Here is a 140224-nt window from a genome sequence, read left to right as displayed (position 1 = left end):
GTTGTTCTGTTCCTCTTGTTGATTTGTAAGAGTCCTTTTTATATTAAGTAGCATCACAAAATTCAGATAGTAAGAACAAGATGTGGGGAATATGTTTATAAGTGAAAGAAAAAACAAAATAAGCGGCAACATTGCAGAAGTGATGTCTGAAAAACAACATTTCTCGAGATGCAGACACACGGAGGCTTGGCTCGCTGGGTGATTGGCCGGGGGGGGGGGGCACAGCTGGGATGAGAGGCAGCACCAGGAGCCTGGAAGCAACCCCCAGAGTTCTAGAGCTTTCGTCTGTGCAGCCCATATTTTCCCTGTTTTCTGAAAATCCACAATCACCAAAGATTCAGATGGACATGGAAGGCTGTGGTGCAAATTCCAGCTGGAGGTCTGTGCTCCCCCCTGGGTTCGGAGCCCCGGGTCTCACAGTCTTCCCTCCCCAGCTGACAGGAACCGCTCTACAAGTAGAGAAAAATGCTCCAAATGCAAAGAAAGAGGGACATCAGCACTGTTGGTGTGGACGCTACATTCTCACAACCCCCACATCCCTGACCTGTCGCACATGCACACACACGCTCTGGAAAAGGTCCGCGAAAACATTTTCACGCGTCATGGCTCCTTCTCAAACCTTCCATTGTCCTCTATTCACACCCCATGGGTTGCCTACCCCAGTTAGGATAGAAACTCTCCAAGCAGAGCAAACCTAAGCCCCAAGTTACGGCGACATAAACACAAGCTAATTTCTCTCCTTAGGTAGAGCCTGGGCAAAACCAACGTCGGCTGAGTCGGGTCAGTCCAGACCCACAGCGTCGGTGACCCAGGTCCACCCTTCTGGTAGTTGTGCCATCCTGAGCAGGTGGCCCTTGTGTGGGGTCCAGGCCAGCCCACCAGCCTGTGAAGGAGACGAGGATGAAGGGAGGTCATGTGCCCTTTCTTAAGGTGGCTTGTGTGACATTTCCATCCATGCCCCACGGGCCGCAGCTCAACCACATGAGCGCTAGAGGAGAACTGACGTTGGGGAACCGTTAGGGTCTCTACACTTGGCAATATTCCTTCTCCTAACTGGGACTGAGCAATGCCTGTCTTTCCTGCAAGACGGTGGAAGCCACGACGCCAACGCCCCCACCTGTCTCGTGTGTGCTGTGGCACGGGCCCTCCGTAAATACATGTTCAGTGAGCAAACGGTATGGGCGAGTGCTAGACAAAGAATCTGTCTCCATGCTCAAGACTCTAAAATCCGGGGGCACCTGGGTGGCTCAGTGGTTGAGCATCTATCTGCCTTTGGCTCCGGGCGTGCTCCCAGGGTCCTGGGATCGAATCCCACCCACATCGGGCTCCCCATAGGGAGCCTGCTTCTCCCTCTGCCTGTGTCTCTGCCTCTCTCTGGATCTCTTATGAATGAATAATAAAATCTAAAAAGAAAAAAAAAACTCTAAAATCCAAAAAGAGAGCAAACCTGGGGGCGCCTGGGAGGTGCATTCGGCTAAGCGGCCAAGTGGCCAACTCTTGATTTTGGCTCTGGTCATGACCTCAGGTTCGTGGGATGGAGCCCCACACTGGAGTCGACTGGAGACCCTCTCTTTCTCTCCCTCTGCCCCTCCTGCCCCATTCACAGGGGTGCACTCTCTCTCAAAATAAATAAAATCTTTAAAAAAAAAAGGCTTTATTTATTTATTCATGAAAGACACACACACAGAGAGAGAGAGAGAGAGGCAGAGACACAGGCAGAGGGAGAAGCAGGCTTCTCGCAGGAAGACTCGATCCCAGGACTGGAAGGTAGGGAAGTAAGGTTTGTGGAGATGATGGGGAAAGCTGTCTGAGCAGGATCCACAGCAAGGATGTGATAGAATGAGATCTGGGTTGCCAGAAAAGATGCAGGTAAATTTGAATTTCAGATAAATGAGTTACCATTCAGTATATGTATGTCCCAAGGATGGCACAGACCACACTCATCCTAAAAATGGTATTTGTTGTTTGTGTGAAATTCAGATTTAACTGGGCATCTGTGTTTTCACGCGCAGGGTCTGGCAACCCTCAATGAAATGCTAATTCATGTGTCAACTTGGCCTCTTTCTCTAAAGGGGGAAAACAATGTGCCCTTTAATTTGTTCTGTTGAACTCGATTTGTTAGCTGAACTCGGAAAAAAAAATATGAAGTGAGCTGAATTTGGAGCCCAGCCTCTCGACCATTGCCGAAATAATCAACCTCAAAATCTCAGAAGCTTAACAGAAGAAAGGTGTGTTTCTTGGTTATGGAAGGTTCTGACTCAGATGTTCTTGGCACCTGTCCCCACCACCACCCCCTGCCCCTCCCCTAAGCAGTGGAGCCACCTCCTGGAGTCTTTGGCTTGTGGTCTCAAAGCCCGGAAGGGGCAACCCCACAGGTCACACGGCTCTCCCACTGGCAGACTTGCGAATGGCCTCTTGGCAGCAGCAAAACCAGACAGGTGGCTCCACCCAGATGCACAGAGGCCTGGGAGAAGTCCCCTTCCTGCGTGCCCTGAGCTCACCACCACCCGGCCAGGAGCCAGTGGAAGGGACACAGGCTTGGGCACCCCAGGACGCCGCTTACATCCCAGCCCTGCCTTCCTCCGTCTGCGAGACTGGGCACCACGGTCCTCGGTGGGCTCACTTGGAGAGACCCCACAGGACCGACCCTGCACGCCACCTGACATGCAGAGCAAGGGACGGGCTGGTGCTATAGCATCGTTGCTTCGTTTGTAGCCTGTTCAAAGTGCCTCCGTGGCCTGCTGGGTGGTGGTGGTTTCCCAGTAATAACACAGTAGTATCAAAGATTTTCATATCTTAAATTCTTATTTTTTTTTAAGATTTCATTTATTTATTGGACAGAGACAGAGAGAGAGTGCACACAAGCAGGGAGAGAGGGAGAGGGAGAGGCAGACTCCCCACTGAGCAGGGAGCCCGACCCAGGACCCTGAGATCACGACCTGAGCCGAAGGCAGGTGCTTCACCGACTGAGCCACCCAGGTGCCCCTGTATCTTAAATCTTTAAATCTAAGAAACCATCCAATCAAGTTGAGGTTCAGTCAAGTTTAGTGACTCGGCTGACCTCACATAGCCACATGTCTCAAAATACAGCCAGCACCGTGCCCTCCGAGTAACCAGTGTCCTCGCTGTCCCCCCGGGGCGTTTCCACGTGAAGGGGTGAAGGGGACAGGCTGCATTTGCTGCTCTTTCCAGGTAGTCGGGAGGGTCTGCTGCCTTCCCTCTCAGGTATCAGATTTGGGGGCGGCCTGGAATCCAGGCTCCTGCCCCAGGATATTCATGTTGCCTGCAGATAAGCCGGTGGAAGAGCCTGGGAAATGTTCTTTTTCTCCCTGGCTTCAGCGTCCCCCTGACCACCTGGCATGCCGGAGTCCCCCCTCCACGCTCCCCCTCCGCCCCCCCAGCATCTACAGCACCCCAGGGATAACGGCTAAACACACTGTTCCCATGTTAGTCTCCTGCAAAAGTGGGCTGCTGGTGACCACATTCTCCCCCTGCTTTGCCTTTTGGTGCTTGCAGGGACCTAGCACAGAGGCCGAGATGGTGAAATGCAATCACCTGTACTGCTTGGGTTAATTTATCTAGACGAGAGCTTTCCTGAACACAAGGAGGCACAAGCCCAGGAAGAGAGAAGCACCTGCCCGACAGGACTTCCCAGGACATCCCAGCCCTGTTGCCACAGCTTTGGCTGGTTTGTGGCTGGGACCTCGCCCAGCTGCCAGTGTCCCAGGATGGGACAGGGGCTGAAAGAAAACATTTTCCCATACCTTAGGGACAAACAGTAACTTCCCCTGTCCTTTCAACCCCAAGATGAGGTGGTGTGCTTCACAGGCAGGTCATGTCCTTCAACATGGTTGACCCACAAAACATCTCAAACCTGTCCTTCTTCACGAGTTATGTTCAGTGAGTAACAGGATTCCCTTCTCTAGTCTGGACACTTCCACGGGGCTAATGACAGTACAGATTACAGATTGTCCCCCCGACCGACCGGCAAGGAGTATGTTCAGTACTGTGTTATAAATGAAATGCCTACTTCTATATAAAGGCTCAAAAAGTACCTTTGACCAAAGTAAGATGAGGTTTATAATTTAGAGCAAATATTTTTCAGGGTGTTGCCTGAGACAGACATCACCATCGCATCCTGTTTGCTCCGCCTTGCACAGGGAGGGAGGGGCAGGCACCCCAAAGTGCGTGGTGCCCATCTCTGTGGTCTCATCTCCCAGGCCTCAAAACTGAGGGGTTCCTAGAACCAAAGACTAGACCAAAGACTCACTATAGTTGACTTTTTCTTTTTTTAATTTTTTAAAAGATTTTATTTATTCATGTGTGACACAGAGAGAGAGAGAGAGAGGCAGAGACACAGGCAGAGGGAAAAGCAGGCTCCCTGCAGGGAATCCAATGTAGAACTCAATCCCGGGACCCCAGGATCACGACCTGAGCTGAAGGCAGATGCTCAACCACTGAGCCACCCAGGTGGCCCATAGCTAACTTTAAAAAAAAAAAAAAAAAAAGTTGAGCGCTGCTCACATGATAGCTCTTTTTTTTTTTTTTTTTTTTCCCACATGATAGCTCTTAACAGAGGTCAGCAACTAAGTCCAGCTTCTCTCTGAAGTTGCTCACCGTTCTTCCTGATGGCCAGGTCCAGCTAGCCAACATACATCACCTCCCCTCCAATAAACAGGAAAAACAGAAGACAGAGAAGGCAGCTTTCGGGAAGGAAATCATTACTGCAGTCGAAAATAGCCGGGTGAGTTCACCCTTGTCACTGAGGGAGGAAGGAGGAGCCGCTCGAGAGAAGAGCTGCTCTCTGCATCATGAGCAAGAGCGTTTGAGAAGCTAAATACGGTGCTGGTTTGAAATCGGGTGTGTGCAAGCCTCAGCTTGAACCCAAGTTCAAAAATTAGACTTTTAAAAAAAATGAAATTACAAAAAAAAAAAAAAACAATAACAGGGTAGCAAAAAGAATGATTTACATTTTTTAAAAACTGCTAACCCCAAATAGTATATGATTAAGTGCAGGAAAACACAAAAAGGAAGAAATGTCTAAAAATATGCTTCAGATGTTTATTAAAATAGAAATGCGTACGTTTAAATAGTACAAATAATATAAAAACATGACCACAGAAGGTGAAAGTTCCCTATTAGCCTTCTTCCCAGAAACAACCAGAGTTAATGGCTTAGCTTTCTAGATTTTTATATGTGTGCAACCAAATACATACCAGGGGAGGGTACTACAAAAAACACCCTCGTCCTTTAATATTTTGTCTTATTTATTACTACTTTATTTTTGGAATTCACTTTCTTTTTTTTTTCCATGACAATTGGACATCCTTCCTTCCTTCCTTCCTAGTGCTTTTTAGACATGCTTATACTTTTTCGCTGCTACGTAGGATTCCCCTGAGTGGGTATAATAGCAAGTGAATACTTTAACCCACATTTTATTTAAAACATCATAATCATACTGAAAGGCCATTTTAGGGGATCCGATGTAATCATCCTCTCATTATACAAATAGACTGCTTTCACCTTTTCGTGTGGTTTTCCCTGCCTATGCCCATCTGCACACACTTTTTTTTTGTTTTAATTGATGAAACTGATTTTTTTTTTTAAGTTGGCTCCACGCCCTTTGCGGGATTTGAACTCAACCTTGAGATCAAGGATCTCAAGGATCAAGGATCAAGGATGCTCTACCGACTGAGCCAGCCGAGCACTTCTGCACCCTGGTTTTAATCACTGAATCCCTCCTACCCAGGGCGAGGTCCTCCCGGGTCCTCAGGATGGTCTCCAAAGGTAACGACAAGACCAGCAAGCGCCAGGCCAAGATGTCACTCCTAAGACTCTCTGGTCGCTTGGTCAATCTAGGGCGGAGTGTAAATAGACCTCTTTGAACAAACTGTAAATATCTTCCTAAAAACCCAAAGGGTCCCGTTTCTGTGGGATGCATTTTTCAAGGTGGGATCCTTCACGCCCCTCCTGGGTCTGACTTGGTTCCTGTGGGTTCGTGACAACGTTTAGCTGTGCGGGGATCTGACCTCGCTGCTTCTCCCAGCTTCTCTGGGGCCAGGCAGGAAGCAGGTGATTTCCTGCAGACTCCCTGGGCCACTGCTGGCCCTCAAGATGCACCCCTCCTCTTTGACACTAAAAATAAAGACGGATTAAGGGCTATGATGAGGACAAAGTGGAGACGTTAAATTCCTGGTAGACGATAAATACTGTATTCTTTTGTGAGAATATTCTTTTGAAAGAATACTGTATTCTCTTAATATGTGCCTTACATTAAAAAATTAAATGGTTTGGGGCCCCTGGGGGCTCAGCGGTTGAGCATCTGCCTTGGGCTCAGGGTGTGACCCTGGGGTCCCGGGATCAAGTCCCGCATCTGGTTCCCCGCAGGGAGCCTGCTTCTCCCTCTGCCTGTGTCTCTGCCTCTCTCTGTGTGTGTCTCTCATGAATAAATAAATAAAATTCAAAAAAAATAATGCTTTACATATTTAGAAACCTTGAAAACAGATATTAAATGCTATTTTAGTAAATAAAATAAAATAAATGCTATATTAGTATTTACTAAAGTGCTTATGAGGGGTTTAAAAATCTATATGCTATTTAAAAACTGAAACTCAAGTAATTAAGCTTCATACATACCAAGATGAATTGCAGGAAGGGGCACAGTGCCCTCTGGAAACTCTGGGGGGAAAGAGCAGCTTATGAGTAATTCACACGCCATATAGTGGTTTCTAGACTATTCACGGAGTCGGGCTGCCAGCACCACAGTCACTCTGGGGCATCACAGGGGAAATGCCAACCCCCCCCGCCCATCACCCCGCAAGGGCTCCTGAGGATCTACAAATACCTGGGAACCCCAGAACGTGTGGTCTGTGGGGGTCTCTCATCTGGCCCAGTGTGCTCGGCTCCCCCGTGTTGTAGCATGTGGCTAATCCCATCCCTTCCTGTGGCCCAGTAACACCAGCAGAGACCACAGTCGGCTCGGGCATCCGCTGATGGACATCGGGCTGCTTTCACCCTTTGACTCTCACGGTTAAGGCTGCTGTGAATGTTCCTTTACAAGGTTTTGTGTGGACACACAGCTCCCATTTCTCTCGGGTGCAGAACAGGAGTGGAGTTTCTGGGGCCTGGAGAACCCCAGCTATGAGTACATCCAATGTCTGAGTTTAATGGTTTGAGGCGCTCAGAGTGTTTCCCAAAGTGGCTGCTCCACTTCACACTCTCTTCACGTCGTGGCCAGCACATCATATTGTCTGTCCTTTACATTCCGGCCGTCCTCGTGGGTGTGAGGCGGTATCTCCCGCTTTGGATTTGCATTTCCCTGATGCTGAGCATCTTCTCACCTGCTTGTTGGCCATTTGTGGGTCTTGCTTCAAGAATTAGTCAAGTCTCTGGCTCATCTTTTCATTGGCTTGTCTTTTTTTTTTTAATTTAAATTCCTTTTGCCAACAGATAGTATAAACCCCAGTGCTCATCCCATCACATGCCCTCCTCAGTGCCCATCACCCAGTTACTGGGTGACACCCAAACCATTCTCATGATTTGTCTCCCTCTCTAACTTTTCCCACTCAGTTTCCCCTCCTTCCCTTATAATCCCTTTCACTATTTCTTATATCCCAAGTATGAGTGAAACCATATGATTGTCCTTCTCCGACTGACATTTCACTCAGCATCATGCCCTCCAGTTCCATCCACGTCGATGTAAATGGTGGGTGTTCATCCTTTCTGAGGGCTGAGGACTATTCCGTTGTGTACACAGACCACATCTTCTTTATCCATAATCAGCTTGTCTTTTTATATGGAGTCGTACACCTGGAAACTTCTATTGTTCCCCTCTGTGTCTTCCTTTTTACCCCTCCCCCACTAAGAGCACTAGACAAGGTGATTACCCACACGGAGCCCCTGGGCTCAGCATGTCAGAGCCTAGTGGAGGGAATAGCACAAGAGGGGCAGCTCGTGTGTTGGGGGGGCCTGGGGGCTTCCTGAAGCGAGGTGTGAAGAGCATTCCAGCTCACCTGTGATCTCAGGTGAGTCTTGCTCTTGATTCCCTTCTCCAATGTAGAAGTTAAGGGACCACTTGTAGTCTGTAGAGGCATGATGTCCCTTGCGAGGTGTAATGTCCCCAGGGACTGGTTGACGAGGAGGGATCCAATTCGAGTCTGAATCCTGTCCCGCCACTAACCCCCTGGTGACCTGGCCGAGTCCTGGTTGTCCTGGCATCTGCTCCTCAGGTGCACAGAGGACTCAGTAATGCCCACTTCACGTGCTGGTGACAGGGGCCCGGTGAATCCGAGTGTCCCCAACACCCACCGGTGCCCGGCTGGAACGCAACCTCCAGACAGCAGTTTGCACTCATGTCAGAAGGACTTTGAAAGGATGGGACGCGAAACAGGTGGGATGGCCTTAGAGAAGACAAGCCAGGGGCAGCCTGGGGGTGGGGGCGTCCCCGTGGGGGCCCCCATGCCGAGGGAGGAAACGCTACAAACAAAGGCGGGGACTCTGGGAACAGTGGGGGACCCGGCGCTGCCCCACGGCAGCTGCGGCAGAGCGACACCCTTCCAGGGACCGCGTGCCAGGAATTCTGGGATCTGCACATTCCACCGGCTTCTGTCTGGTTCTCTGTCACTCACCAGGGATTTCCCGGGAAGCTGGGGACAAGGCCTCAGGGCCCGAGCACTTGGCCGCCCTAATGGGAGGCCCCTTGCTGACACCCCGTTCCCCGAGCATGTGGGGCGCGGCACAAGGTGCTCTGAGATGGCAGGAGACGTCCTGCCTGTGGGCCCGCAGTCACCCCCGAAGGACAAGGTACTCTGTCAGTGCTCCGTCCGCAGCCAAGGGCAGCTGTGTGGCCGGCCTCCAGGACACTGGCCTCCAGTCCTTGCCCTTCGTCCCAGCCTCCACGGACCACTTGCGATGGTTGGCCCCTGACACCTGCGTGCAGGCCGGCCTGGGGCCAGCAGCACCGGCCTCCTTGTCAGACCACCGTCACCTGGAGGAAACCAGGGAACCAGCCCCTGAGAAAGTCCCCGACCCCCAGAGGCGTCCTGATGCCCCGCACTGGCCCCCCCACCTCCGGGTGCCCGGTCACACACCCTCCAAGGCCCGCACACACCATGGGCCTCTATTTTATATTGACCTTGCAACATCAACCATTTAACGTGAACGATGCGGTGGCATTTCACGCATTCCCATCGTGCAGCCACCACCCCTCTCTAGCTCCAACCCCTGCTCGTCACCCCGGATAAAATCTAATGGAGCCCGAGCCGTGGCTTCCCCTTGCCCCCCACAGCCCCTGCAAACTCCCACCTGCTCTCCATCCCTGGATGTGCCCACTCCGGCTGTTCCACGGGGGAGGCGGCGCACACCGGCCTGGTGTGTAGGGCGGCCTTCGCTCGGCGCCGGGCTTCAGAGCCCGTGTCTGTACTTGTTCCTTTTATGGCTGAACGTTTCACTGTGTGTGGAGACCACGCTTTGTGTGTCCATTCATCTGCTGGCGGACATTGGGTCCTTTCCCTTCTGGCGACTGTGAATGACGCCGCCAGCAACAGTGGCGGACGAATGTCTGTCTGCAACCTGCTTGCAGTTGTGGGTCACCTGCCCAGGAGTGGGGTTGCTGGTTCAAAGGGTCATCCCATGTCACTTTTTGAGAACCCCTTGAGCTGTTTTCCATAGACCCTACCATTTTGCATTCCTACCGGTGACCTACAAGGCTTCCAATCTCCCCAGTCCTCACTGACATTTGTCTTTTCTGTTTTTTTTTTTTAAATAGGTTAGCCATCCAGTGGGGGTGACATAGTAGCCCATGGTTTTGCCTTGCGTTCCCTCATGACTAATGATGTTGAACGTCTTTTCCCGCGCTTGTTGGCCATCCGTATGTCTTTGGAGGAGCGTCTATTCAAGTTCTTCGCCCATTTTTTAACTGTTTATCTTTTTGTTGTTGAGTTGTAGGCATTCTTCACATATCCCAGATGAGTTCATATGCCTTTTTGTTTTTTAAAGGCTTTGTTTATTCATTCATGAAAGAGACAGAGGGAGAGGCAGAGAGAGAAGCAGGCTCCATGCAGGGAACCCGACGTGGGACTCGATCCCGGGACCCCAGGATCATGCCCCAAGCCAGAGGCAGATGCTTAACTGTTAAGCCATGCAGGCATCCCCCCGCACTTTCTTTTTACCCCCTAAAGATGTATTTTTCAGTGATCTCTACACCCACCGTGGGGCTTGAACTGGCTCCAAGTCACACGCTCCACTGACTGAGCCAGCCTGGCACCCTGAGTTCAAATGCTCTTATTATTGCTCTTAACCCACTCCTTTCTTACATGCCTGCCTCCAGTCCTAGGTGGAGGGCTCCTTAAGGGCAGGGCCTGTGCCTTCAAAAACAAAACAAAACACCTCTAGTCCTTGAGCTTCGAATGGTGCCTGGCCCGGCGTCACATAACTGGTGTGTGCTAAACGACCTGTGACAAAGCATGACTCACCCGTCGCATTCATGTTCTTGTCTTCTGTGTGCACCGGAGCCTTGGTGCTCTGGGCTTTCCGCTGTGGCGGGAAGCAGCCTGATGTAGAGCCTACTGGTTAAAAGCCTTGGCAGGCAGAGGTCTGTGCCCGATCAGCACCCCTTCCCTTTCTTCAGGCAACACAAGCCCTCATTCCTGGGAACTGACTCCATGGAGTTCAGGTGGGGCCGCTGCCCACCCAGGGACAGTCACAGGCCAGGCCTGGGGAACCGGAGGACCTCACCCCTGGCCACCTGATGGGTTTAATATGGGCGTGGGACCAAAGCTAGGAAACCAAAGCCCTCTCCAGGTCACCACAGAAGCAGCTCTATCCCCTGGGAGAGGGGAGTGGCCTGGTCATGAACTGTGATGGCCGTGAAGCCTGTCCAGTGTCTGGAGAGAAGGATTGATTCTCCCCAACACACACACACACACACACACACACACACACACACACACAGTGACACTATTTTAGCCTCTGGATCAGCCATGCTGAAAGCCGACATTTAGACTTTTAAATTACGTGACCCAAAATATTCTCCTCCTTAAGATAGTTTGACTTGGGTTTCTATAATTTGCCACAGAAAGCCAAAGAGCACAGAGTTGAGAGTCAAACAGAGCTTTGCGTGAATCCCAGCTTCACTGTTTACTGGTAAGGTAATTTTGGGCAAGGCTTTAACCTCTCTGGTTCCTCGTCTATGCAGTATAAAATCTAGCTATTTTGAGTTAAAACACAGAACAACTAAACTATATTGTAAATACTTTGCCATCGGACCTGAGTAGCTTAGGATCGTAACAGATAATTAAAGCCATCAATGAAAAGGCGTCTTTAATGAGTTGAGAAACTGTTAGCCAGGGGACGGTTGTGAAGCCCCCAGCTCATGAGATCATGGCGCCGCGGCACAGCTCCTGCAGAGGACCTGGGCCTCGGGGAGGGCAGCCCGGGAGCTGCTGGCCTGCACCCGCCCAGCGTCCCCGCCACACGCCCCGGGCCCCCTGGTACTGTCCTTTGTAACGTGCATCTCCTCTTCCGTTGCTTGTTCAGCGTCTACCTTTCGTGCGAGGCTGGACTCCGGGGGGCAGGGGCTGCAACCACCGTGTCCACCGCCCTGCCGTCTGCCTGTGTCTCTGTGTATCTCTCATAAATAAATAAAATCTTTAATAAAGAAATGCAGAGGAAGGGCGGATCTCTCTGCGTGAGCTGGGAAGTCCATCTTCTCCTGCCCGGACCCAAATGGAGTGACCCGTCGGCTCTGCTGAGCCTGCAGCCTGCACACGGCCCATCACGGGGCTTCTCAGCCGCTGTCACCAGGTGAGCCCCTTCCTACAATACATCTTCTCTTCTCTCTGTATAACTTGTTGGTTCTGTTCTTTGGAGAATCCTGGACCAATAGAATCTGCCTCCTTCTCACATCTTGTTCTCTGGTGACTCAACAGTTGCCTGTCCTGCCGTAGGCCTGGTCCTCGCGACCCTTCTGAGAGGAAGGGTCAGTCTCCTCTGGGGTGTGCTGCACAATCCCTAAGTTGACTTCCCCTTCCTGGGACTCTCCTGCAGTCGCCCTCATGCACCACCCAGAGGAGGGCCTGCCCTCAGAGGGACCCCTTCATCCTTCGAGGGTTGTTCATCCACTTGTCTGCCTCCCGGACACGGTGGCTTTAGTGCCCAGTGTGGGCCAGGCCTGGGGCCCAGGTGTGAGGGAGGCTCAGGAGCACATGTCCTCAGGCGTGAGGCACCTCCCAGCCGAGCCCAGCCCTCCCCACTCGCAGACCACAAACCTGGTGATTCTTACACCGTTTCGGTGTTCACCGAGGGCTGTCCCTCAGATGAAGGCGGGTCCGCCCTGCCTTCCAGACAACGTGGGGAGTCCGCGCCCAGCTGAAGCATGTTGAGTCTGTTTGCTAGAAGGGCTGATGGCTATCAGGACGTGATAAGAGAGCTGTCACCTGGCCTGGTTGCCACCCATCACGTCCGCACTCAGTAAAAGAAGGAATTATGGGACAGCAAGGGGTAGTGGATTGGGCAGAGTCCATTTGGACCCTTTTCCTTAAAAAAGAAAAAAAAGATTTTATTTATGGGGCACCCTGGGTAGCTCAGTGGTTGAACATCTGCCTTCGGCTCAGGGCGAGACCCCAGGGTCCCGGGATCGAGTCCCACATCGGGCTCCCCGCAGGGAGCCTGCTTCTCCCTCTGCCTGTCTCTCTGTGTCTCTCATGAGAAGATTCATAAAATCTTTTAAGTTATTTATTTATTTATTTATTTGAGAGAGAGAGAGAGAAAGAGCGCACAAGCAGGGGCAGAGGCAGAAGGAGAAACAGGCTCCTTGCTGAGCAGGGAGCCTGATATGGGGCTAGACCCAAGACCCCGGGATCATGACTCGAGCCAAAGGCAGATACGTAACCAACTGAGCCAACTGAGGCACCCAGGTGCCCGTGGACCCCTTTCCTTTGATCCGATGTCTTCGGCATAGAAACCCAGGAAGTGATTTCATGGTCCCTCCCTCCTCTGCAGCATCCCTGCCCCTGTCCCGTCCTGGCCGCGGCAGGGCAGTGGTCGTGGTTAAGGGTGACTCTTGGTCATCTGGCTTCACACGGCTTCCCTGCAGAGCACCTGCCCAATGGACTCGCAGCACCTTTGGGTCAAGACTTCACATTGGCTGGAGGGGGTGTCTGACTGACCCCCTGAGCCAGGTCCGGGTCATCCAGGGGCACTCAGTCCTCGCAGGGAAGAGAGACAGGGGAAGGGGAGAGGGGTAGGGCGCACGCAGAGTCCTGGAGGGAGGTGCTCCCTCACAGAGCTGGTGGACTTCTCGCCTGGCCTTTGTGGGGTGTGTGGGTGGCATGAGACCCAGCCCGGCATGTCTATCTATTAAGTTAGAGCTCAGGGTTTTTGCTTTTGCTTTGTTCTCTTACTGTTACACTTTCCTTATTAACCTCAAGGCCTGCTGTCCTTGCAAAGTGATCCAAGTGGGGACTACCGAGTTCAGCTAGCTCACCGGCTGCCACTCCGGACCCACATCGTACCCAGTCTAGGCCACGTGAGGAATACAATTTATACCTCAAAGGTATATACCTTAAAGGTTTATACCTTTAAACCACATGAAGAAATAAAAGGTCAGCAGTAGCAGGGAGCAAGGGGGGTCCATCAGCCCACCAGAGTCACAGCCTGCCCTAGCCACCTCAGACTGCTCTGCCAGGCCCCTGGACGTGCTGGGGAGGGGTCAGCTGGCAGAGAGTGAGGGTACCCCGTGGACAGTACTCATTGGTCCATCTGTTCAGCAACCCTCTCCTGCCTCTTTTTTTTTTTAAAGACTTTATTTATTTATTCGTGAGAGACAGAGAGAGAGAGAGAGGCAGAGACACAAGCAGAGGGAGAAGCAGGCTCCCTGCGGGGAGCCCGATGCAGGACTCGATCCCGGGACTCTGGGGTCACACCCTGAGCCAAAGGCAGACACTCAATCCCTGAGCCACCTGGGTGTCCCTCTCGCTATACTCTTCACCCGCTCTACACAAACGGTCTAAGTGGGCACTGATAGTGTTTTCCAAATGCTGGTTCCTCCTTGGTCTGCAGCCAGGGGCCTGACCCACGTGGGGCCAGTCAGAGCCTTTTCCTACATCTGCCCTCGGTGGGCAGAGACACGATGAGGTCTGGTTCCTCCTCAGCACGAGGCCACAATGAGGCCAGCGTGGAGCAAGTCTCTGCTGGAACCCCCGATCCAGTAGGTTCCTGGGCCTCTGTACTGCAGCTTCATTAACGGTTCGGTTACACGAGCCAGTAAATTCCCTGCCCCAGGCTGGGTGGCGATGGGGTTCAGCAGGCAGGTGGCTCATCAGGGAAGGGCAGGAGGCAGCTGTGGAAGGGCAGCAGGGAAGAGTATGGGGTGAAGGAGAAGCCACACTGCTGTGCAGCCACCAGAACTGCCTTGGGAAGCCCCCTGGAGCGCTGGAAAGCTAGAGTGGGCCTCCTGAGTCCTGGGGGCAGGGGGCAGGTCTTTCCTCCCCTGGAGGACCAGTCCGTGGATGTGGGCCTGGGAGGGGCATGGCCTCGGGCACGTGGCCCTCCCTCCAGCTGACACAGTCCCTCAAGTGGCTGCCGGGGGCGCTCCCAGCATTTGGGGTGGCGATTTATTCATTCGTGAACTGGAACAGGGTGATACCTCATAGCATCCACATATTTCTCCTTTTCCCTAAACTGTTCTGAGTCAATTTTGGTTCCTAAAGAGTCCTGACCTTTTCGGAGGGAAGATTGTCCCTTCTGGTTAGAAGGGTCATGTTGTTCATGCCAGCACGCATGGAGGGGCAGCAGGTGACCGCAGGGACCAGAAGGCACTCCGATAAGAACGGAGAGAGGAGCCGAGCTGTGGAAAAGCACAGAGACAGCCTGAGCTGCCTTCGTCCCAGCCTGGCCTCCATCAAGGGGGCTCTTACGCAGACAACCTAATGCTGTTCAGAAACTGTCTACACTACAAAGAAACTTTAGGTTATGTGGCCCAACCTTCTCCTTTTTTAGACGTGAAGCAAACCCAGCCCCAGAATGGGTGGGATTCCTGACATCTAGGCTAGCGCCCTGAGTCAGTTTCCTAGGGCTGCCTCAACAAATGACCGTATTCTCTCATGGTTCCGGAGGCCAGAGTTTGAAATGCAGGTGTCGGCGGCACCACGCTCCCTGCAAAGGCTCTAGGAGAGGGTCCTCCCTGGCCCCTTCCAGCTTCCGGGGGCTCTAGCTTTCATGGGCTTGGGGCTGAGTCCCTCCCGTCACTGCCTCCATGCTCATGTGGCTTCTCCTTCAGCTGTTCTCCTGGGAGGACACTGGTCATTTAGGGTCCACCCTAAATCTGGGATGATTATCTCAAAATCCATAATCATACCTACAAAGACCTTTTTGCAAATGAGGTCACATTCACAGGTCCCAGGGGTTAGGACATGGGGTTTTTGTGGGGCACCGTTCAACCCCCTACCTGTTCCTTGGGAGTAAATCCTGTGTCCTGCCATGAGGGTGCTTTACCAAAAAAGTTGTGGGTTACTCTTTTATTTGGGTGTTTACACAAGTGTCCCCAAACTGGTTTCCAACTTCTCATAAAGTTTTCTAATATTCTAAAAGAACCTAAAAAAATAATAATAATGAGACCAAATTACAGGATAGAGCTGTTGGAAAGCTTCAAGTGGATCTCTTTTTTTAAAAAAAAATATTTTATTCATTTATTCATGAGAGAGAGAGAGAGAGAGAGAGAGAGAGAGAGAGGTAGAGACACAGGCAGAGGGAGAAGCAGGCTCCCCGCAGGGAGCCCGACATGGGACTCGATCCCAGGTCTCCAGGGTCACACCCTGGGCCGAAGGTGACGCTAAACTTCTGGGCCACTGGGGCTGACCCAAGTGGATCTCTTTATACAGAAATGAAACAATCTGTAAAATCTATTGTTTAGTGAGAAAAGGTAGGAGCCGAGTAAGTGCATCGACATTTGTGTTACTGTGGATGTGTGTGTGCATGTGCATGAAATATTCTGGAAAGACACCTAAGAAACTTAACAGCAAGGCTGGAAGTCTGTGCAGAAGGAACACATCTATTTTCTGAAGAACACTCTTAAGTCTCACTTGATTCTTCTTTTTTATTCACTAGGTGAATCATTTTAAAATTAGATGTTAAGTAATAAGGATATGTGATACTGGCACTTTTTTTTTTTTTTTGATATTGGCTTTCTAAGGGTGACATCTGCGGTGCCTGTCTTCTGACATTGTAGAAATGTTAGGCTCTAAGGTCACAAGTCTACATCACAGGCTTCCTGTCCTGCCAACCAGGCTAAGCCACAGAGTCAATATCAAGGTTAGCTTCCTGGGTCCCACAGGGGAGGGAAGGCTCCCCCACATGCACTCAGGTACGGCCCACAGAAGAGCCAGGCCAGGTGACCCCAAAATGCAAATAAAGCTGGTGGACCAAGATGCTAGGCTTCAGGGCTGTTTCCGGGAAGGGCTACCTCAGAGACAGGGGTGCCCCCTCAACTCCGCGCCCCCGGGCACTGCCACCACACACCTTGAGGATGCTCTTGGCGGTGGACTGACCCAACAGCGCTGAGAGCTAATAGAGCCCCCAGAAGCCACTGTGTGCTAGTGCTAGGAGGAAAGCCCATCTGCCTCAGGGGTGGAAACCATTCCGTGTGTCGTGCCACTGAACACTACTCGGGCAAGTTCTACCTTCTCCTGTCCGGGGGGTGGGCCAAGTGTCAAAGGTGCCGTGGGAAGAAAGCCGGAAAGAAAGGAAGAAAGCAAGCCAGAAAAAAATGACAAGAGGAAGAAGAGAGAGCGTGGGAAAGAGATGACAGGTCGGACAGGAGGGAGCCAGCCAGGCACCTGCTTTGGGCTGTTTTTCTTTAAGTATACTCTATTATTTTGTTTAAAGATTTTATTTCTTTATTTTTAGAGAGCGAGCTGGAGGAGGGGCAGAAGAAGAGGGAGAGAGTCTTTAAGCAGGCTCCCTGCCGTGCAGGAGCCCCCTACAAGGCTTAATCACAGTACCCTGAGATCACCACCAGAGCACAACCAACTGAGCCACCCAGGTGCCCCTAAAATATGCTTTATTTTTAAGAACAGTCTTAGGCTCAACAGCAAAATTGAGCTGAGGATATAGATTTCCCACACACACATCCTGCTTGCCCCACTGTCAGCACCCCGCACCTCAATCCCGTTGGCTTGGAGGTGGCATGCTTTTTCTTTCTGGCACGCCAGAACCAGGGCTTTTCTGACCCAACCCATCCTGGCCAACCACCTGCCTTTTGCTGGGGGAGGGAGTGGCAGCAGGAGAGGATCCAGGAACCCCCCCACCCCACTCCTTGTATGCACCTTCAGTGGGTTCTTTTCTCACCCCACGTCCTGGCCTGGCCTTCGAGGCACCTGCTCCCTGAACTCCTGGTCTTTTTTGGAGTCTCGGAGCTTGAATGGGTTCGCTTCTGAATGCCCTGCCTCTGTGCCGGCCCTGACTTTTCCACTTCCTCTGGTCTGTTAGGTCATTTGACCGTCAGCCTTCTATTTTCCAGTGGCTGACTCCCTTTCTGCTCTCTTTAAACCCAAAACTCTATGCCCTTTTTATTCTGCTAATGCCATTTCTGGAGACCTTGGGGAGGGAGCCAGGGTACAGGCATGCACTCAATCTGGATGATGCTGTCTCCAGTTCTACCTTGTATTATCGTCCCCCTCACCCACCTCTCTAACGAATGCCCTGGCAATGTGACTTGTGCTTTGGTGTTCAAACCTGAGTGTACTTGAATGGCGTGTGACACCGTGGCAGTTTATGATAGTGGGGTATGTGTTAGGGATCCCTGGGTGGCGCAGCGGTTTGGCGCCTGCCTTTGGCCCAGGGCGCGATCCTGGAGACCCGGGATCGAATCCCACGTCGGGCTCCTGGTGCATGGAGCCTGCTTCTCCCTCTGCCTATGTCTCTGCCTCTTTCTCTCTCTCTCTCTCTGTGTGACTATCATAAATAAATAAAAATTAAAAAAAAAAAGAAATCTCCTCTTGTCTCAACTCTTTTCAGCCTCTTCCACTTTGTTACATCGAAGTTTAGTCCTTCTGGTTGCTGCCGGACGTCACCTCCAACTCTTTGCTCCTGTATATTAGAATTTGACCAGCATTTTAGCGCTGCTTTTTTATACCCCAGAAAATGTCTTTTCGGTGCCTACCCAGGAATAGAGAGCTGGGACATAGGATTTGTACATGTCCGAGGTAGTGAGTACTGCCAGATTTCTCTGCAAAGTGACTGTGGCCGTGAAAACTTCTCTGAGGCTTTACCATCTCCATTGGGACCCTCCCCAAGGAGGACAGAAGGGCAGTGTTTCTCAAACTCACGTGACCATGGGGCCCTTTCCTTGAAGAACATCTTGAGCCTTCAGGGTCTCACAGAATCTGACAGAGATTCTGTCACATGGCACAGGAAGACCAATGCGCTGCTTTGGGAGATGGCCAGAGACTAAAAGCTGGAAACCTGGCTTGTCTGTACCTAACAGAGCCATTCCATGTAAACTTCAGTGCACAGTGAATTCTTATTTGCCAGCTACTGTAAGAACTTATCTTTCTGTTATCTGGGAAAAGACAAGATGTTCTTCATAACACTTTGTTATTTACTTCTGGTAGGAGTCAAGACTAACCTTGGAATTCTTTAATATTTTTATTTTTTAGGGCCTTGGGCAACTGAGTGAGTTTCACTGGTCAAAACTGACTATTCAAAAAAAAAAAACAAAACAACAAAAAAAAAAACCAAAAACAAAACAAAACAAAAAAACAAAACTGACTATTCTAGTAAAATATGAGCCTGTGGTCATGAATTGCTGATAAAAATACCAAGACTAATGCTCAGTTCTGACAGGCAGATACACTGGTATGCACTTTATACAGTGGTATAAAGAAGAGAATTGACTTAAAAACTTTAAAATTAAAAATAGTAATTCGATAGGGGTGCCTGCATGGTTCAGTCAGTTAAGTATCCGACTCTTGGTTTCAGCTTAGGTCATGATCTCAGGATCCTGGGATTGAGCCCCGAGTGGGGCTCCCATTCAGCAGGGAGTTGGCTTGAAGATTCTCTCCCTCTGCCCTTCCCCGCTGTTCTTCTCTCTCTTTCAAAATAAATAAATAAAATCTTTAAAAAATAGTAATTGGATGCCAAAGGTAACATGGATTTGAAATGAAGAAAGGCTAACCCAACATAGGATTATGCTGTCACCACCATTAAAACAATCTGAAGTTAAAATGTGTAAACTGGTTCACTAAGGCTTAGCCCAGTGCCTGGCACGGAAGAGACGCAGTAAATAATTGTTGAAGAGATAAATGAAAAAAATCGATAGTTTTATTTCAAAAGCCCTACAGTGGAAGACTTGGGGTTAAAATTTTAAAGGTATACAGATATCACAGCTATCACTCTGAGAAAATTTTCTCCTAAACTGTGTGTGAGTAGAGTCCAGAGAGTCAGGCTAGAGCACCTCACTTCTAGGGTAAAGGATATGTAATGGATACATACTAAGATATCTGTTCATCCATCTTTTCTGGGAACTTGGCCACCAGACCAATGGATGTGGACTTCTGGGAGCCATATTTCTGCCATACGACTCTATGCCCCGGCTTTAGTTGATTGGATCAAGTTGGACACAAGACCCCAAGCTGGGCCAATCAGATTCTCTCTCTGGAAATTTGATTTTGAATTATGCAAACTTGGATAGTCTAGTCCAGGGGTTCTCACTCTAGGTGTTTTTTTTTCTTTTTTAAGATTTATTTATTTATTTGAGAGAGAGCATGAGCACAAGTAGGGGGAGGGGTAAAGGGGGAGGAAGAAGTAGGGAGTAGGACTCCGGGGCTCAATTCCAGGAGCTGATCATGATCTGAGCCAAAGGCACAGATGCTTAACCAACTGAGCCACCTAGGCGCCCCTCACCCTAGGTGATTTTTCACTCCCTCCCCTGCCCCTGGAACATGTGTGGCCTGTGCTTATGAATGTTTTGAAAATTGGGACACCCGACTTACCTGCTTGGCCGCAGCACCTGAAACTCCACCTCATTCTACCAACTGCTCATCATTATATATGAAGTACTCCATAGGTGCACCTGGGGCTCAGTCCAGCATCTGCCTTCAGCTCAGGTCATGATCCTGGGGTCCTGGGATCGAGCCCCACATCGGGTTCCTGCTCGATGGAGAGTCTGCTTCTCCTTCTCCCTCTGCCTCTCCCCCTGCTTGTGCTCTCTCTCTCCCTCTCTGTCAAATAAATGAAATCTTAAAAAAAAAAAAAAAGTAAAGCACTCTGTAGAGCTGCTACTAATTGCACTTGCTAATGATTTCTATTTTGCATGTTATTTTGTATTTATAGATACATCATCAGTCTTGGTACTGGTTTCATTTCTCTATATACAGTTCAATAACAGTTGTGAGGCAGGGTTAAGCCACCAAAATGGTCTTTGATACTCAGTTACCTCCTGGAAGATATATTTTTCTTTATCCAACCTTTAGGAATATTGTCAATTCATTCCTCATCCATACATAGACCTTTTTTTTTAAAAAAAATATTTTATTTATTTATGAGAGACACAGAGAGAGAGTGAGAGGCAGAGACACAGGCAGAGGGAGAAGCAGGCTCCATGCAGGGACCCTGACATGGGACTCGATTCTGGGTCTTCAGGATCACACCCTGGGCTGAAGGCAGGCACTAAACTGCTGAGCCACCCGGGCTGCCCCCATATGTAGACTTTCTTAATTATTTAGGAGTTACGGACCCCCCTGAGAATCGGATGGTGGATCTTCTCTCTAGAAAAACACACATGTGCACTCTATTTTGCATATGAATCTGAGGGTTCATAGGCCATTTAGAGGCCATTGTAATTATCCCCCAGGTTATGAACCCCTGCATTATTTATTTGGTGCCTAGTATGATCTGGGTGGTAAGGGAAAGAGGATGAAAACGTCTAGTTCTACCTTTGAGAGGAACACAACTCCACAGGACTAGCGAACAGTAAACACCCAGGTACAACCCAGGTGCTACGTGCTAAGAGAAGGGTCGTAGACAGTACATGGTAACCCAGAATAGAGGAATTTAATCCAGAGTGGGAAGTAAGGAAAGATTTGTGGAAGAAGGCACATCTGCACTGAGAATTCTTACAAGCAGAAGAAAGCACGGCCCGTAGAAGGATAGGGGAAGAATGTTCCAGACCGAGGGAAAAGCATGTCTACAAGTAAAGGAGCACGGCCAGCTCCTGGATCAGAAAAATGTGTGGAGCAGCTCTACTAATCATGTCTGTTGGCCCTCAGCCCCATCCCTGCTTTTCTCTTGATTGCAGGGGCTGAGTCAGCGAACCAGCCTTCCCAGAGCCCTCTGCCAACTGGCTTCTGGCGAGTGCTGCCAATGGAAAGAGCTGGTGGAAGACAGGAGACAGGAGAAGGCACGTCCCCCGGCTGTTGGTAGTATCTGCAGTCATGGCATCGGGAGAGCCAGGGAGGGGACGCCCAGGCTCCAGCAGCGGTGGGGCCCAGGCAGTGGCAGTAATGGCACTGGGCCGGCCTGGGCACGAACACTGGGGAGCAGCATTTCCCCTCTGGCTCCAGAGATTCAGGCAGCTCCTAACCTCTGGGTAACCTTCTCTGTTTTGCCTCGCCAGCCCTTTCAAGTTCTGGAACGAATTCCCTACATTATACTGCCTTCATTTAAGATACCTAGAGTGGCTTGTGCTCTGGCTGGACACTGACCAATGCAGCGATGACTCGGAGACTCTAGTGAGGGCTGGAGGAGGGCTGTGGTGAGGGCTGTGGTGGACTAGGTCACCGAGGGCCAGATCTTTGAAGCTCATCTTAGGACATGGCCAGTGTTTGGACTTGATCCTAAGAGCAGTGGAGGCCTAGAAAAGGTTTTCAAGATGTGGTCAGCTCAGTCATTTTCGATTTTGATGAAGATCACTTGGACTGTAATGTAGAGAACAAGTTTGGGACACCTAAACTGAAGGCCAATTAAGAAAGCTTTCACGCTCACCTAGGAGAGAACTGGACGGTGGTCTGTGCTAGTGCAGAGGCAGTGAGGTTGGAGATTCTGAAGGAAGGATTTTTTATGAGGTGGCATGGCCAGAACGTAATGGGGTATTGTGGCAAACTGGAGATGGCTACACATCCATTGGCAAGTCTTCTCAGTGATAGGTGGGCTTCTCCTTTTGAAATTTGGGTGTGTTCTGTAACTTCTCAGACAAGTAGAATGTGGCAGAAGGCACGCTGTGCCCATCTGTGGGCTCAGGCCTTAAGAGACCAGCAGCTTCCATTTCTTGTTTTTTGGAACTTATATGTTCTTGGAACACAACTACCATACTTTGAGAAGCACACGCCAAGCAGAGAGGACACACCTACATAGCTGCTCTTGCTGACAGCCAGCAGCAGCTGTCAGCCACGGGAGAGCACCATGTTGGATGTCCGGTCCATGGAAGTCTTCAGTCTTCCCACCCAGCCATTGACTTCAGCAGCATCCTAGACCCAAGCAATTCCCACACATCTGATCCCATTCAACCCACAGAACCATAAGGTATAATAATACATTGCTAGGCCACTAAATTTTGGGGTGGTTGGTACACAGCAAAGGGAAATAGGAATAGATGTGGAAGGAGAGAAAGAAGACAGAATCAAGGATGATATCTCCAGTTCTGGTTCAGACCCAGAACGGAGCCAGACTCTACTCAGATGGAGACTGGGAGCAGATGAGCTCTTTGTGGGACTGGGTGGAGGTGGGTAAATGAATCTATCATAAACTAGGAAATATTTATTTTGGGGATTTAATTAATATTTTTCCTAGAAAAAATTATTTTTCCTAGATATCCTAATATGTTTTATCTTCAGCATTAGATTTTCAGATGTTAATCAGATTTATATTTTATAGATCTCTATCTTTAAGACCCTCAAAAATATTAATTTTAGTATCTTCTGCAATAAGAAAGCCGCCCTTCTCAAAAGTATCAGCAGGAACTGGTACCTATTTCATCACATGTGGTCCTTGTTGATCTAGGGATTAACTTCCATGTCTCTTATGCATTCATCTGATATTTATTCATCATCTGCCAGGTATTCAGCATTATTCTAGGGCCATAATTCTACACAAGATAGAGAATATCCTTGCCCTCATGGACTTTACATTCTGATTAGCAGGCAGACAAAAAAAGAAAAAAAAAACAAGTAAAGAATGTAATTACCAATTTGATAAAAATCAATGAAAGAAATAAGCAGGGGGAGGTTAGAGAATAAGAGTTGAGGGGAACCTACTTTAGATAAGGTGGTCAGGGAAGGTTTTCTTTTTTCCCTTATCTTTTAAAAAATTATTTATTTACTTACTTATTTGAAAGAGAGAGACAGAGACAGAGAGAGACAGAGAACAAGCACAGGAGCAGGGGCAAGAGAGAGGGAGAAGCAGGCTCCCCGCTGAGCAGGGAGCTGGATGCAGGGTTCGATCCCAGGACATTGAGATCATGACCAGAGCCAAAGGCAGACACTAGCCTGACTGAGCCACCCAGGAGTCCCAAGGGAAGGTTTTCACGTCAAAACTCAAGGAAGTGGAAAGAGCCAGCTGTGAGAAGAGGTGTAGGAGGGGAAGTGAGGGTTAGTAGCTATGGGACCCACAGGGTGTAGAGGCCCCTGGGTGGTTGAAAGCTTGAATGGATTCCAGGAACTGAAAGTCTAGTGTGTTTGGAGTGTAGTGAGCAAGAAGTGTACAAGATGAAGCTGGAGAAAGATGCAAAGGTTGGGATAAGCAATACCTTTTAGGCCATACTAAGGAGTTTGCGTTTTATTCTACTGCAAAACATAAGCAGAAGCATAAACATGATCCAATTGACATTTTAGGAAGATAATGGTCAACCCAGGCAGAAGGGCAAAGGATAGAAAGAAGGCCGGGACCAAGGTTCATTCTGATTTTCTTTTCCTTGGACTCAAGTCTCTCCCTCTGAAAGGCGGGTGTGGGGCCTCAGTGCCAACAGATCAGCAGTGATTCCCAAGCAGCTGGGTATGAATAACACTCACACTGGACTCCTGTTTTGTACAAAGACTTGAAAGATCTTTCACGGGGATGGTATTTCCCACTTCTTTCCACCAATCACCCACTTCCCCCCAAACTTGAGGTTTCGTTCTGCTGGGAACTGAGGCCTCTAAAATACACCCAACCACTTAGTGGCTTTCAGGCTTCTTCACCATAAACAGGATTTGTTGTTTATCAAGTTCCTTGGCAACTAAAATAGGTGATGAAGATCCCAGAGCAGGCATAGAATTTTGGATTAAACCGGTTGGTTTTGTTTTTATGTTTTTTGTCCCTACACCGGGGTCACAAGACTTGTACTACCAACAAAACTAAACTTCTGTGAAAAGGATCATTAGCCTTAAGTTCAGATCCCTTATATCCAGTGCTTAAAGTTTCTCACTTCATCTGAATATTGGTAAAACACCCCTCACTTAAAACGTGGTAACATCGGGCAGCCCTGGTGGCCCAGTGGTTTGGTGGCTCCTTCAGCCTCCGGAATGGAGTCCCACATCGGGCTCCCTGCATGGAGCCTGCTGCTCCCTCTGTGTCTGCCTCTCTCTCTCTCTCTCTCTCTGTCATGAATAAACAAAAATAAAATCTTAAAAAAAAACAAAAAACAAAAAACCCCCCACGGTAACATAATTCAGCAAATATCCTTAAAAGCCTCAACATTCAGAGGTTGATGGCAATACATGAAAAAGGCTCTTTATTGTTTTTGCTAGTTTTATATTTTACAATTTGGTTTTTTTTACAATTTTTTTTTAAGAAAGTAGGCTCCACACCCAATGTGTGAGCTCAAGAGTGAATGCTCCACCAACTGAGCCAATCACGTGCCCGAAAGTTTTTTTTTCCTCTTCAGTAATCTTCAAGAACAAGGTAGTGCTTGAACTCCTGACCCCTAGACCAAGAGTCTACAGCCAGGCTCATTATTGCTAGTTTTGCTTTGTTATTTAAGAGATTTTATTTATTTACTTATTTGACAGGGAGAGAGAGAAAGAGCAAGTGCAAAAACAGGCAGAGCAGCAGAGGGAGAAGCAGACTCCTTGCTGAGCAGAGAGCAGGATGTGGGGCTCCATCCCAGAACCCCCAGATCATGACCCCAGCTGAAGGCCGATGCTTCACCCACTGAACCACCACCCAGTGCCCCGTCATTAATGCTAGTGTTTTTTTTTTTATGGGTCAATAGTTCAAGTCAGTTCAAAAACATGGGTAACATTGTAAAAGTAGCCCTGGAGACCCCTTTCTCCTCCTACCACTGAGGACAAAGTGAAAAGACAGCTCCAACCGGGAAGCAGGCCTCCCCAGACACACTTTGGTTTTGTACTTTGTAGCCTACAGAACTGTGAGAAGTTTCTGTTGTAAGTTTGTGTGTATATATCCATCCATCCATCTATCCACACATATACCATATACTTGGAGAGTAAGGAAGTAAGCACCTTCCTAAAACATCATGATTAGTCAGCAGAAAAGTCAGCCGCGCCCACTGGTCCATAGTGGGTTCAGACGTCAACTTTGCACTTAATTTTTGTGTACTCCTAGAAACGCATTTGGTCCGACGTATACAGATGCAATTAAGGTGTGTAAATGTAACACACACACACACACACACACACCGCCTCCAAGGTCCACCGTCTGATAGGACACAGTTTCCTAAGCTCTTCCTGGGGTGAAGAAACATTGTACAAAGCTGTTACAGTATTTCCGGAATCTGAATGATTTAAGCAGGAAGGCAGTTCTGGCTACCAAGATTCACTCCAATGAGTTCTTCTCGGGCCCTGTCTGGAGAGGAACCCTAGGCCTGGGCGCGCACACCTGCGACGGGCCGGGCGCGCACACCTGCGACGGGCCTGGGCGCGCACACCTGCGACGGGCCTGGGCGCGCACACCTGCGACGGGCCGGGCGCGCACACCTGCCACGGGCCTGGGCGCGGACGCCTGCCTCAGCCTGAGCGTGCACACCTGCCATGGGCCAGGCGCTCACACCTGCCTCGGGCCGGGCGCCCAGGCTGCCCGGGCCTTCGGGGATCCCTGTCCGGACTGCCAGGCGGGGGTCCGCGCTCTCGGGCTGAGAGCAGCAGCCTCTCCTTCCACCTCCCCCCAGAGCCGGGGATTCCCGGGGGGGCCCGACAAAGGTTGGGGCGGGGGTGCGCGGGGTGACGGGAGGCCTGCTCCGCGGACCTGCTCCGCGCGGCGCTCAGGGGCGCAGCAGCCCCGCTTCCCAAACAGGCCTGGCTCCCCCCATCCGCCCTGAGGGTAGCTTTATATAAAAGTTGTGGGTTTCTTTCCTTCTCCCTGGACCTCCTCGGGGCCGGCACGGGGACGGAAGGGGGCGCACGCAGCAAGCGGGGGGACCTGGGCGGGAACGGAGAGGAAGCCCGGGAGGTCTCTGCGGCTTTAAGGGCGGCGGGTGCTGCTTCATTCAGAAAAAGGAGGCGGGCGGGGCGGACGCAGGGCCGCGGCCCAGGCCCGGCAGGCGCGGGCGGGGTTGCCGCAGCCCCCGTGACCCCCGCTCCCGCGCACGTGGCCGGCGCCCGCTCAAAGTCCAAGGGCGGCGGGCGTGCCGGGCTCCCACGCCGCGGCGGGCGTCAGCAAGCGGGCCGGCGCTCCCGGGCCCCGCGCCCCCCCGGCCCCCGCCCAGCACGATCCCCGGGGCCCGCGCCGCCGCCGCCGCGCCTCCTCCACCCCCGACCACGGTGGCAGCGGGCCGCGCAAGGAGCCGGAAGCGCCGGGCGCACGGCCCGCCCTCCTCTCGCGAGAGGCGGGAGAGGACGCGGGTGGGCCGGCGGGCGGGGCCGCAGCCAATGGGAGGGCGGGAAGGGCGTGATCGACGGCCTCCCGCGCGCCGTCCCCAAGCCCCGCCCCGGCTGCGGAGGCCCGGTCGCCGCCCGCCGCCCGCCGCCCGCCCTCCCCGGCCCTCCCCGGCCCTCCCCTCCCTGCCCCGCTCTCCTCTTCCCCGCTCGGGTGGCGGCCGGCCTCCGTGCTCGCCCGCGCCGTGTCGGCTCCAGCCCTGGCTCCCCGCTCCCGTCGGGCCCCGACGCCGGCCTGAGCGCTTCCGCTGCGGCTCCGGGTAGCCGAGCAGCCGCCGGCCCCTCCGGCCTCTCCGGCCCCTGTGCCTCGTGCTGCCCCTTGGCCGCGGCCCCGTGCGCCCCCCGCCATGAACGAGGAGTACGACGTGATCGTGCTGGGCACCGGCCTGACGGTGAGCCCCGTGCGGCCCCGCGCCGGCGGGGGGGCGAGGGGGTCCCCGGGGTGGAAGGGGATGCCCGGGGTGGGTTCCCCGGGGCGGGGGGGGGGCGGGGACGGGGGTGTGGGCGCGCGCCCGCCGGCTCCGGGAGGACGGCCTCTCCCGCCTGGAAGCGGAAAAGCAGCGGGCGGTGGGGGAGGGGCACGGGGAGGGGGAGGGGCGCGCCCGCAGCTGCGTTTCCTGCTTGGACTCGGGCCGCCCTGCTCGTTGGGCTCCGGGGCCAGGTGTGTGATGGGCCTTCGCATGATCGCTGTCTGCAGCGGATGCAGCTCGGCTAACTTGGAGAAAACTAGCCCCCCCCCCCCCCCCCCCCGCCGATGAGAAGCGTTACACAGACCTTTTAACCACCCTCATCCCACTTGCGGAGCATCCGTAGGATTGGGAGTGAGTGTTCTCAAAACTTGTGTACCCGACGCTTTGTCTCCCGAGCCCTGCCGTCTTCTTCTTTAGGTTTGGTTGGTGCCCTGCGTCCATTGTCAGCCCTGGGGGCTCCCCCCCCCCCACAGATGGGTGATGGGAGGCTGGAGGTTGGAGGCCGGCCTTGGCCTCTCTCCCTCCGAGCGGCCCCACGCAGACACGTGCCTGGCTGGGAAGTAGGAGCAGATCCACGAGGTCGCTCACCCAGGAGACCTCTGTAATGGTTTCGAATGTGAGGGACTTGGTGGAGTCTCTTCCTCGGTGGGTGAGTTGGCAGAGGGTTGCATGTGTTGAACGAACAGGCCTGCCAGCTGCGCGGCTGTGTTTGTTTCAGTTAATATTTTTGAAGCGTCCACTTGGGATTCCCAGCTGAGCTTAAGGAGTCTGTGCGGGATCTCGCCCATCGGAAGGGGCCCCTTGCTGCCAGCATGTTGGAAAAGCCAGTTCTGGTCCCCCCCCCCCCCCCCCCCGCTACGGTTATTGCTGGTCTTTCAGATTTGCCCTAGATTAGGTCATTTGGTTGTGGACAAATGAGCACAAATCCATCCTGCAGGTTTCTACATGCCTGGTTTAGAAGCATCACTTTGTGTCAGATGGCATGGTCTTCCCGGAGAGCAGCCAAGTTAAGATAATGCACTTAAGTATTCGTTTGAGTTAATTGTGACATTTTTTTTTTTTTTAATGAGTGGTAGTAGATACATAACTAGAGATCCGACCAGTTTCAGCCCTCACTTTATGGCTGTGATGACTTTGATTCCTAAGAGCCTCCTTAGATTGCTTTCTGAGATGGTCTTTGAGAATTTTGTCCACGCAGAGCGTTCTCGTTATTAGCGTCACAGATAGGAGTAGTGATGGTGGGATGACTTGATGATCACTTGTTTCTAGTGACATGAGACACCAAAGTTAAAAACGCTCAAATCAGAATTGACTGTTGGAGTGAGCATACCACTTAATTTTCTTGATTTTTGGCTTATGAATATTTAGTGCCAGAGAGTTAAGAACCTAAAAACAGACATACTCTGTCAATTATGGATACAAAGTATTAGGGGATGGCAGAGGCTGTGTGTCAAGTACTTTTAGTGCCCTTAACTTGTTACTTTGAAGAAAGTGTAAGTGTCAGAGTTACTCTGTTGCCTGGTACTGGCACTGTTTAGTATCAGTTCCTTCTAAAAATAAAGGTCATGGTAATCCACAGATGTAGATAGTAAATTTAACAGAAAATGTCTAACTTGGAACAAAATCATTCTGTCCAGGAGAAATGGAATATTCTGTGTAATTGAATTTCTTAAGGAATTGAAGATTAGCTGTTTAAAGAACCACCACTTTCTGAAAAAAAAAAAAAAAAAGCCTTTCCACATGACATCACAAGTTCTTTAACAAACTCTAAGGAGCATGATTTGCTCAATAACTAAGATTTCGCATCATGATGTTTACTGATTGTGTTACTCTTGTGCCGCAACAAAGCCGTGGAAACACCTGGATCCTTATTAGCTACTCAGACTGCTGGCCTTTCTGAGTTAGCCCTTGGTCTGCTCTTCACTCTTTCCCTCCTCCCTTACTTTCCTGTTAGTCTGGGGACTTTCACTTTGATTTCAGGGTGAATAGACAACATCTGACCACCAAATATGTTACTTCTGATTGATTTTGGGGTTGGCAATAAATTCATGAATCTTAGCACTAGTATATGGAAGGGTAACTAGTTCCATAGCTCTTTGTGGCTCCCAGAGGTTTTTGTGTTTTGTTCTACATAGTAATTCTGGCAAGGAATTACGAATAGAGACGTGTATTTTAGTGATGTTTCACCAGTGTTCTCTGTAACATATGTTTAGAAATTGTTTTACCTCCCAGACATAATTTTACCCTTTTACTTTGTGAAAATTTTGATTTAAAAGAGTTTTTAGGGATCCCTGGGTGGCGCAGCGGTTTGGCGCCTGCCTTTGGCCCAGAGCGCGATCCTGGAGACCCGGGATCGAATCCCACGTCAGGCTCCCGGTGCATGGAGCCTGCTTCTCCCTCTGCCTATGTCTCTGCCTCTCTCTCTTTCTCTCTCTGTGACTATCATAAATAAATAAAAGTTAAAAAAAAAAGAGTTTTTAAATATCTGATTTAAAAATCTCGAACTGCCTCTAAGAATTGCTCCTTGAAGATCCTTGCCATTGCTGTTAAAGTTTTGTAGACGATGGACTTTCCACTGCAGTAGTGATCATTGGGCCAGTATGTACAAAGGTCTTACTTTGGGATGGTGTAAATATCTTGTAGGCAGTCTGTGTCTTATTTTCATTTTTAATTATTTTTGAGATTTTATTAATTTATTCATGAGAGACAGAGAGAGCCAGAGACTTGCAGGGAGCCCGATGTGGGACTTGATCCCAGGACCCCAGGAACACACCCCAAGTTGAAGGCAGACGCTCAACCGCTGAACCACCCAGGTGTCCCTGCAGTCTATTTTAAATCAGTTGCAGGCATACTGGTCCCATAGATTAGAAGTAAAATCAGAAACATTTTAGCATACAGAAGTAGCAGTGAGCTGTTTGGTTTGAAAAACTGCTAGGTAAATGTTTTGGCTCACATACATAATAATGGGCAATCCCTCTATCTTCGCCCTTGTACCTGATTAAAGACTCTTACTGGAGTAATGGCTTTCTGGGTTTCATTAATTAAAATTGTGACAGTTGTGATCAGTTATGGGCAGTACAAAGGTAAATATGCCTGCATATAAACAAATAGTTTCTCATGTAGGAGAGACTATAATAAGAGTTAATATGAGGAAGTGTACTGGGTGCTATGCTAGAGCACGTGTGGGGATTCAGACGGGAAGCAGGAAAACCTTCAAAAGAAGGACGTTTGTAAGCCAGCTTTTAAAAGTATTGGTGAGCTTTGAGCAGGAGGCATGATTTTCTTTTCCTTTTTTTTTTTTTTTTTTAAAGATTTGTTTATTTATTCATTAGAGACACACAGAGAGAGGCAGAGACACAGGAAGAGGGAGAAGCAAGCTCCACGCAGGGAGCCCGATGTGGGACTCCATCCTGGGACTTCAGGATCACGCCCTGGGCTGAAGGCGGCGCTAAACCGCTGAGCCATAGGGGCTGCCCGAGGTGATTTTCTAGGCAGAGTGAGCAGGATGGGTTGATATTAAGAACAGGAAGTATATAAGGAATAGGGAGTTTATTTTGCCTGAAACAGAAGGTATGAGAGGTGGATTGGGAAACGGAGTTGGAGAGAAGGCCTGTCACTAGGAATGTTGAATGTATTAGGCTAAGAAATTTGAACTTTATCTTTTAGGCAATGGGAGAGGATTTTTTTTTTTTTTTTAGGATTTTGAGCAAGAAAGATATAATTAGAACCAGTTTCAAGAAAAATATCTTTTGACAGCATTTAATGAGAGGCATTCAAGGATTCAAGGGACAGAGATAGTTAAAGGAACATTCTACTGAAAACAATGGTTTTTTACTATGTTGTTGCTGACATATCATGGAGATTAACGGTTTTAAAAATGTTCTATTTTATGCATTTTCCCCATAGTTTTAGGTAAATAGGTTTCAAAATTCACTTTTCTTTAGTGTGTTTTTAGGTACCTTGTTTTCCTGATCACATTTTTGTGTACATTTATTTTCCGCTCAGGGTTTTTTGTTGTCGTTTTGTTTTTCCATGTAACTTTAAAATTCAGTAGGAATTAGAGTTTCGGTGGGTGCCTAGTTTGGTCACTTGGAAGGTCTGTCAGAATATTAACGTATTCTGGCTTGATTCTCTTCAAAGCTTGCTCTCTCAGCAGGAAGGGGTTGGGCATTAATTTTTCCAAGATACCAGGATACTCTAAGTACCACTGACCTAGAAAATGCAGTTTAAGTTGATCACAGTTCATATGTAGGAGCACCATGCAGCCCCCTTCAGGCCAGTAGAGGTGTTTTGTCTTAATGTATTTTAGGTGCTGTCCAAAAAAGTTACCCTGATTATTGCAACTCTAGCGATACATGCAGGATGCTGAAGGGAGGTGAACTTCATACCACTAATAGGGCCTGTCCCACACCCCCACACATCTCCACATAGTAGGACTAGGCTGTAGCTAACCTTTAAGCATTCGATCTGCTTACTTACCTCTTTATGTAGGAGAACATGAAATGTCAAATGAGGGGCAGATGCCATTATCCTAAAGAACTTGGATTCTGAAGATGGTTTTATGCTTTTGGTTATTCTGTATGCAAGTTTGTATTCTTTGTTACCCAGCTCAGGTCGTTTGTGGGTGAGTTTCAATTAAATGTGGAGTACTCTCATCTCTTAGATTTAAAATTATGTTGGTTAATATTCACTCCTACATAGGATTTCTGGTAAAAGTTACCCGTATTGTTGATAGATATGATGGGTAGACCAGGTTTCTTGGTGAAAAAAAAAAAAAAGGAAATTCATTTAGAGTATTTTCTCTAAAAAGTTTGAATGTGCTTTTGCTTGTTCTTCTGTATTCATCAGATAACTAGTAGTACTGGATTTTAATTCTGAGTTTATTTGTAAGATATTAAAATTTTAGGGTCATTAATGTATGTCCTATGCCCAGATATGATTGACTTTATATATACTTTATCAGCAAATTCATCCCATGCTTTAAAGTAAAATTTAAAGTATTACACTTAATGCTACTATGTATTTATTCTTTTGGGTGGTATAAGCAATCTTTTATAGATGGGCTTAGGAGAATCTGTGTAAGCAGATGTGTAATTAGCTTTTGTCATATTTGTTCAAAGTGACGCCTCTAAAGATGTGTAATTAGCTTTTGTCATATTTGTTCAAAGTGACGCCTCTAAAGGTAGTTGTTAACACTTTGGACTTTAGTGAATCTTTAAACTATTGAGTCCTTTATCTTAGGCCTGCACCTTTAGTGCTTGCCCTAGAGCCATGGTCCAGTGAGTGGATCATGCTTATTTGCAGGGGAGTGTGCAAAGTTATATATAGAAGCTATGCAATACTCAGAGTTGCTTGCTAAGATTTTGCTTTCAAAAGTTGAACTCTGAAGTCTGCTGGAAATAAGACTGTTTCATCGTTTTCTGTTTATGTCATAATCTGTGTGAAAGTAAATTTTATTGTATTTTCGTGTAATATGTTGAACCACATATGTTAGTGCTCCTTTGCATTTTATTTTGAACAAGTGAATTGCTTTTGATTAGGGTTGATTTTTGTAGTTGTAAATTGCCTTCAGTTCTCTTTATCAGGACATCGTTAAGAAAGTGAAAAGGCAAGCCACAGAATGGAAGAGGTTTGCAGTATGTATAACCAATAAGGCACTTTTATATATCCAGAATAGAAAAAGAACTATTTTTTTTAAAGATTTTATTTATTTATTTGAGAGAAAGAGAGCGCAAGATAGGAAGGTCAAAGGGAGAAGCAGACTCCCCTGGTGAATGGGGAGCCTGATGTGGGACTCCATCCTAGGACCCCTGGATCATGACCTAAGCTGAAGGTAGATGCTCAACCATCTGATCCACCCAGGCACCCTTAAGAAGAACTTTTATATAGCAGTAAGATAAAGACAGAAACACATTTTTTAAAAAGTAAATAATTTGAATAGGCACTGATCAAAAGAAGATAGTCATTATCAGTAAAGTATAAAAAAAACTAAAAAAGTGTTCAACCTCACTATTTGTCAGGAAATGCAAATTAAACCACATCCTAAGTATAGAATGACTAAAATTAAAAAGACACAAGTGTGGGGCAAGGATTTGAAACAACAGGAACTTTCATGCACTGCTATGACAAAAGTATAAATTAGTATAACCACTTTGGAAAGCTGTTTGGGAGTATCTGATGAAGTTGGACATAGTTGTGTTCTCCTTGATATATATCCAGTAAATGCATAATAAAAACATGTTAGAATATAGAGCATTATTTATGAGAGTCAAAAACTGTAAACTATCCAGATTTCCATTAATAGTAGAATGGATTTTTAAAAATGTATATTCATGTGATTCATTCAACTAAAGCCTCTACAGCTTTGTCACCTAAACTGTGGTCTGATCAACTGCAGGTTAGACCTCATGCTGAGTGTACTGAATCAAAAACTTCAGCTTAGCATGATCTCCAGGTTTTTGTTTTAAGTAGGCTTTAAGCCCAATGTGGGGCTTGAACTCCTGTGATCCGGTGATCAAGTCCCATGCTCTACTGACTGAGCCAGCCAGGCACCCCTAGCATGATCCCTCTGATCGTGATTGATCATTGATTCATCAGTGATTGATTCTTATGCTTGTTAAAGTGGAGCAGCACTGCTTTTAGTAATGGTTCTCAAAATTGGTCCTGAACCAGCCTCCTTAACATCACTCCTGAGAAAGGCAGATTCTTAGCCCCAACCCAGTTCTGTGAGTGGGAATCCCACAGTCTGTTTTAATGAGCCCTCCAGGTGATGTGGATACAAAATGAAGTTTGAGAACCTGCTTAGAATTAACATTTTAGACACATTCAGAGGTGATATTAAATTGGGAAGCTTCGAGATCCATCCACTGCTTGCAGGATTTGGCAGACCTTCTGTAAAGGTGCAGATAGTAAATATTTTAGGTTTTGCAGGTTATACAGCCTCTGTCACAACTACACTTCTACTGTGGTACAGTGGAAACAGATGTAGACAATATATAAATGGATGGTAATGGGTGTTTACCAGTAAATCCTTATTTATGAAAATCGTATGCAGGCTGCACCTGGCTCTTGTACTTTGGGGACCTGTACTCCGTGGCAATGAGAAGAAGTACACTACCAGAACACATAAAACGTAATTTGGATAAATCTTGGAGACATAATGTTGAATATAAGGTGTATACAAAAAGGATATGCTGCATGATTCCATTTATTCAGAGTTTAAAAAATGAGCAAATCTTCACTCTTAGAAATCACGAGAGGGGGTGGGTGTGAAGTTGTGGTTAGGACTGGAATAGGGCCTAACTGGCCTTCTAGATAGAGCACTCAGTGTTTTGTTTCTTGATCTAAATAAGCAATGGTGCATCTTCCTAGAGTAAAATTTGAACCTAATAATAATTAAAACTTTAAAAATACTAAAATGGGTAGATATATTATGGAGTAAAATTTGAAATACTTATTAAAATAAAGATATCAAAGTCCGACTTCCAGGGGAATGACATTGTTCTCTGCCATCTAGGGTCTTTGGAGTAAATTTGAAAAGCCCTAATGATTTATGAGGATAGAAGGGATTTCCTTTTCTTTTTAAAAAATAAAGCCCTGATCACCAAAACCCTGGTGTTAAGAGTTTTGACTGAATGTGTATCCCTTTTGTTTCTTCTCATTAATTCATCCTATTCTTTCTTGAATGAATTCTTATTTTTCCCCCTCCATCTTGATATATATCTTAGAATACTCATGCTTTATTTACCTTTTTCCTGAGAGTGGACATTTATAATCTTCTATTTATTGCCAGTTTATTTATGGTTATCTTGGATGCTTCCTTTAGAGCTCTAGTTCTCAAACTCTTTGGCTTTGGGATCTGTTTACACTCTTAAAAATTAAGAACTCTGAGAGTTTTGGTTATAAGGGTTATGTCTATTAATATTTATCTTTAGAAATTAACACTGAAAAATTTTAAAAATTTTTATTAATTCACTTAATGACAAGCCCGTTACATGTTAACATGAGTAAGTTTTATGAAGTGTAACTATATCTTCCAAAACAAAAAAATTGTGAGAAGAGTATCATTATTTTACATTTTTAAAAAATTATTTATTTTTAAAGATTTTATTTATTTTAGAGAGAGCATGGGCAAGTGCTAGTTGGGGGGAGGGGTCAGAGAGAGGAGAGAGTCTTTTGGTTTTTTTTAAAGATTTTGTTGGTTTATTTGACAGCTTGAGCAGGGGGAGCGGCAGAGGGAGGGAGAGGAGGATGCAGACTCCTGGATGTGGGGCTTCATCCCAGGACCCTGATCTTGACCTGGGCCAATGTTTAACCCACTGAGCCACCAGGCGACTCTGATTTACATTTCTTGCAGGTCTCCTTAATGTCTGTCTTGAAAGATAGCTGGATTTTCATCTGCTTTGTTGTTCAGACTTTTGTGAGCTATTTTTCTAGCTGAAGTATAAGAAGAAAATCAGGCCTCATACAGATGTGTAGTTGGAATAGGGAGTATTTTTTTAAAAGATTTATTTATTTATTTATTTATGAGAGAGAGATTTAGAGAGAGAGGCAGAGACACAGGAGGAGGGAGAAGCAGGCTCCATGCTGGGGGCCCGACGTGGGACTCGATCCCGGGACTCCAGGATCGCGCCCTGGGCCAAAGGCAGGCGCTAAACCGCTGAGCCACCCAGGGATCCCCGGAATAGGGAGTATTTTAATAGTCTTTCACATTGTAGTGGATAGTTTTGGATAAATATCAAAACATTAGTGGCAGGTTTTTAATTTTTTTTTGATTTTTAAGATTTTATTTATTTATTCATGAGAAACACAGAGAGAGAGGCAGAGACAGGCAGAGGGAGAAGCAGGCTCCCTGTGGGGATGCTGGACTCCATCCCAGGACCCTGTGATCATGCCCTGAGCCAAAGGCAGATGCTCAACCTCTGAGCCACCAGGTGCTCCTGCAGGTTTTTTTTTTTTTTAAAGAGTAATTCTATGAAATCTGAAACCACATCTGCCAAATACCTAACTCTGAATAAATTGGTTCTTTCAAATAAAAATGATCCATGAAAAAAAGTAGCTAGTTCAGCTTACAAATCAGTTGCACAAAAGTGTTTCCGTGAGCCAGATTTACTTTATATGAACTTCCGTTTGGTTACACAGAATATTAAAAAGGTAGGCATTCAAGGGTGTACATTTAACAAAGGTAACTTTTAATGCTTCATCAAGGACATTCTTTTTTTTTTTTTTTATGATAGTCACACACACACAGAGAGAGAGAGAGAGAGGCAGAGACACAGGCAGAGGGTTAAGCAGGCTCCATGCACCGGGAGCCCGACGTGGGATTTGATCCCGGGTCTCCAGGATCGCGCCCTGGGCCAAAGGCAGGCGCCAAACCACTGCACCACCCAGGGATCCCCCATCAAGGACATTCTTAAGTGAAACTAGCCTTGTTTTTTTTTTTTTTTAAACTGTGAGCACTTGGTGGTGGAGAGTATAATGACTAATACAATGTGGAGCTACTGCCCTGATTCATTTTCTCTACCGTTGGCCTTGCAGCATCAGTGCTAATGTCAGCACAGTGGAAAAAATAGTGAATAGTGTCCTAGTGTTATGAAATAGTCTTCATCTTGAGGCCCATGGCTTTGTCCTTAAGTTACATGATATATTGTACATAGTAAGTATTAGTTACTATGAGAGTGTTTAATGAGGGGCTTTTATTTTGTCAAAGAATGATTTATTTTAGAGGGAGATAGTGTGCGCATGATGGGGGGGGGGGCGGGGTGAGGGCAGAGGGAGAGAGAAAAACAGACTCCCAGCTGAGCACCGAGTGTGACAGGCTCAACCCCTGGACCCTGAGATCAGGACCCGAGCCCAGATCAAGAGTTAGATGCCCAAATGACTGAACTGCCCAGGTGCACCCCTAATGAGGGGCTTTAAAAAGATATATCTGGGGGAAAAGAAATCTGTTTGAAACATGTAGTAATTTTGCTTTCCTTGTTAGGAATGTATCCTGTCAGGTATAATGTCGGTGAATGGGAAGAAAGTTCTTCACATGGATAGAAACCCATATTATGGAGGAGAAAGTGCATCTATAACACCTCTGGAAGATGTAAGTATTAGAATGAATTAGTGTGGTTTTCATTCTTTGAAACTTTTACTTGTGAATCTCAACTTCACTCTGTATAGAGAGGTTAATTTTGTTTTATTAGATTATCTATAGCATCCTATTTTTCAGGGACAGCTAGTTTAGGGCTTATAGACATTTAAGTTGTGACCTTTACTGCCATCTGGAGCAGTTATCTGTTATCTCTTGAAGTTAAAGGCGTAGACTTGATGGAGATCTACTAATTGGCAAGCACAGCACCAGTGCTTTCCACCTGGTTCTGGTAGTCTCCCAGTTACTCAAAGAGGTATTTCTATCCCGTTTTTCAGATGACAAAATAACCTATGTTGTTGAAATCACAGAGCAGCATTGTGAGCCTTGGTTGTCACACTCCACAGCTTTAGTTCATTTTGCTCTGCTCTCTCCCCTGCTTCCTACTTTTTTAGAATGTAGGCACACAAAGCATTTCCAGAGTGTGTTTTGCTAAATGTTTCTCTGTGAAGTTTGTTCAGCATCCATATGCATGGATACCAGCTGTACTGTGTTTTATAGGGGATACATAGATATCATCAATTACTGTCCATAATGACTGATAACATAGATATCATATTTTTATCAAAAAATTTTTCTGTATGCAGGCCTACAGAAAAGTTGAAAGAATACCAATGATCAACCTTCCATCTGGACTTAACAGTTAACATTTTGCAGTATTTGCTTTATGTCTTTTGTTACTGGTTTGAATCCTTGAAAGTAATAGACATCATGATACTTGACCTAAATATTTTAGCATTCACTGGTTAAGAATAACATTCTATGTGGTCATAATATCATTTGTTATCACATTTAAGAAAATTAACAGTAATATCCAGACCATAGTCCAATTTCCCATTGATGCCAAGAATGTCTTCTCTTGTGTGTGTGGTGGCAGTGTTTCTTTTTTTTCTTTATAAACCGCTTTACACATTGCCTTTGGTGTTCTCTGTATTCTCTTAATCTATAGAAATCTCCTCACTTCTATCTTTTGAAAAGTCCAAGCTAGTTTTTTGTTTGTTTTTAAGATTTTATTTATTTATTCATAAGAGACACAAAGAGAGAGGCAGAGACACAGACAGAGGGAGACCAGGCTTCCTGCAGGAGCCTGATGCGGGATTCGATCCTGGACTCTGGGATCATGCCTGAGTAAGAGGCAGACGCTCAATCACTGAGCCACCCAGGCGTCCCTCCAAACTACTTTTTAATAAGAAAACGTTGTGTACTTAATATTGCATCATATCAGGAGGGATATAATGTCTAGACTCCTCCACTGGTCATGATGCCAACTTTGACCCTAGTAAAGGTGATGACCACCAGATCTCTTCATTGTTAATCTTATAGAGAGTGGTATGTTGGCACCATTCCTTCTACATAGTACATTTACTAATCTTCAGTGAGGTGAGTAAGCTGACTTTTTTTGTTCGTTTGTTTCCACAATGAATATACTCAAGGGGTTGGGTTTTTTAGGAGTAAATATGCCAGCTTTGCTTATTCACTTCCACATTAGCAATAAAATTTAGGAGTTCAAATGAGTATTTCCAAATTTTAGACGACAAGCTTCTTTTTATCTAGAGCTCTTACTCAACTGACAGAAGTTAAAAATTAGCTGGAACTAACTTTGTCTTTTTTGATGTGAAGAATCCAGAATTTATTTTTAACTCCTTACATAACTATGGAAGCAAAACTAAGCCTTTTGTTAACTTTTTATTCAGAAGAGAATGAGTTTAAATGATTTCTACATATGCAGGGTGTATCTGCAGAGCTAGCGTGTCATTGAAAATTGTTTTGTATTCTTTTCTGTTAGTAAAGAAAATACTACCTCTGTAATATTTATTTTAGCATTCATTAGTTTAGTAATGTATTATTTAACTTAGATATGTATTGGAATTTCTCTAAAAATTTTATCTGATAAAATCTACTGGTGGTCAGCTACTATACCAAAACCACATCATGGAATGGTTGCTGCGTAGCATAATGAAAAGTAAAATTTGTTACATTGTGGGTAATTTTTGTTTTGGTTTTAGTTATACAAAAGATTTAAGATACCAGGAGCACCACCAGCCTCGATGGGAAGAGGGAGAGACTGGAACGTGGACCTGATCCCTAAGTTCCTCATGGCCAATGGTAAAGCATTCTGGCATTTATGGGGGTGCATTGAATCTGGCTTAAAGGTAGAACCTAGCTCTTGACAGAGTGTTATGCTAGGTATGTAAAAGTAGCTCTTGTTGATGGCAGCGGTTTGTGGTGAGTAGCGTGTGGGCCCGTGGAGGCATCTGGAGTCCGTATGAATGGAGGATGGGGTGACTCCTACCTGGTCGATTCTGGAGACCCCTTTTAGGACACAGCACAGTATGTAGGAAAGCCGTAAGCGTCTGCAGCACTCCTCGGGGCTTTCCCAACAGTCTCAGATAACTGGGCCTTTAGAAGAAGGTTTTCTCCTACTTTGGAGGCTTTCAAGATTATTTTTTCACATTTTTCTCATGTTTTTAATTAGGGGAGCTAATTGCTGTGGTATTAGTACCTTTTTCTGAAATGATATTAAAAAAATCAGGTTGTTGGTATGAAGTCTATTTATGTACCATGAATTAAAGTATGAGCTGCCCTTCCCTGTTTTTAGGTTTTGTTTTGTGTGTGTATTTTGTTTTATGAGTTGATATTTTATATTTTTTTTAGTGGAAAGATATATATATATTTTAAAGATTTTATTTATTCATGAGAGAAAGAGAGAGAGGCAGAGACACAGGCAGAGAGAAGCAGGCTCCCTGCAAGGAGGCCAATGTGGGACTCGATCCCAGGACTCCGGGATCATGCCCTGAGTCAAAGGCAGACAGACGCTCAACCGCGGAGCCACCCAGGCATCCCTAGTGGAAAGATCTTATTTGAATTGTCTCTGAAATAAAAAGGTACCTACCTAAAATTCTTTTGAAATAAATTGTAAGCACCCTTTATATAAATAATAAAATTATTTCATTAAAATTAGAAGACACAGATAAGCAAGAGAGGAAATAAAATGTGCATAATCAGAGTCTTACCATCTAGAATCATGGTTAATATTTTGGTGTATAACCTGCCAGGCTCTGTGTGTTGAACCTCACCACACACTCCTAGATGTAAAGTATGGGGATAGATGCAATGATTTTTTAAAACTTTTATTTTATATTGCCACATCTGTCTCTAACCCCCGGCCTGTGAGAGTACCTCATTCCCAGTTCCTTCACCAAGCCTGAATATTCTTCATTTTAACCTTTGTTTTTTGGGTTTTTTTTTTTGTTTTTTTTTTGTTTTTTTTTTTTTTTTTATTTAAGAGAGAAACACAGAGTGCTCACAAGCAAGCTGGGAGAGAGGAGCAGAGGGAGAGGAACAGGGAGAGAGAATCTGAAGCAGACCCTCCCCCTGACCCTGCTGAGCACGAAGCCAGTTTTGAGCTCTGTCCCAGGACTCTGAGATCATGACCTGAACCGAAACCAAGAGTCAGATGCTTAACCTACTGAGCCACCCAGGCACCCCGTCATTTTAATTTTTGTCACTTTGTTATAGCTAAAGGCAAAATAGTGGGTTATTTATTTATTTTAAGTTGGCTCCAAGCCCAGCATGAGGCCTGAACCATGATGCCAAGATCAAGAGTTACATGCTGTATCCAGAGTCAGTCAGGCTCCCCATGAATTTTTTAAAAGTACCTATTTGTTAGAGTGTGAAATGATTTCTAGATGTTTATTGCCTTTCATATTTTTTTAGTGAATTGGCCAGCCTTAGGCTTTGTATATTTTTCTTTTGAGGTTTTAAAATTTTTCCTTATCCATGTGTCAAAGAGCTCTTTAGAACGGCTATGGAATAAATAGTGTATTTAAAGGTATGTTCCTGTCTGTGATTGGCTTTATATGTAGCTGTGCTGTATTTTTCTTCTGTACATAAGCTTTTACTTTTCATGAAGTTAATATAGAGTGATTTTTTGTTTTTGATTTTGAAGGGTATGCTTATAATTTTATCTTCAAGGTTATAAAAATACTAATATTTGCTATTAATGGTTTTATAGTCATTTGGGGGTGTGTGTGTGTGTGTTTTGGTTTGGTTTTTTTTTTTTTTTTTTTTTTTTTTTAAGTAATCTCTACCCCAACATGGGGCTCAGACTTCTGACCCAAGATTGAGAGTCACAAGCTCTTTCGGTGGAGCCAGCCAGGTGTCCTCTCTGTTAACCCATTTGAGAAGTAGAGATTGAGATTTGTTTTTTCAGAATGGTTCATCTGTTGTCCCTCAACACCATGTATCTTTTCCACTTTGATATGAACTTTTATAATATATTCTTAGAAATGGGTCTCTTTTTTCCCCCACTAATTAGTGGACTAATCAATATAACTGTGCAATTTATTCTAACGCCTGGCTGCATAAAACTCTCATCATTTAAAAAAAAATTTATTTTTAGGGACTCCTGGGTGGCTCAGTCAGTTAAGTGATTTCAGGCCAGGTCATGATCTCAGGGTCCTGAAATCGAATCCTGAATTGGGCTCCCTGTTTTACAGGGAGTCTACTTCTCCCTCTTTCTCTGCTCCCTCCACCCACTTGTGTGTACATTCTCATTCAGTAAATAAATAAATCTTTGAAAAAAAAATATATATAGAATTTTTATCCTTTCAAATGAGCTTTAAAATAATTTCTCAAAAAGTTTGCTATTTTTGGTATCCCACATTTCTTTGGTTTATGGACAGGTGATATTTTTAATTATATGCCTGGTTATATTCTTTATCTGAAATTAATATTCATGTTTTTATTATTTTTAAAAGATTTATTTATTTATTTTAGGGGGGTAGGAGGGCAGAGGGAGAGAGAATCCCAAGCAGGCTCCGCATGCACCCTGGAGCCCAGAGCAGGGCTTGATCTCATGACACTGAGATCATGACCTGAGCTGAAATCAAGAGTCAGATGGAGGGACGCCAGGGTGGTTCAGCAGTTGAGCATCTGTCTTTAGCTCAGGGCGTGATCCTGGAGACCTGGGATCGAGTCCCACATCGGGCTCCCTGCACGGAGCCTGCTTCTCCCTCTGCCTGTCTCTGCCTCTCTCTGTCTGTGTCTCTCATGAATAAATAAATAAAATCTTTAAAAAAGAAAAAAAAGAGTTGGATGGATACTCAACTGAGCCATCCAGGTGCCCACTAAATTAATATCTATTTTAATTAATACAGATTGAACAATATAAACTGAATAGCACAAATTCTTGAAAATTTTTGCCTATCATTTGAATCTCTTTATAATAGGAACTTTATTAAAGGAAACTCAGACCTATTTGCAATAGTCCTCTAACTCTAAACCTCATACCCCTCATTATTAGTATAGCTTTTACAAAAGCAAGTTGATAAAGTTATTAATCTTGAAGTTTTATAATAGGAAAAAAACTTGTAAATCTGCTTAGTAAGAGGTGTGCATTCTGATGGTCCCATTTAGAACACGGCATTGGAGACTTTTTGGTAGAGGTTATCGGACAATGCTAGAAAAAACTGGGAAGCCATTAGTATTAGCCAACAATAAGTGTATTTTTTTTTCTGCTGGCTTTTGAAGGTGGTAAGATTTAAATTGTAGTTTGAATTGTGGGACTTTTTTAGGTCAGCTGGTGAAGATGCTGCTTTATACAGAGGTCACTCGTTATCTGGATTTCAAAGTGACTGAAGGGAGCTTTGTCTACAAGGGAGGAAAAATCTACAAGGTTCCTTCCACTGAAGCAGAAGCCCTGGCATCTAGTAAGTGATTTTATTTTATTTTCTCAGAACATTGAGATTTTATAATGGAAAGGAATCCTAGGGGTCACAGTGAATGTCCCCTGTCTGACAGCCGTCTGTCCACTCATCCAGGCAACAGTATTTATTGAATGTCTTTTATTTGCCGGACACTGTCCTGGGCAGTTGAGAGACCATCAGTGAGGAGAATGTTCAGCACCTCTCTTCTGAAGCTCGGAGAGAGTTTAAGTGTCTCTGTCTCGTGGAACTTGGTGCTGCTGTTAGGTCAGCCAGTGCTCTTTCATAATAATTCATAAGAGCTGTTGTTTTGGGTGTTTCCTGTGTGCTAGGCTCTGTGCTAAATACTTCACATTCATTTTCTTCTTTGACTTTTGAAACACCTTTATGGGGTAGGGTTTCCATTTCATAGAGAGGGATTCAGGCCTAAAATCAGACAGGGAAGTGACAAGATTAGGGTTTAAACTGGTGGTATTGCTCCAGCGCGTGTACTTTACTACCTGTGCTGACCTCTTGCGCCTTATTATCCAACCTGCTACAAAAGGCAAGAACTTTGTTCTGGCAAAACTAATCTTCTAATTGATGCTGTCATTCTCTGGAAGCCCTGGTTTTAGGAATTCCCAGTGAGTATGGAGTGACTTTATTCTTTGCCCAAAATTATTTCCCCTCTTGGCTCAACCTAAGGTTAATCTGGTTTACCTTTTCTCTTACTGCCTCTTTTCATTAGACGTCCTTGAAGGTGCTTGAGAAAGGATGAATTTATATAGCAGTGGGTGGATTAGTTTTCTCCAGTGAGTACTGGAGGAGCTCAGGGGAGGGAGCCACTTGGATTGGGAGAAGACGGGAAGTGCCAGTAAATTCCAGTGATTATTTTGGTGTGAGTGTGGGAAAATTTTCTCACCTAAAAACCCAATTTGAATGACTTTGGCCACTTCTCCAATTCCATCTACTTCTTTTTTTTTTTTTAATTTTTATTTATTTATGATAGTCACAGAGAGAGAAAGAGAGAGAGGCAGAGACATAGGCAGATGGAGAAGCAGGCTCCATGCACCGGGAGCCCGATGTGGGATTCGATCCCGGGTCTCCAGGATCGCGCCCTGGGCCAAAGGCAGGCGCCAAACCGCTGCGCCACCCAGGGATCCCCCATCTACTTCCTTCTTGCTCTCAGAGGAGAAAGTGCTGGCATAAAATATTGAAAGGCACAATAGCCAGAAAGTCAAACATGAGTACGGAGGTTTGTGGCAAAGTTAGGATTGACAACTGTGGGTGAAGAAATGGCCCCTACTTAAAGTGAGGGACTTAGTGGTGTCATCATGGATTAGAAAGTATTTTAAATGACAATGTAAAATTTATCCAAATAAAGTATTTTCATAGAAGTAAAAGTTAAACAGTTTGAGGAGAATCTCTTACAACAAAGTTTGTGTTTCCAAAGTTTTATTCTCCGTTTGAGTCTTACCTTTGTTAATAACTTCAGTCTCCTTCATTAACAGACAGTGAAGGACTTCCCTTCTAGCAGTTTTATTTTTCTGATTTAAATTTTTCAAATATGTAAAGCCTTTAGATGACTTGAAAGCCAACATTATAGCAGAAGATGTATTTAGAGTCTGTCTTTATTCTGTTGTCTTCCATCCTTCCCCTTCATCGTTTTTGTTTCTGGTTTATCCTCTTATGTTTCTTTTTCCAAAAATAAGCAAGTGTGTTTATTTGCCTATTTTTATGGTTAGTTTTATCAAGGTATAATTTTTACATAGAGTATAATTTACCTGTTTTAGTATATAGTCTTATGAATTTTTACCAGATGACTGTTTTCCTGTTAGTGAATAGGATCTGGAAGTCAGAATGGGAGGCTAGAAGATCCTAGGCAGAATGAATGGGATATGGAAAGGTGGAGAAGTTCAGAAGGATGAATAAGAATAAGTTACTTTAATTTTTAAAGATTTTATTTATTTATTCATGAGAGACAGAGAGGCAGAGACACAGGCAGAGGGAGAAGCAGGCTCCCTGTGGGGAGCCCGATGTAGAACTTGATCCCAGGATCCCAGGATCATGCCCTGGGCTAAAGGCAGACACTCAGCTGTTGAGCCACCCAGGCGTCCCTCTTTTGTAGTTCTGTACAAAAAAATGTTGAAATTTTGATAGAGATTGCATCGAATCTGTAGATTGCTGTGGGTAAGTATGGACATTGTAACAATATCCTTCCAGTTCTCTGTGGTCCAGTCTTACACCCACTTAAAGCTTTTATTTTTTGTCTTGATGAAACTGCTCTGGATTTAGTTAACTTTTTATGTTTTAAAGGCCTTGACTTAAGTTTTTTTTTTTTTTTGTAAATAAACCCTATTGTGCAAGTGAATGAAAAGAAGTAAAACAATATTTGAAATGATGTTAAGATACTACTTAGGAAACTGAGTAATTTGGAAAAGGGTTTTTTTATAACCCTTTTTTTTATATAGTTGAACATTTTCTTTCTATGTTGTATATCCTATCTATGAATAATTAGACTTTTGTATTTCCTTGCATCAGACATTAATTATGTGAATGGAGTATGGAGCACGTGTTATGTGCCGTGTACCCTTCTAGGTTTAGAGGAGGGAGGGTTCAACAGAAGGGGAAAAGTAAAAAATGCTTTTTGTTATGAAGCTTGTATTAGAGGATTCAGGTTATAAATAAATAAGGGAGAGGATATCAGATGGTGATAAGTCTGTGCAGACAGATGAAGGGATGTGGGGACACAGTTTTAAATAAGGTGATCCGGGAAGACACCGTCACAGAGAAGTAGTTGGAGTTGTACTGTATTATTTTGGCTGTCTTATTTTTATCCCTGACAACTCAACATAAGTCGGTGCTTGTGTGGTCATCAAATTTTTTTTTTTTTACCCTTATTACCCTTACTGTGTATGCACTCGGTCCCACTTTATTTTTTTTAATTCCTAAAAAATTATTTAAAATCCAATTTGATTTTCATTCAGTCTTTTAAAGTCGGCTCCATACCCAATGTGGGTCTTGAACTCATGACCCTGAGATCGAGTCCCATGCTCTACCAACTGAACCAGGCGGGTACCCCCGTCTCATTTTTTTAAAGCTAGGTTGTAAATAGAATTTAAAAATGTTAATAAGTGTAGTTGGCTGTCGTTAATGGCCTGATGAGCATTTTAATTTCAGTTTTGTTGGTTTCATCTATAGTCTTGGGGGAAATAACGTTCAGAATATCGAAACATTTCACTGTTACTTGAGAGTTTGTTGTCTTTACAGTAGTCATATAGTTTAGGAAAGGGGAAGGAGATAAATCCAGAACAGGTTTTTTCCTTTGGCCTTGTCTTCCTGGCGGCTGTGAACTCAGGTAGGACTACTGACAAGAGAGCTGCAGGTTTGTAAAGTAGTTTATACCTGTCTCCTTCTCTATTTTCTCGTATAAAAAGCAGTTACCTGATTACCTAGGACCTCCCTGAAGTAAGTGCCCGGCAGCATAACCAACATCTTTTCTGTGAGGTGCCGGAATGAATGTCCAAATACAGAAAAAGGAGGAGCTTTCAGAATTTTAGACAGTTGGCTGAGTACAGATCAGAGTTGTCGAGAACATTCAGGTGGATGCCCTTGTAATAGTCATGTTCACCTTGCACCTTAATAAGAGATAAAATTAAGTGTGTTACATTTAATTAAGTGCTGATTATAATTGTAACTGTAAAATTAAAGACTTAATAGCTGATCTGTTGTAATTCTGTTGGTTTCTTTTGAAGCGTAGTAAAAGTAGAAGCCATACTGTCTAGAAGAGCCTCGGGTAATCCCACGGTACATTTAAACTTGCCTCTCACACTCTCTTTTCCTCGTGTTCTAGTGTGAATGTTTGCTTTTTGACAAATTCTTTAGGCTTAATGGGACTGTTTGAAAAACGTCGCTTCAGAAAATTCCTAGTGTATGTCGCCAACTTTGATGAAAAAGATCCCAGAACTTTTGAGGGCATCGATCCTAAGAAGACTGCCATGAGAGAGGTGTACAAGAAATTTGACTTGGGACAAGATGTCATAGACTTTACTGGCCATGCCCTGGCACTTTACAGGACCGATGAGTAAGTGTTTTGGCTTTTAGATTTGTGTTTTTCTTGGAATTGTCACTGAATTTCTCCATTCTCCAAAATGGAAATTCTAACAAAACAAGTAAATAACCAGGTTATATTATGAAAAGTTCCAGCTGTAAATTAGTGTTAGAACCTTTGAAGTAAAATATGAAAGTAGTGAAATGAAATCATTGAGAAAAACGTTTTTAATATTGATTTTCTAATATTTATTTCCTTTATCCTAGCTATTTAGATCAGCCATGTTGTGAAACCATTAATAGGATTAAACTTTACAGCGAGTCTCTGGCAAGATATGGCAAAAGCCCGTACCTCTACCCACTGTATGGCCTTGGGGAGCTGCCGCAGGGATTTGCAAGGTCAGTGCCGGTCGCTAACCCCGTCTCCTCCTCAGCGGAAGTACGTGCTGCGTGCTTGGGGTGAGGAGCTCCGTCTGCGAGTCACGAGATGCTGCTTATTTTTATTGAAATAAAACTTTTTATATATAACGAAACCACGGATCTACAGGAAAGAAATGCAGTTTGATCCATGTCCAGACCTGTGTACCACCACCACCGCCGGGAGAGGACGTTTGTCCAGGAAGTTCCCTCGGGTCACCTCCTCATCAGCCACCTGTAGCAGCTCCACCTGTAACTTCTTTCCACTACAGATCACTCGTGCCTGTGTGGGAGGGTCACGGAGAGGGAGTAACGTGACCTGTACTCCGCCGGCCCGCTCGCCCTGCTGCGGTGTCAGTGCGTAGTGTTGTCAGGCTTCTTGATTTTAATCACCCAAGTCGGTGTGAAGTGCGCTCATTACGGCTTTAACTTGGGTTTCCTGAGAACTAATGTTGGTCGGTCACCTTGTCATGAGCTTTTTGGCCATTTGTATAATTTTGTGGTATTATTGTTAATGTCTTTTGCATGTTTTTCAAGATTGGGTTGTCTTTTCTGTTTTTGATTTTAGGAGGCCTTGTATTCTGGCGGCAGGTCTGTTGTCAGTGCACGTACTGTACGTCTTCTCTCCCGGAGTGCGTTGTCTTTTGCTTACATTCAGTGCTTACCGGGTCCTTCCTGAGAGAGCCCTGTGTACCTCAAGAGCACAAAGATGGTTTCCAGTGTCTTTTCCTGGAAACTTCATAGTTTTCATTGTGAAATAATGTTGGTGTGTGAGGTGAAGTAGGCCTTGAAGTTCCTTTCTGTCCATACCAATACTTAGTTCTTGTAGTACCATTGTCGAAAAGACTTTCTTTTCCAGTCACGTTGGTGCCTTTGTTGGCACATCCATGGGCCACAGATGTGTATCTGTTTTGTTCCATTAGTTTATTTTTCTTATGCCATTACCATAGATAGCATCCTGAGTATTCTAATTTTTCTTTTTTAAGATCTTATTTAGGGATCCCTGGGTGGCGCAGCGGTTTGGCGCCTGCCTTTGGCCCAGGGCGCGATCCTGAAGACCCAGGATCGAATCCCACGTCGGGCTCCCGGTGCATGGAGCCTGCTTCTCCCTCTGCCTGTATCTCTGCCTCTCTCTCTCTCTCTCTTTGTGACTATCATAAATAAATAAAATTTTAAAAAAATTTATTTGCGAGTAAGAGCACAATCCGGGGGGAGCCTGCCAGGGAACTTGATTTGGGGCTCAGTGCCAGGGCACTGGCGACACTTAACAAAAGGCGGACACTTAACTGAGCCACCCAGGCGCCCCCACATTTCAAATAATTTCTTGAATTTTCTGATAATCAAATCCATATTTTTTTATTATCCTTTCAGTGTCTAGGATCTGCAGTGCGTTCCCACTGTCGTTGTGATTTGTCATATTTTCTCCTTTTTCTTGTTAGGATTTTATCAATTTTATTAATCCTGTCAAGGTGCCAAGTCTTAGTTTTATTTATTTTCTTTGTAGCTTATTTTCTGTTTTATTGGTTTTGATCTTTCTTTATTTCTTCTTCCAACATGGGTTTAATTTTCTTCTAGTTTTAGCTTTTTAAAATTGAAACAGATCATGGGTTTTACTTTGTGTAACATAAGGATTAAAAGGTTTAAAATTTCTATGTATGTATCATTCTCTATGGTACCCTCTTTTTTTCTTTGATCCTTGGGTTTTTGAAGGTATAGTGTTTAATTGCTAAACATTTGAAGATCTTAAATATTGTAACTGATACCTACTTTAATTCCATGACAAAGAACAAACTTGTAAAATTTTAATCTTTGAAATTAAGGCATACTTTATGGTCAAATATTTTTTTAAAAATTTTTACCTATTTTAGAGAATGCGTGTAGAGGTGGCAGGGAGGGCAAGAGAGGGGTAGAGGGATAGACTCTCAAGCAGTCCCCACTGAGCGTGGAGCCCACCGCAGGGCTTGATCTCAGGACCCTGAGGTCACAACCTGAGCCCAAACCAAGAGTCGGATGGTTTATTGATGGAGCCACCCCGGTGCCCCTCCATGTCTGCTTTAATCATCTCCACCACGCAGCATTATAATTTTTGCACTGAGCAATCAGTTTGAAGAGAGGAGGGAGGAGAAAGAGTAGCCGTAACCCTGCCTCCCGGCTACCATGTTAGTTGCTCTTCTTTCTTATACATCCATTTCTCTGGAGACGCTTCTCTTTATCTCTTCTTCAGCGTTCTTGTAGTTCTAGGTCTGCTCTTACGAGGTCTGTACCTTGATTTTTGAAGGACTTTTGTTGGCTTGAGATGTTTTCATTCAGCACTTTGCAGCTGCTGTTTCTGATGACAGTGAGCCGTCACTGGGGTCGGTAACCGGTCCTCTGTATGGAACCAGCATTTTTTACCCCCCTCTGGCTGCTTTCAGGATTCTTTTTGGTGTTTTACAGTCTTACTTGGATTTGCCTCAGATGGTTTTGCCTGGATGGTTTTGTTGAACTGCTTGGTTGTAGAAGTTAATTGTTTATATCAAACTGGGAATTTAAAAATCCTCATTTTCTTCAGATATTTCCTCCCATTTCCTCCATCCTCTCCCTCTGGACAGCAGGTCTGTGTGTGTTGGATGCTGGGTATTATTCCATAGTCACTGAGGTGCTTTTCATTATTTTGGTCTCTCCGTGCTTCGTATTGGATAATGCCTGTTGATTTGTCTTCAAGTTCACGAACTCCTTTTTGTTATTTTCAAAAGGTTATTAATCCCATTCAGTGAGTTTTAACTTTTTTCTGGTGAATTTCCAGTTTTTTAAATATAGTTTTTTGTGAGATTCTGTTACTCATTTTGACCCTCCTGAATATATTTGCAGTAACATGTTCTTGAACCTTTGTGTGAGTGAAGTAATAGCTGCCTCCAGCCCCCTGCACACGGTGACACCGGTGATCTGGGCACCTGTTTGTACTGATTTGCTTTTCCTGAGGCTTTACTTTGGATCACGTTTTTTTGTTTCTTCCCGTGCCTGGTAAATACTGGTGCGCTGTCGAGATGCTGGGTCCTTCCTTCCTCTGAGGAGTGACTTGTGTGAGTTGGCGGTTCAGTCCTTGGCCACAGGATTGACTCTGCCCTTTATTGGATGGGACGGCAGGGTTTGTTTTGGCTCAATCCTTCGTCCTAGAACACTGGGCTGTGATGCTCCCGGGGTTTTGGTGGATTGCTTACGGCGGGTCCCAGGCCATCTGCTGTGGTAGTGTCAGACTTCGACCCCCTCGTCCTCGAGGCCCCGGCCATACCCTTTGCTCAGCTCCTTGCACCTTTTGGGTGTTGCTTTCGCTGGATCCCTTGGAATGTCACAGGTACGAGCACTTCTGGAGTGAAGGATTTGAAGAGCTTTTACAGATTTGGTGGCTCCCCTTTTTGTATCCTTTCCTCCCACAAGTTCATCTCCTTTGAGCCCTGGATTCCATCCTTTGGCCCCGAGTTGACAAGACCAGAGGCTTTCTGCTTGTTCAGCAGCTCCTGTGACAAGGAGCAGGGAGAGGGTCCTTCAGCTGAGCTGCCACAGGAGCCCCACACGCAGCTCCAAGTCTCTTCTCCAGTGTCTGCTTTTAGTTTATTATTTGTTTATTTTTATAGTTCGGTTTTATTTATATGCAGGAGGATTAGACCAACATAAGTTCTTCACTCACTACTGGTTGCTGCTCTTTTTGGACTTGGTATTCAGAACTGTGAATGGGACACTTCATTTCATGGTTTTGTACTTGCTGCTCAATGACTTTGAAACTACTGCCTTCTAGAAGGAAATTGAGGAAATACACATTGCCTGTGACTCATTAAGATCTAAGACTTTTTTAGTAGTTGGGACAATTATAAGTTACTGTCATCTCACCTTTTTTTAGGCTAAGTGCTATTTATGGTGGCACCTACATGCTCAATAAACCCATTGAAGAAATCATTGTGCAAAATGGCAAAGTGATTGGTGTGAAATCTGAAGGAGAGGTAAGGAGCTTTCACAATGTAAATAATACTGTGTTCTAGTGAAGAAAATGTTGCCTGGTGGAATGGGATTTGGGCATCGATGCTGGATTTCAGACTGTGGTTTATGCCACTTTGGTGTTCATAATGAGTAAGGACTAGCTTGAGATGCTGTGTGTGTGGTTTGTTTTTTTTTTTAAGATTTTATTTATTTATTCATGAAAGACACAGAGAGAGAGGCAGAGACACAGGCAGAGGGAGAAGCAGGCTCCATGCAGGGAGCCTGACGTGGAACTTGATCCCGGGTCTCCAGGACCACGCCCTGGGCTAAAGGTGGTACTAAACCCCTGAGCCACCAGGGCTGCCCACTGTGATTTATTTTATAAAAATCTTACTGTTGGTTATTGCTGAAGACTGGGTTATACGTTATGGACGAAACCTTAGTGGTAGGTGCTCTATTTATGGAGTGTAGGTTGGTGCCTGTCTCCTGAATTTTCATTTAAATGTAGCTTTATAATTTATAATTGACATAATCTATAATTTATCAGTGGAATTGGGCCTGGTGAATACTGGGCATTTTATTATTTAATTTGGGTTTTAGCTTCAGTGCTGGCTGGGTGGAGTTTCAAGTAGTTTCTCTGATTCGGGTTGAGTACGTATATGTTAACCTTGTTCACGTGCTAATTCGGATTCGGTGGGTCTGTGTCCTTGCGAGCTCTCAGGTGAGGCTGATGCTGAGGGTCCGCCGACCAGCTCATTCGTGTTTCAACTCGTACTGATAGCTGGCACTGCTCAGAAGCTAAGACCGGAGAGCTAGTTGGCGTTCCTGCGGTACTACGTGGGTTGGCCCATGTAATCCTCACTCAGCGGTGGGCCGTCGGAATGAGTCAATACCATGGAGCCTTTGTTAACTGCCTTGTGCGTCCATCAGAACGGGTTTAGGGAACCAGGGACAAACGGGGAGCAATTCATCTGGGATCTCAGAGCGCTGCTTAGTGGGGGGTCATCTCCTGTTGTTTTCCCCACGGTGGTTCCCTCGTGGGAGATAAACATTCACGTCTCCCCAGGCACATCCCATATAGCGACAGCCCTTAAATACGGTACTTCATTTAATCCAGCAACAGCTGTTGGAGGTTAAGCTTGGCCAGGATCGGAAACCTGTCTGCCCGACTCTGAATCCTGTGCTTCTAAACACTGTGCACCTGGTTTCCTAGTAGTTGAACAGGACTTCGAATGCACGGGTCTGTTCCAGGAGAATGGGGGGGAGGGGGATTGTTGGCAAAACTAGTTTTAGGTGATCTGTAGTTGAGCAGTAATTGACAGGTACCCTTATGAAGGGAACGTGTTGACGGCCCAGTGGCGTCAGTAGTCTAGCTGGAAGCCTTGGGGACCCGGACTGCTATAAATGGGAGCTCAACTGTTTGCTACAGGTTGCTCGCTGCAAGCAGCTCATCTGTGACCCCAGCTACGTCAAAGACCGGGTAGAGAAGGTGGGCCAGGTCATCAGGGTTATCTGCATTCTCAGCCACCCCATCAAGAACACCAATGACGCCAACTCCTGCCAGATCATCATCCCCCAGAACCAGGTCAATCGGAAGTCAGGTGAGGTGTGAAGACCAGCAGATGTCTGGGCCACGTTGTTAGAATCCTTATATGCTCTCTTATAAGAAACTTTAGGTCGTGTACGGGGAAAACGAGAGCCGATGGCTTTAGCTCACAGGGATGCGAGGTCCTTGCATTGAAAGGCACAACTCTGCCCTGGAGCCCTGCCTCGCCCTCCTGCTGGCCCCCCCTTTGGGCCTCCTCTCCCTCATTCTAGAATGAGGAATTGAGCTGGCTGGACTGGGTGGTCATGGGGCCTCCTGGCCCCTCCGGGCGTGGGGGTGGGGAGGCAGGTCATGGTTTATTAGGCATTAGGCAGCCCAGCTCTACTGTGGTCTTGAGCCAGCTTAGGCTGGATTTCAGCAGTGTGCTAGAAGACGACTGCATCAGGACAGACTTCTAAAGTAGGAATTCCTAATCTTGTGGTGAGCAGTTGTTTTCATCCCCTACTTTTTCCCACCATCCTTAGAGGTGGAAGCCCTAAATCTGTTTATCGAAAGTTGAACTTTAGGAAGGGTTATCAGCATTTAAACAGAACTACTGGTATGTTTTTTCCATATAAGAAACCAGAATCATGGGTTATTAGGATTGCACCCAAGGGACGTGCAGGGGGCCCACACAGACCCCAGGGTTGGGGAACTCGAGAGGAAAGCAGCTCAGTAGTGACTTTCATATTGGAAATGACGCACTTACTAAGCGGCACGCAGAGGGGGCAGTAGACGACGGGATGCAAAACGAAGAGTAGCTTGTGCTGATTAGTCGTTTTGTTACTTCAATTAAGTAAACGAGAAGCTAGTCCTTAATAAACCATCCCTTAGCTGTTCAGCCCCTTTCTAAATGCAGGGCTCTGAGAGGAAGGAGATGGTAGCGCGGTCAGTGGGGTTGTCAGGTGTCCGGTTAGCGGCCACAGAGCCGGAGAAAGCAAGCTGTGCAAGCCTGGCAGTTCTGGCCACGGAAACCCACGGCCCCAGGAGGCTGTGAGTGGCTCGGTACTTGCACATGCGGTCCTATCCAGAACGGAGAGGGCGCCGTCGGCCTCCAGTTGCCACCTCAGCCTAGAAGGTTTTGTCTGGTCCAAGCAATTTTAATTCCACCTGATGAAATATGGGGAGAGCGGAGTGCGCACACACGGCTGAGGCCTGTGAACCCTGGCAGTGAGACGGCGTTACTCATTTGCAGACATCTACGTGTGCATGATCTCCTCTGCACACAATGTGGCCGCGCAAGGGAAGTACATCGCCATAGTGAGCACGACGGTGGAAACCAAGGAACCCGAGAAGGAAATCAGACCAGCTTTGGAGCTTCTGGAACCAATTGAACAGAAGTGAGTGATGGGTCCCTTTCGATGAGCTCAGATCCAAGATTGAGTTCTGACCTCGCAGCGAGGGGATTGCTGTGAGGACGAGGGGCGGCCGGGGGCAGCTCACCTGCTGACTTTATTCTTTCCCCCTCCAGATTCATTAGCATCAGCGACCTCCTTGTACCCAAAGACCTGGGGACGGAAAGCCAGGTGAGTGGCGGTCTGAGAAGGGCATCGGGCACGGGCGGCGCGGGGAGATGCCTGCCTCACGTCTCCGTGATTTCGTTCGCAGATCTTTATTTCCCGCACGTACGATGCTACAACTCACTTTGAGACTACCTGTGACGATATTAAAAACATCTACAAGAGGATGACCGGCTCCGAGTTTGACTTTGAGGAAATGAAGCGCAAGAAGAACGACATCTACGGGGAAGACTAGGAGCAGTGCACGTACTCATCTCGCTAGGACAGACCTAACTCTGGCAAATGACGCATACTGTTCGCCCCCGATAGCGTAGGCCTGCTGCTGTAATCCGCACCGCGATTGCAGGGCGCTGTACCAGTAAATACTCCTTCCCTTTCTAATATCATGTAGGAACGTGTCTCACGGCGGGGCTGCTCCGCACCGGCAGGTCACCGCGTCTGCTCACCTTAGCCAGCCCTGGCTCTCCCTAGTGGAGGAGCAGTCTGAGGACATCCGTGATCCTGGTACGGAGCACTCGATACAGACTTTGTATCTTTTAATCAGTGTAGCCGCCGCGGCCGTGTGCTTCTGCTGCTCCGGAGCCGGAGCAGTACCACTTACGTGCCATCTGTCCCCCTGGCGTTGAGATTCAAGACTGAATCTCCCCTATGGGACAGCAGCCCTACATCCGCCCCCCACCTTCCCGTGCTGTGTCCTGTCCGCTACTCAGACAGTGCCCGTGGCACACGGCCACGAGTGGGGAGACATGAGCCTAAAATCTAACCCAACTGCAGACCCTGTGAGTCCTTTCGGAGGAAGCCTGTGTGCGGTGTTTTAACCTTATAAAATGGATGAGCGCGAAGGGGAAAGAAACCCCCTTGTAAGCAGGTAAACGTAGAAGCTTCTTTTGTATCCCAGGTGTGGCTTCAACGGACCAAGCTGCGATGCAGTATTGATTTGACAGGGCCTCCACTTCAGTGTCTGTCTCGAACGGCTCCACATGATTTCTGTACTGCAAAATAAAGCCAAACTCTGGAAACCAGTTCCTGCTCCATTGGTCTCTTTGTCCTGGTGTAAGAGTTGGCTTGCATCGTGCTGGCTGCTGTGCGGCCCCCCCCACACACACACACACACGCCGACTCCGCCCCGATGGCCCCGGGGGAATTCACATCCGGATGCCTAGCAGCATGCCGGTGGCCTGGCTTCAGAGTAGACCCCAAATTAGTAGACCCCAAATTCCTGACACGTCTCCTGGGGCACAGACTGACCCCAGTTGAGAAACCCCTGCTTTTCCATGTGGTAGGAGGATCTAAAACCCCAGCAAGCCCTTCCTTCCCCTAATTCAAGTTGTCCACCAGGCCTGCGGGTGAAGGCAAGGGCGCATGCTGGGCTGGAAATCCCTAGGGTCTTCCCAGTCTTCGGGTAGCACGCGTGCGGCACGACTGCAACCCTCAGCCAGGCCTGCAGGGAACGAGGACGGCGGACCGTGCAGAGAAGGCTACTCCGCGGTCAGGTGTAAAAACAAACAGTTCTAGAAAGGGTGGGATGGATGCGGGGGGGGGGGGGGCCTCTTCAAGGGGGGGGCTTGACCTCTGAGAGCGGAGTGGCGGCAGGTGCTGTTGCGCTGGTTGTGCCACCTACGGCTACTGGTCAGATCGGGCGGCCAGGCCTCGGAGCGGACTGTCCAGAGCGCAGGTGAAAGGCCTGGGAAGCCCGTCCTCCCGGGGCTCGGCGCCCTGCTCTGGGGGGAGCAGAGCCACTTCTGTCCAGTGGTCTGAAAACTGCCACCACTGTCCCCACAAACTCAAGTTTTGCTCTAAAGGAATCCCAGAAAGTTGATCTTCAGGGGTCTTTATTTAAAAAAATGAAACAAATTAGTTACAAAAACCTCTGTTCCAAATAGATACTATGTGTCTACAAACATCTTTTGCTTGGTTTTGAGTTTAAAGATTACTGTAGAAATTATTTCTAATACCATAAATAAGTGATTTTCTTCCTCAGAATTGATTTTGTAGTGCAGTATTTACAAAAACTGAGCTCTTGAAAACAGTTTATAAATCAGCAACGTGACTGTAGTGTTGCTAGAATAACAGCAGATCCCCCAGTTAAGAGCCTAGCTTTCACAAGGGCAGTCAAGCCTTTAAGACGGACTACCATGCACTACGTACGCTTTTTGGACGTGGACATGCAAAAACCGAGCCATCGGTCAAAACACTTATTTTTGCTACGACTAAGTAAACGTTTGTAAAATTGTTTTTAGCATGGAGCTTATAATTGTTTTGAAGGCTCTCTGTATAAAATGAAATTTAAAACAATAATATCGAACACTGCAACAAAGCTAGTGGACAGCTCATTTTCCACTTGAATAACGGCCAAGATTTTCATAGCAAAGTGTAAAAATGAAAACTTCCAAGTTGTAGAACATTGATTTTTCAAATATGAGAAAACGACTCTGTTTATCTAAAAAATTTTCAAAGTAAAAGGAAACCAGGAATTGGTTGGCGGTGGCATCGCGGTCTAGGCCAGCTGCCACTCATCCCTGATTAACAGGACACTGGTATTTCAGCAGCAGGACGCGGTCCAGCAGGGACAACTTCCAGGCACCTCATGGTCACTGTCTCCTGTGTCCTGGGAACAAGGTGAACTGCCAGTGACGACGTGTGCCGTTCAGATGAAGTGGGTTTCCTCAAGTAGGCTGACCCAACAGCAATTCCACCCCTAATACAGATTTAAAATTTATAGCATGATGTAGAAGGTAAAGAACAGAGTTTGCCAACAACCGGTTTCCTCACAGACGCAAATGTCAGTATGTGTCACGTCCCGTTCACACAGAAGACTTCTGGAAAGTGTTCTTACCAATAGCTACTCTTAAATGGAGCTGCTATATTTTGTATATTTTCAAGGAAATTATTTACATCTGTAACAAGGATGCCACTATTTTCAAAGACTTCTCTGGAGACAGTGGGCTTTTCTGTAAAAAGAAAAAAATACTTTTTGGTGAAAAATTCATTGATGTATATATATACTTTATAAGCATCAGAACTCCTTTTTTAAAAACAAAACACCCACTAACTTGTAGGGAACTGCTTCATCGGGGGGGGGGGGGCGGCACTGTCGTAGGGAGGAAAGGTGTGGGGTCAGGAGCGGCTGTCGGGAGGTGGAACATCACTGCTGAAGGGCGGCTCGTCCTCCCGGGGTGACAGAGTCCCCGGGTCTCGCCTGGAGCACTAGGGTGTGGTGCATAGGCACACGTGGGTTGGGGGCCACGCGCCAGACTGAACCCAGTGGCCCGTGTCCTGGGCCTTCAGCGCACTTCTCCCAACACAGCAAAAGGCTGGTTCTTGGCTGCCGGGTGGACACGCGCACAGATCTTGGACGTTTCTAGAGAAGCCCGGACGAAGGCTGTGAGTTTACCTGTTAGGAAGACCGCAAACCTGGCCTGGATGTGCTGGATCTGTAGGCTCAGCAGACATTTTAAATGTTCTGCTTTTGTTGCTGCCCGAGAGTCACACTGGTGGTAATGAAGCAGCTCGATGAGCTCTGCGCTCTGGTAGGACTTCAATATTAGGTTCTTCTTATGTGCGACCGAATCCACTCTGTAACGGACGCAGAAATGTTAGCCAAGCTCAGGTTCAGTATAAATTTGTGAGTTTACTTTTTACTGTGTCTTCATTTTTAGCTTTTATTCTTCGACTTCTTGCCTTCACAATACGTGAAAACACTCAAAACTCCCAAGACGCTGCTTCCCTCCTCTCTCGTTTCCCACGATGCACCTGGCTTCCCGGACCTCGCTGTGGCCCCGCAGGTTCCCTCAAGCGGCACAGGCCTACTTCCTCCCTTTGTCAACACACATTTTTGAGACGTGCAGGCCTCGTTCCAAGCCAGGGGGGCATCTCCGTGTGCAGGTCCAGTGGCCCCCAGCTACGGGAGGGGTCGTGCCACGATGCTTCCCGTCTCCGTTCTAGGGCCACCACTGATCTGCTTAGTCAGATTAGCAGCTTCATTAGGAAGTTGCCGCTTGGTAACGGTCATTTCTCACTCCCTTAAATTTTTTTCTTAAGAGTGTGCGGAGGTGGGAGGGGCAGAGAGTGGGGGACACCGCAGCTTTAGCAGACCCCACGCTCTGTGCGGAGCCTCACCCGGGGCTTCCCTCACGCCCTGCGCGGAGATCCTGTCAGACATTTAACCCAACGAGCCCCCAGTGCCCTGTGACCTCCCTTAAAATCTCCTCTAACTTCTACACGTCTGTCCATCTGCTTTCTGGAGGAAAGCCAACAAGTCCCCCAGGTCCCCACGTCTCCAGCAGTACTGACACTGGCCATGTCACAGGGCTGCGTTTCCTTCAGGCTCTACCCTTTGTGTACAATTAAGTGACTGGCATCACACCACATGTTTTATGAGCCCCGCTTTTTATAAGTAAGATATTTGCAAAATCTTTACTTTGCAAATGTGTTAAAAATTATGAATGTATGGAATCCATATATTGGTCATGTTTGCTTAGAGCTGGGTCACAGGCTGGTTTTGAGGTTACTGATAACCACCTGTTAATATAAACATCTTTGCTGAAACAGAAGTTTTTAAAAGCTAAGGTTCTTTTGGTTTTAGTTTGAGATGAAGGCCTCCAGAGGCCACAGAACAGGACATTTTCTGGCGAGTGCCCATGATGGCCACTGTGGTGGGAGTGCATATCCGAGGGCCGGCAGTGGCAGACCGATTTACCTAATGTCCAAACATGGGAAATCCACCCGTGCTTGCCAGGTGGACCGGTGCGCTGTGCGTTCCTGTGCTTGACCCTCTTACTCTGAAGGGCTGGTTAACCGCCTCCACCGCCCCCCCCCCCCCCCCCCCCGGATGTGCAGCATCTGCTCTGGGGTCCGCTCAGTCCTCTTGGCTCGCTTTTTCCTCCTGCACTAGTGCTTTCCGGGTACAGCCTCTCCCAGACCTGCTCCCGCCTCCGTCTGTCCTTGGGAGGGAGCAGCGCGGTGGGGCACAGAGGACAGCGGTACGGTTAAGGCGAACGTTCTGGGCCTGAAACCCGGCACCACAGCTCCTCGTCTGACCTGGGTCAGGTCTGCTGTCGCGCCCATGCGGCCACTCCCAATCCCTGGAGTGTGGGGGCAACTGCTGTACGACACTGGCCACCCGCCGGTTGGTCCCCGAGGAGCCTGCGACGGCTCCACACGCATCCACCCCGGGCCCAGCGGCAGCAGCCCCACCGCAGCCCCACCGCAGCACAAGCCCCATGGCCCAGGGCTCCTCCTGGAAAGCAGCGCTGCCCAGAAGCCCCGCCCTGCTGCCTCCTTCCAGTCTGCTGGTTCCCGAACGACTAAACCAAGGGAACGTTCCTTTCCTGTTCCGTCCTGTGACACAGGCCCAGGAGCGCAGCAGCCCATGGCCACGCTTCCAGTCCCTCCAGGTTCACGGCTCACGGCGGCAGAGCCCAAACTTCAGGACTCCCGAGTCTGACCTCCATTGGCCTCCAGTGCTGTCAAAGTCTGGGCCTCAAACCCTCGGTGGCGGTTCCAGCCTCCCGGCCTCCCTGACAGGCTCCGCGCCCCGCGGCCTCACCTGACGTCCTCTCTCAGCTTTTTGTTCTCTCTGTAATGGAGCAGCCACTTCCATCTTCCGTTTCTGTTCAGTTTTTCCAGGGTTCTGACCACGTCCTTCAACTGAGCTACAGACAGAAGAGAAGCGGTCTCGTGGGGCCCAGAAACTGATGGTGAGGGGTGCCTAGGCCCGCTACCTGGCACCCAGACACCAATCCTAGGTACCCCACAAGCAGGAAGTCCACATCCTGCACCTGCAGATACTCCCCACTCCAGTCTCCGTGCAGAATTCAGGCTGTGGGGGTCCACCCCCTCCAATGGGCCAGGAGTGGCGTCTACAGGGAGCTCTAGTATGACATCAGCCAGGGCAGGGTTTGATTATACCAAAAGGCCCCCATGCCGGGCTGCTGTCACCACCTCCTCCGTCTAATCATTGCCCAGGGAGAAGAGTATTAGGAGTGCCTGGCACATAATTAACAAGACTTAAGAGGCATGTTTCCAGAACATCACCCAGATGGCAGGACTGTTAACAAGAGAAATGCAGAAGAGAGGGCTTGTGGGCAGGCATAGGAGGCAAGGGTGAACGGTCAGGCAATGCTCCCAGCGGGGTTGGTGCTGAAGAGAACAGGTGGCCCCCGAGAGGCCAGGAGCACACGTGCCAGGAGCGGGGGTGACAGCAAGCCACAAGGGAGGCTCAGCAGAGCACGGGGCACAAATGAAGGCCTCACAAGGTGGTGACTGACAGCGACTTCTGAGTTAATCTCTTTGAGAAAGTTGTGTTTTGGTCGCTGGGGCAAGAGAAATGGACCCAATTAGATTTTAAAGACAGAAACAAGGAAGGAAAACACAAGACCTACCTAATGTTAAGGATTCCAGGATCTTGTCATCTGAGACCATAAAGCCTCCAGTCTGGAACAGCTCCTGGTAGGTGGATTGGAGCACGTCCTCAGGGCAGTCCACTCCAGCGAAGAGGACACTGGGGAAGTGCTTCAGCTTCAGAAGAAAGGGGATCTAGCGAACACAAAGGACCCAGAGGGAGAGGTTGGTGGGGTCACTGTTATGCAAGGACTGCAAGATTCAGGAGCAGCTGAAAATAAACCTAAGCTAAATGACTAGAATTCTGCACCCCCCCCTCACACCCCAGCAGCACCTCCCATAACCCCCAGCACACTCCAGCAGCACCTCCCATAACCCCTGTCACACCCCAGCAGGACCTCCTATAACCCCCATCACACCCCAGCAGCATCTCCCATAACCCCCATCACACCCCAGCAGCACCTGCCATAACCCCCATCACACCCCAGCAGCACCTCCCTTAAGGAATATGGATTCGGTTCATCTCAGCTGCTGCGAGGACTCTAACATCTCGTCTATTTCCCGAGAGGTCTCTGAAACCCCCTGGGCCTGATACTGGGGGTGGGGGGAACCTTAGAGCCGGGAAGCAGGCACTGGGCTCCTCTCCCACACCAACAGCTGCCCTGAGCCCAGGCTGCACAGTGGGGGCTCCCCCGGACAGGCAACCCCTTTTACTCAACTGACACACTAATATCAGTACAGAGTTAAGAAAACTTCTGCCAGTCCCTGTAAAGGAAGGTTCACTCCTGCTGTGTGGGTTTAAATCTGGGCTGAGACCATGTCCCCACACCGCCCCCCTCGCCAGGGCTCTTCCCTAGTTAGGAGGGAAGTCTTCACTCGGAGCCATAACACACCCCACAAATGCCTCGGTCAGTTAGCTACCCCGGGGGACACCCCATAAAATGCCTGAACAGCCCTGTAAGAGAGGGGCAGACGCACTTGATGCAGGCGCGATGCTATGTCTTCATTCCTGATGATGACCAGGAGCGTGTCATTCTCTCTGTGGAAGGCCTGACAGAAATGCTGAGGTTCAACTTCCGTATGGCCTCCTTTCCTCAGGATGTTCTGAAAGATTTACAAATGACTAATACCACAGAAGGGCCACCTGCACAGGATTACTTTCATAGTCCACTAAGCACATCAAAAAGCACATCCTAGTCCCTAAACTATCCTAACCAGGCAACATGGGTGGCAATTAAGTCCTACTTCTTTTTTTTTTAATTTACTTATTTTTAAATTTTAATTTTAAATTTTTTTTTTAAGATTTCATCTCTAAACGAGCTTTCACATCTGAAACAGATGGCTCCCAGGCATCACTAACAACTGGGTTTAGAGGTTCATTTAAAAGGAAAGCACTTTCTAATCAATCCTTATGTCCACGAAGTGGCCAAGAGCAGACTAATGCACAGACACGGGGCTCTCTTGCGATCTGAGGCTGTTACCTTGGGGATGCAGATATTCATCCTCAAAATGCCACCTCCAGTCGAAACGCTCCTACAACTTTTGGGAAGGCCAAGCTGCATCCCCCGGAGCATCATGAATGGCCGGGGAGCCCCTGGATGCTCCCGCACCGGCAGGACCACCTGTCCCAGGCCTGACTGGCAGTTACTCGAGTAATTACGAGCAATTCCTTCACTGCATACCCCTCTGTAATGCAGACACTGTTTCTGTCTGAAGGATTCTGGACGTTTCCACCGCACACCCTGAGGCTTCTCCTGGCACCAGGAGCACAGTCTGACCAGCACTTGTTATTTCCTTTGTAAAAGGACAGTGTCCCTGGATCTCAAAACAACTCAAATTTGATCATTTCGATACTTCAACTCAAAATGCACAGCCACGTAACTTCAAAGAAACTCCTCCAGGTAAGATCTGATGAAGAGCCCACTGAAACGTCTCAGTACAAATCCTCGGCTCTGACTTCGTTTACTAATAAATAAATGTGAAGGAACACATTTTCTGAGACATTCAACACCTTTACCACACCCCGTGAAACCTGGGCTCTTCGGTCACACACTTTGAATTTCTATAATAATAAAGGAGCTTCCGCATCTTACAGATAAGTGGGGCCGGACACCCCATCTCTCCCAAGTGCCTCAGGACTCCCCAGGCCAGAAAACTTCCCAGGGGAGCTGAGTTTTTGAAAACATTTTGCTCTAGATTATCTTGATAATACTTTATTCTGACGCTTAATTTATACTGTGTCCACCTTCTTGCTTGAAGGATAGTTTTATCTTTGCACAAAATTTGTTACTTTATTTTTTTTTTATGATTTATTTATTCATGAGAGATGCACAGAGAGGCAGAGACACAGGCAGAAGGAGAAGCAGGCTCCATGCAGGGAGCCCGATGCAGGACTCAATCCCAGGACCCCAGGATCAACGACCTGAGCTGAAGGCAGATGCTCAACTGCTGAGCCACCCAGGCGCCCCAATCTTTTACTTTCTGTTGTAAACAGTGGCCACGAGATAAATATGATCATGAAACACAACACACACTCCCAAACCATGTGTGGTGTCTCGAAGCAGTCCAGCTGTAGGTGTGAACTGAACGTGGCTACTACGCTCTCTCTCTTGCACAAAAACCAGCAACCTAATCAAACGCCGGGACACCTGCACCCCGATGTTTCTAGCAGCAATGTCCACAATAGCCAAACTGTGGAAGGAGCCTCAGTGTCCATTGAAAGATGAATGGATAAAGAAGATGTGGTTTATGTATACAATGGAATATTACTCAGCCATTAGAAATGACAAATACCCACCGTTTGCTTCAACGTGGATGGAACTGGAGGGTATTATGCTGAGTGACATAAGTCAATCGGAGAAGGACAAACATTGTATGTTCTCATTCATTTGGGGAATATAAATAATAGTGAAAGGGAATAGAAGGGAAGGGAGAAGAAATGGGTAGGAAATAGCAGAAAGGGAGACAGAACATAAAGACTCCTAACTCTGGGAAACGAACTAGGGGTGGTGGAAGGGGAGGAGGGCGGGGGGTGGGGGTGAATGGGTGATGGGCACTGAGGGGGGCACTTGACGGGATGAGCACTGGGTGTTATTCTGTATGCTGGCAAATTGAACACCAATAAAAAATAAATTTATTATTAAAAAAAAAAAAAAACCAGCATCCTCTGCACTCTGTCAAGGACAAGAATGGTGCTGTTGCTTTTGAGACGATGGAAGCAAAAAGAAACCGGGTCTTTTGCTCACTGTGGCATGATGCCACTGAGTTGCGCCCTTATTTCAGCACTGGTCAAGGTACAGTATATGTAATCAGCCAAACAAAATTAACTTCAATTCAAGGTAAAAAAAAAAATAATAATTTTTAGATTAGTTTTGGAGGCCAAGCAGCCTAAAAAAAAAAAAAAAAAGCTTCATTTTTCAACCACACTGCTTACCAAAGCAACATGGAAACTGGAACAATGATGATGGAGGGGCTGCAGAAACAGACCTGGCAACCATTTATGAAAAACTTTGGAAAACAAATGGATCGTTGATGGGGAATAAAAATCTTTTAATATAAATTATATTTTATTTATTTATTTATTTATTTATTTATTTATTTATCTATTTATTTATTTATTTATTTATTTATTTATTTATTTATGAGAGACACAGAGAGAGAGAGAGGCAGAGACACAGGCAGAGGGAGAAGCAGGCTCCATGTAGGGAGCCCGACGTGGGACCCAATCCCGGGTCTCCAGGATCATGCCCTGGGCTGCAGGCAGCGCTAAACCGCTGCGCCACCAGGGCTGCCCTAATATAAATTATTTAAAATCATATTTAAATGGTATAAAATAGGAGCCATCAGCCACTATAGAGAAGAATACATATTTGAGTCTAGGCTCACATGAAGGCCTGTTTATCCATCATGCTTCCAGTCCATTCCCCACACTGCAGCCGAAGAGATGGCTCTCAAACACACACACGACGTTCTTTATCTTTTAGAAGTATTTCCAGGGCCTCCCCCACTGAATTCAGGCTCATCCAAGTGCCTTAGTGGGACTTGTACCTTGTCCACACCTCCAGACCCAGCTCTTCGGGGGGGGGGGGGGTGCTAGCCCTCTGGCCCGAGGGCCCCCACGCCCTCCACAATGCTGACCCCGAGGGCAGCAGGGCAACCAGGGAGCCGCCACCAACGTGGTTTCTGTGGAGGCCGCTCGCAACTCCCAGAACTGGCCTCCCCCAGGAATCCCTGGGTGGCTCAGTGGTTTAGTGTCTGCCTTTGGCTCAGGGCCTGATCCTGGGGTCCTGGGATCGAGTCCCACGTTGAGCTCCCTGTGTGGAGCCTGCTTCTCCCTCTGCCGTGTCTCTGCCTCTCTCTCTCTCTCTCTCTCTCTCATGAATAAATAAATTTTAAAAATCTTAAAAAAAAAAAAAAGACCTGGCCTCCCCTAACACACTCTGCCACGATGACAGACACAAGTATCTTCAGCTGTTTAATGTTACATAGTGATTCAACACCTGTGGGTCTGCCAAGTGACACTTACCACGTGACAGATACTCTGGAATTCTTGAGGCGCTGATATAAGTGCACTCTGAAACAAATCTAGGCGAACATTCAGAACCTACACACTTTCTAGTCTAGTTGTCCATGCCTTGTACAACAGGCCAGCATCACTTCCTTCAGAAAAAGGTCCCGACCTTCCTGACTAGGCCTATCCTTTCAAAGCAATGTCCAAACACCTGCGCCATCACCTCGACTGCTGATTTTACGTTACTCTGTGTGCTTTACCAGTGTTTTCCTTGTCCCACTAGCTTTAAGGATCATGACAGAAAGGCAACATTTCCCCTCCCCTTATATGCTGGGCTCTAGAATGTACACTAAAGACTGCTGTCCTTTGAACTAGTTCCTGCTGCAAGCATAGAGGGTTGAGGGAGGCAGTGTGTCTGGGGAGCAGCTTTGGGTTGGTGGTCCAGGCACTGAAGAAGGGGGTCGGATATCCAGTGGGAATGTAAGCGGGGTGGCAGATGCATCTGGGATGATGGGAGCTGGCTTTCTGGGGGAGACCTGCTACTCTGGCAAAGATGGCCAGAATAAGCCTCCTGATGCTGGACTGGAACTGGGTATGAGTGTGCACCCATTTTAGTTTTTTAAATATCCATATATTTTTTGGCTCTGCTGAGAGGGCCTGGAGTCAGTGTTACCCAATGACACTGAGTTCACCCAGTGCCCAGTTACTGATTCCAAATGCTCTTCTTCACTTAAACAAATCACAACTCCTCAGAGAAATTCTACTTCAAGGAATATATGAGATAAAACTGTAAATGGAGTTATACCGTAAAGGAAGATAGGATCCAAACAATTATGGGGACTTGTCAGAAGGACAAGCCAGCTTTTAAGACCTGCTGACTGTGTCTGGGACAATCTGAGCATTACCATAAGCAATGAAGGACCAAAAGAAATGTGTTAAAATGTCCATACTATTACCCAAAGCAATCTACACATCTAATTCAACCCCTATCAAAACACCAACAGCATTTTTCACAGTACTACAACAGAGAATCTATGGAACCACAAAAGACCCTGAATGGCCAAAACAATTTTGAAAAAGAAAAAAATGGGAGGCATCACCATTCCAGACTTCAAGTTATATTATAAAACAGTGGTGATTAAAACAGTGTGGTACTGGCACAAAAACACACACACAGATCAGTAGAACAGAACAGAAAACCCAAAAATAAACCCACAACTATATGACCAATTGATCTTTGGCAAAGCGTGAAAGACTCATGGGAAAAAGACAATCTCTTCAATAAATGGTGTTGGGAAAACTGGACCACCTTCTTATACCGAACACAAAAATAAATTCAAAATGGATTAAAAACCTAAATGTGAGGCCTTCTGAAACCATAAAAATCCTAGAACACAGCACAGGAAGTGACCTCTTTGACACTGGTCATAACAAATTAGGTATGTCTCCTGAGGCAAGGGAAACAGAAGCAAAAATAAACTATGGACTACATCGAATAAAAAGCTGCGGCACAATGAAGTAAACAGTCAACAAAACTAAAAGGCAACCTAGGGAATGGGAGAAGACATTTGCAAACGACATATCTGATAGAGATTAGCATCCAAAATATATACAGAACTTACCAAACTCAACAGCCAAAAACAAATAATGCAATTACAAATGGGTAGAAGGTATGAACAGCCATTTCTCCAAAGACATCCAGATGGCCAACAGACATGAAAAGATGCTCACAATCACTCATCATCAGGGAAATGCAAATCAAAACTATGGGGAGATAACACCTCACACCTGCCAGAATGGCTAAAATCAACACAAGAAGGGTGCCTGGGTCAGTCAGAGGATCCCGTGACTCTTGATCTTTGGATCGTGAGTTTGAACCCCACATTGGGTGCTGAGATTACTTAAGTAATAATTTTTAAAACCCCACAAAAAACAACAGGTGTTGGTGAGGTTGCGGAGAAAGGGAAACCCTCTCGCACTGTTGGTGGGAATGTGAACTGGTACAGCCACTCTGGAGAATAGTGTGGAGGTTCCTTAGAGAGTTAAAAATAGAGCTGCCCTAAGATCCAGCAATGGCACTACTAGGTATTTACCCAAAGAATACAATAATACTTATTCCAAGGGACACATGCATCCCTATGCTTACTGCAGCATTATGTATAACACCAAAATTATGGAAGCAGTCCAAATGTCCATCAATAAGTAAATAGGTAAAGATGATGTCCATACACGTGCACAGGTGCGCACCCCCCCAGGACTATTACTCAGCCATCAAAAAGAACAAGTCTTGCCATTTTCAACGATGTGGACGGAGCCAGAGGCTATGATGCTGTGAGAAACAAGTCAGTCAGAGACAAAGACCACGGGATCTCACTCACAAGTGGAGTTTAAGAAACAAAACAAACAAGCAAAGGGAAAAAGAGAGTGAGGGAAACAAACCAGAAAACAGAGTGTGAACTACAGAGAACACACTGCTGGTCATGGGAAGGGGGAGAAAAGGGGGAGGGGGGTGAAGGAGGCACTCATGATGAGGGACTGGACGGTAACCCTGAGTACGATGGGATAGAGTGTGGCTTCATGGGACATAAAGCAGCAAATGAGGTAGAAGGGAAAGCCCTCCCTGCAGCAGAGCGCCCACTACTAAATTTACAAGGAACATGGGACTGGAACACCACGTGGCACCCATCATATCAGGAACTGCGTCGGGCAAGAATCGTCAATGGGCAGAAGTGTGATAAGGAAGAGGGTATTTTCAGATGTCCCATCCTAGCTCCCCGTGTGTTAATAACCACAGCACATTTACTAACTTCACACTGGGCGAACCCGGCAGAAGCATCCTCACGTGACAGCAACTAAAACCCAGGCACAGGACAAGGGAGCTGGTGGGCCTCCTCACAGGACACAGAGGGGAGGAAGTTGTATCCGGGGATTTTCGCCTAACATGCATAAATCGTGAGGAAGCAAGAGATGAATGTCAAGTGAAGGAAACTACCACGTAACTGGCCTTCACTCTTCAATACCATCAAGGTCACAGGAGATAACCAATGACAGAGAAACTACTGCGTGCTGACGGGCGCTGAGACACGACAAGCAACTCATGACACAGGCCGCACGGCCAGGTCTGTGGGCCTGGTGGGCACACGGCATGATGGGTCACTGGCTGTGATCACTCAGAGGGGTGTCCCTGCCCTTGGGCACCTAAGCCTCCAAAGCTAAAGGTCACACACACTTAGGCTTAGCAGGAAGGGGCAGTGGGGCATCCTGCGTGCAACCTGTTTCCAAAAGGTTCAGAGGGATTAAGAGCAGGGGGCCCAGGGGAAGGCACCATTTGTGTAGCCTGTCTGTGCATTTGACAGTGTATTTTATTTTATTTTTAAAGATTTTATTTATTCATGAGAGATGAGAGAGAGAGAGAGAGAGAGAGAGGCAGAGACACAGGCAGAGGGAGAAGCAGGCTCCATGCAGGGAGCCAGATATGGGACTCGATCCCAGGTCTCCAGGATCACGCCCTGGGCTGAAGGCGGCACTAAACCGCTGAGCCACCCAGGCTGCCTGTTGACAGTGTATTTTAAAAGCAGAAGGAAAAGTCTTCTCCCCAAGGAGAAAAGAAATGCATTCGGAGAGGATAAAAGGAGAAAGCTCACAGTGATCCAAGACAGACTGCGGCCCTAGCATTCAAAGGTCAGGAGCATGTGCTCACCAGAACGTCAGCTATCCTGATACTCAAAAACACCCCAAACCCAAACGGTCTCTCTCAACTATCCATACTAATGGAGGACACACGTACTCATTTTTTGTTGAATTCTACCTTTGGAATACATCTGTGCTTATATTTAAATAGGAGTCATATTTCTGGTATGAGACTTTGGAGTGGTAACTTTTTGGTGTAAACATCAGTCACGGCACTAATTCTAGAACATTGTACACGTGTTCAGATAGAGCACAAACGGGAGAGCTTGTAGCAGAACATTCCGTATGCAGATACAGAAGGCCCTGTCAGACTCCAAGGCCGCTTCGTGTCATGATTTCTCTCTGAAGCCAAGGGTGCTACATGTTATTACCTCTAAAACAAAGTTGGGTAGCAATCAGAATAATGCAAAGTCTAGGACGAATCTGGCACCTTACCTTTGTCCTCACAAAGAACGACTGGTCTTCGGTCTCCACGAGGTAGAACAGGAAGGGGCTCTTACAGGCCTTTCTCACCACACTTTTCAGTTTGACATGCAAACTGGTACACAGGTCTGCGATCACATCTTCATAGGAGGCTGCCCGCAGGATAGGTGAACACACCTCTCGAGAGGTGGCCTCTCCAGAAGCCACAGCTGACTCCTTCTCTGGGAAACCCACGAGGTTGCTATTCAACATCATGTTGCTGAATTCAGCATATTCATTGAGAATAAGTGAAACATCATTCCGGGATTCTTTTGAAGTAGTGTTATATTTCAGTTTGTTGAGGTGGAACGACCCAGTCTGATTTCTTTCGGAGTCTGCAAGATGATTTCTATTGCGACCACAGCTCTCCTTCCAAAAGGAAGAACCATCCAAAGTGCCCAGTGCATGGTCTCTCCCACGCAGACTCCGCTGCCTGGCGCCCGAGGGCACCACTGTTACCACAAGGGGACTTCTGCTCCGGGAGGCGGGGTGCAGAGCCGGGGACTCAGATACTTTTGTCAGAGGGAAAGCTTCAGCACCAATTTGGAGAGGGGGCTCCTTTGGAAAGACACCAGTGGAGGAAGCAGAGGGCCAAGAATCTCCATTCTTTACAATTTGTTTTAGCTTATGTGCAAAACGCAGATACTCCAGATCTAAAATGTTCTGTGTGAGGTCATCTGTCACCTGCCAGCTATTTGTCCAGGAGCTGAGCAAGCCACATTTTGCAGTGAAACTGGGGTGCCTCAAGCTGTGCATAGTTCTCGTGGTATCCGTGAGCTCTCTAGTGACGGTGAAATTAGCATAAATCCTGGGAATGCCACGGAGGTCTCGGATCTGGACATAAGATGGCACACATCTGTCTTCTTTTTTGAATCCAACAAGCCAGTGTCTGGGAGCCATGCCCATCTCCAGCCCTGGGGCTTGGGTAGAGTAGACCCACTCTTCATTATCACTGTTACTTAGGCTCTGGAAAGAGTCAGAATCATCTTTTGAAGCATCTTCTTCTTTCTTGGTTTGACTATACCTCAAAGTGCAGGAACCCTCCGCCTCCGTTTTGGGATTTCTACTGTCCCCACAGGAGTCATGATCAGACTCTCCGGAAAGTGGCTCATAATGGATGTCAGAATTCACACTGACATCCACGTCTCCACCCAGGGTATCTGAGTCCTCCTTGGCTCGGAGCCCCTCACCAGAGCCCTTATTTGCCGTCTGCTCTTCAGAGACTTCACAAACAAGAGGGGCACAAGCCTGGGGAGCGATGGAAGCACAAGGCTCTCTACTCGTGTCTTCACCAGCAACAGCCATTTGAAGGCAAAAATCCATGGGTACATACGTGAGCAAAGGCCTGGCATTCAACAGATCTCTGGTTTCACACACTGCCCCGTCTTGCTGCGCATGGATTGCTTTTTGCTTGTCTTTTGGAGATGTGGTGTTTGGCTGGGAGTCAACACCTCCTAGATCTGTGGCTTCTTCATGGAGCTTGGCCTCAGCATCATTATTCCTAAGTAAACTGGCCATTCTGACTACGGAGATTTCTTGTGTCTGGAACCCAGTCTCTGTGTTCACAGGTCTGGAACCATCTGAGGAAAAAGCAAGTCTGGGGATCTCTGAGTGCTCGTGTGTCTGTGTATCAGCTCCGCCAACTGAGCCAGAGCTCAAGGACTGTGCTTGAGTGTAAACGGCTTCATTTGTCTTCACACCACTGCTAAAGAGATTTTTCTTAATACCTTTAGGGCTGGGCTGCTGTTTTAGTGACAGATCCACTCTACCAGTTGGGGCAGTTGCAGAAACAATTGTGTCAGCCAAAGACTTATTTTCAATAATCTTTCTAGGGCTAAATGGAGGCTCACCAGGCTCTAAGACAAGATGACTTAAGTCCGAATTCCTGTTCTGTACACTAACTGGCTGCAGTGGATCTCCTGATGTCACTAATTTTTCCAGAGAAAGCTTGAAGTCCTCTCTGTACTTGGCATCTGAGGCAGGCTGGCTCAGCTCCATATCACCACATGGCACCTCTTCTGAGAGACCCTCGCCATGTTCCCCGGGGATAATTTCCTTGGTTACCTTACCAGGACAGCTTAAACAGCCATCTTTTCTGCCTGGATGCTTACTTCCTACTAGAGGCATTTTGGCAGAAGGCTGCATTTGTTGTACACCAATTAAGTTATCTTGTGCCACTGGATGGGTAAGACCAACAGAAGAATTTTCTTTCTCCGTTACGGCCAAATCTACAGACTCAATCTGGGAGAATCTGTCGCTTCTCTTACCTTGTGTACCAGCAAGTTGTAAACTACACAGAGACACAGCCTGAGATGGCTGTGCTGTTTCAACTAGATCTTCGGGGTCAGGACTAGAAGCTGGTGACACTTCTTCAATTAAAGAAGCAAAGGGAAAGTCTGAGGTAACATTCACCTCCTCTGCAATCTCAAGGGCACAGGTTTCTTTAGAAAGTATTAAGGTAACTGTCTGTAAATTATCACCTTTCCTCTCCTTACTTTCCAATGATTTCTCTGGCACTGCAGGGTAAGTGGATGTATAATTAGCAGAAGTCGCTTCTCGGTTTTCTAGGAGAGTCACCTCTTCTGGCCTGATTATTTCTTCAGTCATATCCTGAAGTTCCAAATTTGACAGTGGGGCCTCCCGCTGTGGCTCTAGCTCCTCTGCCGGCATCTCTTCTCTGGGGCTGGTGAGTGGCGATATTCTGAGAATGAGATCAATGTCAGAATCTTCTTCTGAGGACTCCAGGCTGGCATCCTCTTTACTCACTGAGAGGCTGGTTTGTTTGGTGAATGCTGAATTAAAGGATTCCAAATTCCTATTTTCACTCTTTAGACCACTTCCATCATTCACTGGTTCTGAAGAGCTCTCTGCTTTGTTACCCACTGATGGAATACAGTTACGGGAGTAATTTCCTCCCAAAGTGGCAGAGGCAGATGCCGAGACCACTTCTTCAACCTGGGACGGCTCTATGATCTCTTCCGAAGATATGCCAAAGAGATTCTGAGTCTGCAGGAAAAATTCTTGAGAGAGTTTCATTTCTTCTCTGGGTAATGAACAATTAGAGCTTTTAACTAATGACAACGCCTCTGCTATCACTGAATTATCAGATGGTGATGATGAGCATGGAACGTTTGGAATCTCTTTCTGTAGCAAACACATTTCATTTCCAAGAGTCTCTCCACTTACTGGAGAGGCACAAAGGTAGTTAGTATCTTTTTCTCCGGAGATTGCTAGAGAGGGAACATCCCTAAGGCCCTGTGTTTGTGCCTTCTCAAATGCAGACACAGGATGCCTAAGACTTGAGGCAGGTGACACCTGTTTAATCAACTCTGTATTAAAGGTTGCAGGCTTATCGGTTTTATTTACAACTTCTGACTGTATTGGTACATAGGTATTTTCTTCAAAAGCGAAAGTAACTGGTTCCAGATTAATTATCACATACTCTGTATCATCCGTCCTCTCCGACGAAGGCTGACATTCTTTGCTCATGGGGCTGCTATGCTGGATAAGGCCCTGTAAAGCACTGGTTTCTGTCTGTACTGTTGCATGAAAAACATCAACTTCCTTTTCAAGGGTGCTGTACATAGACTTATGACAAATCACCGACTGATCGCTGAGCCCATCATAAGTCTTGCTGAATGTGGTTTGTGTGACAGTATCACTGTAAGTCACTCTTGAGCTATCAAGTGGTTCAAAGGTTTTATCTTCACTAGGAACAGAAAGTCCATTAGTTTGGGTACTTCCAATACTAGAAAACACAAGATTAGAAGTCTCTACTTTATCTAAGGAGTCTGGTTTGGCTTTTTCCCCAATTACCTGAAATGACAAAAAGAAAAATCAAGAGTCAAACAGACTATCACATTTACATATAACGAAGAACAGAACGGACAAGAATTAATTTCAGTTTGTTCTGAATCTTCTGATTTTTAATAATATCACAGGGTAGAAATCAAGCACATCCCTCTCTTTTTTAGATAACTACAAAAGCCCCAAATAGGAATTTTTCTTTAAATATACACACAGATGAGAGCTTCAAAACTTTAACTGCACAGCCAATTTTTTTTTTTAAATTGTCTTTTGAGAAGAGAAGTGGCTGGACCAATGACAATGTAAACACTGAAAATGCAGCTCGTTTGTTAAATAGCATCACCTAATGCAGACACATAGTACCAGAGGAAAAAAACAACTTGGTTTTAAATGTTTTCAGCAAGATTAAAATAGAGTTTTTAAAGCAAAGAATAATGTATTTTAAACACCAGCATCAGGACACTGCGTGGCTCAGCGGTTAAGCATCTGCCTTCCACTCAGGATGTGATCCCGAGATCCTAGGATAGAGTCCCACATTGGGTTCCCCACAGGGAGCCTGCTTCTCCCTCTGCCTATGTCTCTGCCTCTCTCTCTGTGTCTCATGAATAAATAAAAACTTAAAACAACAACAACAAAACACCAGCATCAATCAGACATAAAGACACTGTCATCTGGGACTTTCCTATGAGGAAAAAGTAAATAAACACATACACACATGTAAACAGAATCTGAGAAATATCTAGATGTTTAGCTTTGAATCTAAGGCTTAACAACTTACTATGTGAGTTCAGGAAAATGGCATGCTTCCCTGTGCCTTAGTCTCCTCATCTGTAGGATGGCACTGGGCTGTGTAAGACTGAGCTAATGTGAGCACAGGGCATAGACCACTGTCTGGCCCACAGCAAGCCATCAGTGCGTTGTGATGATAACGAAGAGCATCTAGAGACATAGGCTCTCTGAGGCTCGCCCCTGGACCCACAACCCCCAAGTGTAACCCCAGATAAAGAAACACTGTCTACTCAATGTTAAGACAGGTACTGTAGGTGCCCAAACCCATGCAAAAGAATTCTGGGAGAGAGGGAGGCTGAATCCTTAAAGGGGCACATATTTTGTCAATCCAGTTACTTAGAGACTTTTGATACAATTTTTTTATTTGCTCCAGTTAAAATGTGATTATCTGGTTTTGTTGAACATTAGCTGAGAACAATAGAAAGAAACAAAGAGTATTTTCCATATTTACAAATAGCTACTGACTGACTTGTGAGAGTCTGGCACTGTACTTACTGTTCCTGCTTTTGTTTTCACAAATAATTTTGAATATATTCAATTCCAGTTTAAGGTTTATTAAAGATTTCTAATATTTATTACTGCATATGAGCCTTAAAAACTATTCTAGGCCACCGGGGTGGCACAGAAGGTGAAGCATCTGCCTTCAGCTCAGGTCATGATCCCGGGGTCCTGGGATCGAGCCGAGCCTCGTATCAGGCCCCGGGTCGGGCTCCCTGCTCACTGGGGAGTCTGCTCTTCCCTCTCTTTCTGTTGCTTCCCCGGGCCTGCTCGTGCTAATAAATTAAAAACAACAACAACAACAACAACAACAACACCTATTCTAAGTAAGAACAGGTATTACATACCTCTATTAGAAGAGAGTATGCTCAGAGAGAACAAGTAATTTGCCCCAAATTATACAGTAAGTGACACCATTATGGTTGGCTCTCAGACCCATCTGACACCCACGGTCTCTTTCTACTACTACTACTTCAATCAGGGACGGAGAAAAGCTCCACCTGCAGACAATCCACAGTGACACTTACGGAAACAGTTTTTGGTATTATTAGTCCTTTACATAGATAGGGAATCCACCTTCCTAAAACAAACCAATGATATGTTTTGAATGTGATTTTACGTATCTAGAAAAAAAAATTTTTCACAAATGTCAGCATATACTCAGCTTTACTTACCTCATTTTTACAAGAATAAATGAAATTCTGGCTTTCTGGGGGATCTGGACGACCCTCTCTTGGAAAAATGTCTTTCCGTTCCTTCTGTACCCAGAGTTCCAAGCCTCTTGTGGGTGGAGGTTTAAGGAAGGGAAGCAAGGAGCTGGTGTCAGGGAAGGACACCTCGGCAGCGTGACCTCTGGGAGTTTCGCTGGTCTCCAACAGAGGGTCCACAGGACATCTTTCCACATTGGAGGACTCCTCGATTTCACTGAATTCTAATGATTCTAATGTGCTATTTATAGACACATATTTTGCTGGGTTGCTGTGTTCTACCACTTTTCGGGATGACCGTATGACTTTGTTCTGATTGCTGTAAAACAGAGCTACCCACATATGAAGCAAAAGCTTCACTTCTTCCACGTTATCAGGTAAGTCAGTGTTCCAGGGCCTGAGATTTTAAAGAAAAAACATGCAAAAAAAATCCTGAAAATTGTGATTTTAGTTGATTAAGTGCCTGCATTTTAATCTTAGTTTTAAATGTGTTCATTTTTTAAAATGTGTTCATTTTTATAGTAAAAATACATGAACATGAAATGATGAATAAGATAAAAATGAAGTTCATTTAACAAGTAATTACAAAAAAAAAAAAAAAACAAAAAAACAACAACAAAAAAAAGTAATTACAATGAATCTAATCCACTCATTTTATAGAGGCAGGAAAGGGAACTGAAACTCAAGAGCTTTGAAAAGTGACTTCCTTCAGATCGTAGACCCCTGACGCAGCAGAACCAAGACTGCAACAGAGGTCTCTGGCCTCCTGGGCTAGGATTTTTCTATTACTCTAACTCTCTCTGGACACAATATGCCTATTATGTGAATAATGGCTCCAGCAAACACCCAAATCCTCATATTTGCCAGGTTTGGCCAACTCATTTCTTTTCTATTTTTGTGTTTCTTTTTTTGTGTGTGTGTTTCTCTTCTAATAGTTGGGAAAGTCTTAAGGTTAAAATACCTTAATTCAGATTACAGTCCTGAAAAATCTCCTGAAACTATACAGCCAGGCAGGATTAAGGGTCAGGACATGACCCTCTTGAGTAGATGGGAACACTTAGTGTACACTCCTATGGGTCTGAGCTTGTGACCAGAGCACGGGAAGAAGTCTAATACAGTTTAGTTGCTCCTAGGTAAGACACTCCGTGAAGAGGCAGCTGAGCGCCTTTTCACATAGCTAGCGCTCCTTGCAAATAATAACGGCTACTGCTTACCAGTTTGTGCCAGTCACTGCGCAAAACCCTCACATACACAACACCCTGACTTGTAGCTATTACTAAACTCATACTTAAAAGCAATGGCCAGGGGACCTGGATGGTTCAGTGGTTGAGCGTCGGCCTTTGGCTCAGGTTGTGATCCTGGGGTCCTGAGCTCGAGTCCTGTATCGGACTCCCTGCGGGGAACCTGCTTCTCCCTCTGTATCTCTGCCTCTGTCTTTCATGAGTAAATCAAATCTAAAAAGCATTGCCTACAGACTGTCATCCTCCATTGGCATCACTTGGAAACTTGTTAGAAATGTACACTCTCAGGCCCTGTCTCAAAGAGACCTGAGTCAAAATCTGCACTATTAAGATCTCATTTAAATATTATAATTCAAAGACCATAAAGGCTTTCATAGGAGTATCTCAAAATAGCTGTTCACTAGGCTAAAGTCAGCCTGCAAAAGGTCTCTGTGGGACCACCAACAGTGGCAAAAACCAGCCTCATTTTCTTAGTTGTCAGTAAACATGACTGCTTGATAGTATCACTAAGTTACTGGATTCACACACAGTACTTCTCTTTCCCCAAAGTCTAGTGCAAATACTCCTTCCCACCACATTTATCAGCACAAAAGTCACATCCATCTACCTTGAGCATCACTCTTACTTACCCATGTAGTGCTCTTATTATGGTTTTCTCCAGGGGGTTGTTGGTGTATTTGCTGTCTAAGTTGAATGCATATTCTGAGTCACATTTGAAAGTGACCTTAAAGGAGCCATCACAGCTATAAACAGTATGAGAGCAGTAAGAATCTTTCAGGCTGGAGGACAGCAAACTACCCTTGCGCCTGCACCCCAGGTCCTCAGACAGCTTCTGCAGAGGGGAGGTGCTGTGCTGGTGCCGGAATGGCATTACCTTTCCCACCGGGGTCCCTGCTTCAGGGCCTTTTGTGCCATTCTTGGTGAAGGCAGGGCCTATGATTCCCCTCTGCTGTAGATACTTCTTTGAATGTTCTGCAAGGAGCAGGGCGTAGGAATGTTCCACAGCAACAAAAGAGCTTTGGCTTGCATCACTAGTCTCTAGGGTTTCCTCAGGAAGTGCTGATGGGGCTTCCATAGGGGGCAGATCACCAGGAACCCAAGTTTCTTCCATTTGGCTGATGATGGAATCCGATGTTGGATTACTCTTCTTCTCAGAGGAAGGCTTAGTTAACAGTCCACCTTTTTGATTCTTAACACCTCTGTGATATTCATGGTCAGACGTACCACGCACAGAATGTTCTTTAGAAAGCAGAACATCATTCTGTGGTGATTCAGAGGAGCAGGGAAAGTTTCTGGGCTCCGATGAAGGCGTGATAGAAGTAGCAGCACTTAAGGCTAGGTCAGCTAGCATATTTAGGGCTTGGGAGTCACAGTTGACAATAGAGTTTTCAGGGAGGTCTTTTTGAGCCACTGAGATTCCTTCCGTCTGAGCGGCATTTATGCTAGTAACATCCGCTTGTCCAACTGATGAGATTTCTGATGGCAGTTGTGAACCAGTTTCTTCTTTTGCTTCAGTATAAAAGAAAAGGACATGTAACATTTGATTTCCGTATATTTTAATTCTCTGCTATAGTACACTATGGCTTAGTGAAAATTAATGGTTGTCACTATATTCAAGAAGAACCTCTGGACAGGTTACACAGATTATATGTTGAAATATTCCTATCAGATAGGTTTCTTCCAACTGCCAGTTCTAATATAATGTATTTATACCACAGGAACAAATCTTAAAGAGCATGCATATTGATTTAAAAAGAAATCATCTTTCAAAAATGCATGTATGTAACTATACACAAAGTATACTGCTCAGCTAAAGAAAACAGTCAAAGAGGAAAAACCAAAAAAAAAGACCCGGACTCCTGCCCTCATAGAGCTTACAATCTAGTGCGAATAGAAGGATTTCTAAGTTTGAAGTGTATATTATATTATGTTAACACACTTTTACAAAGCATGTCCCTTAAGTGCTCTGTTAGAGAAATCACCTAAGTTCAAGCTACAGACAACTGTTACCCATATTGGTATTTCATTAGAATATGTAATGATACAAATAAAAAATCAGAAGTCATAGGATTATTCATTTAGAATCACCAATTTCATCACCTTCTAAAACTTTAAATTCTGTACTGAAAACATTTCCTCTCTACTCTGTCTGCAAACAGCAGAAAGTTGACCCTCGACAGCAGCCTACTTGCATTCCCAGTATGTTAGTTCAGTCTCCTGAGAAGGGGCTATTACGAAGGACAGAGTCCACAAGAATACTAGGCAACGATTCCCCACAGCAGGTGCATGGACAGAAAAGCCAACTGTGTTTTTCTTTGTAACAGCAGCAGCAGGTCTGAAATGAATTATTAACCTGCCTGCAAAGGCCAATGATTAATCCATTTAAAGAGAAAACCCTGGTCTGCGAGAGTCATCAGAGTGTGTGTGTGTGTGTGTGTGTGTGTGTGTGTGTGTGTGTGGTGGGAATGATAAAAGAAAAGAGCAACCCCAAGAGGAGTAGATGGAAGGAAGGGACCCAAAGCAGAGAATCACCTCATTAGCCCCATGGATCTACTGGAAGCACAAAATCCATTTTGTGATCTGATGTGTTTATTCACTGTCATTTCATTCCATTGTGGTTAACACTATGGCTCTTTTTTTTTTAATTAATTAATTTATTTATGATAGTCACACACAGAGAGAGAGGCAGAGACACAGGCAGAGGGAGAAGCAGGCTCCATGCACCGGGAGCCCGACGTGGGACTCGATCCCGGGTCTCCAGGATCGCGCCCTGGGCCAAAGGCAGGCGCTAAACCGCTGCGCCACCCAGGGATCCCCAACACTATGGCTCTTAAATAAGATACCACTTATGAGTAAAGCCTAATATAAAGAACTCTGCACTAAAGTTAGAAATAGGCTTCATTTTAACAAAATGTGTCTCAGGTAAATCATTTAATTACTGACTTGTTAGAGGTTCTCAATCAATTAAAAATAGAATACTGATCATCTCTTTTAAGAAATACAAATAAGACAACACCAAATGAAGTATATAAAAAATAGAGTTCAAAAATGAAAAGCTATATTGAAAATTTAAAGGAAGGCAGAAAAGCATTAGTTTCAGTAACAAAAATGAGCCTTCTTAAATTGATACCTCAATTATAAGAAATAAAACAGATAATTACAGGTGATTAAGAAATAACAAAAATTAAGAGTTATTTCAAACGTAGGCAATCCTAAAATTTTAACCTGGCACGTGGCTGCACAATATACACAGACAATTACAATACAAATCGGCCTATTTCTGAATACATATTTTAAAACCTTTTCATTTTCTGGGTGCCATTTATGCCAATACCCAACTGCATCCCTCTTATTAACCAATTAGTCTACAAACATCTATAAATATTTGTACCAATTCGGTACCAATAATTCCAATGACACAGCTAAGCAAACAAAGCTTACATGTGTATCTGTGCTCACAACGTTTATAAATTCATTAGAAAGAGAGGACCAAGAAATATCAAATGATTAGAAAAGAGTATAAATTTGATTCCATAGTATTCTCAAAACTCCAGAAGGAAATGAAAGAAACAGAGAGCTCAGTGAGGATCAGAGCAGCAGGGACAGGGTGACTTGGTTATGTTTCTGACTTCAGCTCAGGCCATGATCTCAGGATCCTGGGACTGAGCCTCACACATTGGGCTCCCTGCTGAGCAGGGAGCCTGCTTCTCCCTCTCCCTCCCTCCCACTCCCCCTGCTTGTGCTGTCTCTGTCAAAAAAAATAAACATTTTTTTAAATTTATTTATTCATGAGGGGGGGGGGGGCAGAGAGAGGAGGCTCCCTGCAAGGAGCCTGTTGTGAGACTCGATCCCAGGACCCTGGGATCCTGATCTGAGCCAAAGGCAGACACTCAACCACTAAGCCACCCAGGTGCCCCAAAATAAAAATCTTTGGAAAAAAACAAAAAACAAAAACAAACAAAAAACAGAGCATCAGGAAATGCCTCACAGTGGAGGCAGGACCTAGCTGTGCAGAATGTGATATAAGGGAAATGCTCAAAAGCAAAAATCAGTGTAATGCATGTGCAGAAGCGTGGAGTACGTGGTAGGGCAGGGACAGGCCAAGAAACAGCAGGAGGGAAATATTGATGTGTGGGGTAAGGCCCCATTATGAACTGCCCAAGAAACCAGCAGACTTTACATTTGGTATGTATGTGTCAAAACTGCAACACTGGGTTTTAGAATCACAGGACAAGCTTTTAAAAATTAGTTACTCATTAGGAAAAAAAACAAAACCAATAAACTTAAAAAAGCCCACATTTACCATAACACCATCACCCCAACAAAACAGTATTTTTTGAATTCCCACTAACTGTGAGGTTTTTTAAAAGCCTAAAAATAGATGAGGGAGAGAGTAGAACCAGGGAGATTAGACAGAAAACTGATAGGAATACAAAGGTGTGAGACATGAAGTCTTTGTTAAAACAAGAAAAACAACACACATACAACCCAGCAGGCCTCAATACCAAAGATGAAGTAGAAGTTAGACTCTGCCGGATTGGAATAAGTGCACTACACATGCAGAGGCCAGGTGAGAGGGGACATGGATGTGACGTGAGCTCAGCCTGGGAGAAGTCTGCGGTGAGAGTGGTACTTTCTGTCCAGAAGTTGAAAACACAGAACTAGAGCAGTTGGTCATTTGTTCATGTAACTAAACTTTATTATTCACTTAAGCAAGCAAAACTGCTTTTTTTTTTTTTTACTTTTTCTTTTTGCAAAACTGCTTTTAAAATTAATCTACTGCCTTTTAAAACCAAACACAGGGCTCAGGATTACTGAGCATCTTGAACAAGCTCTTTAGAACTCCCTTTGGACAAATTAAACTTACAACTTTCTACTTTTTAAACTGATTGTGGCCCAGAAAAATATTCCAAATACCATCTGTGTGCATTTAGTTCTAAAAAAGCCTCTGTACACTTACACTCTTGTAGACTGTTCACATCCAGGCTGTATATAAACTAAAAAGGAGGGTCTATTTTGGGAAGGTTCAAACCTGTACTTTACGGATTTATTTACAACAGGAAACCCACCTACTTAGTCCGGTTAGCTCTGAACTCAAGGATATAGCAGGAATTCTTGGTAAATTTCAGCTATTCTTAGATTAATTCAACACATTATCTTGCAATTGCAATTCGTCTGCACTGCAGTGTGTAAGTTGACAGGAAGAGTGTTTCTTACCAGGCTGTGGCTGCTTTCTGATTCTGAGATTCTGTTTGCCTTTTACTAGATTTACCCTCTGCTTTTGTGGAGATTTCTTCATGGGTGGCTTAGCCCTTGGAACAGTTTTGACTGGAGATTTCTCTTGTTTCCTTGCCCTTTTAGCATTCGTTGCCACTGGAGCATCTTTAGAAATGGGAGCTTCTCGGTTTTTCCTATCCAATTTGGTTGTCTGTACAAACTGTGCAGCCAGCACGTCAGCACCTTATGTAGAAAACACACTGTTTTTTAAGGGGAAGGGGGCTCAAATACTTATCAGCAATAGTTTTTCCTTTGACTTCTTTTCAGAGGGGTAACTTTAGTAATAGGGAAGAAAATATCAAATTTGGGGTATTTCATTAAAATATTTTTTAAACAAAGCGTAAGTTAAAAGTTCTCATATAAATATAAAAATATGATCTAAGTGTCAGACTAGTCCTGTCAGGTGAAGAAGAAAATGTCAGGGTAATAATTTTATAAAACAAGGCATGACTTAAGAAAAAAAAAAAAATTCTCCATAATTTTTCCTGACTGATGAGGCAGGTAAGGGCTGAGGATGGTAGTTTGCAGCACTGGGGGATGGAGAATTCAATTTATGGAAAAGTAACAGCTCCCACAAAGCGATGTAGATGAAACTGTAATTGCACTGCAGAGAAGAGACTGTATATTCATAAAGAGCCATCTTCTAGATTTCGCTTAACTAGTCCTAAATATCCAAGTCTTAACACGACTGGAAAAATTGTCTTTATGGAGCAGAGGAAGGTCCACAGAAGAAGCCTTCACCTGATTTAACTTCCTACAAGCCTTTTACAATGCTTCATCTCTCTTACAGAGTACGTGGCTTTGCTTCTCACATGGAAGGAAACAGCTAGGAGGCAAGTACGTAGGAAAAAAACTCATGACTACCTGCTAATTTAACACAACAGAAAGTGTTTCAACCTCTTTCAAGAGTTAAAAAAAAAGTTAATGTTCCCTTTGAAAACTTTTTTTTAGCTGTTCTCACCAAAAAATTAAGTCCCAAATTTAGTCAATAAAAATATCACACGAGTTTTCACAAATGTTTTAAAATTACAACATAGAAAAAACATACAGTTGACCCCTGAACAACAGGGTTTGAATGGATTCTTTTTTAATAAACCTAAGTACAATGTATTATTAACTTATGATTTTCTTTTTAAAGATTTATTTGAGAGAGAGTGCATGGTTGTGCACACTCGAGTGGAGAGGGACCAGAGGGAGAGGGAGAGTCTTAAGCAGACTCCATACAGAGTGCAGAGTCCAAAATGGGGCTCAATCCCATGACACTGAGATCATGACCTAAGCCAAAATCAAGAGTCAGATGCTTAACTGATGACACCATCCAGGGGCCCCCATGATTTTTTTTTTAAGATTTTATTTATTTATCTGAGAGTGCATAAGCAAGAGAGTGGGGGGAGGGGCAGAGGGAAAGGAGAGAGAAAATCTTAAGCAGACTCCCCACAGAGCAGGGCTCATCTCATGATCCTGAGATCATGAACAGAGCAGAAATCAGGAATTGGATGCTTAATCAACTGTGTCACACCCAGGGGCCAACCCCCTTATGATTAGCACTTTTTTAGTAGCACTTTCTTTTATCTACCTTACATAATTTTAAGAACAGAGTGTATATTATGGAAAACATACGGAGTATGCATCAATCAGCGATCTGTACTATCAGTAAGCTGCTGGTCAACAGGAGGTTATGAGTAGGTCTGGGAGATAAAAGCTATAGACATTTTTTTACTGCATGAGGGCTTGGCACTCCTGATACCCACGTTGTTCAAGGATCAACTGTATTTCTAATTGAGAACAGGAAACACAATACTAGTTTAAGAAATTGTGATGACTGTTAGTGAAATGTAGAAAAGAGAGCAATTTCATTTTATTTTTAGGGAGTTTCAGAAAGGAGTGGTTTAAAAAGAAAAAGGCTCTGGCATCTCTTAATGTGTACATTTCCCTGGGTCTAATTATTTTCCTCTGTACTAAACAATTAAAGTTATAAAGCAACACACTGTTTTGTTTTTAATAATAAGACTTCTTAGTCTACTCCAGCTATTTACTAAAATTTTTAGCACAAAAAGGGCAAAATATAAATCAAGCAGGGAAACAGCTGACTAAATTGAGAAGAGAAAGAACCTAAGATGAGAGGACCAAGACCTAGGTGAAGCTCCTGGCAGCAGCACAGGGAGGCAGGAAGGCTGCATACAACCCAGGTCTTCGTAGGGTAATGGAAACACGGAACAAGAATCCCCCAGGGACCGTCTGCAGCACTCCATGCCAGGTTTTTCAAGTTCGTAGGCACAATCCACTAGTGGACTGTAAAATAAGTTTAATAGGTTGCAACCAAAATCCTTTCTTAAGTGAAACAGGATAGAAAATACCAGATTATAGTATGCACAGTTAGGATAAATATTTTTTGAAATTTTTGTTTCAGTCACATGAATTTGCATGCAGTGGACTATACAACATGAAACAATTCTTATAGTGGATGACATTAAAAACATTTGAGAAACAGTGATAACATATATGTTGAATTATAGATCATTTATTTTATACCTTATAGTAAACTGGTTTATATATAGCAGAAACTCAACATGGTTGGCCTGGAACATATCTGTAAGTACTTGTATGGTCTGATTCACTGCTGTCTACTGCCATACTTCGCATCGTCCTCACATACACTCCATTTCTCAAACATAAGCCAGAAATAACTATCTGCTAAGTCACAAGGTAAAGCCTTAATTATCTAGAATCCTGAAGACCTGCATATCCCTTATGTTTTCCTCTTTAAGCACCAACATTAGGGTTAGCACACGTCTTCTGTGAAGGGCTGCTGGTCCATATGGTCTCAGTCACAGCTGCTCACCTATGACAGCAAAGTGTGGAGTAGCCAGAGACAACAGGTAAATGCTTGAGGAGGCCTCTGGCCACAGTTCACTAACCCCTTCTCTAAGGTGTCACGGAGCACATGGTTCCCCACTTTAAAGCAAAGCACACTGTACATAGGTAAGATGACTCTAAGCCAAAATTGTTCTACTATGCTGTATTCACCACAGTGCATCTGACTATATACTGAACAGCTCCAGAGTCTGATTCTCATTAAATTTTCAGGGGGCAACAGAGCCATTTGTGAAGCTGTTTCAATATATAGGTCTCTAGGCCACTGGTCACTGTCTCAATAGGTCTATGGTGGGATCTAGATGACTATTTTTAAAACTGATACACGCGACAGATGGGAAATTTTGCCCCAGACTGCTTTAGGTTTGGGGAGTCCAGGCATTTAAGTCCCTCTTCATACATGTTCAGACTATTTATCACTTCCTGCTGCCATTGGTGAGCCTGGTTTTAGAAGACCCTCTTCTTCCACCCTTACTCGTCCAAGGAAACTGAATCCCCAATGCTTAGAATGGAGTGTAAACAAGTGAGTGATGGTTGGAGCCACTTTATAGATGAAATATGAGCGCCCTTGATGAGGGCTTTGGAGGTATCTTACAGTTTTCCCTATTTCTGGATTTTCATCTGTCCTCTAGATTGGTGCTTTTCAAACTTTAGCATGCAGATAAATTACCTGGAGAGAAATGTTGGTGTTTCTAGCAACTACCGGAGACTGCCCAGCTTGGGGTACAACAATCAAACAGGAACCGTGTCAGAAACCACAGCTACTTCTAACTGCTCATTTAATAATCCACAGAAATTCTACTTACCTCTTTTTCTTTTCTGAGGGAATGGTCCTTTAACTAATTTGGGAGTTGTTGGAAAGTCTGAACCCTTGCTTGCTCCGCCAGGAGTTCTTTTGGGGAAGAGGCAGCATAAGTTCACCCTTTTACTCTGCACACCAGGTGGCACACTCGACTTTCTCTTGGGCTGAACTCTCAAATTTGATGCCAGGCTTAATGGAACCACTGCTCCTTGCCTTACTTTAACCATTTCTTCAGGATTCTTTTTGGTTTCAGTTTCCTTTCTTACTTCTACCTCAGAGTCAAGAAATTCAGGATCTGGAGTCATAACTAAGGAAAATCCTGCATCACAGATTCCATCTGAGACACAAGGAGACTGAGGACACTCTGCCAAGAAATCTAACGCAGCAGACACTTCCAAAACGTACCCACTAGGATCTGAAAAATAAGACTTCAACTGAGTTAAAGACTGTGAAGGGTACTTTTCCGCTGGAGGAACCAAGTCAAAGCCATTGGATAGTTGGCCCAAGAAGGCAGTCTCCTGAATTCCATTTTGGGAAGCAGCAGTCAACGAAGGGCCTTTGTCCACCTTGAACAGTTCCTGCAAATTGTGCTTGACTAACATGTTTGGACAGACTCCTTCCTCAGTAAATGACTTCTTTGCTTCTAGTAGGGCACAATTAAGGGCAGGTAAAATAGGTGTCACCTTCGATGAGATGTTGTCAACTTTCGATTCTTTCAGCCCTAAAACATATATACATACATTCAAACCTCATGTTTTGTCTCTTTTTTTTTTTTTTTTAATTTTACAAAAACATTCAGGAAGAAAATGTTTCAGATTACAAAGTTATGGGATGGTTAAATATGGTAGTGTTTCGAATCGGAATCTAAATAGTCATTAATAGAAGACCTGTGGGTACATATAATGAATATATGTATCTCTCTGTATTCACATAACATTCCCCCCCCCCAGCCCCTACCACCCTCCCCCCCAAAAAAGGGTAATTCAAATGCAATCACTAGGTTAGAAGGAGGAAGGCAGACCTGCCTCCAGCTCCACCTCATCTGACCAGGAGCCTAGCATGAGCTCAGGTATCATTGCAGATTTGCTTTCAAGCATACTTTTCAAAGCTCATTTCCTGCTTTAGAAATAGGTCTTATTTAACTTCAAATTCTTTTAAAGAAGTTACAACGCAAACTAGATGACCTGCAGAAAGTAGAACCTTTAAGTAACCTCCAAATCTCATTGTAACTAACTATTGGTATTAAAAGGAAATAAACATTTTTTAAAAGTAACTAAACCGACTAGTCTTGTGTTCCGCTCTCTCTCCTGGGCTCTCTCTTTGACTGAAATGCAAATTTTTCAGCAAAACAATAATCTAAAGGAAAATAGTAAGAGGGAAAAAAAGAGAAAAGGTCAGGTTACTGAGAAGTGGGTAATAAAGTTCTAGAAAATATAAGACATCAGTAACTCTTAGAGGAAAAAAACCCACGAATGACAAACGCCTCTGGTCTCTACTGAACTGAACTGAGTCACAGCACTTTTTAAAGAAAAAGTAACTGCAAAATTAAGAAACGCCAAGTCAGGGATGCCTGGGTGGCCCAGCAGTTGAGCATCTGCCTTTGGCCCAGGGCGTGATCCTGGATCCTGGAGTCCGGGAGTGGGCTCCCCGCAGGGAGCCTGCTTCTCTCTCTGCCTGTGTCTCTGCCTCTCTCTGTCTCTCATGAATAAATAAATGAAATCTAAAAGAACGACAACAAAAAAACAAAAAACAAAAAACGCCAAGTCAGTCCTAGCTGAATATTCTTGCCCTTGAGCAGGTATCAGGAAAAGGAAAGGAACAGCAAATATGGATAAACAGAAAAATGTGGCTAGACATTAAAATAAAAATTCCCTTTGAGCAGTTCATCATTTAAAAAGTAACAAGTGAAGGAAAAATATTAAAAAGTTCTTATATAGCACCAACAGTTCACAATCAAGAAGTATTTTTCTAGACAACTTCATAATTTCAAGAATGTGGAAAGGTGGAAACAGAATGATTTGTAATAAACTGTTATATAATCTATGAAAAGGAACTTTCAAAGTCTGCTTAAGCAAAGCGTGCATTTAAGGTACCCATAGTTCTGAGCCTCTGATTGTGCCCAAGTAGACAATGTCTCAAGGCCCCAGAGAAGGATGTGAACACAGTAGTGTAACGCTGCACTACTAGCCCTGCGCTGTGCCATGGTGTGTGGTGTGGGCACCGGTGTTGCTCAGCTGGCTGGAAGTACATTTAAAAATAAGGATGTAGTCCAAGGTCTCACAGATGAGGAGAGGCGGTATGGGATCAGGGCTGGAAGGCAGCTAAGGAGTCAGCTTAACTGACGGTGGACAAATTCAGGTTTCAGCCCATCACCTCTGAGGTGGTCCTTACATGCAGACCTGCCTTGGGGGCCGCTAAACTGACCACACATGGCTTGAGAAGTACAACAAATGCTTGAGAAGTACACATAGCTACTGCCATCATGTTCTTATAACTTCAAATGTCTTGCTTCATTCAAAGTGATGCCCAAGACAGCACAGTTCTCTGCTTTGAGTAACTGAATACAATGTTTAAAAATCAACTTTAAAAACATTTTTGTATTGGTTGTAGCTTAATAAATGCTATATGCCATTTTATGGGGTTTAATTTTTATTTTTTAAAGATTTTTAATTTAATTTATTTATTTATTTATTTGAGAGAGAGAGAGAGAGAGAGAGAGAGAGAGAGAGAGAGAGAGCGAGCGAGCATGTGAGGGGGTGGGGAGATGCAGACTCCCCGATAAGCAGGGAGCCCGATATGGAACTTGATCCCAGGACACTAGGATCATGACCTGAGCTGAAGGCAGATGCTTCACCGACTGAGCCATCCAGCTGTCCTACAATTTTAAGTTTAAAGACAGTGTGATTATAAAATATGAGGAAAACATCCTCATAGGACAAAAAATAGTGACTCCTATACTTTCATTTATTTGTTCCACAAACATGTTCTTCTTCTTCTTCTTTTATTTCCCCAGTACTTTCTACTAAACCCAACACAGGGCTTGAACTCACGACCCTGAGATCAAGAGTTGCATGGTCCTCTGACTGAATCAGCCGGCCTTCGACATTTGTTATTACTCAGTTGTCTGGTACCAGTAGGGGATAGGAATACAATAGGATACAAGAAAGGCGGGTATTAAATAATTATACAAAGAAATACTGAAATGATACTGCTGATAAGCCTGGAGGTCCCACCGAGAGAAGAGTGGAGGCAGCAACAGCTGATATTAAGCTGACACTGGATGGACAGGAATAACAGGCTCAAGGGATGCTTCCCTGATTTTAATTCTTATCTTCCCCCCACCTCAGAGCCTTTTCAGACTCTGTCTCCTGATCTCCCTCTGAAATTTTAATACCGCAGATACACTGTGTATCTATTTATATCCTGTAAGAGTAATATCTTTTTTGCCCCCATAAGCCAATCACTGGTCTCACAGGGGTCAACTTTAGCTGACGAAGGGGAAGGAGATGAGCTGTTGAGACAGAGCGAGCCGAGTCTGGGAAGGCCCCAAGTCCTGACTGCCGGGCACATGGAGATGACCATGTCCCAGCCACTGCTGTTCCCTAGCACAGGATTTCTGTTTGGGGTGTGAATTTGAGGAACACCTCAGATATCTAAGGGAAAATGTCAAAATTATCTGAATAGCTGTATGTGAAGCTCAGAGAAAAGGCTAGGCCTGCAAAAGAGATAAAGGGATCACCCAGGGAGGCTAAAGGAAGAGTGATTTCAGAGCAGAAAATGTTACCAGCGCCAAGATGAAGGCTGAAAAACATCCCCAGACTCCATGAACCAGCCATCACTGTGTCCTTACCTGCTAGAAGGGACGGATGGAATAAATGTAACCCATGTAGACCTGTCTGCTCAGCTTCAAAATCTACACAGAATAAAAATTGTAAGAAAAGTGATCATATAAAACAAAAGTGAACATACTTAAAAATGGTTTTTCAAAAAAGTTCTCCTTACTTGTTTCTGATATTAGGGCTGATGATGTAAATAAGATGAAAACCCCCCGATCTTCTAAGCATTTGATGATTGCCTTAAACATTAAAAAGAAAAAAAAAAAGTGAATGAAAGATCCAGTCCCTCTCTCCTCCCTCTACCACACTCTGCAGTGGACTGTGAGCTCATGAAAAGTATAAACATAAAACAATTCTTGAAATGTTTGTGAGAATCAGGAGAATTTTGTTCCCAGTACCAGAAACTGCAAATTCCTTGTGTTCAAATCATCTTGGCCCCATGTGGCCCACATATAAGAACCAGAACATCAAGATTAGTTTCAGGATAGTGTTCAACTATATAACAAATCAGTTACAAAAGACATTTTTAGTTTTTCACTGAGATGCTGGACAATTCATACTGCTGCCTATGCAGCCAATCTGTCACCATTCAGCCACTACAAATTCAAGGTGACTTAGACCTGGGATTAGCATCATGAGCTAATGTTTATACAAAAAATGTAAGATGCCATCCAATAAAATAATCCTTCAGCAACCTAAGAGAAGAAACGAATAGAAAATAACATAATTAGGTCCAGTGGCAGCACAAGATACAAACGAAAATAAATTCTTCCTCTCATTTCTCTCTACCATAGGCTTCAGTAGAATCTTGAGCACAAGGAAAAAAAAATCCTGAAATTTTCATCTTTCCAGTAATTCTGGGAATTTTTCTCCAGATATCTGGAGACGTTCTCTAAAAGCTGTTACTGTAAATCATAAAGATAACAGCTTTTCCACTGGTCACCATTTCAAAAGCTTATGAATTCATTACAGAAAATATCCAATGTTCAGACAGTAATTTTTCAGTTAAAATAGAAACCTAAACAAAATACGCCATTTTATAAAGCGAGAAAACATTCTATTTCAGAGATTGATAGGTCATAAGCCTACAAATATAGAGAATCAATAAATTATTCAGTAACAATTCAAGTATAAAGAAAAGACTTTGGATGATTACACCCCCAGGATCCATCACTCTACACTGCTCTGACAGCCCTTGGGCACCTGACAGTTTCTGCTTTTGTTTCGTCCAATCTTACAACAGTCTTTTTTTTTTCCTTACAACAGTCTTATCTGTGCTCTGGCACACAGTAAGGACTGAAGAATTACTGAATAAACATACCAGTAGTTAAATATACCCATAGCTTTGGTATCTAGTTAGCTGCATGTATAGTTCTGGCTTAATTTTTTACTGCTGTAAAAAGCTTAAGTGACAACAATTAGCCTCCATATTGTTCTGTGTTTTCGTTTTGTAATATAGATGAAAAGTAAAACCTGTCTACCTACTGAAAACCAAACATTTTGATCTTATAAGAAACATGCAAATAAAACAAATATGTATCTTATTGGTCTCTCAGATTATGAAATGAAAGGGCTGAAGTTCCTATTTTAACCTTTGTGGGGAGAAATCTTACAATCCTTTACATATCTACTAGACTCTTCGATTTACACACAAAAAATACAGCCATCTATGTCCTTAACAACCTGTTAAAAAAGAGAACTGTACTGTTCTCGAACGTCAGTGTTGTAGGTACAAGTCCACATACACTTTATTCAAGGGACATTTCCTCTGTACATCAGATGCTTAAGATACAGTAACTGCCCTCAAGGAATTGAATGTCTCAGTGGGGAGATGTCTATGTAAAAGTACTGTGACAAGGCAAGAAAAAAAAGCTTGGGAACTAGAGAGTATTATGCTAAGTGAAGTCAGAGAACAACAAATACCTATGATTTCACTCACATGTGGAATTTAAAAAACAAAACACACAAAGGGGAAAAAGAGAGACAAAATGAAAAACAGATTCTTCACTCTAGAGAATGCACTGCTGGTCACGCGGAAGAGGGGTGAGAAACAGGTGATGGGGATGAAGGGAAGCACTTGCTGTAAGGACCCTCGCGGGGGGTGGGGTTGGGGGGTGTATATGGAAATGCCGACTCACTGTATCGTACACCTGAGACTAATATTATACTGTCTGTTAACCAACTTAAATTAACATAAAAACTTCAAAATAAAAGAAGAAAAAACACGAACATGAAGGAGGAAGGACCTGACATAATCTGTGATCTGTGCACCAGGTCTCTGCTACTTTTGAGATCATTTGCACTTACAGTCACTTCACAAATGTATTTTCTGAAAACACCTTTGGATTCTCTTCCTTTTAATTTCCAAATATAAAATGGACTATGTTACGCAAAACGACACGGCCCACACCCCCTAGCAGATACTCAATGGACATTCGCTCAGCATCCACTGCAGCCCTGCCACCTCCCTCCGTGCTGTTGAGCACTACCATGGACTCAGCAGGACAGACCCTGCACCCAGTATGGGAAGGTGGGCTTGGGGTGGCCTGTGCGGATCAGAGCACCTCATTCCCTGTCAGTTACTAGATGAGAGACATGCAGATGACATACACTGGTCTAATGAGAGTGAAGTAAAGGTGAGGAGGGGCTCTCTCTCTGGACGCACACAGGACAAAACTAGTGTATGAGGGAGGGCAAGGTGAAACACAGTCCTAAGCAGACAGTACCTGAACTGGCTTTATCATCTAGAACTGAAATGTAAGCCTGTTCAATCCTTTTATTGTTTAAGCCAGTTTGGGTTTCCATCACACGTAACTCCAAGTATCTTAACTGACTGTCCCAAGACCGTCACAGCTTCACCATGCCCTATTTTCCTTTCCTGATTTCTTGCTATCTACTATGGGGACAGTGCAGCATGCCACCAATGGGCTCACAGGTGTTAGATTGCCATCCTACACTCAAAACATCTCCTTCAGGATGTTTAGGACTCACTCACAGAAAGTCAACATCTACTGCACAGTGAGTTAACAAAATGGTTAACAAAATGTACAGAAGTCTCTGGATTGTTACACGTCTCATCAGTGTCTACCTTTCTACAATACTGAAACAGTGGGAGTGCCAGCATTTGGTTTTTCCCTCATGTGTCCACGGATCAATAAAGGTCTTATTTATTTATTTATTTATTAATTATTTCCAAAGGTGACTTTTAAAGAAATATCTCACAAGTGGTCCTTGGATTAATATAGAAACACTAGGAATCTAACTCAATTCTTCAGTCATAAAACAACAACAAAGGATTTGGGAAAAATTGTCTTCTTATTCTTTAAATCAGGAGTATCAACTGACCAGCAACATGAAAGTAAACTGAGACACAAAGGGGGATGAAAATATTAGACAATAAACATTAAGTCAAGAATATGTCAATAAACACTGTTATGAAAATCGTTTCAGCAAACTAAAATAATTCACTCTAGATACAGCCAACTAATAATCAGATCTCAATTTAATTCAAGGAAAAAATAATATTTTAAATGGATGATTCTTACCAATTGCTCATTTTTAATGTATTCTGTTAGTTTATTTATTTTTTCCCCTTGTTTGTTTGATAGTTCCGCCTCATACAACCTGAAGCACATATCTTGGCAACAGACTGTGAAGAAAAATCAGAAAAACAGAACCTTTTTTATTTTAAAATGCGGTAACACTTTTTTTATAACTAAATTATTCATTTTATATGTTAAAAAGATGAAAGAAGAACTAGAAATACTCTTAAACATTTAACATTCAATGGTCTTTGTTATAAAACTCAATAAGAAGTTACTGTGTCCAGTATTTGAAAACAATGCTTTCATAAATATGGACTCTACTGCAGAATTTATCAAGATAAATACATACTATATAAATAATATAAACATCAGTGTTCCATGAATTAATCTAAATCACCAGGAAATTTCCTTCTCGTGTTTTCTGCTGCTTTTCTTCAACTAGAAGTACATAAGTAAATAAAAACTACCACCACAAAACCTCTGTTCTCCTTGAAAGGTACAGGTATGAGTTGCCAACTCTTTGTAAGCATCTCTCTGCTTGACTCCCTCAGCGTCCTATAGTAAAGCTGGTCTCTGCCACCTTAGATGAAACCACTTTTCAGTTTCTAGTTAGCCTCCAAGGAACTACATCACACAGCAACCCTACAACTTTTACCAAAGGCCATTCTGCGAATCACTTAGGACAAAACCACAATGGAGTGTGTACGTGTGTGCGCGTGACAGAAATAAATGGGAAATAACTGGAAGAACCCAGGGTGTGCAGTGTATCATTACATCTAAACAGACCTTTTTGCTCCAGGTAATTCTGTTTTCTAAACGCAGCTTCTGGTAGTCTTTTTTTCAAAGATGACACTTTCATTACATACTTAAAATCTAGTTCATGTGGTCTAAAAGACAAAACACCACCATGCAATTTAAGAAACATGTAAACTACAACTTCATAATTTCCTAATGTAAATGCAAACAAAAATACCATAACAAAAAGCCCTTAAATTGACAGAATCCAAATCAAATAATGTGTCTATTCAGAAATACAGATTTTCAAATATATGACCCACAGACCACGGTCTACAAATACCTCCACATTTTCTGAATGCACATGTATTTTTGAGATAAGCAAAATATACATAGGTGAAAGAACTATGCATATTGGAATGAGAATTTTCTAAAAATTATGCTAAGAGTTGACAACTTTTGACAATACTGGATTGCTTACCATGCCATCCTTATGCAACCACAGAACAATTAACAAAATCAAGAAAACAATAATGATATAATACCATTATTTAATCTACAGACCTTATTCAAATTTAAACTGTCTCACTAAGGGGCTTTATAACAAAAGAAAACAAATTTTGTTCTATTTTAGCATCCAGTCCAGGATGACACACTGCATTTAGTTCATGTCTTTTTAGTCACCTTCAATCTGGACAGTCCTCTGGTCTTTATCTTGAATGACCTTGGTATTTTTGAAGACTACAGACCATGTATTTTGCAGAATGCCCCTCAATCTGGGTATGTATAATGTTTCCTGCTGATTAGATTGGCAGGAATAGCACACGAGTGCCACTGTGTCGTTCTCCATGCATGCTTTCAGGAAGTACATGATATTTATCCCACCGCTGGTGATGCTAACCAACTTAACCATTTAATGGATCTAACCACTTCTCTCAATGCTCATTAGTTAAACTCCACAGTGACAATGAACTTTCCCGTCTCTCCCATTCATTTATAGAATTCTTTTTCTGAGAGAGAGAGAGAGAGAGAGAGAGAGAGAGAGAGAGAGAAAGAGAGAGAGAGAGAGAGAGAGAGAGAGAGAGAGAGAGAGAGAGAAAACGCCCTCACACACGCATTTACAGGGAGTAGGGAGTGGGGGGAGGGGCAAAGAGGGAGGGAGAGAATCTTAAGCAGGCTCCATGCCCAGTGCAGAGCCTGATGCAGGGATTGATTTCACCACCCTGAGATCATGACCTGAGCCAAAACCAAGAGTCGGATGCTTAACAGACTGAGCTACCCAGGTGCCTCTACTTACAGAATTCTTACTTTATTCTCTGGGTTCCAATACCACTCACTCCTCCCTCTTAAAACAGGTCAGTCAATAGAAAATGAATTCTAATAGCACACCTGTTTTCAGCTTATATTTCAATAAAATAGGTCTATCTTTGAACAGTTTAGGGTGCAAACTAAGAATAGACCAAATAAAAGATTTCATAAGATGCCCCAAAAGCAAATAATTCTTTGTAATGCAAATATATGTAAAAGCTACTCTAGTTAATAGTGGTCTAGGAAAATCATGAGAAAATTACAAGATCAGCTCCTTCAACTCTATTTAATAAAGACTCAATAACAGTACTAAGTGTCTAGGATCTGCTACATCTGCCATCTAGGTAAATCCAATTTGTTTCTTGGGGGGAGTCAAACATCTAGTATCAATTCAGTCTGCAAGGTCAGATTCTCATGAATGGATTAAGACACTAAAATTTCAAAAGTGACTTGTCAAAGATTATAAAACTATTTCAAAGCCAAGTTCAGAATTAGACCTGAATTTAAGTTTCCTGTGCTCTATACATCTGCCCCAAAGTACTATAATCAAAAACCAAGTCCAACTGCTTTGCTTCACACCAGAACCAACAAACAAGACCTCAAATGACAGGGGAAAAAAGCCTAGACTAATAGTAAAGGACACAAACTCAATACTTACAGTTGTGTTGGAACAGTACCATGAGAGGACCACAGAGTTATATCACACAGCAGACAGCCTTGAATAATTAATTTGCCTTGCCACAAAGAGGTGATAGCTTTAAGAAATGATTAAGAAAAAAACTAATTACTTATGAGCCAAACATTTATTTAAAAAAACATAAGAGAACTAATTAAATAATTTCTTACCATTTTCACGGAGTTCAAATCTAGGGAAAAAGAAAAGGCATATTTATAAAAGCAAACAAAACAGATCCAGTAAAATAAAGCAAGTGTGTAATTACTTACACGCTTCTAGGAGCAGATGCTGCCATCCTTTTCGGTTCCCTGTACTGAAAAGCTACAATAACATAAGGACAGATCTGCCTGGGCCGCTCAGTAACAGTGCCGCCTGAAAGTTCATAGAGGTAATACTGAAAGAAGAGAAATGAAGATTATCAGGGTAGCACTACAGAATTCCATCAGCACCAAGTTTCTCTCAACTCCACCCAGTCCTGACATTTAACACATTAGATTCAGAAATGTATCTTTGGAATGATTTATTACCAGGTGACTATACCTGACTCAGTTCAAATGCACGAAAATGACTCGTCTTGTGAGAAACCTTGTTAGTATTTGCAGCCACGTGGCAATCATAGCCAGAAGATGGGCTAGTATAGTTAGTGGTATAATTCTCAGACACAAACTTGACTCTTCCCTAGAATGAAAATATTAAGACTAATCAGAGGTCTTCAAATGGCAATAATTCTACTCTAGGATTCATTTATTTTTTTTTATTTTTTTTTATTTTTTTTTATTTTTTTTTTTCTAGGATTCATTTAAAAGTAGCCTAATAAGTAAGGATGTGGATGTGTTACAAACAAATTGTGTTAACAACTATGGTTCTTTGAGAATTACCTTAAGGGCAACAATAGTTTTAATTATTCAAGAGACTCGGGATCCCTGGGTGGCGCAGCGGTTTAGCGCCTGCCTTTGGCCCAGGGCGTGATCCTGGAGACCCGGGATCGAATCCCACATCGGGCTCCCGGTGCATGGAGCCTGCTTCTCCCTCTGCCTATGTCTGCCTCTCTCTCTCTCTCTCTCTCTCTCTTTCTCTCTCTCTCTCTCTGGACTATCATAAATAAATAAAAAAATTAAAAAAAAACCCATGGGGTGAATTTAAAAAAAAAATTATTCATGAGACTCTTAACGTTGTATTTAAAAATCTGGTACATCTGGGCATCTTTCTGGGGTAGATGATCACAGCTTTTATCATAACATAAAAAGAGTACATGAATCACCCCAAATTTAAGAGAACAATTTCTTTAAAAGAAAAACTAACCAATTGAAAAGATTAGCTTAGTCAATGATTGTAACATAAAAGGTGACAAATGAAATTTAAAATTTCACAAGACAAATTTTCAAACTGAAGTAATAATTTACCAATTATAATTTTTAGATCAAGTTACTTTTATTATGGCAGGACCCAGTAAATCAGCAAGGAACAAATACACAGTAAAGCTACACATCCCGATAAGTGGGCCTGATTACTGAACAGGCCACAGTATTCCTGATTATGGTTTTCTCTTCATCATGGATTACAATCAAGGTTACATTCCAATGAAATATCATACTGATTTTAAAAGCTGTTGTGATTAATATAAAGACATATGTGGAAAAATACACAAAATATATACCAAAATGAGGTAAAGTTGTAGGAAACTTTTATTGATAAAAAACTTTGCAGGAAGAATCTAATTTTTTTTATATATATATTAAGGTCCTATCTCTTCATTCATAGCACCACCAGGGACAGTAATAATATGAACAGTGCTTCTGAGTGAGCAATCACAACCTGCATCTTCTCCCTCTCAATACTTTATGTTGTCAGGAATGGCTGGCTTTTGAACAGTAAAGTCAGGAGAACTGACAGCATAGAGGGGAAAACTGAATAGCAATGTTCACCAGACAGGGCGGGTACAGGGCCAAGAACCCCAGGGCCAAACACTGAATGAGGGTTATCTGAGCCGAGACAGTACATCCACGGCAGTAGCTCTCTCGGAGCAGGACAACAGAGGGTGGGCGTGGGCTGCACGCCAGGGTGATGCTATGTTCCCTCCAGGTCTTGGGAGACAAACTTTAGAATGTGAAGAGTTCGTATTCTTAAAAAAACACCTCAGTAGTGTTGGTTCATAATTAGAGAACTCAAGATAGTAAGAAAGCTAAAAGCAAAGCAAAAACAACAAAACAAGAGCACAGAATACGTCCTCACAGAGCCCACCAATCTCCAGAGTCACAGTTTTTCTAGGAACTACCTGAGTAAAAATTCTAATTGTTCAATTCACTTATATTGATCTATTTGAGAGTGCTTAAGCATTTCTGAGATCAGCCTTTACAGATGCCACATAAAGCTGTGAACAGGCCTGGATGTTTAAGGGATTAAGGAATTAAGGCTCTCTTATTTCAATAATTGGAACCAGAAAATGAAACTTGCTTTCTAAATTCCTCTCTTGTGACTGTAATCACATTGTTTTCATAGGCTGCTTCTTGTATTCTGTTAATTAATGTTTAAAAAGTGGCACTGTGGGCCAGGGTGAGAGGAAGACTTTTTACTGATTACCTTAGGTATTATTTTGAGAGCTGTTTTTAAAAAACATATGCATAGATCATGTAACAAATGAACAAAAAAGCTTCGTCTTTAGAGGAAAGCAAGAATAATGCAATTATCTTTTCTGAATTTGGATAGCTGTCTTCGGTGACTATGATGTTTAGCAAATGATCTGCCAAGAACATCACAGCCTAATAACCTCTAGTTTTTAAAAGAAAAATTACACAGAAGCACGTACGGGCTTTACCTTAATTAGGTTAAAAATTACAACATAACCAGACTTCCCGTGATACCATGGTCTTGCATGAAGATAGTCTGAGTACTTGGAAATATACACACCTATAAAAGTGTAAGATACAGATTAATTCACACTATAAAAGGATTGTTTACTCATATGCATGTCACATGTAGGGCTATTCTTAACTGAACAAGACAACACAAAAGACCTAAAAGTCAACATTAAGCTGTTTTGAAACTGCTTATGTTTTTAAAAACTAATTCGAGATATTCTAAAAGTATGGAAACATTAGAGCTAAGACAAGATGTATCTGATGGACAACCAATGTTCTAGTTGGGTACAATAACTACAAAGAGACAAAAGAATCACATTCTTGGTACATTCTAACTTTATTTTTTCCCCAATCATTCCGTGAAAAGGCCTATCTATAGTAATCTGATTCTCAAATTATTTTTTGCAAAAAAAAAAAAAAAATTCAGTCAGTACTCTTATTCAATAAGCGCTAAGGTCTGCTACATGGCAAGTGTGTGCTGGGCAGCAGCCACACCAGAGAAGATAAAAGAAGGTCCTGCCTTGAAGCAGCTTATTTTGCTGGTCTGTCAAATTTCACATTTGATCTCTCACCACTGTAGCCACACTGCAGCCCAGTATGGAGTAGGTACTCACCTATTTGTCAGACATATGTATCTGAAGACACAATGAAATGGAAATAAGCAATTATATTTGCTTAGAAAAGGAGTTCTTTAAACAGAGAGGGGGATGAAATTCTCAGAGAACAAAGTGAACAAAAGTAGAAAGCACAGAAGATTCTAAACTGTGTAGGAGAATGGGCCTCTAAACTGTGGAGAGCAGGGGAGAAAGCATGGGATGCTGAGGCTGAAAGGGAGGCTTGAACTGAGTGCTAAGGATCTTGGTAGGACCTGCTCTTCAGGTGAGACCCACACCCTGCAGCAGAGGTCCACCAAGGGTTTTCAGCAGCAGACTGCCACTTAAGACAGTCTCAAGAGGGGAGAGTCTAGAAGCAAGACCAACCGGAAAGCTACTGTTGGAGCTGAGACAGGAGAGGAGGGTTCCCCAGGTGGCAGCAGGGGAATCCCACAGAGATTCCTGAACTGAGACATCGCTCGAAATACGAGACAACAGTGAAAGCACTGTGATATCCTGGAAAGAACATAAACTCATTCCAGTCAAGTCTTTCACTTCCTACTAATAACCAGGTGACTGAAGAGCAGGTCACTTGAGTGGGGGCAGAGGTGGGTTGGAGGGACTTGGGTCCTAGATATCTAGCTACAGGGTCCTCAGGAAGATTTAAAAAGATCCATAAACTTTTAAAACTCCAAGACACTACATTCATATAAAATATTACTATTACTCACAGAACTATCCATTTCTATTTGAGCCAGAAACTCTAGTACACACACGGCTAGTAGTGCTATTTGATTACCCACCCCTGTGTGTGTTTAAGAACAAAGTGTTATTTGATAGGAATAATACAGTTTCTACTCCAGCACCCTGCTAAAGCCAGCCTCTTAACATTGACCATATAATCAGAGATTAGAGTAATGTAGAATGAGGCTTCATATTCTGGAAATGTAACCTAAAGTATTTAGTTATAATTTCCTTTCAAATTCTTTAACCAAGTGAAGGAAATAATGCAAAACATGATCTGTTAAACCAAGGGGATGGGTACATCATACCATCCTCTCTTCCCATGTTAGCGTGTTTTACAATGAAAAGAAGGGGGTTGAAAAGCAATAAGAAGGAAAAAAAGTTTTATATAAAATGTTACCGGGGTTATGAATTTACTGTCCCTTATGGCCGTTAGAAGAGCGTAAGTTTTAAAGCATTTTGTGTTACACAGAGTGACCACATAACCCAGCAAATCCACCGCTGCGTCTATACCTATGAGAAAGGAAAACACACGTCTACACAAAACCTGTACGTGAACACACACAGAGCAGCATTTCCAATGCAAACAACCAAATGCCCCTCCAGCACTGAACAAATAAAGAACACAGGGTAAAACCATACAATGGGATATTATTCAGCCTAAAGGGTGAGGAAATACTGGCATAAGCTACATCGTGGATGAGCCTTGAAGACACTGAACTGAGAAAAGAACTCACAAAGCATCACATATAGTATTCAATTTATTTGGAATGTCTGGACGAGGTGAACCTGTAGAGGTGGAGAGGAGGTTCATGGCCACCTTGGCCGATGGTGGTGGGGATGGGGCATCACTGCCAACAGGCACAGGACTTCTTTTCAGGGAGATGAAGAAAATAGTCTAGAGTGGACTGTGCTGACAGTAGCACTGCTATGAATACGTTAAAAAATGCTGAACTGCACACTTGAAATGAGTGAATTGCAGGGGATATAAATTTTATCTTGATAGAGCCGTGAAAAAGAAAAGGTCAGCAGGGAGCTGGCTATTCCCAATCTCCACACTGCTAGCACCTGATAGTGCAAAATACCCAAATACATCCCCTAGGTCTTCTGCTCTGTCAAACTCTACTCCCCAGTTCTTCCTCCACTGGGCTGCTCCCTCCTCCCCTCCCCTGCCCTTCCTCCCTCCCTCTACTCCCCTTCTCTCCCACTCCTCCTCCTCCCTCTCCTCTCTCCACCCACTGGTCCCACAGGGACCAGTTCTCTTTTATCTTTTCCTTCAATACTGCCCCACGAAACAGTGAAACAGTATCTTTGGCTTCAACTAACACCAGCCCCGCCACCTTGAGCCTCCATTTCCAGTTCTAAACCCTTTCTCAGCTATTTTTTACCATCAGAAGGGTCTCCTCCAGAAATACCTAGAAAAATCTCACTATTTCTCAAAAAAAAAAAAAAAAAATTTTTTTTTATTTCTCAAATTTAACTCATGAAAGTAGTAGTGTCCATTAACTGAGAGCTTACTAGGTGCTCGCCCCAGGTTAAGCACTTCACATAGCCTCACATTATCCTCACAGTAGATCTACAAGATAGTTTTATTAACTGCTTTCAGATGAGGAAGTTGAAGCTAAAAGAAATTTAGTGCTAATCCACATTATTAACTTTAAGATTACCTTTCTCTTTTAATTCCTCAGCTCCCCTACCAGTCTCCTCTCCTCCTGTGCTTCTCTATTAACAACATCAATGTAGTGTAAACTGACAAGCTTTAATCTGAGTATGTCCTTTCTCTTACTCCTCACATTCCACAGTTGCCAAGTCTGGCCAGTTCCGTCTATTCTCCATTCCCACTGCCATTCTGATAGTTTAGAAGACATCCTCATGAGCCCTGAATGACCACACTAATCTCGGTACTGAAAGCTACCTTCAGCATCTCCTATAGTCCAACCAACCTTTCAGAAAAAGTTCTGATCATGTAACCCATATTGGAAAATCTTAAGTCTTAGATTCAAAGCTCATTTATATGTTTAAAGCTCTGATTCTAAACATTATTACTTATCATTAATAAAACTGGCTTTTAATATAAGTATCTGATGGAATTAACTAAACCTCACTTCATCTTGTAAAAGAAGAGATTCTTTTTTTCTTACAGACTTACCTTTTGCTGGATCACCGAGAGTGGTAATAGCACTGCTGCCCACACAGAGTCCACGCTGACATACTAACTTTGCCTTTAAATAAAAGATAGTACTTTGCTTATCATAACAGTTTTAGGAGAGACAGTGAAATAACACTATATAAGCTTTCAAATAAATACAGAACCTGTATGTGATATATATTTATGGCACAAAGCAAACATATATAAGGCAATTGTGTTTGGTTAATAGTTCACAAAATTTTATCATTTCTGTTAATAAAAATGTCACCAGCAAAACCAAATTAAACAAGCTCACAGATTAAGTCCTCTCTTGAAGACTTCTATTGTAGCTCTGGAATCACTAAATTTGAAAATGTCTTTTCCCTTAATGCTTTTTTTAGCACTAATCTACAGAGTATCTTATTTCTAAGTAGATGATTAAGTAAATGAACTCTTCTCCCATTACTAAATAATCACTGTTATATGCTAATATTAAGTATTCTTTAAGCAAATCTACCCTTGTTCTTTAAAAAAAAAAAATCACAAACCCAATCAAAATATTAAATTATTTTAAGTTGAATTACAAATCTCTGGTATTGTTAAAACTGTATCTAGGAAGTCACATACATCTGTGGGGACATACTCCACACAGTAATTTCCTTCTCCCACAATCTGGGTACAAGCAACAATACAGAAGCTCCATCTTCAAACACACGCATGAAATAATTTCAAGGAACTCGACTGTTAAAAGTGTTCACCTTATTCTCAAAACTAAGTAACTGAAACTTGAAAAACCTCCACAAGAAATAAAGTATCTATGTGAACAATGATCCAGAATGAAGAAATAGCCATTCACTCCATTAAAAGGCATTAGTGATACTTAGGAAGCTGTATTAATCCAAATCTCACCATGACCTGACAAATGTATTTACAAGGAAACTAAAGAGGGCCTGTGAAAAGGTGTAGGAATCCAATCTCTTTCAGGACTAGCTGTCACCATCATTCCCACTACCACTAGACTCAGCAACAAAAAAGCAACAAAGTAATTTTAAAAATTCTAGGGAAGTGAGGGGATCCCTGGGTGGCGCAGCGGTTTAGCGCCTGCCTTTGGCCCAGGGCGCGATCCTGGAGACCCGGGATCAAGTTCCACATCGGGTTCCCGGTGCATGGAGCCTGCTTCTCCCTCTGCCTGTGTCTCTGCCTCTCTCTCTCTCTCTCTCTCTCTCTCTCTCTCTCTCTCTCTCTCATAAATAAATAAATACATTTTAAAAAATTCTAGAGAAGTGAAATACCAATATTTAAGTTAGAATATTAATATCACAAAAAAACATTAATATCACAAAATTAATGCTCTATGACCTAATTCCCTTACCTGATTTTCAGTTTCAAACAGAAGAAACCCGTAAGTCTCTTGAAGTTCTTCCTGAGTGTAATTACTTGCTTTTTTTTCTTGGTAAAAAGTTGTGTACTATATAAAAGAAAGAATAATTGGACGCTATAAGCATATTATTTTGCCTTGCAAATTAATTTTTTAAAATGCATCATCTGAAGTCCTCCTGTTAAAGGACTAATGAAATGTATTATTTTTCTATTCCCTAGAATATATTCTTATTACCTTCCAAGGATTTATCTCATCTGAAAGTCATAGCTGAAAAGAACTAGGTAGGCTTTTATACCAAAAATGATGGGTCTATTTCTTTAAAACTAAAATAAAACTAACACACAGACACAGTGTGTACCAAGCACCTCACCTCATTTAAGAAAATGTCATTTTTCACCAAAGTCACTTGACTGTACTGAAAACCATGCTCAGATGCAGAGTCCAAGTAAGAAGTATGAAGAATTGAAACTGCCCTCTGGAAGAGAGAGTCTGAACTCAAGGACACTGTCTCAAAAACTGTAAAACACAAACAAAAATAATGCAACTGTTTAAGATAACCAAAGGATGGGGTTAAAGGCGGCATACTAAATATCACTGAATATTTCATCTAGTTTCCTCCTGTAAAACTCAGGCACTTACAAAATGTGTTTTGACTGCCATATCTGTAACGATCTTAAAAGAATTCTCATGTGAAGAACATAATCTACACGGAGGGGAGTTATTGTGGGTAAAATACTTTCAACACAAGAGTTGAATAAACCCTGCCAAATCCCTTAGGCCTTCTAGTTTAAAGCTGTGTGTTGCAACCACAGTGGGACGAATAGATCACATGTGGTCATGTCAAGGTGGTGGTCAGTAATCACTTAGACCGATGTTTCTCATTCTGAGGTTTTTTTAGACTTTTGCCACATTTTGATAAACTTACCCTGCCTTTCCTGTCTTCTCATCAAATCTTCCATGTTAGCCGGTTAGGTTCTTTTTTTTTTTTTTTTTTTTTTTTTTTATGATAGTCACAGAGAGAGAGAGAGAGGCAGGGACACAGGCAGAGGGAGAAGCAGGCTCCATGCACCAGGAGCCCGACGTGGGATTCGATCCCGGGTCTCCAGGATCGCGCCCTGGGCCAAAGGCAGGCGCCAAACCGCTGCGCCACCCAGGGATCCCTGTTAGGTTCTTCTAATGATGGGCCTACTATAGCCCACTCAACAAACACAGTAGAAATTGTTGTACCTCTGGGGTTTCCTCATGATCTAGAGACATCTGTGAACTTGACTTTTTATGGATTATATTATGAAATCATTACTTATTTTTGTGGAATGAAAATAAGTAATGATTTCATAACACTTTATTACTTTTAGAAAGTGCTTTTTTCAAACCTTACTCATGTGCTACCCCAGAAATTCTGATATGCTCCTCCCACGAGACATGCTAATCCAGATTTACTGATAACCCAATAATTCTCTTGACTGAGGTTTTTTTGCCTTTTGCATTGCAAATTTTTACTTTACCAAGAATTGAGCCTAATGAATTCTCATAACATTTAATGATTTGATTTGGTTACTCCCTTATATTTGTATCTTCTCTATTTTCTTTAACAAGGTCAAGGCAGGGAGGCAACAGATTATAAATAATAAAGAGAATGGAATAATATACAGAGCACTGGAAGTTTTGGTGATAGAGTATACATAAATACATTAATATGGCTTCCTGCTTTTACCAGAACTCTGTCAATTACAATAAAGTTCAAAAGCTAAAGGAAAGACAAGCATCTTAATTAAAGTGAACTTACGAACAACAGTAAAAAACTAAACTATCATAGAAATAAAAATATTTCAATAAAGTTAATTTTGGACTAAGTTGTTCCTAATACTTTAATTATCCAAGTAACTTAAAAATGCTTTAATAAACAAAACTTCCTACTATCAAAAATCAAAGACTAAAGTATCAAGAAAGAGGATGAAATATTTAAGAATATCCTGAAGTTCATACATCTGATCCATAGCAATTGTTTTACTTTTTCTGTTTTACTTTTTCCTTTAGTATCAGTATATGAATACTTTAAAAATATGGATATTCTAAAGAGTTTCAAATAGCAAAATAACAGGGAAAATAATTTAAATGATGGCTTTCTTTAGTTACGTTACTCAAAACAAACTGGGAAGCCAAAGCAGTTGTGACTCCGTCTTACAAATAAGTTGCACTGCTAGCCCAAATGCAAATCCAGATTCCTCTAAAAATTCTAATTAGGGAAACCTTGTATTTAATATTTGTAAAAAGGCAAAATAATATTTAAAAAATCTAAGTAAACTCTGAGGCTCAATATTTGAGAAACAGGTTGCTCACAATGAAAGAAATAAAAGTTGTCAGAGCTTTGGAAATGAACGTTCTATGATTATCAACTCTTAAATATCACAAGATGTTAAAGTGAAGACACGGGTTTTAACTTTCAGAAGTACCAAATACTACATATATCCACATTTTTGAGAGTCAGCATATACAATAAAAAAACTGTAAAAAAAAAAGTGCAATTTGAAAAGCAAACAAAAACAACCCATCCCACACAGTGTTTCCCAAATTCATGTGGTCAGAGAACACTTTATTAATCAATGGTCTCAGTAATAGGAGGAATATTGGTCTCAGTAAAACTATGACTAGAGATAATCATTTAAAATAAACAGTAGGAAGTGATTTTGTGCTAAGATATTTTTATTCCTAAAACTATATATGGTTAAAAATGCTTCCCCTTTAGGTCAGCATTATCCAAATAGCAATACATTTATGCAAATAATCACTTCAGTTAGCAGAAGGAAAAGCACGTCCAAAACAAAACTGTTAGAAATCCACAGTAAATCTTGAATCTTTCATGATTTCATAAAAAAATGATCTTGGTTATACCCTCAAGAAAGCACAAGTTTCCTGCTCTATAACTAAGGAGATAGAGGAACATTTTATCAAGATATTATTTGACATTATCTCTTCTTACACAATGTACTATCATTAAAGAGCAAACTAGTGTACAAAACAGTACGAGCACTAAATAAATGACTGCGTTTTTGCTGAACAAATGCATGCTTCATTTAAACATTCCAGGTTATCAGAACATTAAGAGAATGAAGAAATGGAATTATTCTACAGAGAAACCCTTAAACAAGCTCAAAAAGTACCTGTCTGTAAAGTGAAAGAATGTTCATAAGGGCTTAAGTGACCAGTAGAGAGCACATGGGAAAATTCAAGTTCAATCACAATGATACTAGAAACGGAGTTCATATTCTTTCCAATAGTACCTCGCTTTGGGAACATTTTTTGTTATTCGTGGATTCAGTCTTTTATTTTATTATATTTTATTTATTTATTCATAGAGACAGAGAGAGGCAGAGACACAGGTAGAGGGAGAAGCAGGTCCCATGCAGGAGCCTGATGTGGGACTCGATCCCTGGTCTCCAGGATCACGCACTGGACTGAAGGTGGCGCTAAACCGCTGAGCCACCTGGGCTGCCCTAGTGGATTCAGTCTTAAAAGTTAAGTAATGCTTGACATAAACTGGATTATGTTCCAAGTACCCTGTGTTAATCTCCTCCTTTCTCAAAATCCATCAGAGATACGGAATGTCTGCTTTGGATACCTGTTTCTCTTTTTAACTTCTAATAAGAGGGATCAGAAAATTATAAACCAATCTCTGATGCTATGACCCATGTATCTGTTTTCCAATTTGTAAGCATCTGGTCTGAAAGCAAATTATGAGATCAACTAATGCCAACAACTTAGGTGTCATAATATTTCTAACAAAAATTAGCCACTTCTACATCTCGCCACAACTTTCATGACCACATCTCCTGTTTGTGCATTATGCAACAGCACTCATCGATGACAGAAACACTCAGAACCCAACAGTATCTGTCACTAAGGGCCATTATTAGTATGTCCTAAAAATGGACTACAACCTACCTCCATTATTGCCATTGATGCCTCCATATTTGATCTAGTCTTAATAGGCATCTGATAGTTGTTGAAGAGCCCATTCCTTAATTATCTAATCCTAAAATGTATGACCTTTATTTTTAAGACCTTAGGGATTGCCAGTTTAAGATAAATACAACTTTTTTTTACAGAACAATTTGGCAGGACCTAATAAAAACTTAAATATGCATACCTAATAACCATTTCTGGGAATCTAGCACGAGAGTACAGGAGATACGCATGCACAAGGCTACCCCATGCACCATCTTTAACAGCAAAATCACTGGGGATAACCTAAACTGCCATCAATAAGGAAACACCTTACAACTACTACATTAAAAAACCAAGTAAATCAAACAAACAAAAAAGTCTGTATATACTGAGATATAAAGATGTCTACTATACTAATGAGTAAATAACAAATAACGTCATTTTGGTTAAAAAAAATAATGTGTTTCAAAGTTTATAGAAAAAGATCTAGAAAAATGGGAAACCAAATTGGTAAGTGTCTAAACCAGTGGTTATTGAAATGGAAGTAGATAAAGGTGAACTTATACTTTTTACCTTATATATATTATTACAAGTTAGGTTTCTCTTACATAAGCATGTACTACTTCTAGTATTTAAAATATCTAAATTCAAAATCAAGTAAAATGAATCATAATTTCAAAGAAATTCAAATAGAGAAATGTGACAATTTCCCTTGAACCTTTTCTGATGCAACTCAAAAATTTAATCACCTATTAATTTTATTTTATTTTTATTTTTTTCACCTATTAATTTTAGATTAATGATTTTTGATTAATAAAATTTGTAATCACTAGAAATTAAAAAATTTTTAAAGAGTCCTTTCATTTTACATGATCTAAATTAGAAATTTTCAAATTGTACTGTTCTATTCTACTTTGGATTCATTAATAATAACTCATAGCATTTGGTTTAATACCCACTCTTTTCTGATATGAACCCTGGCTCGGTCTTCTCTAAGAGACAATGTAGCTGGGAGGGTGGTCTTAATTCATTTTCACCAAGTATACCCCCAGAATTCGTGACATAGTCCTGTTCTCTGTTAATATCATAAATGCTAAAATGAGAAAAGAAAAATTAAATCATAAAGTGAATAGTTCTATTTTCAGCACATCTACCATACAAATGTCTACTGAACATCTAATTTATATTAGGTACAATTCTGTAATGTTTACCTCCTTTGACAAGTCTCCAGGGCTAACGCTAAATTCGTTCTATAAGCAGTAACACACAAAATTAAATGCTTTTCCTTCAAGTTCCAAAGAAAATTTGTTACAGATAAGTTATGCTTATAGGAATCACTTTTGCCTCAAAATAAAAAGTAGAGATTACAGAACCACATCCATGTTCTACTGGTTGAAAATAACAAAATCAAATAGAACACAAAATCCCTCCCCACTTCCAAATTAGTATATGACCCATCCATTTTTTTTAAGATTTATTTATTTTAGAGAAAGAGATGAGGGGGAGGGGCAAAGGGAGAGGAAGTGAATCCTCAGAGACTCCCCACCAACCGAGTACAGAGCCCGACTAGAGACTCAATCCCACAACCCCGAAATCAAGAGTGAGAGGTTCAACTGACTGAGCCAGAGGCACCCTCGACCCAGCCATTCTTTAAACAAAATTATTACACATACAGTAGCATGCTGTACCCTGGATTCATCAAGACAAATGAGAAACCATTGCTACAATGAAAGCTTAGAGTAGAAAAGGAAGACAAACCTACACAGAAACCAGTACTATAATGTGTGGTAGAATCTAGAACACCATGCAGTGGATTCATAATAGGGATTTCATTAAGACGAGGAAATGTCAAGAAGTTTCAGAGGCATGGACACTTGAAATCTCAGTAGGTACTCAAATAAAGGAACCAAAAAAGGGGGCTAGCCTGTATGTTTTCTAGGCACATTAGGAGCAGAGGTAGAAACATTATACATATAATGAACCAGTAGTTTATTTGAAGAATCCAATACAAAAAATTAGCGTGTCTAGTTTTAGAATAGTAAGCCTTTTTTCAAAAAGCATTTGAGGCAGAATGGTGTGGATATATTCAAGATTCTGTAGAAAAAGTAGCAATATTGATGATATTCATTTGTTAAGCAAATAGGTCACTTATGTCAAGAGGGAAAAATTAAATTGGAATCAGAAGACCAGGAGTCTCATAAAGGCCAACCACTAACTTATGAGACATTAGTGTGAGAACACTGTTGACTGCTTTCCCAGCAATCATGCTCCATTTTCTTTCTATCCCCCTAAACCATAATTTTGTTTAGGTACTGGGTGATCCCATGCATCAGGAGAGGCTTGGGAGGTATGCTGTGTGTGTGTGTGTGTGTGTGTGTGTGTGTGTGAGAGAGAGAGAGAGAGAGAGAGAGAGAGAGAGAGAGAGAGAGAGAGACAGAGAGAGACAGAGAGACAGAGAGAGACGGAGAATTTAAGCTCATTGTGGTCTCTGGCCAATGTGATGTAAATGGTCATCAGCAGAGAGAACTCTGGGAAAGCTTTCTTACAAAAAGTACTAGAAGAAAAGATGACTCTCCCTGTCCCCATCTCCTCGTCTTATGGCCTTGTCTTTTTTTTTAATTTAAAGATTTTATTTGAGAAAGAGAGGGCACGTACACCTAAGCAAGGGGAGGGACAGAAGGAGAGGGAGAAGCCGTCTCCCTGCTGAGCAAGGAGCTGGGCCCTGGGGCTCTATCCCAGGACCCTGGGATCATGACCTGAGCTGAAGGCAGACACTTAACTGACTGAGCCACCCAGGGGCCCCTGGCCTTCTCTTAAGATGTGTTTGTTGCCCAGAATTCCTTACAACCAAGATGGGATTGATCAGCCAAAACATGGGGGGTAGAACAAAAGATACAGAATCTCCATCACTGAAAGTCCTTGAACTATTCAACAAATTCACCTGGAGCTGCCCTGCCTGAGTCTTTTGAGATGTGAAATAATAAATGTTCTTTATTATTTAAACCACTTTTGTTGGCAACTGAAAAAACACTATGAACTTTCTAAGGTCTCATTTAGTTGGAATTATCTAAGGCTCCTTTCAGTTATTTTTTTTTTAAGATTTTATTTATTTATTCATGAGAGACAGAGAGAGAAGAGGTAGGCAGAGGGAGAAGCACTCAATACCAGGACCCTGGGATCACACCCTGAGCCAATGGCAGATGCTCAACCAAGTGAGCCACCCAGGTGCCTCCTCCTTTCAGTTCTAACACTGTGACTTTGCAAACTGCCTTCCTCAAGGTCTGTTGTGTATGAGATATTGTGTACTGCGCTAGATAATTTATTGAATTTCTCCTTTATTTGTTACTATGCATAGACATTTATCCTACTAAGTATTTATTAGTAAGAAATCACAAAAGCTAATATAACTTCTGTGAAAACTCGAAACCTAAAATATAAGGATATTTAAAGCCTTTGATTCCCACCTACTGGCTAAGTCTATCTCTCTCCCACACACAAAGGAAAATTGCCCGATGTAGAGCACTCTTGATGTAATTCTCCTCACTAGTGCCAGAGTCTGATATTCACACTCCTCCCCCTTCACGTCTAAGTTGTCCTCATGTTTAAAGCCACCCCCCAAATCTAAGTTCTCTGATGACTTAAGATTTTCCACCCTGCATTAATCATTCTTCACTAGTGACTCACAGATATTTACTGTAGTCCTGGGATATGTATGGTTTTGGGCTGGAGCTATGGAATACAGGGAAAAAACCAGAAGTGTGTGTCCACCTGAAAAGAGTAGTCTTTGACATTTAGGTCATTATTTCAGGATTGTGTTTCGTTCAGGACAAGGTCCTCTTCAGACTCAAGGGAGGGAGAACGAGTGATTATGGGCACAGACTTGGTCATTAGAAGAACTTGGCAAGACAGGAGTTTGAACGGAGGTCTTTCTAGCTTTGTGACTTTGAGAAAGCCACTTAACCTTTCTTCCTCTTATTTTTAAAAATAAATTCCAACAAAGCACATACACTAAATAAAAAGCTACATACCACTAGGCTATCAATCACTGTCCCCACCCTCACAGGGAGCCTCTATTTCCATTCCTCTTGGGCGACCACTATCAACTTTAGGTGTATCTCCTGGTATAACTCCATGTTTCTAAATAAAATACCCATATCAACTCACAGCACTAGTATTGCTTTGGCAGTATTCAATGTTTCACTAAACTGTATGTACTAACCACACTGGGTAGTTAATATCCTTTCTTCCAAAAAAAAAATATAGATAGATAGATAGATAGATAGATAGATAGATAGATTTCTTCTAGGATGTTTCATTTTACTCATTTTCAAATTGTCTCTGCCTAATTTTCAGTTACCAATCATTATTCAAGCTAAAATTATCCTAGAGACTCAAAATCTCCTTTGAACAGAGACATCAAGTGTTTCTGGCAACATCCTTTGTCGAACACTATGCCATCCAGCTTCAGTCTGGACTTGTGCTCTCCAATAACTATAGAGAGCTTCATGACATGGCTGGGAAATGACGATATAGGACAGTACACTGATGTATAAATGTTCCCCACACTCCTAGTTTGCAGAAGCTGATGACCTGACTCTAAAACTTGCATCCAAAGATAGAGAACAGCAGTTTGTAAGAAAAGAACAAACTTAAAGGACTCACCACCCAAGAATTACCACAAGGTGGGCACCTGGGTGGCTCAGTAGTTGAGCATCTGCCTTTGACTCAGGGTGTGTGATCCCAGGGTCCTAGGATCGAGTCCCGCATTAGGCTCCCCACAGGGAGCCTGCTTCTGTCTCTGCCTCTCTCTGTCTCTCATGAATAAATCAATCAAACCTTTAAAAAAAATTACTACAAAGCAATCGTAGTTGAGACTGTGGTGTTGATGTAAAGATGAGTGGAAGAGCATGAAAGTTCATTTTCAGCAACACTGCCAATATAATTCAGAGGAAAAGAACAGCTTTACAACAAATGGTGCTATAACAATCAAAACAGAAAGAAATCATGAACCTCAACTCCTACCTCAAACCATAACTAGAAATGAGTTACAGACACAAACATTAAGAGGCCAAACCATAGTTTCTAGAAAAAGATCACAGGAAAAAAACCCTGACCATGGGGCAGGTAAAGATTTCTTATGGAACAAAACTCAGTTACCACAAAATAAAAACTGATATACTAGAGTTCATGAAAATTCAAACCTTCTGAGCTTCAAAAGACATCATTAAGAAAAATATCTATGAAGGACTTGTGTCCAGAATATACAAAGAACCCTTAAACATAACACAAAGGACATACTAATGGCAAGTAAGTACATGGTGAAATAGTCAATGTTATTAGTTATCAGGGAGGTAATAATTGCCTACTAGAACAGCTAAAATTAAAAAGACAGAAAATATTAAGTGTTGGCAAGGATGAGAAAACTCTGGAATTCTCAAACCTTCCTGGTAGGAATATAAAGCTATATAGCTAACTGGGAAAATAGTTTTGTTAGTTTCTTTTAAAGTGAAACATACACTTATTTTATAGTTCAAGTGACTATGAACCTTCAGGGCAGCACTATTATCAGTAAGCTAAAATTGGAAACTACGTGTTCATGATAGGTGAATGTATAAACTATGATCTATTCATACAATATACTACTACTCAGCAATAAAAAAAAAACTACTGATGCTTGCATGCATCTCAAAACATTAACTGGAGAGAAATCAGACATAAAAAGTACACACTGTAAGATTACACACACACACACACACACACACACACACAGAGTTTTAGGATTGGCAAAACCAATCTATACTGATAAAAATCCTACCAGCAGTTGCCAGGGTAGGAATAAGCAAACTGCCTGCAAGTGAGGTAGGTACAAAGGAACTTTCTGGGGTGACAGACATAACCTCTATTTTTATTGGTGTGTTCATTACAGGGTGCACACATTTACCTAAATTCACTGACCCAAATGTACTTAAAATGTGTTTGGCACTAAATATTGATAGAGTATAGAATACAATGTTTGACCAAGATCTAGTAAAATTACAATGTGATCATAAAAAAAGTACTCTCAAGAGTCCTGTGTTAAAAAAAAAAAAAAATCCAAACCCCTACTTATAAATCACTCAAAGTTAAATTATAATGAAATTTAAAATGGTTGAACTGAATGACAGTGAATGCGTCTACACAGACACATATAAAATGTTTATAAGAAAAAAAATACCTATAAGAAAACCATTAAATTTATTTTTTGGTAGTTTTATGGTTTTATTAATACAAATATGATGTGCAAATAAGCTGTCTCTTCATTTTCTTCCCTGCACAGCCCGGCTTTGGGATTGGTGACTCTGATGGCCAGCTGGGCTGCTCTTTCCAAAGTGGCTTTGTGGTTCCTGGAGTAGACACCATGAACAATCTCTGCAGAATAAGATTTGTTGCGCATCAGCAGCACTTCAAGCTCCTTGACGCTGTGGACTAGGAACTTCCGGAAGCCACTGGGTAATACGTGTTGTTCTCTTGTTGCTCCTCTAACCAATGTTGGGCATCAACATCTGCCCCTGGGGATCCCTGGGTGGCGCAGCGGTTTAGCGCCTGCCTTTGGCCCAGGGCGTGATCCTGGAGACCCGAGATCGAATCCCACGTCGGGCTCCCGGTGCATGGAGCCTGCTTCTCTCTCTGCCTATGTCTCTGCCTCTCTCTCTCTCTCTTTCTCTCTGTGTGACTATCATAAATAATAAATAATTAAAAAAAAAAAAAAGATCTGCCCCTGAATCTTCTGTGCACTCTACTGTCAATGCCTCTGGGTTTCCACCAGTTGTGCTTAATTTTGACATATTGGCCTGACTGGTGCTAGATAAACTTCTTGGTCCTCTTTTTAATGATCTTGGGCTTCACCAGAGGCCTGAGGGTGGTGGCCATGATGCCCACTCATAGGCAGAGCTGAAGAAGAGCAAAAACCATTAAATTCAAATGTAAATATTAAAGAAAAACACTGGAAAATCAATCATAAATTAGCGTCATATTGAGAATTTAGAAAACAGAGAAACTGTAAATTCAAAGGAAATAAGGAAGGAATACTAAAGGAATACAGAGCAAGAAAAATCAAGATTACTTCTCTGAAAAAAAAATCGGGGTGTCTGGGTGGCTCAGCTGGTTAAATGTCCGACTACTGATCTCAGCTCTTCTTGATCTCAGGATTGTGAGTTCAAACCCTGAGCCTACTGTCTGGCGCATTGTTTCTGTTCTGCCATCAAGCTGATTTTCTTTTCCTTAAGATCTTTTGTCAGTCCCCAATTTCTTTTACTGAATATGTCTCAGTGCTGGGCCAGTTTTCCTTGGAACATGGTGCATCTTTACAACAGATAGACTTAAAAAGAAAGTTTTTTTTAAAGGAAACATCTTGAGTTATACCTTAAGATATCTGGTTTTGATTTTCTTCTTTGAGGGCTCCAAGTTTGCATTTGTATTTTGGATCTCTTGATGGTCTTCTATATTACTGTTTTCGTATTTACTTTTTAGAGATATCCATGCTTGCTTTTATTCACTTTTCTCATGTTTGGCTTTGTTTTACACTATAAAAATCATAGTAAAATAAACATCACAACATTTCGCATCTTATCTTTTTATCTTTTGCCATGGCGCCTGCTGTCCCACACGCCCAATTAACTGTTTCTGAATGGTTTAATCTTTTTCTTCCTTTTCTTTTCTGTTCTCCTGGTGCCCATTTCACATTGTCCTGTGGTCTGGTTATCTCTTCCTCAAATTCTTATAATTCTGCTTTGTGGTCTTCATAACTTCTGTGCTTCATTTATTTTTACTGTTGAATCCTTTATTGAAATATAGTTTACATTACATAGCTACAATTCACCAATTTAAAAGTGTACAATCAATGGCTTTAGTTTCTTCAGGCCTGTGCAACCATCACTATTATCAATTGTAGACCATTTCATCACCCCAAAAAGAAACCCTGTATCCCTTAGCCACCATCCTCACCCTTCACTATGCCCTATCCCCGTGCCTAGACAACCACTAATTTACTTTCCATCTCTACAGATTTGCCTATACTGGGCCATCTTATAGAAATGGAATCCTAACAATAAGTCATCCTTTTCTGTCTGGCTTCTTTCATGCATTATGTTTTCAAGGTTCATCCATATGGTAGCAGGTACTTCGCTCACATTTTGTCTCACTGGCTCATTTAGGGCCAAATGATATTTTACAGATATATCACATTTTCTTTTATCCAATCATCAACTGATGAACATTTGGGCTATTTTCACTGGCTATTATGTATATAATGCTGCTATAAACGTTCACGTATAAGTTTTTGTGTGGACATTTTTTTCAATTCTCCTGAATATACTCCTACAAGAATGGCTGGATGATATAGTCAATCTACGTTTAACCATTTGGAGAACTGCCAGACTGTTTTCCAAAGTGACTGCACCATTTTACATTCTCACCAACAGTGCGTGTTTTCTTCTTCAAGGCACCAGAGAGAAGACCTGTTCAACTCAGAAGCTCACCTCTTCCAATTCTGGGACTTAAATGATGGTTTCCCCCCACTGCATAAGACAAAAGACTTCTTTGATTGATCCTCTACTTTTCTTATTTACTCTTATTTTCTAATTCTCATGGCTATTTTATTTTAGGGGAGAGTTCTTCAGCTTTATTATTCAATCCTTATGTATTTTTTCCTGCTCTCCCAGAGATCTTTTCTATTTTCTGAATAATTTCTCTTTTTTAAAAAACAGAACCTCTTCTTTCACGGACATTTCTTTTCTTTCTAAAGGTACAATAGTATTATTTGGTTTAAGTTTCTTCTATTACCTGCAGTAAATCTATTTACACCAAGCTTCTTTGATTTCATACTTGTTTACCCCTATTTGGTTTCTTTTATGTTAGAGACTTCTACCAAATGACTGGTTATCCCTGGCTGTCCATTTATGCTGACATGTGAGGCATTTAAAGCCAATGCAAAGTCTGATGCATGAATGGTGCCTCTCAACCAGCAGCCCTCTCTCACATGATCTGATGGCGATGCAGCGGTTTGACAAGGCAAACTCCCGAAGTCCGTATCTGTTGAATATTTTGCCATGGGTTGATGTGTCCCCAGAAAAGAATCCTTTAACATCTTGTTTAGGGGAGTATAAGCTTGACTATGAGTTCTGAGAGTCCTACAGAAAGCCAGCTCTGAGCTTTGTAAAGTGGCAGTATCGTAGCCAATGAGGTTATCCAAGGCGCGATTATTGCTAATAGAAAGACAGCTCTGGCTTCACTGTTCGGTATGTTGACTTCGACTTCATCCTCATTTTTGTTTAGGTGCTTTGCCACACCTCAGCAGTCAGCTTGCCCCCTGAGTACAATCGTCTCCTGCAGGTAAACTTTCAGTCCTCCATCTGGTAGAAGACGGTTAGGCAGTTGTCTGGATGCAAGCAGTAGAGAAGGGAATTTGGAGCATCAAAACTACAAAAAATTATCACTTAATCATTCCATTTCCACTCCATCCTATAATCTTGCCTTGAGAAGTACTTTGTACTTCCAAATCCCCAGCTGCTGCCAGACTGCCTGGTGGAAGCAGCTTACTTCTTGTCGGCTTACCGCTCTTCAGCCTTTAGCGTCCTCTAATCTATAGTCACTTATCACTGAACCATCTTCTTTCTAGTTTCCTCAAAGGTGACTTCACCTGGCAACTAACTTTCCCATTCTCCTTTTGTTGATTTAGATCTTTATTCTTTTACTACAACTTCAGTGGGATTTCCAGAGAGTGTGTACAATTGGATACTAAACTAGAAGTGTCTATCTATAAACCTAAGTCTTAATTTCTTCATTTAAAAAATGTGGAATATAGCCTCTAACTTTGGTAGCTACTATTACCAGTATTTTTCAACCTTTATAATTATGAAGACTTCATTTTACTTATTTATCACAGACCTAAGTACATATTAAATCTTCAGTAAGTATTTCATTTAAAAAGAATTATCTTTTAGTGCATATATACTCAATAGGCATGTCCTCAAACACCTAAAAAGTATAATCTCAAGATCTTCAATGATATTTCTCTCAAAGCACTGTTCCTTTCTTTTACAGTACTTGTCATGATTCATAACTATGTATTTATAATTACTCCATTAATTTTAATTCCCTAACAAACCAAGCCCTATGAGGGCAGCCAAATGCAATATAAAATCTGACAAAGAAAACATAAGAAAGGAAATTAAAGGCTTATCTCTCATATGAATATTGATACTAAAATCCTAAAATATATCCACTGGCAAAGAGAATCTCTCAAGATATTCAAATAAACCAGATCAATTCAGATTCATTATAGGACTGTTAAGAATTGGTTCAATAAATAGGATACCCATGAATTTAACTACCTACATTAACAGGTGAAAGTAAAACAGTCACAGAGGGGCTGCTGGAGAGTGGGATGAGGTAGGAGAGCCAAATGTCAGACTGTCAAAATAAGATTACTATATACCTGTCTATATTATGAAGCCTTATAGTGTGTAAATATTTGTTGCTGCTGAGTATTTTTTAAAATTTATGCATAACTTTTGCCATACTTAATGTAAAATACAAAGATGCTCCCAAATAAAAACTGTTCATTTAAAAACATAGAAAAATATCCTACCACATCAAAAGAAAGGAGAGTAGCCATACTTATATCAGACAAACTAGATTACAAACATAAGACTATAACAAGAGATGAAAAAGAATATCATAATAATTAAGGAGTCTATCCATCAAGAAGATTTAACTATTATAAATATTTATGCCCCCAACTTGGGAGCACCCAAATGTATCAATATATCATTAACAAATATAAGGAAATTCACTGATAATAATACAGTAATAGTAGGGATTTTAACACCCCACTTACAGTAATGGACAGATCACCTAAGTTGAAAATTGAAAAGGAAACAAAGGCTTTGAAACACACTGGGACAGATACATTCAGAACATTTCATGGTAAAGCAACAGAATACACATTCTTCTTGAGTGCACAGGGAACATTCTCCAGAACAGACCACATACTGGGTCATAAATCAGCCCTCAACAAGCACAAAAAAACTGAGATCATACCATTCATATTTTCAGACCACAATGCTATGAAACTTGGAAGTCAATCACGAGAAAATTTGGTCAAGACCATAGATACATGGAGATTAAAGAACATCCTAATAAAGAATGAATGGATTAACCAGCAAATTAAAGAAAAATAATAAAATACATGAAAGAAGATGAAAATATGACAGTCCAAACCTTTGGGATGCAGCAAAGGCAGTCCCCAAGAGGGAAGTCTATTGCAATACAAGCCTACCTCAAGAACCAAGAAAGTCTCAAATACATAACCTAACGTTACACCTTGTGAAGCTAGAAAAGGAACAGCAAATAAAGCTTAAAGTTGGTAGGCAAAGGGAAATGATAAAGATCTGAGCAGAAATAAATGATATAGAAACAACAATAAAAATAGTAGAACAGATCAACAAAACTTAAGAACTGGTTCTTTGAGAGAATTAATAAATTGATAACCCCCTAGCCAGGCTTATCAAAAAGAGAAGAGAAAGGACCCAAATAAAATCATGAATGAAAGGAGAGAGCTCAACCAACACCATAGAAATACAATTTTAAGAAAATATTATGAAAGATTATATGCCAACATACTGGGCAATCTGGAAGAAATGGACAAATTCCCTGAAACATAAAAACTAATACAGAAAAAAACAGAAAATTTGAACAAACCCATAGCCAGCAAAGAAATTGAATCAATAATAAAAAATTTCCCAACAAACAAAAGTCCCAGGGTGGCTTCCCCAGGGAATTTCACATTATTTTTTTTTAAAGATTTTATTTATTTGTTCATGAGAGACACAGAGAAAGAGGCAGAGACACAGGCAGAGGGAGAAGCAGGCTCCTCAAGTGGAGCCCGTTGTGGGACTCGATCCCGGTACTCCCGGACCATGACACACCCTGAGCTGAAGGCAGATGCTCAACCGCTGAGCCACACAGGCGGCCCTCTACCAGACATTTAAAGACAATTTAATACCTTTCTTCTCAAACTGTTCCAAAAAATAGAAATAGAAGGAAAACTTCTAAACTCATTCTACAAAGCCAGCATTACCTTGAGTCCAAAACCAAAGACCCCACTAAAAAGGAAAATTACAGGTTAATATCCCTCATGAACATGGATTCTCAAGATACTAGAAAAATCAAACCTAACAGTACATTTAACAAATTATTCACCACAATCAAGTAAGATTTATTCCTGGGCTGCAGGAGTGGTTCATTATTTGCAAATCATAAAAGAGAGAACAAGAACCTTATGATTCTCGGAAAAGATGCAGAAAAAGCATGACAAAAATATAGCATCCATTCTTGATAAAAACCCTCAACAAAGTAGGTATAGATGGAATATACCTCAACCACATAAAAGCCATATAAGAAAGATCCACAGCTAATATTACTCTCAGTAGGAATAAACTGATGAATTTTCTTCCACAGTCAGAAACAAGACAGGGATGTCCACATTCACCTTTACTATTTAACACAACACTGGAAATCTTAGGCTTAGCAATCAGACAACAAAAAGGAATACAAGGCTTCTAAATCGCCAAGGAAGAAGTCAAACTTTCACTATTTGCAGACAACATGATACACTGTAGAAAAACTGAAAGACTCCATCAAAAAATTGTTAGAACTAATACATGAATTCAGCAAAGTCGCAGGATATAAAATCAATGTACATAAATCTGTTGCATTTCTATATACAAATAACGAAGCAGCATAAAGAGAAATAAAGGAATCAATCCCATTTACAATAGTATCAAAAAAAGTCCTAAGTATAAACCTAACCAAAGAGGTAAAAGACTTATACTCCGAAAACTATAGAACACTTACAAAAGAAACTGAAGAAGACACAAAGAAACGGGAAAAAATTCCATGCTCATGAATTGGAAAAACAAACACTGTTAAAATGTCTATACTACCCAAAGCAACCCACACATCTAATGCAATCCCCATCAAAATACCAACAGTTTTTCAGAACTAGAACAAATAATCCTAAAATCTGTATAGAAACACAAAGCCTGAATAGCTAAAGTAATCCTGAAAAAGAAAAGCAAAGTTAGAGGCATCACAATTCCAGGCATCAAGCTATATTACAAAGCTGTAGTCAGCAAGACAATATAGTACTGGCACAAAAACAGACACACAGATTAATGGGACAGAACAGAAATGGGCCCAACACTATATGGTCAACAAATCTTTGACAAAGCAGGAAAGAATATCCTATGGAAATAAGACCATCTCTTCAACAACTGGTGTTGGGAAAACTGGACAGCCACATGCAGAAGAATGAAACTGGAACACTTTCTTACACCATACAAAAATAAATTCAAAATGATTAAAGGCCTAAATATGAGACAGGAAATCATCAAAATCCTAGAGGAGAACACAGACAGCAATCTCTTTGATTTCAGCTGAGGAACTTCTTACTAGACACATCCCTGGAGGCAATAGAAACAAAAGCAAAAATGTACTGGGACTTCATCAAGATAAAAAACTTCTCCACAGGGAAGGAAACAGTCATCAAAACTAAAAGGTGGCCTATGGAATGGGAGAAGATATCTGCAAATGATTATTTGATAAAGGGTTAGTATCCAAAATCTCTAAAGAACTTATCAAACTCAATGCCCAGAAACCAAATAATCCAGTTAAGAAATAGGCAGAAGATATGATAAAAAACACTTTTTGAAAGATGCCATCCAAATGGCCACTAACAGACATGAAAAGATGCTCAATATTACTCATTATCAGGGAAATGCAAATCAAAATCATGATGAGATATGACCTCACACCTGTCAGAACGGCTGAAGTTAACAACACAGGAATCAACAAGTGTTGGTGAGAATGTGGAGAAAGGGGAACCTTCTTACATTGTTGGTGGGAATGCAAACTGGTGCAGCCACTCTGGAAAACAGTATGAAGATTCCTCAAAAAGTTAAAAATAGAACTCCCCTATAATCCATCAACTGCACTACTAGGTATTTACCCAAAGGATATAAAAATACAGGTTCAAAGGGGGCACCTGGACCCCCAATGTTTATAGCAGCATTATTAACAATAGCCAAATAATGGAAAGAGCCCAAGTGTCCATAGACTAATAAACAGATAAAGAAGTTGTGGTATATGTATAAAACGGATTTTTACTCAGCCATCAAAAAGAATGAAATCTTGCCATTTGCAATGATGTGGATGAAGCTAGTTTGTACTACGCTAAGCAAAATAAGTCAGAGAAAGAAATACCACATGATTTCACTCATACATGGAATTTAGGAAATAAAACAGATGAACATATAGGAAGAGGGAGACGGGGGGGGGAGAGAGAGAAGCAAACCATAAGAGGCTCTAAGGATAAAGAACAGAGAGTTGATGGAGGGAGGTGGGTTGAAGTTGGGTGATGGTTATTAAGGACGACACTTGTTATGAAGAGCACCAGGTGTTATATGTAAGTGATGAATCATTAAATTTCTACTCCTGAGACTACTATTATACTATATGTGAAATAGAATTTAAATACAAATTTGGAAAGAAAGAAAAAAGATTTCTATAATAACATTTTTAAAAAGTAACTTGCAATAACCTTTTTATGTGAGTTGAGCCTCCAACTCAAGACACAATTCAAATGATTCATTTAACTCTTGATAAAGACTGAGTTAAAATTATTATACAAAAATATAACAAATTTATAATATATGGTATATGGAGAAACATAAAAAAGATAAAAAAAGAAAAATGTCTTAATATAAATTGTTTAGGGGAAAGAAATGCAGATTATAAAAAGAGAAATCTATGTATCTATATAAAGTCATTAAGAACAAAAAAGTCATTAAGAACACACACCACAGTTTAAACAATGGTCTTCTTTTGCCTAACACCCATATCACTATCTTTCTTATTTGGTTATCCCCCACTAACCAGTTTATTAGCTTCAAGAATACAGGGAATTTGTCCTTATCCATGCTGTATCCCCAATGCCTAGAACAGTGCGTAGTACACATTAAGGTTTCAGTAAACATGTATGTAATGAATAAATCACTTTGTTTTCCAGATCATTTCTCTACTCACCTTGATCCACCTTCCCCTGACTTACCTCTAAGTCTTTCTGATTCAGGCTCTTTCCCTTTTTCAGACCTCTGCACATGCTGTTATTTCTGACTGGAATGTTTTCTCCTATTCCGTCCATGACTTAGCTCTCGCTCTTCCTTCAGTAAAATCTAGACATTATTCCCCCAAATAGGCCTCCAATCACCCCACATAAAGTGTAGGTATGCTCTCTTTAGAGCATTCCTTATGATGACATGCAATTATTTACCAATTTACTTTTTTAGGGGTGCATCTTTCCCATCTAAATGTCAGAGCCATAGAGGCACATACTCTTGTGCACCGAAGTCCCTCACTGTCCAGCAGAGCTCCTAGTGCCACAGGAAATATTCAATACGAAGTTATCTTTAGGTGGGTCAAGTATAGGCAATTCTTGTTATTATCTTTTCTAACTTTTTATATTATTTAAAATTTTACATAAGCATAAATAACATCTGGGAGAAAGAAAAGCAACGTTCTTTTTTGGGGGGGGGGGGTCTCCCATAGTCCTAAGTAGCAGAAAGCTAGGTTTAAGTATAAAGACAAGGCAGAGAAGACAAATAGAAATAACATTTCCCATAAGGCAAAAACAATGGAGATCCATGAAACAAAGCACCTCTGTTAAAAGAAAATACTATAGAAAAAGAAAGGCAGGATTTTTATGAATTTTTTTAAAAATATGAAAAGGTTTGCCATGTACAGAAGTTTAATGCCCAGATAATCATACACAGGAGGAATAAAAATCAAAGGGCCTTTGCTCTAAGGGCAAAACATGTGTAATCACTGTTCTATATTTCAAAAGCTGACCTAAAATACTGTAAATCTACACACACAGGAGAGTTCTAGGAAGTGATGCTGTATCTGCAGCAGTTCGGCGAGCGTTTCCTCACTACCATACTTACAGGATCCGGTGAGGAGTTAGGAGCAAAGGAGCTCGGTAAACCTGTAAGTACCCTCCAACCGTCTCGAGGCCCCACCGAAGCTCCACTCTCTCAAGTCCCCCGAAGGTTAGCACTAGCCTGACCCTTCTCCCGGTCTCCTCTGCACCCTGCACCGGCGCTAAGGCAGGCAGCTCGCTGGCCAGGTGGGGCACCTGACGGCCTCGGGGAGCGAAGCTCCGGTGGTGGCCAGCCCCTCCTCCTCCTCACCTCATGGTGCGTGGGGGAGGGGGCTTCACCCCTGCCCAGCCGGCCCGTCGGGCCCCCTCCCGCCCGCCAACGCCAGTGCTGTGGCCGCGGGCAGCGCGGGGCGGCACCTTTCAAAAGTCAACGAGGAAGGCAGCCCTCGAGCCGCGCACGCACGGCGGGTGCAGACCCCACACCCCCACCACAAAGCCGGGTAGGGAGGGGGTCGCGGGAGCTGCAATCTGGTTCAAACGCAGGTGGAACAGCCAGACTGCCCTTGGTCTTCCTCTTTCTAGAATATCTGTTATTTTACAGTGAGCCCTCCAAGCTTCAATTTCAAGGATCTTGCCCACGGGATGCTGTATTGATGATGGATGCCAAATCCCAGAGCTTATCTGAAATCCACATCTTTTCGCTACAGTGATCCCCAATTATTCTTTACAGTGCCCCTATAAAGCTTTTCCATAACTGTCGATATAAATTCACCAGCTACAGTTTCATGGGCCTTTGTTGCATAATTTACAAAACAAGGTCTACTGAATACCATTTTGAATTCTCCATATATCCCCAGGAGATGCTGATATCAGCAGTTGTGGTCAGGATGGGGGTGCTTGTCCACTAAACCAAGCAGCCCTAACCAAACCTGCCAAAAAGAAAACTGAGGGAGGGGGCATGAAGTATTTGGCCTGACTTAGGGATATCTTTACTTTTGACTCCTGCTTTAATAAAGTTACTGAAGACATCCAACTGCATTTCCTGAACACATCTGCATTTGCTAGAGGAAAATCTAATCAAGAGATCCTAGAGAATCATTACCACCGTTGTTTTGTACATATATAAAACATACAGGAAAATCTGAACTCACAAAATTCACTTAAATTCATAAAGAGTCGTCATGTAGGTTGATTTTATACTATTTAAAACAGCAAACTCACTTTGGGTATTTAGCATATCTGACAGGGGAAAAACTGCTTTTTTAAAAAAGATTTTTTGGAGGATTATATCCATTTTGTAAAATGAGATATACCCATGTACTATGACTCTTTCATTTAATTGTGGCATACTGACTTTTGGATTTAGTATTCGATTTTTGAAGATTGTTTTAGCATCCTCATAATCCAACTACTTCTTAGAAGAAAATCCTAAGAATAAATTTTTCTCAGGAACAATCATATTTTTAAAACTGCTTTGGATTCTTTTGATTACGTATGATGAAAGAGAAAGTGATCTAATCCATGCCAAAACAAAGGTGTTTTGTTTTTTTTTTTCTTTATTGCTCACACCCCTAGAAATATCCTATCCTGAAAGTCCAGGGCACAGAACAGGCCTGTTCACTAACAGTGGCTCACAGAGAAGTAGAGGAAAATCGCAGGGGAAAGCAGGTACTTCAACTGGTCAAACTGAATCTCAGAAGCTGGGAGTCTTAAATACTCTAACCACGGAGGGAGCAGGTGTACTGAAAGGTTCTAAGCAGTCTATTTCACCATGTGAAGGAAGGCAGTGAGTCTTTACAAAGAATATAAGCAAGGGATTTAATTCTCCAATTCTCTTGAGTCCTGCATTGGGGTCTCCAAAGGGAGCCTGCTTCTCCCTCTGCCTCTGCCTCTGTCCCTGCCTCTCTGTGGGTCTCTCATGAATAAATAGATAAATCTTAAAAAAAAAAAAAAAAAAAGATATTTTCAGGTAAACAAAAGTGAAAAGAGTTCATTAACAATCAATCTTTCAACAACAACAACAAAAAAACCATCCCAAAGGACATGCTTTGAGCTGAAGGAAAATGGCCCTAGATTGACATTCAACAAGATAAAAGAAGCAATAGAGAAAAGTAGTAAAAATTGTGGGAAATGTAAATAAGCACTGACTGTAAAACACAACAATAATTCTAAACAGACCCCCTTCGGTCCAGTAAGGATATTATTTAAAAAATTAAAACAGGGGATCCCTGGGTGTCGCAGCGGTTTGGCGCCTGCCTTTGGCCCAGGGCGCCATCCTGGAGACCCGGGATCGAATCCCACGTCAGGCTCCCGGTGCATGGAGCCTGCTTCTCCCTCTGCCTGTGTCTCTGCCTCTCTCTGCCTCTCTCTCTCTCTCTCTCTCTCTCTCTCTCTGTGACTATCATAAAGAAATAAAAATTAAAAAAAAATTAAAACATATGATAACATGTAAGTCATGAAAGGACTGAAGTTAAACTAAGGTTCTTGCACCATCTAAGACAGAATGATAAAGATATTAAATTGGTATTTAAAAAATTACAGAAAGGAGAGAAAAGAAATACAGAACATCCAGGACAATCAGAAAGCACAAAATAAGAGTAATTATAGTGAGTATAAATAGGCTATATATCCCAGCTGAAAGCTTTAAAACTGCATTAAAAAATGCCAACAGATGCTCTTTAAAAGAGACATCTAAAACATACAAGTGCTTGAGTCTACAGCTATTTCAAAACAGTTTAACAAATGAACAAAAAAACCCACAAAAAATGTATTAAAGAGAAAATCACAAAGCATAGCTGACAAGCTAGAAGCAAGATGAATTAACATTACAGAGAGAAGGGAGAAATATTCAATATCAAAACTGAAAAAAGGAGACATATTTACTCATGCTTCACACACTAAAGATAGCAAGAGGGCACTGTTAACTATAAATATTAAAAAATTCAGACAAAAGAGACCTAGAAAAATCTAAGCAATAGGGACAATTTTTTTTTCAAATTTTAAGTAAATTGTGTAACCACTAAAAAAAAAAAAAAAAAATTTAAATCACTGGTCAAAAATTTGCCACCAACAAAACTTCAGACTGAATGGTAAATTCTACCACAACTTGTTACTACATGAGAATAAAGTTAAGTTATATCTATATTTCAAACTATCCACAATTAACAATTCCAAATATACAGACATGAAATGAAAATCTTTAAAATTAACAACTTCTATTCATCAGAAAAATCACGGAGAGAGAGAAAAGGTATTTGTAACCCATTTAACTACCAAAAGATTAGTACTCAGAGTGTGTAAAAAAAACTCCTAGAGTTCAACAATCCAAGAAAAAACAGCAATGGACAAGGAATATGAACAGTACAAAGAAAAAAAAAAAAAGGCCTCGAAATATATGAAAAGATGCCCAAACTCAGTCATAATTATCTGTAAACTGATTTATCAAACTACCAAAACACACAAGTTTAGCAATGCATCCTGTTGGGGGAGAGGGGAACTTCAGGAAAAGTCACTGCAGGTGAGCCTGCAAAATCCCAAGGAAAAGGAGTTTGGCAATATTTCTCAAAGTATCAAAGTCACTTAAATTTAGATTTTTTAAATTTTTATTTATTTATGATAGTCACAGAGAGAGAGAGAGAGAGAGAGAGAGAGAGAGGCAGAGACACAGGCAGAGGGAGAAGCAGGCTCCATGCACCGGGAGCCCGACGTGGGATTCGATCCCGGGTCTCCAGGATGGCGCCCTGGGCCAAAGGCAGGCGCTAAACCGCTGCGCCACCCAGGGATCCCCAGGCACTTAAATTTAAACCAGTAATCACAGCTCTGGAAATTACTAGTACAGAAATACCTGTTCACACGGACAATTCTACAAAATTACTCTATGGTGCATAGAGTAATTGGTGCTGTTTTCAACAGCAAAAGACCAGAAGCTATCTACTACAGACTAGTTAAATAAACTGGTACAGCCACACAATGGGAAATTGTTTTCCCATGCTGTAGAATGAGCATGCTACCTATAAACTGATTTGTGAAGATTTCCAGGATATACTGATAAATAGAGAAAAAAATATAGCATAGAACAAATCAGATTATAAAAACAAACACTGGGGATAGGAATAGGAAAGAATTATTTTTCTTCATATGGTCTTTACGTTTTTTTTAATTGTTTAAATTATTCTAGTAACTTTTTTAGGCAACAGAGTTCATCAACTTGCATGTATAACACATTTTTAAAAATTCATACATATTAATAAAACAAGCACCCAATAGAAAAAGTGGCAAAAACATGACTAAACACTACACAGAAGAAAATGTTTACCTTCTTTTATGTAATTGCAGAAATGGAGTTTAGAGCCACAGTAACATTTCATTTCCACCAGACCAGCAAAAATTAAAAAGCTGGACAATGCCATACATGGAAAGAATGGGATGCAACAGGAGGTTTCATTCAAAATTAGTGGAGTATAAATCAGAACTACCATTTGGGAAGAGCTGGCCATTATCTAATGAAATCCTAATGGATCCAGTAATTCCATTACTAGTATGCACAAGCAAAATATTGTATATATGCACTTGAGGATGAACAAGAACATTTATGGCAGCACTAATTATAATAGCCCCAAGTTGGAAATAACCAGTATGTTGATAAAAAATAAAACGGATAAGAATATAACCCATTTATAACATATTCTTATAGTAGACCATTATACTTCCATGAAAACAAAGGACTTAGAGCAGTGATTCCCAAAGTGGTGATGGTGCTTGGGTGGGTTTTTCTATCCTATACTGAAATGTGTCATCATGTGGGAGATCTACAGAACTCAGAGCACTAGTGTCTACCGCATGACCAATGTGTGGATGAAAGATCCCTTCAAAATGCAAGACAGACCAATGTGTTTTCATGTCACAGAGTTTGAGAAGTTCACTGACATAGCTTCAAGTTTTACACTGCAGCTAACCTTTAAAGAAATTAATTATGTTTGTCTTTGATGTCCATCAAATTCTATCTTAAAAGGTTATTAAAACATTCCTCCCTTTTCTAAACACACAGTGGAGTCTGGATTTTCTTTATATACTTTCAACCATAACAATATATTGCAACAGACCGAATGCAGAAGCAGCCATGAAACTAAGTTGTTAAAGGTATTTGAGAAAATGTAATGCCACTAGTCATTAATTTTTTTGGAAAATAGTTTTTCAAGAAAATGTTATTTATATTAGGATGTGACAAGTTTATTATTATTTTTTAGAGGTACCAAGAGATGCCATATCTACTACATTTAAGACCAATTAGTAGTAATACCTAATGATACAATCCACATAAACAAAAAATCTTTAGGGTCCCACTAGTTTTTAAAATCACAAAGGGGAAAAAAATTTTTTTTTAAGTCACAAAGGGAATCCTGAGACCAAAAAGTTTCTGAACTGCTGAACTAAAGGCACATGCTTCGACAATAATGAATCTCAAAAACATAATGTTTAAGTAACTAAAAAAGTAAAGAGGTCAATTAAAAAAATATATATGTAAGTGATACAACTCCAGAGAAAGGCAAGGGAATAATTAACAGAAAATTCAGGATGACAATGGTGATGGAGGTGGCAATACATTGCTTCTGGGGAGAGGTACACACTAAAGCTTCTAAGGCACTTAAATGTACTTTTAAACCAGGTACCCAGATATACTTTAAAAACAACAACACCACAATACATATAAGTGGTATACTTCACAAAAAAAATTTAATATAAGAAACAAAGAAAACATACCTACTCTCCTACAAGGAAAAACTCAAAAGAATGTCTCTTCTCAAATTAATCTATAAATTCAATGCAATCACAAACAATATCCCAACATGATTTTCTGTAAGAACTTGGAAAGATAGTTCTAAACATCTGGAAGAAAAATGCAAAAAATGCCCAAAGCTTTTTTCAAAAGAAAGTACCAGGATATATCACAAAGCTACAATAATTAAAACGGTGTGGTAATAGACAAATGGGTGAAAATTCAGAACCCAATTAAAAAAAGGGGGGGGGGAGATATGACCCAGCCAAAATGTTTTACTTTTTTATCACCCAAGGAAGATAAAAATTAAAATGAGAAGCTATTTTCAATTATTAGAAAATTGGTAAGATGTTAGGGAAATACTGTCACCATCCAGTGCTGGCTAGCAGGGAGATAAAGCTTGCTTTCTCAGAGTGGATATTAAAAGAGTATGATATTGGAGGGCAATTTAACAGCGTTATTACCCAGCATCCTCATAATCAACTCTACAGAAATACTGAAGGGAAAACCTGAAAATAAATATCCAGCAAAAGCAAAGACTGATTTGATAAAGACCCCATACCTACTTAATCATACTAAGCAGGTATCATACTACATTCATTAAACACTGTCTCAGCCAAGCTTTTAGGCACTCTGGGGGTTCATTTAAGCAACTATGGAGTTACAGGAGAGGCTTTTTAAAGAGAACAGTTGCATTTGGGCCAATGTCCTGAAAACCCAAAATTTCAAACACTCCTTTGTCTTAATTATGCACACTCGGTCACTCTTCACTTCTATTCAGCGTGGGTTAGTTATCTACTGGCGTGAACATGCGGCCAAGCCATCTCCAGTTCTGGAAGGCCGTCTTTCAACAGACCGTCCAAGAATACCTGCTTCCTTATAAAACTCCCGGGCAGGCTTGCTACCAACCTCGGATCCTATGAATTCCCGCGAGGACACGCCCCTCCTCCCTTCTTTGCTTCTTCAGGAACACAGTGCATGCCCCACACTTAAGCGGACAATGGCCTCACCACTCTAACCTCACCTCACAAGGGAAACAGAGGGTAAGACAGGTGTATTACGTTTTGGGATTTCCAACGGACAAGCGAAACTAGAGGATTTTCAAGGTGTCCTCCACAAGCGCTGGGGTTAACCCGCCACGTCCCCCCCACCTGCTGCTCGGGGCGGCCCGGGCCGACGTCACCACCACACCCCGTGTGCACGACCCTCCCTGGCGGCAGACCCCTTCCCCCGAGAGAGAGAGAAGCCTGGGAAAGGGCCGCAACAGCTCGCCCGAAGCACAGGAGCGCAGCGCGAACCGAGGAGCCACCGCGGCGTGCGCGGGGAGGAGGCCGCCCTCCCGACTCCGCAGCTCGGCCCCAGCGAGTCACACACGGACTCGCACAATCAAGTCGGGGTCCGAGCGTCAGCGACTCTGCGAACGGCCGACCCAGGTCAGCAGCAGGATGGCGCCGGCGAAGGCGAGTCAGAACCCCCGCCCCGCAGCCCCGGGGCCGAGCGGGAGCCACACGCATCATCCTAGAGGCGCCCACAGCATCCCCGGGAACCGAAGCAACGCGCGGCCCTCCGGCAGGGAGCCCCCCGCAGGGAGCCCCCCGCAGGGCGCCCCGGCAGGCAAGGGCCCCCCCGGCAGGCAAGGGCCCCCCCAGCAGACAAGCCTCGGGTAGGGAGGGCCCCCCCGGCAGGCGGCCCCCAGGCAGAGAACCCCAGAGGGCAGGCTCCCGGCAGACCAGCCCCCGGTAGGGAGGTCCCCCCGGCAAGGAAGCGCCAGCAGGGAACTAACTCCCCAGCAAGCAAAGCCCCCAGCACACAAGCCCCCGGCAGGGAGCCCCGCCCCCAGCACAAAGCCCCCGGCTCGGAGCCCCCCGGGTCAGCAAGGCCCTTCCCAGCAGACAAGCCCCCGGCAGGGAGCCCCGCCCCCCGGACGGCAAGCCCCGCCCCCAGCACAAAGCCCCCCCCCCGGCAGGCAAGCCCCGCCCCCCCGGCACGCGAACCCCGGAGGGAGCCCCCAGCCCGCACGCACCACAGCCCGGCCGCGCCGCGCCGCAGTCTCAGAGGCGGGGGCTCCTCCTTACCCCTCCCCGGGTCCAGCACACGCGCACACACGCGCACACACGCGCACACCCCCCCCAACCCCCCCCCGCGCTTACCGGTGTCGCGTGCGGCCGCCGCCCCCGAGGCTCTGAGGCTCGCCCTCAGCTTCTTCTCCATGCCGGTGGGTGTGGGCTTCGGCACAGGGCGCCTCCTCCTCTACCGCGGCCGGTCTCCGCCTCGGTCGCCCGCCGCCGCCCGGCAGGACCCCACGACGGGAGCCCTCCGGGCGCCCTCACGACCCCTGCCCCCGGGGCCGCCGCGGGCACGCCCGGCGCGCTCCGGACCCTGTCGGCCCCGGAGCCCGCAGCGCCGGCAGCGCCGCCCGAGGGGCGCCCGGGCTCCCAGGCCGCAGGCTCCGCCGCACTCGTCAGCCACGCGTCGTGCTTTCTCCTCAGGCTCATAGGAAGGAAGGCTTCCCCAGACGCGCCGCGGCCGGAGCGGACATGTCGATTAGCTCAGCGACGGCGACTGGAAACCGGAAGTGAAACCCCGGTCTCAGGGAAGGGGGGGGCTGGGGAGGAAAAAAAAAAGAGAAAGTGAAAACTGAACCGTGGCGCACGGCGGGAGCCAATCACGGAGGAGGAGCCGATGCGCACGCGCGGACTGTGGGCCGCGTCCACGCGGCGCTAGCCTCCCCCGTATGCGCAGGCGCGAGTCTACAGCGCGCCCTGGGATTGGAGGACGGACTCTGCGTGCGCAGCTGAGGGCGGGGCGAAGCGGAGCCTGGTGTCTCCAGGGTTGGTGCGTGGCCGGATGCGGAAGTCGTGCAGGAGAAGACGTCCGGCCGCCATGATGGTTCTGCGTGGGTTCCCGCAGCCGGCTCACAGCGGGCTGTGGTTTGTCCCCTGACGGTGCGGTGCTGACGCTTGTCTCGCCCCAAAGTGACATGCATGAAATCTTGTAATCTAGTAAACGTCAAATCCTTAAAAATAACCTTACCAGAGGGTTAATCTTAACAGAACTGCCAGTAGCTTTACCAGACTTATCATAAAGAGGGACTGTAGTTCAAGACCTGCAAGCTAAACAGAACCTCAGGCAAGCCCCAATTTAAAAAGGGGCGAAAGGTTCTTTTTATAGAGCAAAGGAGTAAGTTGGGAAAGGTGGTTGTGACAACTCACTGGAGGAGAGCCTCAGGGTTGTGGTGGCTTCTCATTGGCTGGCTTGTGGCACCTCCTCATTGGCCGGCTTGTTGTAGCACCTTCTCATTGGCCGGCTTGTTGTAGCACCTTCTCATTGGCTGGCTTGTTGTAGCACCTTCTCATTGGCCGGCTTGTTGCAGCACCTTCTCATTGGCCGGCTTGTTGTAGCACCTTCTCATTGGCCGGCTTATGGCAGTTATTGGCTGGCTTGTTGTGGCACCTTTTCATTGGCTGGCTTGTGGCACCTTTTCATTGGCTGGCTTGTGGCACCTTCTCATTGGCTGGCTTGTAGCTAGGGCGGGAGAAATCTTCCCCCTGGGGCACGTGGGGTCCCTCTCCAGGAGTGGTGCTTACTGAGGACCCTGCACTGCTTCTTGACTCCAGGTTGAATTAGGTTTTTCATTTTTGCACATGGACTATTAAAGAGCTCACTCCCTAGGGAAACACCTCTGGAGGTTTATGATCTATGCAGACAGAGCTAGGCGACCACACGTGGCATTAACTCTACAGATGAGAGAGATTAAGAACCGCAGGCGCTAGCCGTGAGCCGGGCAGAGTACCACATGCTGGGGATAGAGGATGTGTCCGTTCGGTAGCAGCTTTTGCTGACTCCCCTGGCCAGCTACTAAGGTCACCACAAGCATCACGGTTGTGAACAAGCAACCGGTACCTAGTGGAACTTACTCTAGAAGGGGGTAACAGACGTTACCAAGTAGCCCACCACCGCAACAAAAATAGAATTTCATGTAACACAGCTGTGGGCGCAAGCTGCAGAGGCTGGAGGCCAGGGGCGGAAGAGACCGGGCTGCCGGATCTCACTGAAGAAGGGACCTTTGGGGTCAGACCTCAGTAGTTAAAACAGACCAAACCAGTCCTTGGAAGATGTGGAGGAAGAGCTTTCCAAGCAGAAGGCAAAGCAAGTGCAAAGTCCCCAGAAGTGAAACTAAGTGTGTTCGGAAACTGAAGAGGGTTGGCTGTAGAAAACAACAAAATACAACTTTATGTTTAAAGTACACAAAACCAAAATGTACACCTCCTCGATTTGTCACAAAGCAAATGCTCACAAAACGGCCACCCCGGTTGAGAGATAGGATATTTCTTTTTAGGTTTACTGCCTAAACATACATCCCTAAACTTCACCATTTAATTTTGCTTGTAGTTTGAACTTTATATAAAATGAATAATTTTGTGTCTAGTTTCTTTGGAGTAACAGTGTCAGCAAACCATGTTTTCATAGGTACTTATTCTTTCGTTTTCATCGCTATATATGTAGATGTGGCTATTCAAATTTTCTGTATCTATTCTACTGTGGGGTTGGTTTTGTTTTTTGTTTTGTTTTGTTTTGTTTTTATGTAAGTGCCATAGCCAATGTGGGCCTTGAACTCACCACTCTGAGATTAAGAGTTGCATGTCCTAGACATCTGCGTGACTCAGTCAGTTAAGCATCTGCCTTGGGCTCAAGTCATAATCCCAGGGTCCTGAGATCAAGCCCTGTGTTGGGCTCTCTGCTCCACGAATAGTCCGCTTATGCTTCTGTTTCATTCTGCCCCTCCCCTGCTCAAATAAATGAATAAAATCTTAAGGAAAAAAGGAGTTGCATGCTCTACCAATTCAGCCAACCAGGCACCTCACAGTTGTACTGTTGATAGACATTTGGATTGTTGCCAGTTCTGGGCTGTTATGAATAATTCTGCTTGAACATTCTTATACATGTCTCTTGGTGCACATGTGCATCACTTCTGTTGGGTGTGTACCATACTGGACATGACAATTTGGAATTGTTTCAGCAAGTATTTATTCTCTCCCTCTTCTGCTTTTGGCAAATTTACTTCTCCATTGATATTGCCATTGGTCATGCGAATATTTTTGGTTTATAGAATATTAGCAGACATGATAGGGGCAGGAATCTTAACTATCCATATGCAGTTCATTTGTGCCTTGAGCTCAGATGATGCACACAAGGAGACCATGTCTCAGATAGCTATGCCTCTTCAACCCGGGCCTTCAGAACAAACATATGGAGCAGATGTGAATCCAACCTGTGGCATAAACCCACCTTACATTTGCAGAATGTGAGACTTTCTGAAGATTGATGAGCATGAGAATGAATGCTATTAGCCTAAGCCATTGAATTTGAGGTGCTTTATTATGCATTATTGTGACAATAAAGAAACAAACGTAAGTTCAACTTCAATAGATATTGTCAAATTTTTGGCAAATCAGTTTTACCAAGTTACATTTCCACAAGCAACATGAGAATTCTAGTTGCCTTCCATTTTTGGCAACACTTTTTGAGTTATTCTGGAGGGTGTGTTATGGTTTAAATTTGCATGACCTCCAACTTTGTTCTTTTTCATATACGTTTTGGATAGTCTAAATCTTTTGAATTTTCACATAAATTTTAGAATTAACTTATGTTCTATCTAAAAAAAACTGCTAGGATTTTGTTTGGCCTTAGGCTTATGTTGAATACATGGACCAATTTGGGATGAATACTCCCATCTTCAAATTCATGAACATGATATTTCTACTTAAGTATTTTAAAATCTCCCTGGGCAATATTTAAACCTGTAAGTGTACAGGTATTATGCACATTGTTATGTTTATCTCTTAATGGTTTTGATGGTATTTAAGAATTCAATTTACAATGGCTTGTTGCTGGTACATAGAAATACAATTTATTTTTCCATATTCACATTTTTACCTAAAACTTGCTGAACTCACTTATTAGATCTGATAGTTCTTAGTGTGTGTATGTATATTCTTTAAGATTTTCTAGGACCAACATACTGACTGCAAATAAAAATACTGTTCTTTGTTTCCAATATGTATTTTCCTTATTAAGGCCTCTAATGCAATGATGAATAGAAGAAGTGAGAACAAACATCTTTATATGTCACTGATCTTAGAGGAAAAGCATTCAGTTTTTGGCCATTAAGTATAATGTTGGCTTTGTTGTGTTTTTTTAAAAAAGATTTTATTTATTTATTCATGAGAGACAGAGAGAGAGGCACAGAGACACAGACAGAGGGAGATGCAGGCTCTTCACAGGGAGCCCAATGTAGGACTCAATCCCCAGACTGGGATCACACCCTGAGCTGAAGGCAGATGCTCAACTGCTGAGCTACCCAGGCGTCCCAGCTTTGGTGTTTTATGTCCTTTAGGTTGAGGATTTTCCCTTCTATTCCTACTTTTTCAGAACTTTTATCATAAATAAGTCCTGAATTTTGTCTGCATCTACTGGAGATTATACAGTTTTCTCTTTTAGCTTATTAATTTTCCCTGAAAAGAAATAACAGAAGCTTAACACTGTATATGGGGAAATAGATCTCCCTAGGGTCATATCACTTATGAGGTGTGAAAAGAAACAGGGAAGTATGACCTAGACACTGAGAAAAAAACATGCAGCAGAAACTCCTATGAGAGTGACTAATGTTGGCTTTAACAGAGATTTCAAGTAGCTATCATAAATATGTTCAACAGACTGAAGGTAAGTGTGATAAACATATGATGACAATGTCACATCAGATAGGGAATATCAATAAAGATAAATTATTTTTAAAAGAGCCAAATGGGAAATGTGGAGTTGACAAATACAGTAACTGAAATAAGAAACACTAGAGGGATTCAACAACAGATTTAAACTTGAAGAAGAATTAGCAAATTTGATGATAGATCAATAGAGATTATGTAAACTGATAGAAAAATGTTAAACTTTACAGAAATGTGGGACAACATTAAATACACCAATATATGTATAATGGGAAGGGCAGGAGAGAAAGAAAGAAGAAAAAATATTTGAAGAAACAATGGCTGAGGGACACCTGGATGGCTAAGTCAGTTAAGTATCTGCCTTCAGCTCAGGTCATGGTTCCAAAGTCCTGGGATAGAGCCCCACCTTGGGCTCCCTGCTCAGCGGGGAGCCTGCTGCTCCCTCTCCCTCTGCCACCCCCCCACTTGTACTCTCTCACACACACTCTCTCTTTCAAATAAATAAAATATTTTTTAAAAAAGAAACAATGGTTGAAAACTCCCCAAATTCACACACACACAAAAAAAAAACAAAACAATAATATATACATCCAGGAAACTCAATGGATTCCAAGTGGAATGAATTCAAAGAGATTTGTGAATGTAACATAGTAACAATGCTGAAAGTCAAAGACAAGGACAAAATTCTGAAAGCAGCAATAGAAAAACAACTTGCCACTTGCAAGTGACACCCAATAAGACTCAAAGCTGACTTAGCAGAAATAATGGCCTCTAGAAGGCAGTAGGATGACATATTCAAAGTGCTCAAAGAGAAAAAACTGTCAAACAAGAATCTTATATACAGCACATCTATCAAAATGAAAGTGAATAGGGATCCCTGGGTGGCGCAGCGGTTTGGCGCCTGCCTTTGGCCCAGGGCGTGATCCTGGAGACCCCGGATCGAATCCCACGTCGGGCTCCCGGTGCATGGAGCCTGCTTCTCCCTCTGCCTATGTCTCTGCCTCTCTCTCTCTCTCTCTCTCTCTCTCTCTCTCTGTGTGTGTGTGTGTGTGTGTGTGACTATCATAAATAAATAAAAATTTAAAAAAAATGAAAGTGAATAAAAGACTATCTTAGATAAACAAAAACTAAAATATGTTGTCAGCATATCTGCCTTACAAAAAATATAAGGAAGTTCTTCAGGTTGAAACCAAGTGACCCCAGATGGTAATATGAATCCCATGTGAAAAAACAGAGAACACTGGTAAAGTTATTATGTAGTGATACAAAAAAGCACAAATGCGTGCTTTTTCCTTTAAAAGCCATGAAATAATATGTATATAATATTGGACTTACTGGGTTTATGTAACACATAGAAATGTAATATGTATATGATATCTGCTAATAAAAGCACAAAGGAGGGGATCCCTGGGTGGCGCAGTGGTTTGGCGCCTGCCTTTGGCCCGGGGCGCGATCCTGGAGACCCGGGATCGAGTCCCACATCGGGCTTCCGGTGCATGGAGCCCGCTTCTCCCTCTGCCTGTGTCTCTGCCTCTCTCTCTCTCTCTCTGTGAATATCATAAGTAAATAAAAATTAAAAAAAAAAAATCTTAAAAAAGCACAAAGGAGGTAGGTGAGAACAAAGCTGTATTTGATTAAGGAAATGTCAACAGATGGTAAAGCAATAATTATAACACTATACTGTTGGGCTTTAACATTAATAACAATAATACCATAAAAGAGAAAAGAAAGGATTAGAGCTATTTAGGTGCAGCATTTCTATACATCATTGGAATTAAGCTAGTATAAATCTGATCTGATTTTGATAAGATGTATATGGCAAACTCTAGAGCAATCATTTAAAAACAAGTAAAATTAAGGAAAAATGATACAATAGAAAATATTCACTTAATGCAAATGAAAGCAGTAAAGGAGGGATCCCTGGGTGGCGCAGTGGTTTGGCGCCTGCCTTTGGCCCAGGGCGCGATCCTGGAGACCCAGGATCGAATCCCACGTCAGGCTCCCTGTGCGTGGAGCCTGTTTCTCCCTCTGCCTATGTGTCTGCCTCTCTCTCTCATTCTGTGTGACTATCGTAAATAAATAAAAAAAAAAAAAAAAAAAAAGTCTATGGTGGAGTCAAAAACCTTTAAAAAAAAAAAAAAAAAAGAAAGCAGTAAAGGAGAAACAGGAACTTATAAGACATGAGATATATAAAATAAAAAAAAAAAGTCACTTGTAAGTCCAGCTATGTCAATAACAACATATGAATGGATGAAACAATCCAATCAATATGCAGAGATCAATAAAATGGATTAAAAAATGATCCAACTAGGGCAGCCCGGGTGACTCAGCGATTTAGCTCTGCCTTCAGCCCAAGGTGTGATCCTGGAGATCAGGGATGGAGTCCCACGTCAGGCTCCCTGCATGGAGTCTGCTTCTCCCTCTGCCTGTGTCTCTGCCTCTCTCTCTCTCTCTCTCTCTCTGTGTGTGTGTGTGTGTGTGTGTGTGTGTGTGTCTCATGAATAAATAAATAAAATCTTTAAAAAAAAATGATCCAACTAAAAGCTGTCTGTAGAAGACACACTTTGGGTTTAAAGTTATAAATATATTGAAAGCAAAAAAATTGAAACAAACATATAATGAAGATAACATCCATAAGAAAGCTGAAATGGCTGTATTAAGGTAATACACTGTAAAGCAGAAAATATTAATAAAGGAGAAAATTGGGATCCATGGGTGGCGCAGTGGTTTGGCGCCTGCCTTTGGCAGGGGGCGCGATCCTGGAGACCCGGGATCGGGTCCCACGTTGGGCCCCCGGTGCGTGGAGCCTGCTTCTCCCTCTGCCTGTGTCTCTGCCTCTCTCTCTCTCTCTCTGTGACTATCATAAATAAATGAAAGAAAAAAATTGGCGCAGCGGTTTGGCGCCTGCCTTTGGCCCGGGGCGCGATCCTGGAGATTCAGGATCGAATCCCATGTCGGGCTCCCAGTGCATGGAGCCTGCTTCTCCCTCTGCCTCTCTCTGTGACTATCATAAATAAATAAAAATTAAAAAAAAAGAAAAAAATTAAAAAAAATAAATAAAGGAGAAAATTTCATAAAGATAAAAAGGTCAACCTTCAAGGAAAATAAAACATAAATAGATATGCACCTAATAATAGACCTATAAAATATATGAAGCCAAAATTGCAAAAATGAGGGGAAAATAGACAATAATTGGAGACCTCAATACTCCACTTTTGATAATGGCTACAATAAATGACAATAGTAGAAGAGATAAGCAGCATTACAAGCCAACTAAGCCTACCAGACTTTTGTAGAACACTCAATAATAGCATATAAATTCTTCTCAAATGCATGCGGAACATTTTACAAAATAGACAATTAGGTCATAGGTTTGTATTAGGTCATAAAACAAACCTTATTAAATTTAATGTATTTCTCTGAGCACAGTGGAATGAAATTAACAATCATTAACCAGAAAAAAAAAATTAGGAAACTTATGTGGAAATTAATACACTCCTGAGTAGCCAATGGATTTAAGAATAAATCAAAAGGGAATTAAAACAGATTTTGAGTTGAGTGAAAATTAAGACACTAAATGCCAAAACCTATGGAATTCAGTTAGAGAAATACTTAGAGGGAAATTTATAGCTGCAAATGCCTATATTAAGAAATAAACTCTCGGGGATCCCTGGGTGGCGCAGCGGTTTGGCGCCTGCCTTTGGCCCAGGACGCGATCCTGGAGACCCGGGATCGAATCCCACATCGGGCTCCCGGTGCATGGAGCCTGCTTCTCCCTCTGCCTATGTCTCTGTCTCTCTCTCTGTGACTATCATAAAGTTAAAAAAAAAAAAATGTATTTAAAAAAAAAGAAATAAATTCTCAAATCAATAATTTAACCCGCACCTTAAGAAACTCATAAAAGAAAAGCAAACTAAACCTAAAACTAAGAGAGAAATAATAAAGATTTGTACAGAAATTAAGGAAATAAGAGAATAGCAATAAAGGAAAAAGAGCTAATTCTTTGAAAATATTTTTTGGGGGTGGTGCTTGGGTGGCTCAGTCAGTTAAGCATACCCTTGATCTCAGCTCACATCTCGATCTTAGGATCATAAGTTCAATTCCCTGTTGTGCTCAATGCCCAGCATAGGACTTACTTAAAAGAAAAAGAAAAACAGTTCTGAAAGTATTTTTTTGCTTCTTTGAGAATATTGACAAATTTGACAAATCTTTAGCGTGACCAACCAAGAAAGAGAAAACTTAAGTTACTAGAGTTGGAAGTGAGAGAGCACTAATAAACCTTACAGAAATTGTTGGACCCTGGCTCACGGGTGCCAACGTGGCCCGGTGGACGCCCCAGAGACTCAGACCCCAGACAGGCAGATGCAATTAGCAAGAGGGTTT

At 43.2% G+C, this 140224-nt stretch overlaps 2 protein-coding genes and 1 non-coding gene across 9 annotated transcripts; 2 read left to right on the top strand and 1 right to left on the bottom strand.

Annotated features, from left to right (window-relative positions):
* The first annotated feature begins 26906 nt into the window (after positions 1-26906).
* GDI2 (GDP dissociation inhibitor 2) lies at positions 26907-55638 on the top strand. Its single transcript, XM_055331987.1, has 11 exons — positions 26907-27193; positions 37254-37361; positions 39413-39512; positions 42983-43117; positions 46976-47174; positions 47408-47539; positions 51435-51534; positions 52941-53112; positions 54292-54436; positions 54568-54622; positions 54705-55638. The coding sequence occupies exons 1-11, from the start codon at positions 27149-27151 to the stop codon at positions 54849-54851; spliced, it is 1338 nt and encodes a 445-aa protein (XP_055187962.1). The 5' UTR covers positions 26907-27148; the 3' UTR covers positions 54852-55638.
* Positions 55639-56431: 793 nt separating this feature from the next.
* TASOR2 (transcription activation suppressor family member 2) lies at positions 56432-131972 on the bottom strand. 7 transcript variants are annotated; one of them, XM_055331136.1, is made up of 23 exons: positions 131267-131972; positions 103790-103935; positions 103411-103506; positions 102060-102132; positions 98531-98622; positions 96256-96393; positions 95985-96109; positions 95886-95905; positions 95698-95794; positions 93783-93883; positions 92997-93100; positions 89618-89690; positions 89466-89528; positions 85620-86336; positions 81880-82122; positions 77292-78171; positions 75389-75818; positions 69594-73436; positions 61937-62062; positions 61000-61153; positions 60165-60270; positions 58011-58192; positions 56432-57567 (listed from the first exon to the last, which is right to left on the bottom strand). In XM_055331136.1, the coding sequence occupies exons 1-23, from the start codon at positions 131325-131327 to the stop codon at positions 57449-57451; spliced, it is 7989 nt and encodes a 2662-aa protein (XP_055187111.1). In that variant the 5' UTR covers positions 131328-131972; the 3' UTR covers positions 56432-57448. The 7 variants fall into 7 exon arrangements, with proteins under 7 accessions (XP_055187111.1, XP_055187114.1, XP_055187115.1 ...); XM_055331139.1 differs by lacking the exon at positions 131267-131972 and adding an exon at positions 130026-130109; XM_055331140.1 differs by lacking the exon at positions 103790-103935 and having other exon boundaries at positions 131267-131309.
* LOC129514343 (U4 spliceosomal RNA) lies at positions 116551-116691 on the top strand. Its single transcript, XR_008665407.1, has one exon. It is a non-coding gene; the product is annotated as a U4 spliceosomal RNA (small nuclear RNA).
* Positions 131973-140224: the final 8252 nt, after the last annotated feature.

Source organism: Nyctereutes procyonoides, unplaced genomic scaffold, assembly GCF_905146905.1.
Source record: "Nyctereutes procyonoides isolate TBG_1078 unplaced genomic scaffold, NYPRO_anot_genome, whole genome shotgun sequence".
Taxonomy (NCBI): domain Eukaryota; kingdom Metazoa; phylum Chordata; class Mammalia; order Carnivora; family Canidae; genus Nyctereutes; species Nyctereutes procyonoides.
This window is presented reverse-complemented; position numbering and strand designations above follow the sequence as displayed.

Coding starts and splice junctions, on each gene's coding strand:
- GDI2 (XM_055331987.1), top strand. CDS start 27,149: ATGAACGAGGAGTACGACGTGATCGTGCTGGGCACCGGCCTGACG. Junction 27,194..37,253: donor TGCTGGGCACCGGCCTGACG/GTGAGCCCCGTG, acceptor TTTCCTTGTTAG/GAATGTATCCTGTCAGGTAT. Junction 54,623..54,704: donor ACCTGGGGACGGAAAGCCAG/GTGAGTGGCGGT, acceptor TTTCGTTCGCAG/ATCTTTATTTCCCGCACGTA.
- TASOR2 (XM_055331135.1), bottom strand. CDS start 104,026: ATGAAATATTCAGTGATATTTAGTATGCCGCCTTTAACCCCATCCTTT. Junction 93,884..95,697: donor GGTACTGTTCCAACACAACT/GTAAGTATTGAG, acceptor TTTGTCTTTTAG/ACCACATGAACTAGATTTTA. Junction 75,819..77,291: donor ATAATAAGAGCACTACATGG/GTAAGTAAGAGT, acceptor TTAAAATCTCAG/GCCCTGGAACACTGACTTAC.